This window comes from Salvelinus alpinus, chromosome 7, assembly GCF_045679555.1.
Source record: "Salvelinus alpinus chromosome 7, SLU_Salpinus.1, whole genome shotgun sequence".
In the NCBI taxonomy this organism is placed as follows: domain Eukaryota; kingdom Metazoa; phylum Chordata; class Actinopteri; order Salmoniformes; family Salmonidae; genus Salvelinus; species Salvelinus alpinus.
The window spans coordinates 29,052,657-29,190,851 of record NC_092092.1 but is presented as its reverse complement, the minus strand read 5'-3'; the positions used below and the strand labels follow the sequence as shown (position 1 = coordinate 29,190,851).

General features: G+C 44.3%; 5 protein-coding genes across 10 annotated transcripts; 3 read left to right on the top strand and 2 right to left on the bottom strand.

Moving 5' to 3' along the window:
• Positions 1-10,260: 10,260 nt before the first annotated feature.
• Positions 10,261-21,848, bottom strand: LOC139580162 (desumoylating isopeptidase 1-like). Its single transcript, XM_071408710.1, has 6 exons — positions 21,476-21,848; positions 18,358-18,379; positions 18,068-18,137; positions 17,760-17,869; positions 15,759-15,881; positions 10,261-10,489 (listed from the first exon to the last, which is right to left on the bottom strand). Exons 1-6 carry the CDS (start codon positions 21,564-21,566, stop codon positions 10,396-10,398), a joined length of 510 nt encoding a protein of 169 aa, XP_071264811.1. The 5' UTR covers positions 21,567-21,848; the 3' UTR covers positions 10,261-10,395.
• Positions 21,849-24,965: 3,117 nt separating this feature from the next.
• LOC139580159 (X-ray repair cross-complementing protein 5-like) lies at positions 24,966-40,536 on the top strand. The gene is made up of 13 exons (XM_071408707.1): positions 24,966-25,103; positions 25,382-25,500; positions 25,594-25,706; positions 25,963-26,104; positions 26,349-26,600; positions 26,804-26,990; positions 28,254-28,440; positions 28,554-28,722; positions 28,917-29,078; positions 29,192-29,321; positions 33,526-33,626; positions 39,847-39,963; positions 40,146-40,536. The coding sequence occupies exons 2-13, from the start codon at positions 25,428-25,430 to the stop codon at positions 40,343-40,345; spliced, it is 1,833 nt and encodes a 610-aa protein (XP_071264808.1). The 5' UTR covers positions 24,966-25,103; positions 25,382-25,427; the 3' UTR covers positions 40,346-40,536.
• Positions 40,537-43,190: 2,654 nt separating this feature from the next.
• On the top strand, positions 43,191-60,660 carry LOC139580161 (josephin-1-like). Its single transcript, XM_071408709.1, has 4 exons — positions 43,191-43,631; positions 43,988-44,116; positions 48,505-48,699; positions 60,183-60,660. Exons 1-4 carry the CDS (start codon positions 43,327-43,329, stop codon positions 60,283-60,285), a joined length of 732 nt encoding a protein of 243 aa, XP_071264810.1. The 5' UTR covers positions 43,191-43,326; the 3' UTR covers positions 60,286-60,660.
• A 1,482-nt stretch (positions 60,661-62,142) lies between these two features.
• On the top strand, positions 62,143-66,547 carry LOC139580160 (chromobox protein homolog 7-like). The gene is made up of 6 exons (XM_071408708.1): positions 62,143-62,547; positions 63,608-63,651; positions 63,766-63,831; positions 63,989-64,055; positions 64,674-65,007; positions 65,801-66,547. The coding sequence occupies exons 1-6, from the start codon at positions 62,479-62,481 to the stop codon at positions 65,998-66,000; spliced, it is 780 nt and encodes a 259-aa protein (XP_071264809.1). The 5' UTR covers positions 62,143-62,478; the 3' UTR covers positions 66,001-66,547.
• Positions 66,548-75,114: 8,567 nt separating this feature from the next.
• On the bottom strand, positions 75,115-131,414 carry LOC139580158 (histone acetyltransferase p300-like). 6 transcript variants are annotated; one of them, XM_071408706.1, is made up of 29 exons: positions 131,266-131,414; positions 119,675-120,273; positions 118,028-118,207; positions 117,560-117,860; positions 117,271-117,384; positions 115,367-115,606; positions 114,646-114,751; positions 114,346-114,480; positions 102,231-102,348; positions 101,901-101,988; positions 101,449-101,526; positions 94,752-94,834; positions 94,336-94,503; positions 91,429-91,890; positions 90,689-91,118; positions 90,378-90,496; positions 90,007-90,246; positions 89,096-89,184; positions 88,135-88,245; positions 87,474-87,530; positions 87,268-87,345; positions 87,089-87,156; positions 86,806-86,956; positions 85,483-85,629; positions 85,075-85,354; positions 84,642-84,836; positions 84,277-84,438; positions 81,924-82,205; positions 75,115-80,359 (listed from the first exon to the last, which is right to left on the bottom strand). In XM_071408706.1, the coding sequence occupies exons 2-29, from the start codon at positions 120,146-120,148 to the stop codon at positions 77,255-77,257; spliced, it is 8,061 nt and encodes a 2,686-aa protein (XP_071264807.1). In that variant the 5' UTR covers positions 120,149-120,273; positions 131,266-131,414; the 3' UTR covers positions 75,115-77,254. The 6 variants fall into 6 exon arrangements, with proteins under 6 accessions (XP_071264807.1, XP_071264806.1, XP_071264801.1 ...); XM_071408705.1 differs by lacking the exon at positions 131,266-131,414 and adding an exon at positions 123,116-123,388; XM_071408700.1 differs by lacking the exon at positions 131,266-131,414 and adding an exon at positions 122,654-123,108.
• Between the last annotated feature and the right edge of the window lie 6,781 nt (positions 131,415-138,195).

The window sequence follows — 138,195 nt, the reverse complement described above, 5'->3', positions numbered from 1 at the left end:
ATATTTTGTTATTTTGGCTTTGACTCTAGCACTTTGGATGTGAAATGATACCATGACTATAAGGTTAAAGTGCAGACTGTCAGCTTTAATTTGAGGGTATATACATCCATATTGGGTGAACCTGTCACGTTCTGACCTTAGTTCCTTTCTTATGTCTTTATTTTAGTTTGGTCAGGGCGTGAGTTGGGGTGGGCATTCTATGTTGTTTTTCTATGTTTTGTTCTGTATGTTATATTTCTATGTGTTTGGCCTAGTATGGTTCTCAATCAGAGGCAGGTGTCAGTCGTTGTCTCTGATTGGGAGCCATATTTAGGTAGCCTGTTTTTCATTGTGTGTTGTGGGTGATTGTTTCTGTTTCAGTGTTTGCACCATTCGGGACTGTATCGGTTTTCATTTGATTCTCTTGTTCTTTTTTTGTATTCATTCTCGATTAAACATTTATTATGTATACGTACCACGCTGCATTTTGGTCCTCCTCTCCTTCCACCAATGAAAGCCGTTACAGAACCGTTTAGAAATTACAGCACTTTCTGTACATAGTCCCTTCATTTTAGGGGACTAAAAGTAGTGAAAAGTTAAGTATTTGGTCCCATATTCATCGCACGCAATGACTACATCAAGCTTGTGACTCTACACATTTGTTGGACTAATTGGCTGTTTGTTTGGTTGTTTCAGATTATTTTGTGCCCAATAGAAATTAATATACCTAACTGAAAGCGCGAACCATCGCATTTAACAATGGAAAAAGGTGACTGGGAATATTGGCAAATACAAACAGTATTCCCTCTGTAAGGCAATCAAACAGTATAGAGACAAAGTGGAGTCACAATTCAACGGCTCAGACACAAGACGTATGTGGCAGGGACTACAAACAATCACGGACTACAAAGGGAAAACCAGCCACGTCAGGGTCACCGACGTCTTGCTTCCGTACAAGCTAAACACCTTCTTCGCCTGCTTTGAGGATAACACAGTGCCACCGACACGGCCCGCTACCAAGGACTGTGGGCTCTCCTTTTCCGTGATTGACATGAGTAAGGCATTTAAGCGTGTTAACCCTAGCAAGGCCGCTGGCCCAGACGGCATCCCTAGCCGTGTCCTCAGAGCATTCAATCTCTCCCTATCCCAGTCTGCTGTCCCCACATGCTTCAAGATGTCCACCATTATTCCTGTACCCAAGAAAGCAAAGGTAACTGAACTAAATTACTTTTGCCCCGTAGCATTCATTTCTGTCATCATGAAGTGCTTTGAGGGACTAGTCAAGGATCATATCACCTCTATCTTACCAGACACCCTAGACCCACTTCAATTTCCTTAGATCCATCCACAGATCCTGCACACTGCCCTATCCCATCTGGACAAGAGGAATACCTATGTAAGAATGCTGTTCACTGACTATAGCTCAGCATTCAACACCATAGTACCTTCAAAGCTCATCATTAAGCTCAAGGCTCTGGGTCTGAACCCCGCCCTGTGTAACTGGGTCCTGGACTTCCTGACAGGCCGCCCCCAGGTGGTGAAGGTAGGAAACAACACCTCCACTTCACTGATCCTCAACACTGGGGCTCCACAAGGATGTATGCTCAGCCCCCTCCTGTACTCCCTGTTTACCCATAACTGCGTGGCCATGCACGCCTCCAACTCAATCATCAACTTTGCAGACGACACAACAGTAGTAGGCCTGATTACCAACAATGACGAGACAGCCTACAGGGAGGAGGTGAGGGCCCTGGGAGTGTGGTGCCAGGAAAATAACCTCTCCCTCAGCGTCAACAAAACAAAGGAACTGATCGTGGACTTCAGGAAACAGCAGAGGGAGCACCCCCTTATCCACATTGACGGGGCCGCAGTGGAGAAGGTGGAAAGCTTCAAGTTCCTCTGCGTACACATCACTGACAAACTGAAATGGTTCACTCACACAGACAGTGTGGTGAAGAAGGCGCAACAGCGCCTCTTCAACCTCAGGAGGCTGAAGAAATTTGGCTTGGCACCTAAAACCCTCACAAACTTTTACAGATGCACAATTGAGAGCATCCTGTTGGGTTGTATCACCGCCTGGTACGGCAACTGCACCGCCCGCAACCGCAGGGCTCTCCAGAGGGTGGTGCGGTCTGCCCAACGCATCACTAGGGGCAAACTACCTTCCCTCCAGAACACCTACAGCACCCGATGTCACAAGAAGGCCAAAAAGATCATCAAGGACAACAACCACCCGAGCCACTACATGTTCACCCCGCTATCATCCAGAAGGTGAGGTCAGTACAGGTGCATCAAAGCTGGGACCGAGAGACGTCTATCTCAAGGCCATCAGACTGTTAAATAGCCATCACTAGCACATTAGAGGCTGCTGCCCTATATACATAGACTTGAAATCACTGGCCACTTTAATAATGGAATACTAGTCACTTTAATAATGTTTACATATTTTGCATTGCTTATCTCAAATATACTGTATTCTATACTATTCTACTGTATCTTAGTCTATGCCGCTCTGACACCGCTTGCCCAAATATTTATATGTTCTTAATTCCATTCCTTTACTTTAGATTTGTGTGTATTGTTATGAAATTGTTAGATATTACTTGTTAGATATTACTGCACTGTTGGAGCTAGAAACACAAGCATTTTCGCTACAGCCGCAATAACATCTGCTAAACACGTGTATGTGACAAATAAAATTTGATTTGATAAATAATGTAGTCATTTTGGAGTCACTTTTATTGTAAATAAGAATAAAATGTTTCTAAACACTTCTACATTAATGTGCACTTCTACCATGATCTGACTTTGTCACTCATTATTATTCATGAATTATTATGAATTATTATTCATGAGTCACAAGCTTGATGTAGTCATTGTGTGCTATGAATATGGGACCAAATACCTAACTTTTTCTACTTTAATACGCACAAGTGAATTAGTCCCAATTCTTTTGGTCCCCTAAAATGGGGGGACTTTGTACAAAAAGTGCTGTGATTTCGGTTCACCTGATATGCATGAAAATACCCTAAAATTAAAGCTGACAGTCTGCATTTGAACCTTAAGTCATGTTATCATTTCAATTCCAAAGTGCTGGAGTACAGAGCCAAAACAAACAAAAACATTGTCCCTGTCCCAATACTTTTGGAGCTCACTGTATAAATGTGTGTATTCTTGTACGCATAAATTATATTTGACGGGCAATACATGACTTACAGATCATACCAAATTATAGGTTTTATAGTGAGAAGAAATCTGAAAATCATGTGTTCAGCTGTATAATTCAATAATATTATTTAGTGTATATGTTATGAGATGTGATGATTAATATTTTGTTTGCATAATGGCTTTATGATCTGAGAAAATATATATATTTCAATTGATAGTTTATTGAATTGCAGTTGATCTCTGACTAGTCCACTATGATGTGACCAAATCAGCTGGATTTTTCACGTAGAATGTTACTCTGATAAAATGGAGGCCATTGAAAGCTATGTTCATAAAAAAGTGTGAAAGGTAGATATATTTCTGATGAGTAACCCGGGGTTACCAGGGGTAAATTGTGACAGAACGCATTGGAATGAATTTCCTGTTTCTATTGGGAATTACCATAATGGAATAACAACCAATTTAACCCATGTGAATTTCAATCCATCTATTCACTGCATATAAGCATATAAACTGTACATAACATTGAACCCAGAGTAGCCCACTAAAAACATGTATTTCCATTCAAATATGAGTCTCACTGTACTGTTGTATGGGCATCATACTGTATGCAGATCTGGGAATGAGAGCTACATTAGTATCCATTATATTCTAAAGTAAGATCTGTCTTGTTGACAATGTGGGTTTGGTAATAGGAGACATAATACTTCCACATACAGATGATACAGTTCCCCTTTAGGACTGTGATGTCTGACTAGGGATATATTCTGCTTAGTTGTAAATCCAAGGCTGGCTCTTACTGCAGTGCTTGTAGTAGCAAAGCTGTCACCAGCTGAAGACTGAATCTACAGCCTAGTTTGGTACACAAAAAGACAACTAGACCAATGCATAATGCGTTATATGAATATACCTACTTCAGTCAAAAGTATACAGTGCAGTATTAAATGTATAATATACTATGACCAAACATAATTATCTGATATAAGTGTGATATGTGTATGCTATTATGTGCTGAATAAGACCAAACTACTTATTTGTATCTGTACATGCTGTATATGGAAATGTTCTTTGTTGAGGACTGTTTAAGTTTTTGTTAACATTGACTTTTCAGATGAAGATGAAATATTATGGAACTATTTCAAGAGGTTTAAATGTCTCTCTCAAAAGAGACCTTCTTAAGTGTTATTTGTATAACTTGATAAAAAAAATATAAAAAAACACTGGTGTGTTTCATGTTTATAGCTCTATTCATTTGTCACAGCTGACAAAAGAAAGAGGGAGGGAAGAAAATAAAGCATTGCTCCTAAGAAGACTCCTTGCTCACAAAAGCTACGAGGAGTCTACACACCCTCAAGCTGCTCACATTTTTCACACAGGTTATTGTTTTTTCCCCCTCAATTCTGTGTTCCCTGACATGTGTGTGTAGAGTAATGTCACAGAACAATAAGCCAGATGTTTGACCGATGTATAAATCTGAAGCATCCGGTTGGTATTTCCACTCACCACCAAATATGGTGATGAGAGGAAGTCCAGTGACCAGCAGTTGGAGAAGATGGACGAGATTGATTTTTTTACGAGCAGAGTGGAATACGTTTTTTAGACTTTACCCTTTGTCAGAGTTTCTATATATTTTTTTGTTTTGGAGTGCAAGGGCGAATTTAGTTATTGCACACGTGCACATCACATAGTAGGCGTTCCCTAAAGGAAATATGCAAATACATGCTAGAATGCACAAATAAGATCTCGCTAGCTTGTGCTTGGCTCTACCCTCTTTCTTGCTAGTTCTGACCACTATGATTAATTTGCTCGCATTGGAAAGAGGCTGTGGTCTGTCTTGGGTATAACAAATCGTTGGTAAAGTGTTGTCCAGAGTGGACTCGAGACAGGAAATTAGAAAATCTGAAACTAGAAAACCAACATCCCCACCATGTGGACATTCTGGGCATTATTCACCAAAAGCACTTACCAGTATCACTCAATAAGTATCTTACACACCAGTGGTTCCCAAACTTTTTCTAGTCCCGTACCCCTTCAAACATTCAACCTCCAGCTGCATACCCCCTCTAGCACCAGGGTCAGCGTACTCTCAAATGTTGTTTTTTGCCATCATTGTAAGCCTGCCACACACACACACTATACGATACATTTATTAAACTTAAGAATGAGTGTAAGTTTTTGTCACAACCCAGCTTGTGGGAAGTGACAACGAGCTCTTATAGGACCAGGGCACAAATAATGATATAATAATAATCAATAATTTTGCTCTTTATTTAACCATCTTACATATAAAACCTTATTTGTTAATCGGAAATTGTGAATAACTCACCACAGGTTAATGAGAAGGGTGTGCTTGAAAGGATGCACGTAACTCTGCAGTGCTGGGTTGTATTGGAGTCTTAAATCATTTTCACACACAGTCTGTGCCTGTATTTAGTTTTCATGCTAGTGAGGGCCGAGAATCCACTCTCACATAGGTACGTGGTTGCAAAGGGCATCAGTGTCTTAACAGCACGACTTGCCAAGGCAGGATACTCTGAGCGCAGCCCAATCCAGAAATCTATAAGTGGCTTCTGATTAAATTCAATTTTCACAGAACCGCTTGTTGCAATTTTGACGAGGCTCTCTTGTTCAGATATCAGTAAGTGGGCTGGAGGCATGAAAGGGATAACGAGTCCAGTTGTTTGCGTCATCTGTTTTGGGAAAGTCCCTGCGTAAATGCACACCCAACTCACTCAGGTGCTTTGCTACATCACATTTGACATTGTCCGTAAGCTTGAGTTCATTTGCACACAAAAAATCATACAATGATGGAAAGACCTGTGTGTTGTCCTTGTTAATGCAGAGAAGAGCTCCAACTTCTTAATCATAGCCTCAACTTTGTCCAGCACATTGAATATAGTTGCGGAGAGTCTCTGTAATCCTAGATTCAGATCATTCAGGAGGGAAAAAACATCACCCAAATAGGCCAGTCGTGTGAGAAACTCGTCGTTATACCAACATGATCCGTTTTGTCACCAAAGCCCCATATACCACCCACCACTGCGACCTGTATGCTCTCGTCGGCTGGCCCTGGCTACATACTCGTCGCCAAACCCACTGGCTCCAGGTCATCTATAAGTCTTTGCTAGGTAAAGCTCCGCCTTTTCTCAGCTCACTGGTCACCATAGCAACACCCACCCGTAGCACACGCACCAGCAGGTATATCTCACTGGTCATCCCCAAAGCCAACACCTCTTTGGCCACCTTTCCTTCCAGTTCTCTGCTGCCAATGACTGGAACGAATTGCAGAAATTGCTGAAGTTGGAGACATATCTCCCTCACTAAATTTAAGCATCAGCTATCTGAGCAGCTTACCGATCACTGCAGCTGTACACAGCCCATCTGTAAATAGCCCATCCAACTACCTACCTCATCCCCATATTGTTTTTATTTACTTTTTAAAAAACTTTATTTTTTGCTCTTTTGCACACCAGTATTTCTACTTGCACATCATCATCTGCACATCTATCACACCAGTGTTAATTTGCTAAATTGTAATTACTCCACTACTATGGCCTATTTATTGCCTTACTCCATTTGCACACACTGTATATAGATCTTTCTATTGTGTTATTGACTGTACTTTTGTTTATCCCACGTGTAACTCCGTGTTGTTTTTTGTCACACTGCCCTACTTTATCTTGGCCAGGTCGCAGTGCTTTGCTTTATCTTGGCCAGGTCGCAGTTGTAAATGAGAACTTGTTCTCAACTAGCCTACCTGGTTAAATAAAGGTGAAATAAAAAAATAAAACACATGAATCACATTTTTATTTGGCGTACCCCCGACGCATTGTACCCCAGTTTGGGAATACCTGTTACACACCATCATATAATGTAGTATGGTCTCCCACTAATCACTGGCTGAAGGGATATTTCTGGGTGAATAAGTATTTGTTTAATAAACTACCTGTACAAAAATAACCATAGTCAGAGGCTGGTAGCATACTGCACTTTGGTGTGTATTTCACCGTGGAACATCCTCCATCTGCCTTAAGAGTGTTAACACAAAAAGACACATACACAACCATACTTAGAGAAAAGTTGTCTTTAATCAAGCAGAGGCAAGAGTTTCGTTAAAAAGAAACAGGATCTTTACATCAACAATAGTGGACAGAGTAAGGATGGACATTTTTGGGGTATCACAACTTTGACTCAATACCAAATGTGAATTACCGAATATATTAAATCTTGATAATACAATAATTCTAATAACGATATGTATGCTCATAATAACATTAGGTAATAAATTAAAGTATGTAACTTACAAAGACAGTCTTGTGTATATAATATTAAAATAAATAAACCGATTAAAACAAATAATGGCAACAAAATCACAGACACTTGATATCATGAAAAAAGTGAATGGCGGTTGGCATAACTCTTGATATGGAGAGTGATTTCCTATGCTGGAACAACATTAGGCTGCACACTAATTGCAAGAAAACAGTACAGAGACTCTCAACAACATTCCAATCTTAGAAAATGCCTAGATATGGTGCATTCCTGCTAATTTGAAAGGTATAAGTATACCAATTCTGGAAAATGCAGTTGTTCAGTGTATTACTGTAAAATCCTACATACAGACGTGCTCAAATTAGTTGGTGCCCTTACAGCTCATTGAAATAATACTTCATTCCTCATGAAAAGTGACTAAATTAAAAGCTGTATACTTGCATGCCTTTGGTATGTCATAGAATAAAGCAAAGAAGCTGTGAAAATATTAATTATTGCTTATTCTACAAAGATGTTCTAAAATGGCCTGGACACATTTGTTGGTACCCCTTAGAAAATATAATAAATAACTGGATTATAGTGATATTTCAAATTAATTTGTTTCTTTAATTAGTATCACACGTCTCCAATCTTGTAATCAGTCATTCAGCCTATTTAAATGGAGAAAAGTAGTCACTGTGCTGTTTGGTATCATTGTGTGCACCATACTGAACATGGACCAGAGAAAGCAAAGGAGAGATTTGTCTGAGGAGATCAGAAAGAAAATAATAGACAAGTATGGTAATGGTAAAGGCTACAAGACCATCTCCAAGCAGCTTGATGTTCCTGTGACAACAGTCGCAAATTATATTAAGTTTAAGGTCCATGGATCTGTAGCCAACCTCACTGGGCGCGGCCACAAGAGGAAAATCGACCCCAGATTGAACAGAAGGAGAGTGCGAATGGTAGAAAAAGAACCAAGGATAACTGCCAAAGAGATACAAGCTGAACTCCAAGGTGAAGGTACATCAGTTTCTGATCGCACCATCCGTCGTTTTTTGAGCGAAAATGGGCTCCATGGAAGTAGACCCAGGAGGACTTTTGAAAGAAAAACACAAAAAAGCCGGACTGGAATTTTCTAAAATGCATAATGACAAGCCACAATCCTGAGAGAATGTCCTCCAAAACTGGAGCTTTTTGCCAAGTCACATCAGCTCTATGTTCACAGACGAAAACATGAAGCTTTCAAAGAAAATAACAACATACCTACAGTGAAACATGGAGGAGGCTCGGTTATGTTTTGGGGCTGTTTTGCTGCGCCTGGCACAGGGTGCCTTGAATCTGTGCAGGGCACAATGAAATCTCAAGGCTATCAAGGCATTCTGGAGCGAAACGTACTGCCCAGTGTCAGAAAGCTCTGTCTCAGTCGCAGGTCATAGGTCCTCCAACAGGATAATGACCCAAAACACACAGCTAAACGCACCCAAGAATGGATAAGAACAAAACATTGGACTATTCTGAAGTGCTCTTCTATGAGTCCTGATCGGAATCCTATCGAACATCTATGGAAAGAGCTGAAACTTGCAGTCTGGAGAAGGCACCCATCAAACCTGTGACAGCTGGAGCAGTTGGCTCAGGAAGAGTGGGCCAAACTACCTCTATTAAATATGGAATAAACAACAGTGGACGCCAATTACTTTTGTCAGAGAAAATTGTGCATTCTTCGTTTTTTGTGGAGGGGTCCCAACAAATTTGAGCACGTCTGTACAGGTCACACGAGGTCATAGCTTGATGATCTTGAGTGTGTGTGCTTGTGTGTAACAATGTTTTCAAGGGATAAACCTTGACACCAGACAGTTGGAAGTTGATACGAAGATAAGTGAATACGCAAGTTCACAATATAAAGACAAGTGCAAGTCAGAATTTGTATAGTTTTTATCACGTCTTCAGCTAAAATCTCAAACATTGTTTGTTTCTCTTCTCATCTTCTCTATCCCTTCTCTCTACCTCTCTGGAGTGTCAATGCAGTCATGTCATGGTAATTAAACAAGAACAAAACAATGAAAACACAAAAATAGCTTACTTAATTACTTATAACAGGAAGGTAAAAGGACACCCTACCCACCCCTGTGCAGGAAAGCGCTGCAGCTCTGGCTCTAGATAGAAACCTTGCAGCTCCCTAGTTTTACATTCAGCTGATCATGGGCTCCTATGGAGAGTAGAATAAATATATATCTTATCATACACTTACGGCCTAATACCAGCTTTATATCCATAGACATACTAAAATACACACACAGATCGCAGGCCAAGTTTATAGTGGAAAAGGGGTAAGTTAGGTAGGATCATGTTAAGTCTGGGGAGTGTCAGGCTGGGCTGGGGTAAAAGGTCAGATGCAGCTGTTTTTATCTCAATATCAAATCATTTCTGGGGAACAATTAAGTACCTTATTGTGATTATTTTAAATGAGTCAAAAAAACAAAACAAAAAAGCTTCTTAGCAAAGAGCAACTTCTCAATAAATAATTTTGCTAGGACTGTCTGGGAGTGGTCTGGGTGGGGAGGGGAAACCTGAAAATGTGCTGATATTGGCAGAGCGTTTTGGAACTCTTTCTTATTGGTCTATTAACTAATTTACCACGTGGTGATGTCAACATGAAAGGCCAAAATGCCATCCCACCAAAATACGCTGAAATTTCCAGCGGTCTTTTCAAACAGCTCCTACACTAAAAGGGCATCATAAATTTCACTGTATTATTCACACCTCATAGTGTGGAAATATATATAAAAAAACAGGAAAATCACTTTTTTGACTGCACTGGGCCTTTAAGGTATTAAAGAGGTCAGGTTGGGTTAGGTTGCTGCCTGGCCCACTGACTGACTGACTGACGTACATCAGTAAGGGACTTACAAAGGTCCAGAGCTGCAGATCTCCCACCCCCCCCACACAGACTGACTGATCGGTTAATATATTACTCTGTGCACCTGTGTTATCGGTCTATCTCTGGCCATAATGTCCATTGAAGGTGTTGCCCCCCTGAGGTGCAATATTGATGGAGTCCAGAAGCGGACGTAGCGCCTGGCCGAAAGGCCTGCGGGTGACAGAGTGGAACACAGCACAAATTAGAATCCACACAGTGAGTTATGTTTTGAACAAGCTTTCCTTATTTATATCATACATTCCAACAAACTTAATTTAACTTGAAACATACAGTAAGTGCAGTGCTTAATTTGTAAAAAGTGAGTGCGAGGTGACCTGGGAAGTGATGCGGTACCGGAGCACATTAGAGAGAAAAAAATAAAAATAAAAATATATATTATACATCTTTTTTATAAAGCATTGCATGCATATCAAAGCATGTGCGTAGTGGCATAGAGCAGTAGAGTCACTTACATTAGTTGCACAGGTGGGGACATGTTTTAATAGCCTACGGTCCGGGGAGAAAATGTGCTATTTCATGCAATTCTACATCATTTTACATGGACTGGAGACTTTGGCAGAATCTTTTTTAATACAACACAAATGATCAAAATGAAAGGCTACTTTGACACTGACGAACTGAGATCAATAAAAACAACCTTGACTTGAATCCATCAATAGCCTAGGCGTGTGGAGACACATATTGTAGGCTAAAATATGAGGAGGAAATGATAATCCTAAAAATGCTCTCCAGTTTCACTGACTCACCCAATGATGAGCAGTTCAATCACTGGTGATGGCCGATGAGCTCGTGCCAAAAGCCTTTCTCTCTCTCTTTGTAAAACAATATTTGGAAGTTGATCTAATATTTTGGTAGCCTACAGCATAGAGTCTTTCACTCTTCAGCAGGAGTAATTTGTTTTCCAACCTCTGTTTTCCCTCGATTGTATTTGAAATATTGCGAAAGGCCTGTTTTATCTGCATGCTGTTTTTTCACCAACAGATTTGCCTTGCGTTCCCAACTGTAGGCTATTCCTGGTTATTGGGCTACAATCCACAGCTACGCAACTTTTTTTTTTTTTAAACAGAGAAGTAATTTTATAATTTTGGCCTATGTATTTCAATTTATCAGGGGGGGCTGCAGTTCCTTCAGAACCCTTTGTGTGGCTATGATTCTATAAAGGCAATAAATTATGAAGTGCAAGGCTGGAGAGATGAGAGTTGCAAGCTCATGTGTATCAGAGCAGAGAGGGAGAGAGGTCATAGAAAGTGAATCTCATTCTAGTTATGTGAGAGATACTGGCGTGCTTCACACACAGCCATGGCCAAACGTTGATCTCAGTGTTGCGCAAACTATAAGCCTGGGCCACCCCAACCCAAATCAACTCTTAGAATATTAGGCCCGGGCTGAAAATCAACTTTTTCACGTAACGTTTTTTTTGTGCTGGCAGAATAATTAACGAAGAGGCAACTCGAATGAACTCTGATCACTTTTATTATAGTTTGTACATTGCAAAAAGTGAAAATTAATTTTCAATGCCGCAAGAGGTACCGGAACAAAACAGTCCAAAACGGAGAGGTGTCGGATCCTGTTCCGGCAGGATCCGGCTCAAATTAAGCACTGGTTAAGTGTAAAATTTGGCACATGCAGTGCATTCGGAGGGTATTCAGACCCCTTGACTTTTTACACATTTTGTTATGTTACAGCCTTATTCTAAAATGGATTACATTTTTCTTTAAAATCTCATCAATCTACATACAATACCCCATAATGGCAAAGTGAAAACAGGTTTTTAGAATTTTGGGTAAATTCATAAAAAAAACTACTGAAATACCTATTTTACATACGTATTCAGACTCTTTGCTATGAGACTCGAAATTGAGCTCTGGTGCATCCTGTTTCTTTTGATCATCATTGAGATGTTTCTACAACTTGGAGTCCACCTGTGGTAAATTTGATTGATTGGACATGATTTGGAAAGGCACACACCTGTCTATATAAGGTCCCACAGTTGACAATGCATGTCAGAGCAAAAACCAAGCCATGCGGTCGAAGGAATTGTCCGTAGAGCTCCGAGACAGAATTGTGTCGAGGCACAGATCTGGGGAAGGGTACAAAAACATTTCTGCAGCTTTGAAGGTCCCCAAGAACACAGTGACATCTCTCATTATTAAATGGAAGAAGTTTGGAACCACTAAGACTCTTCCAAGAGCTGGCCGCTCGGTCAAACGGAGCAATCAAGAGAGAAGGGCCTTGGTCAGGGACGTGACCAAGAACCCGATGGTCACTTTGACAGAGCCCCAGAGTTCCTCTGTGGAGAGGGGAGAATCTTCCAGAAGGACAACCATCTCTGCAGCAGTCCACTAATCAGGCCTTTATGGTAGTGGCCAGACGGAAGCCACTCCTCAGTAAAAAGGCACATGACAGCCCTCTTGGAGTTTGCCAAAAGGCACCTAAAGGACTCTCAGACAATGAGAAAGAAGATTCTCTGGTCTGATGAAACCAAGATTGAACTCTTTAGGCTGAATGCCAAGCGTCACGTCTGGAGGAAACCTGGCACCATCCCTACGGTGAAGCATGGTGGTGTTAGCATGAACAGAGCTAAGTACAGAGATCCTTGATGAAAACCTGCTCCAGAGCACTAAGGACCCAGACTGGGGCAAAGGTTGACATTCCAGCAGGACAACAACCCTAAGCACACAGCCAAGACAACACAGGAATGGCTTCAGGAAAAGTCTCTGAATGTCCTTGAGTGGCCCAGCCAGAACCCGGACTTGAACCCGATCGAACATATCTGGAGAGACCTGAAAATAGCTGTGCAACGACCCTCCCCATCCAACCTGACAGAGCTTGAGACGATTTGCAGAAAAATGGGAGAAACTCCCCAAATACAGAAGTGCCAAGCTTGTAGCGTCATACCCAAGACGACTGGAGGCTGTAATCGCTGCAAAAGGCGCTTCAACAAAGTACTGAGTAAATGTGTTTATACATTTGCAAAAATATCTATAAACCTGTTTTTACTTTGTCATTATGGGGTATTGTGTGTAGATTGATGAGGGGGAAAAATGACTAAATCTTTTTTAGAATAAGGCTGTAACGTAACAAAATGTGGAAAAAGTAAAAAGGTCAACACCAGGGCTGTCCAACCCTGTTCCTGGAGAGCAACCGTCCTGTACAGCTACAGTTGAAGTCGGAAGTTTTCATACACTTAGGTTGGAGTCATTAAAACTTGTTTTTCAACCACTCCACAAATGTCTTGTTGACAAACTATAGGTTTGGCAAGTCGGTTAGGACATCTACTTTATGCATGACAAAAGTAATTTTTCTAACAATTGTTTACAGACAGATTATTTCACTGTATCACAATTCCAGTGGGTCAGAAGTTTACATACACTAAGTTGACTGTGCCTTTAAACAGCTTGGAAAATTCCAGAAAATTGTCATGGCTTTAGAAGCTTCTGATAAATTATGTAAATTAGCCTGAGTCAATTGGAGGTGCACCTGTGGATGTATTTCAAGGCCTTCCTTCACACTCAGTGCTTCTTTGCTTGACATCATGGGAAAATCAAAAGAAATCAGCCAAGACCTCAGAAAAGAATTGTAGACCTTCACAAGTCTGGTTCATCCTTGGGAGCAATTTCCAAACTCCTGAAGGTACCACGTTCATCTGTACAAACAATAGTATGCAAGTATAAACACCATGGGACCACGCAGCCATCATACCGCTCAGGAAGGAGACACGTTCTGTCTCCTAGAGATGAACGTACTTTGGTGCGAAAAGTGCAAACCAATCCCAGAACAAAAGCAAAGGACCTTGTGAAGATGCTGGAGGAAACAGGTACAAAAGTATCTATATCCACAGTAAAAGGAGTCCTATATCGAAATAACCTGAAAGGCCGCTCAGCAAGGAAGAAACCACTGCTCCAAAACCGCCATAAAAAAGCCAGACTACGGTTTGCAACTGCACATGGGGACAAAGATCGTACTTTTTGGAGAAATGTCCTCTGGTCTGATGAAACAAAAATAGAACTGTTTGGCCATAATGACCGTCGTTATGTTTGGAGGAAAAAGGGGGAGCCTTGCAAGCCAAAGAACACCATCCCAACCGTGAAGCACGGGGGTGGCAGCATCATGTTGTGGGGGTGCTTTGCTGCAGGAGGGACTGGTGCACTTCACAAAATAGATGGCATCATGAGGTAAGAAAATTATGTGGATATATTGAAGCAACATCTCAAGTCATCAGTCAGGAAGTTAAAGCTTGGTCGCAAATGGGTCTTCCAAATGGACAATGACCCCAAGCATACTTCCAAAGTTGTGGCCAAATGGCTTAAGGACAACAAAGTCAAGGTATTGGAGTGGCCATCACAAAGCCCTGACCTCAATCCCATAGAAAATTTGTGGGCAGAACTGAAAAAGCGTGTGCGAACAAGGAGGCCTACAAACCTGACTCAGTTACACCAGCTCTGTCAGGAAGAATGGGCCAAAATTCACCCAACTTATTGTGGGAAGCTTGTGGAAGGCTACCTGAAACGTTTGACCCAAGTGAAACAATTTAAAGGCAATGCTACCAAATACTAATTGAGTGTATGTAAACTTCTGACCCACGGGGAATGTGATGAAAGAAATAAAAGCTGAAATAAATCATTCTCTCTGCTATTACTCTGACATTTCACATTCTTAAAATAAAGTGGTGATCCTAACTGACCTAAGACAGGGAATTTTTACTAGGATTAAATGTCAGGAATGGGGAAAAACTGAGTTTAAATGTATTTGGCTAAGGTGTATGTAAACTTCCGACTTCAACTGTATTAGTGTTTTTCCAGGAACAGACTCAATATGTGAATGGAGACTTGTCATCCTTATGTATTTTATTCTTTATTCAGACAGCATTGAACGTAGATATAGGGGGACAGGTAGAGGAGATATAGGGGGGCAGGTAGAGGAGATATAGGGGGACAGGTAGAGGAGATATAGGGGGGCAGGTAGAGTACATATAGGGGGGCAGGTAGAGTAGATATAGGGGGACAGGTAGAGGAGATATAGGGGGACAGGTAGAGGAGATATAGGGGGACAGGTAGAGGAGATATAGGTGGACAGGAAGAGGAGATATAGGGGGACAGGTAGAGGAGATATAGGGGGACAGGTAGAGGATATATAGGGGGACAGGTTGAGGATATATAGGGGGACAGGTTGAGGATATATAGGGGGACAGGTTGAGGATATATAGGGGGACAGGTTGAGGATATATAGGGGGACAGGTAGAGGAGAACCCGCACAAAGGTGTCAGGCCTGGAATTCATACCAATGTCGCTCATGGACAATATGTGCTTGGAAGACTGCAGCACTGTCGTTGTGCCACGCTCCCACACTACACTCATTATGTCTGACAATAGGTTCTTGTTGCTAGAGAGACGAGGGAGGGAAGAGAGGGGTAACTCACGTGGACAGCACTTCAGCCGGCAGGTCTGTGATGTGGGCAGGGATCTTGCTGCCGGTGAGGAACTGGGCCACTTCGTTACTGAACGTGTTACAGTTCCACTCAAACAGATGGTACTGGTTCCCCCTACAGTGTGTGAGAGAGAGAGGGGGGGGGGGGGGGGTGAGTAGGTAGAAAGACAGTGAATGAGAGAAAGAAGCAAAGATAGGGACAGAGTAAATATAGTGTGGATACAGTGAGGGAGAGCGCTCGAGAGAGATAAAAAGATCTCGTCGGTATCCAACTGCACATCTCCATCTATACATACCTACAGTACACACATACAGTGCATTCAGAAAGTATTCAGACCTCTTGACTTTTCCCACATTGTTAATTACAGCCTTATTCAAAAATTGATTAAATTGTTTTTTTTCCTTCTCTCAATCTACACACAATACCCCATAATGACAAAGCAAAAACAGGTTAATTTATTTTGCAAATGTATTAAAAATAAACAAATAAAATATCACATTTATCTAAGTATTCAGACCCTTTACTCAGTACTTTGTTGAAGCACCTTTGGCAGCAATTACAGCCTCCAGTCTTCTTGGGTATGACGCTACAAGCTTGGCACACCTGTATTTGGGAAGTTTTCCCATTCTTCTCTGCAGATCCTCTCAAGTGTTGCTGCACAGCTATTTTCAGGTCTCTCCAGAGATGTTAGATCGGGTTCAAGTCCGGGCTCTGGCTGGGCCACTCAAGGACATTCAGAGACTTTTCCCAAAGTCACTCCTGCGTTGTCTTGGCTGTGTGCTTAGGGTTGTCGTCCTGTTGGAAGGTGAACTTTCGCCCCAGTCGGATGTCCTGAGCGCTCTGGAGCAGGTTTTCATCAAGAATCTCTCTGTACTTTTACGCCGTTCATCTTTGCCTAGATCCTGACTAGTCTCCCAGTCCCTTCCGCTGAAAAACATCCACACAGCATGATGCTAACACCACCATGCTTCACCGTAGGGATGGTGCCAGGTTTCCTCCAGACGTGACACTTGGCATTCAAGCCAAAGAGTTCAATCTTGGTTTCATTTGACCAGATAATCTTGTTTCTCATGGTCTGAGTCCTTTAGGTGACTTTTGGAAAACACCAAGTGGGCTGTCATGTGCCTTTTACTGAGGAGTGGCTTCCGTCTTGCCACTCTACCATAAAGGCCTGATTGGTGGAGTGCTGCAGAGATAGTTGTCCTTCTGGAAGGTTCTCCCATATTTACACACCTCCATGACCAAGGCCCTTCTCCCCCGATTGCTCAGTTTGGCCGGGCGGCCAGCTCTAGGAAGATTCTTGGTGGTTCCAAACTTCTTCCATTTAAGAATGATGGAGGTCACTGTGTTCTTGGGGACCTTCAATGCTGCAGAAATGTTTTGGTACCCTTCCCCAGATCTGTGCCTCGACACAATCCTGTCTCGGACCTCTACGGACAATTCCTTCGACCTCATGGCTTGGTTTTTGAGCTGACATGCACTGTGACCTTATATAGACAGGTGTGTGCCTTTCCAAATCATGTCCAATCAATCAAATTTACCACAGGTGGACTTCAATCAAGTTGTAGAAACATCTCAAGGATGATCAATGGAAACAGGATGCATCTGAGCTCAATTGCGAGTCTCATAGCGAAGGGTCTGAATACTTATTCAGAGGGGTTGGGTTAAATGCGGAAGACATTTCAGTTGAATACATTCAGTTGGACAACTGACTATGTATCCCCCTTTCCCTTATGTAAATAAGGTATTTCAGTTTTTATTTTTAATAAATTAGCAAATATTTCTAAAAACCTATTCTTGCTTTGTCATCATGGGGTATTGTGTGTAGTTTGCTGAGTAAAAAAAAAGAAGGGTTTAATCCATTTTAGAATGAGGCTGTAACGTAACAAAACGTGGAAAAAGTCAAGGGGTCTGAATACTTTGCAAAGGCACTGTACATACATACACACATATCCCAGTGGAGTTAAGATACACCAGGTGCCTCAGCCTCACCTGTACGTGGACTCTCCCAGTGTAGACAGGTACTCCATAAAGATTTCCTCAGTCACTTCTGTGATGCCCAGGTCTATTATGGAGTTGGGTTCTCCCAGGGACGTCCCACCCTGAAACACTCAAACAGCTTAGTCATGTCCCCTGCTTGCTCAGTTGTCCTCCAATGGCCCTGTATTTGCAGCTTTTACTGCCCCAGGATTTGTTGAGTATCACAACATCTATGTTTGGTGTAACTCTAACTTAAGACTTCTGTAGACAACTCAGGTCTAGTTAATTGTAGGAAGGAATAGAATAAAACGTTGTCTTACAGGTGGGCAGTTTGCGATGCCCTCTCCCCCATAGAAGAACTCCTCTCCATGGACAACAATAGCAGTGTGCCTGAGAGGAATATGTTACTGTTTCGTTTCACATAAAGCGTGATTCTCAATTAACAGACTTAAAAACACTGGGGGGAAAAATATCCCTATCATGACATTCATGTAGAGAATACTCAACATATTTTACAACATCCAGTTATGAAATGATAGGTGTACATAAACTTGAGCTTTGTCCTTACAAAAAATAAGAACTTAAATCAAAGAATACATAATTTACTCACCATATTCCATCAAGCTGTTTCCCTGTGAATAGAAGAAAATAGTTTATATGTTAATTTTGTGAATGAGAGCTAGGAGTAAATAATAAGTTCAGCCCATGGGCCTAAATTGCATTCTCAGTCTCTCCTCATCCCTGCTACAAATAGTCACTTGTATCGAAGTGCCGTGTTTTTAGAGTCCCAGCTCTCCCATCACCAAAGATATTTGCTCCTTGTTCAGTGTGGCATCAATTTCCGCAGATAATAAAACTTCTATTCCAACCAAAGCTTGTATATACAAGGAATAAAAATATAAATGCAACATGTAAAGTGTTGGTCCCATGTTTCATGAGCTGAAATAAAAGGTCACACACATTTACCATGCTCACAAAAAGCTTATTTCTCTCAAATTTGGTGCACAAATTTGTTTTACATCCATGTTAGTGAGCATTTCTCCTTTGCCAAGATAATCCATCCGCCTGACAGGTGTGGCATATCAAGAAGTTGATTAAACAGCATGATCATTACACAGGTGCACCTTGTGCTGAGGACAGTAAAAGGCCACTAAAATGTGCAGTTGTCCCACAACACAATGCCACAGATGTCTAAAGTTGAGGGAGCGTGCAATTGGCATGATGACTGCAGGTATGTCCACCAGAGCTGTTTCCAGAGAATTACATTAAAATTTCTCTACCAAAGACGTTTTAGAGAATTTGGCAGTACGTCCAACCGGCCTCAGAACCGCAGAACCTTTTATTTCAGCTCATGAAACATGGGACTAACACTTTACATGTTGCATTTATATTTTTATTCCTTGTATATACAAGCTTTGGTTGGAATAGAAGTTATATAACCACGCCAGCCCAGGACCTCCACATCTGGCTTCTTCACCTGCAGGATCGTCAAAGATCAGCCACCCGGACAGCTGATAAAACTGTAGGTTTGCACAACCAAAGAATTTCAGCATTAACTGTCAGAAACTGTCTCAGGGAAGCTCATTTGCATGCTCGTTGTCTTCACCAGGCTCTTGACCTGTCTGAAGTTCCGCATCGTAACCGACTTCAGCGGGCAAGTGCTCAACTTCGATGGCCATTGGCACGCTGGAGAAGTGTGCTCTTCACAGATGAATTCGGGTTTCAACTGTACCAGGCAGATGGCAGATGTGTGGGCGAGCGGTTTGCTGATGTTAATGTGAACAGAGTGCCCCATGGTGGTTGTGGGGTTATGGTACGGGCAGGTATAAGCTACAACAAACACAATTGTATTTTATCGATGACAATTTGAATGCACAGAGATACCGTGGCAAGATACTGAGGCCCTTAGTCGTGCCATTAATCCGCCGCCATCACCTCATGTTTCAGCATGATAATGTACGGCCTCATGTCGCAAGGATCTGTACACAATTCCTGGAAGCTGAAAATATACCAGTTCTTCCATGGCCTGCATTCTCACCAGACATGTCACCCATTGAGCATGTGTAGGATGCTCTGGATAGACGTGTACGACAGCGTGTTCCAGTTCCCGCAAATATCCAGCAACTTCGCACAGCCATTGAATAGGAGTGGGAGGCCATTCTATAGGCCACAATCAACAGCCTGATCAACTCTATGCAAAGGAGATCTGTCGCGCTGCATGAGACAAATGGTGGTCACACTAGATACTTAATGATTTTCTGATCCACGTCCCTACTTTTTTGGGGATGACTTGGCCCGCAGAGTGAAGGAAAAGCAGCCAACAAGTGCTCAGCATATGTGGGAACTCCTTCACGACTGTTGGAAAAGCATTCCAGGTGAAGCTGGTTTTGAGAATGCAAAGAGTGTGCAAAGCTGTCATCAAGGCAAAGGGTGGCTACATTGAAGAATCTTAAATATAAAATATATTTAGATTTTTTTAACACTTTTTTGCTTATAAGAAATCCCGCTATGCCCTCAGACGAACCATCAAACAGGCAAAGCGTCAATACAGGACTGAGATTGAATCCTACTACACTGCTTCTGACACTCGTCGGATGTGGCAGGGCTTACAAACTATTACGGACTACAAAGGGAAATCCAGCCACGAGCTGCCCAATGACGTGAACATATCAGACAAACTAAATGCCTTTCATGCTCGTATTGAGGCAAGCAACATTGAAGCATGCATGAGAGCACCAGCTGTTCCGCTCTCTGTAGCCGATGTGAGTATGACCTTTAAACAGGTCAACATTCACAAGACCGCGGGGCCAGACGGATTATCAGGAAGTGTACTCAGGCCATGCATGGACCAACTGGCAAGTGTCTTCACTGACATTTTCAACCTTTCCCAGACCAAATCTGTAATAACTACATGTTTTAAGCAGACCACCATAGTCCCGGTACCCAAGAATGCAAAGGTAACCTGCCTAAATGACCACCGCCCCGTAGCACTCACATCGGTAGCCATGAAGTGCTTTGAAAGGCGGTTATGGCTCACAGCACCATCATCCCAGAAACCCTAGACCCACTCGAATTCACGTACCACAACAGATCCACAGATGACGCAATCTCAATCGCACTCCACACTGCCCTTTCCCACTAGGACAAAGGAACACCTATGTGAGAATGCTGTTCATTGACTACAGAACAGCGTTCAACACCATAGTGCCCACAAAGCTCATCACTAAGCTAAGGACCCTGGGACTAAACACCTCCCTCTGCAACTGGACCCTGGACTTCCTGACGGGCCACCCCCAGGTGGTAAGGGTAGGCAACAACACATCTGCCACGCTGATCTTCAACACGAGGGCCACTCAGGGGTGCGTGCTTAGTCCCCTCCTGTACTCCCTGTTCACCCACGACTGCGTGGCCAAGCACGACTCCAACACCATCATTAAGTTTGCTGATGACAACAGTGGTAGGCCTGATTACCGACAAGACAGCCTATAGGGAGGGGGGTCAGTCCCTTAACGTGAGCAAGACAAAAGGAGCTGATCATGGACTACAGGAACAGAAGGGCCAAACACACCCCCATTCACATCAATGTTGGCCATATACTACACCCCCTCATGCCTTATTGCTTAAGCGTACTTGTGTTCCCCGTGTACATTTGTATTGATTTATTATTGTTAACAAAAAAACAACATTTACAAAATAGTACAACCAAAGATAACTAACTAGCATCTTACCTAGCATGAGGGGGCTCAACTGGCGAGCCATTCCGTTAGACAGGTCGTAAACGTACAGTTTAACAGGATACAAGGTGTAATTTTGATCCATATTTCAGCTTGTTGTTAAATCAGGTTTTTTAGTGTTGTTTTGTCTCCAATGTTTACGAGCTGGCTACAGTAACGTTAGCTCGTTCTGGTTCCGCTTGGCCTAAAATGGCAAAACACAAATCGTCCCGAAATGGCGTATGTTGGGCAAAATAAAAAGGCAGCTGAATTACGACTATCTAATAATTTAGGCAAATTCACGACCATAGTAAGACATCACCTAACAGCTAGCATGCTAATCAGTTGTTTCTGTGTCACTGTCGTTTATCACCACTATGGCACCGCCGATAGAGGGCGGCTTGAGAACGTTCATAACAATGGCATGACGCGACCGAGTGACGGAGGCGCAACCTATGAATACCAAAAATATACTGAAGATAAGGAGGTTTCCTTTACAATTATTCATAAATATTATCCTGCCAACCACTATATGAAGAAGTTTAAGGAAAACATCAACTCAAATTGCTCCTTTTGTAATGACCATCCAGAAACAGTGTTGCATCTTTTTTGGCATTGTATACACGTAAGAAAACTGTGGCAAGACATCAGTAGATTTATAATTGAACACATTTATGAAGATTTTACACTATTGTGGAGAGATGTACTGCTTGGATTCTTTACATACGATAAAAATAAGCTGAAACATTTTTATGTAATTAATTTCATTATTCTTTTGGCCAAATTTCATATACACAAATGTAAATTTACTAACAAAAAAACAAATTTTCTTACCCTACAAAAAGAAATTGAACTGTATTTTAAGACTATTAAATACTCTACTAACAAAAAAGCTGTTAGAATTGTAAGTGTATGTATGTCCCTTAAGGTCCTTGTGTAATTGTAATGTGATATTGTACCCCCTAGCTCGATTGTCCATTATATATAATCTATATACAGTGGGGCAAAAAAGTATTTAGTCAGCCACCAATTGTGCAAGTTCTCCCACTTAAAAAGATGAGAGAGGCCTGTAATTTTCATTATAGGTACACTTCAACTATGACAGACAAAATGAGGAAAAAAAATCCAGAAAATCACATTGTAGGATTTTTAATGAATTTATTTGCAAATTATGGTGGAAAATAAGTATTTGGTCACCTACAAACAAGCAAGATTTCTGGCTCTCACAGACCTGTAACTTCTTCTTTAAGAGGCTCCTCTGTCCTCCACTCGTTACCTGTATTAATGGCACCCGTTTGAACTTGTTATCAGTATAAAAGACACCTGTCCACAACCTCAAACAGTCACACTCCAAACTCCACTATGGCCAAGACCAAAGAGCTGTCAAAGGACACCAGAAACAAAATTGTAGACCTGCACCAGGCTGGGAAGACTGAATCTGCAATAGGTAAGCAGCTTGGTTTGAAGAAATCAACTGTGGGAGCAATTATTAGGAAATGGAAGACATACAAGACCACTGATAATCTCCCTCGATCTGGGGCTCCACGCAAGATCTCACCCCGTGGGGTCAAAATGATCACAAGAACGGTGAGCAACAATCCCAGAACCACACGGGGGGACCTAGTGAATGACCTGCAGAGAGCTGGGACCAAAGTAACAAAGCCTACCATCAGTAACACACTACGCCGCCAGGGACTCAAATCCTGCAGTGCCAGACGTGTCCCCCTGCTTAAGCCAGTACATGTCCAGGCCCGTCTGAAGTTTGCTAGAGAGCATTTGGATGATCCAGAAGAAGATTGGGAGAATGTCATATGGTCAGATGAAACCAAAATAGAACTTTTTGGTAAAAACTCAACTCGTCGTGTTTGGAGGACAAAGAATGCTGAGTTGCATCCAAAGAACACCATACCTACTGTGAAGCATGGGGGTGGAAACATCATGCTTTGGGGCTGTTTTTCTGCAAAGGGACCAGGACGACTGATCCGTGTAAAGGACAGAATGAATGGGGCCATGTATCGTGAGATTTTGAGTGAAAACCTCCTTCCATCAGCAAGGGCATTGAAGATGAAACGTGGTTGGGTCTTTCATCATGACAATGATCCCAAACACACTGCCCGGGCAACGAAGGAGTGGCTTCGTAAGAAGCATTTCAAGGTCCTGGAGTGGCCTAGCCAGTCTCCAGATCTCAACCCCATAGAAAATCTTTGGAGGGAGTTGAAAGTCCGTGTTGCCCAGCAACAGCCCCAAAACATCACTGCTCTAGAGGAGATCTGCATGGAGGAATGGGCCAAAATACCAGCAACAGTGTGTGAAAACCTTGTGAAGACTTACAGAAAACGTTTGACCTCTGTCATTGCCAACAAAGGGTATATAACAAAGTATTGAGATAAACTTTTGTTATTGACCAAATACCTATTTTCCACCATAATTTGCAAATAAATTCATTAAAAATCCTACAATGTGATTTTCTGGATTTTTTTTCCTCATTTTGTCTGTCATAGTTGAAGTGTACCTATAATGAAAATTACAGGCCTCTCTCATCTTTTTAAGTGGGAGAACTTGCACAATTGGTGGCTGAAAAAATACTTTTTTGCCCCACTTTATACTTGTGTTCCCTTATGTACTTTCTGTATTGATTTGTTGTTAATAAAAAAAAAATATATATATATACTGAATAAAACGGTGGTCCCCACTCAAGTCAATGATGGCATAACGGGTGGACAAGCGGCGATTACGAGCGTACCCATAAACAGCAAAGCAGGAAGTAAATGCAAGACGTGTACCCATCTGTGCTGTGATTTGTTGAATCAACTGCCATTTTTTAATAATAAAAAAAATATATATACATATTTTTTAAATTCAAAATACAGATCAACAATTTACATTCTTACATCATACAAAACAGAACGCAGGTATTAACAAGAAAATACTGAAACAAACAAAAAAACAATTCTAGTGCAATTGTAATCACTGAAGAAATCTTATTGTAATGATTTAGGAAAATCCAAAATTCTGACAACTGACATTACACAAAGTACATTCCATTGCATGAGTCACATCAGTTAGCATCATATGAATGAACATTCTACATTACCATGGAAATTATTGTATCACAGTACCAGGAGCCATTGCGAGTGTACACATGAGTTTACCAGTCAAATTGCCAGGGTTAGAGATTCCAAGCCCTGTTCAGTTCATTATATTTCTATGGCCTATACAAATTTATACATACAGTTTAGAAACCAGACAATTAATGGATATAGTGGGACTGGGACCTACTGTACATTATCAGCTGATAAAATATTATTAAATGAGTCACACAAGCAAAAATCCATAAAATTGAGAAATCTTCTGTTTATTCAAGTGAGCTTTACAATTGATATGACAATTATTTAGACAATACAGTATGTTTCATAAATGCGCAATCAATGCGTCTCCACTTCAATCACACAGTAGGTGGCGCTATGCAATTTTAGCTTTACATGAACACACCAACATATTTTTCAACATAGAAAAAGTACTGCACGTTCAAGTGACAACAGAGCACGCAGATATGGTATGAAATCAACACCTGCATCAAGACAAAGCGTGCCGTTAGCTATACTCCGAAACACATTCGTAACACCACACACTCGGTCGCAAGGTATGCTTTATTTTTTGCTGCAAATGTTAAAGGAAAATGTATTGTTATTTTATGGCGATAAATGTCGGCTAAACTAGCTATCCAAAATACACTTACCCGCCAGGAAGAAGTTGAGCATTGAAGTCATCATGCCCTTCCTTCCAAAACAAATCCGTCTTCAAACAATATATATGCTATTAGCTAACTAATCAGAGTTTTATAACAACCACAATTTTTGGGAAAAAAATTCACAAACTTTTAATGACCTCTCCCTGTGTGTCGTGTCATGTCATTTTCAGGGCTCCGCCAGAGCCTTCCAGTACATGTGTAGCCTAGTTGGGGACCATGGCAGAGTGGAACGCCTACTACCAGAATGAGGATGAAGATGTGGACGGGGAAGAAGGGGATGAGTTTGAAGGTAGGACAAACATTGATGGCGATTGAATGGATTAGTACTGAATTGTATGGAGTTTAGTATATGTTGTGATGTAATTGCAATCCCTCTCCCCAGTGGACTATAAGAGCACAGGGCGTGACAGCCTGGTGTTTCTGGTGGATGCTTCCAAGGAGATGTTCATCAGTGGGGAGGATGGAGAGCCCTCACCATTTGACTTGACCATGCAGGTAGATCTGTTTCTCTTGAGCTGTCTCGAACTCTCTGCTTTCCCTTACAGTTTCCTGTCTTTTCTTCACCACCTTCCCCGCCACTCTCTTTCTCTCACTATCTCAGACATGATCAATATTACTGAACTCTCAGAATCATGAAAAGTGACATGACCCATGGCTCTTTCCCACTCACCCTCTCTTTATCTCTCTGTTGTCCTGCTTAGCCCTCTGACAGTGTTGTAATGTATTGTATCTTGTTACTCTCCCTCCCCAGTGTGTCCACAGCGTGTATACCAGTAAGATCATCAGCAGTGACAAGGACCTGGTGGCTCTAGTGTTCTATGGGACGGAACAGAGCAAGAACCCCAGGAACACTTTCAAGCATGTCTATGTTTACCATGACCTGGACTCACCTGGTATGTCTCCCTGGCTGGCAGTTTCTGTGTATGTTCTGAAAGGGTTTTGGAGTCTTCTGGAAGCCAAATTAACTTTTGTTATTATGCTCTCTGTGTATCTCCATTTCCAATATGCTTGTTTTTACTCTTCTTCCTTACCTATCTCTCTGTCTATCCACCTCTTATCTCCTCCACCCATCACTCTCATCCCTCTTGTCTTCTGTCCTGTTCCGTATTCTTTCATCCATCTCCCTCCCTCCCTCAGGTGCCCGTCGGGTGAAGGATGTGGACGGGCTGCGTGGGGAGAACGGTGCCCAGGTGGCAGATGAGACCATGGGCAGTGGGAAGACCAACCTGGGTGAGGCCCTGTGGTGCTGCTCCAACCTCTACAGCGACGTCAAGTTGCGGCTCTCCCACAAGCGCCTCATGATCTTTACCTGCCGAGACACGCCACACAGGGGCGACAGCGAGCGTGACCGCCTAGCCCGCACCAAGGCCGGTGACCTTAAAGAGACTGGTGGGTCTGGAGAAAGGGGACGGGCAGTTCTCAAAGATAGAACACTCATAGTTGTACCTCTATGGCATTTGGCATCCTTGATGTAACTGGGTTGTAGGTGGAGGGTTTTGAAAAGTGGCCTGAAATACATCTTGGTCCTGCAAATGTATAGTTTATCAGTAGAAGTGTATGATACATTTTCTCACTCTCTCACTCACTCACAGGTGTGGTGATAGACCTGATGCATCTGATGAAGCCAGGTGGGTTTGACGTCTCGCTTTTCTTCTGCGACGTGGTGAGCCCCCCCGAGGATGAGGCTGAGCTGGGCCTGCAGATGGAGCCTTGTGGGAAACTGGAGGACCTCCGGAAGAGGGTTCGAGCCAAGGAGATGAAGAAGAGATCCATGGCAAGGTGACAAGCACAGGCTAGCACTGTTTCCCCCACCATTGTATAGGCGGGGCACTGATCTTATAGGACATGTTTACATTTTTCAAACGTTTAACATTTCTCTCTACTAAGGGTGTGAACGTTTAACTGAAATTGGGATCGTTAAAATAAAAATCTCTAACCGAAAAACACTGTAGGGAAAAAATCTCACAAAATTACATTTGCAGTGCAGTTGTCACAAAACTACCACTAACAGCTCCCGATCATAAAGGGAAAAATAAAAATGAAACAAATACCTAATACAACAATGCTTTAACATTTCTAGGGGGGAGAAGTGTCTTTCAAATGATTTTCCATGGATATAAAGCGATCCGCACGTCATTGTCGTTAAGTTGGAAAAATGTCAGAGTGAGACGGAAGCGACAGCAGCGAAGTCCTGTATGGCAATACTTTGAAAAGTTAAATGAGAAGGTGGTGAAATGCGAACTGTGTGAGGTGGAATTGCGCTACAGTAGCAGTACAGGTTCAATGCTTAGCCATCTGAATGGGCCTCACGGTTCCTCCCTAACCATTGTTGGCAGCAGCGCAGACATCCAACAACAGACATTAGATAGGCTCTTCACGTGAAAGATGTGCGATAAGGGACGGCGTGAGAAACTCACAGCGCTGATTACAGAAATTATTGCAGTTGATATGCAGCCATTGTCAATGGTAGAGGATGTCGGCTTCAGTGGCCTGATGGTATTTCTAGGACCAGTCTACAAGATGTCATGTCGAAAAACCATTGATGGCCCGGATGGAGAAATTGTACAATGATTCCTCTGCAAGTACAGAGCTCGAGTTCTCAAACACCATACGTGGCGTTAACAGATTGTTGGACTTCTATGAACACGCTGTCATACATAATTTCAACGAGCCATCACATTGATGAGAAGTGGCACATGAAGTCCCATGTACTGACCTCGGAGAACATGGAGGAGAGGCACACGGCAGAGAACCTAAAAACGTAATTAACTACCATAGTTGCTGAGTGATTGGAGGACAGCAGTAAAGCGAGCGCCATCTGGTAGCCAGGACTGCTGTAGATTGAACTGCATCGCCCCCTAGCGGTCACACGCAGGACCATATCTGCATTGTGAATTCACATGTCATTTTATTATTTTTTGTTATAAAAAATTAAAAAAACATTTTAAATGGTAAGAACATTTTTACATTTGTCACATGCCTACTGAACAGGGCCCTGGTTGCTGATGAGTCCTCTCTCCTCTCTCCTCCTCTGAGTCTCAGGTTGAATCTATGTCTGGGGGAAGGGATGAACGTGGCGGTGGGTGTGTACATCACGGTCCGACAGACCAAGAAGCCTAATGCCGACAAGCTCTACAGAGACAACAACGAGCCCGTCCACACCAAGACACGCCTCTACCACACACAGACAGGCAGCCTGCTGCTCCCCAGTGACACCAAGAGGGCTCAGGTAACTTTTTGGAATCGCAAAGTATAGCAATTATCGAAAGTGTTTCAAAGAAAGTATAAATTCATACTTCTCATGCTGTTAGGGTCATTTCAGTCTAGTGTTTGTCTGTGTAGGTGTATGCAGGAAGGCAGATAGTGATGGAGAAAGATGAGGTGGATGTGATAAAGAAGTTTTCTGACCCGGGTCTGGAGCTGATTGGGTTCAAACCCATGGAGCGTCTCAAACTGCACCACCAGCTCAGATCTGCTCTCTTCATCTACCCAGAGGAGGAGGCGGTCACAGGTGTGTTTGTGTGCGTCCTCCCTAAACACGGAACCTGTCACTGTGATGGGAAGAGAGACGGTGACAATTTAATACATAACTGCCCGTCAAAATGTTATCTGGGGATCGTCACCCATGTTTGCCCTCTGAGTTCCATTATCTTTTGAGTTCCAACTTTAACCCCTTTCTCACTCTGTCATGTTTTTCCATCCCAGGGAGTGCCTGTGTGTTTACAGCGTTGCTGTGCAGGTGTAGTGAGAGGAACGTGTTTGCTCTGTGTAAATACACACGGATCCGTAACTCTCCCCCACGCTTCATAGCCCTGGTGCCCCAGAGAGAGGAGCTGGATGAGGGCCAGGTCCAGATTGAGGCTCCAGGTACAGTCATTGGGTCCCACTGCAGCCGGGGTCTTTTGCCCCACCCCAAAGGATTTCGCACAATTAATATAATTTTAAACTTTCAGACTTATTATAGTGATGTGTATTCTCAGGCTTCCATGGCATCTTCCTGCCCTACGCGGATGACATCCGTAACCTGGACGCTCCTCAGCTCCCCACCGCCTCCGACGCCCAGGTGGAAAAGATGAAGGAGATAGTACACAAGTTACGCTTCAAATACAGGTACGGCCCTTTCATTACAGTGAATAATAAAAACATCACAGCTGTCTGCACAGATTGTTTCCATACCAGGATTTGCATTTTGAAAAAAGTAAAAGCATAAAACACAAGTGTCATTCATGTCTTATGACATGAATGAGTTGAAATTCCCACTTACTCCTGTGTTGTCTGTGTACAGTGCATTCAGAAAGTATTCAGACCCCTTGACTTTTCCCACATTTTGTTACCTTACAGCCTTAAAAACAATTTAATAAATTTTAATCTCATCAATCTACACACAATACTGGGAAAACAGGTTTTTTGAAATGTTTGCAAATGTATGGTTATTAACAAGTATTCTGACCCTCTACTCAGTACTTTGTTTTAGCACCTTTGGCAGTGATTACAGCCTCGAGTCTTCTTGGGTATGACGCTACAATCTTGGCACAACTGTATTTGGGGAGTTTCTCCCATTCTCTGCAGATCCTCTCAAGCTCTGTCAGGTTGGATGTTGAGTGTCGCTGCACATCAATTTTCAGGTCTCTCCAGATATGTTCGATCACGTTCAAGTCCGGGCTCTGGCTGGGCCACTCAAGGACATTCAGAGACTTGTCCCGAAGCCACTCCTGCATTGTCTTGGCTGTTGTTCTGTTAGACTGTGGCGAAGGTTCACCTTCCGAGAACCTGCTCCAGAGCGCTCAGGACTTCATTAAGGATCTCTCTCTACTTAGCTCCGTTTATCTTTCCCGTGATCCTGACTAGTCTCCCTGTCCCTGCCGCTGAAGAACATCCCCACAGCATGATGCTGCCACCACCAATCTTCACCGTAGGTATGGTGCCAGGTGTCCTCCAGATGTGACGCTTAGCATTCAGGCCAAAGAGTTCAATCTTGGTTTCATCAGACCAGAGAATCTTGTTTCTCATGGTCTGAGAGTCCTTTAGGTGCCTTTTGGCAAAACTCCAAGCGGGCTGTCATGTGCCTTTTACTGAGGAGTGGCTTCCGTCTGGCCACTCTACCATAAAGGCCTGATTGGTGGAGTGCTGCAGAGGTGGTTGACCTTTTGGAAGATTCTCCCATCTCCACAGAGGAACTCTGGAGCTCTGTCAGAGTGACCATCAGGTTCTTGGTCACCTCCCTGACAACCTCTTCTCCCCTGATTGCTCAGTTTGGCAGGGCGGCCATCTCTAGGAAGAGTCTTGGTGGTTCCAAACTTCTTCCATCTAAGAATGATGGAGGTCACTGTGTTCTTGGGAACCTTCAATGCTGCAGACGTTTTTTGGTACCCTTCTCCAGATCTGTGCCTCGACACAATCCTGTCTTAGAGCTCTACGGACAATAACTTCGACCTCATGGTTTGGTTTTTGCTCTGACATGCACTGTCAACTGTGGAACCTTGTATAGACAGGTATGTGCCTGTCCAATCAAATTAATTTAGCAGCACAGGTGGACTCCAATCAAGTTGTAGAAACATCTCAAGGATGATCAAAAACATTCAAGATGGCGAACTGAACACAGCAGTGCAGATCACCTCAAGATAAAAACGTAATATTCAATATCTGAAAGTTAAACCAAATATTAGCACTTCACATACTGGTGGGTAATAACCTTCAATCTGGATAACACAAAACACATCATAAGGCTAGAAAAATGTATCGAAAAATATTACGAAGACAAGCAACATCCAAACATGACGGAGAGTAAACAAGGAGAACCAATCTCTAAAAGAAAATGCGGCGACTCGACGACTTAAGGTTTTCACCACCGGGAATGGTAAGGGTGGAAACCGATCTGTTAAAATCGATAAAAGACAAACTGGGCATACTTGAATTAGTCAGTAAAGATAGGAGTTGAAGGCGATCCTCGAGATGAGTGATGAAAAAACTGCGACAATGGAGAAAGATACAAACAAGCTAAAAGGGACATCTTTCTGAGAGAAGCCTTACTTGACATAGAGACTAGATCCATGAGAGAGAATCTGGTACTTACTGGTATCCAAGAGAAAGAAGTTCCTGAGGGTGTGGTGAGGGAGTTCCTCCTTACAGCGCTTCAGATCCCACACGAAGCTGTCGACAAAATCCAACTTGAATGTGTACACCGTTTCGCACAGAGATATGAGTGCCCAATCTTTGCCAAATTTTTATTAATTTTTTACCCCTTTTTCTCCCCAATTTTGTGGTATCCAATTGGTAGTAGTTACAGTCTTGTCTCACCGCTGCAACTCCCGTACGGACTCGAGAGAAGCGAAGGTCGAGAGCCATGCGTCCTCCGAAACACAACCCAACCAAGCCGCACTGCTTCTTGACACAATGCCCATCCAACCCGGAAGCCAGCCGCACCAATGTGTCGGAGGAAACACCGTACACCTGGCGACCTGGTCAGCGTGCACTGCGCCCGGCCCGCCACAGGAGTCGCTAGTGCGCGATGAGACAAGGATATCCCTGCCGGCCAAACCCTCCCTAACCCGGACGACGCTGGGCCAATTTTGCGCGCCCCATGGGCCTCCCGGTCGCGGCCAGCTGCGACAGAGCCTGGACTCAAACCCAGAATCTCCGATGGCACAGCTAGCACTGCGATGCAGTGCCTTAGACCACTGCACCACCCGGGAGGCCTAAATTTGGTTTCTTTAAAGATAAAATAAAGGTTAAAAGCCTGGATAAAAGACTTGCTGGCACAAAAATATGCATGAATCAGTTCCCGAAGGAAAAATCAGAAGACACAGTATGTGAGGATGTATTGTGATGGAAGGTGGGGTGTGTGTGTGTGTGTGTGTGGAGTTAAGTGGATGAAAAAGGATAATGGTTGCTAATCCCAGAGCCCATGTGTGTTTGTGAGCAGGGGTTGTGAGAGAGCTTTCTGTTTTGTGCAGATATGGGATACAGTACCAGTCAAAAGTTTGGACACACCTACTCATTCTAGGATTTTACTTTATTTTTACTATTTTCTACATTGTAGAATAGTTGTGAAGACATCAAAACCATGAAATAACACACATAGAATCATGTAGTAACCAATTTTTTTTTAAACAAATATATTTAATATTTGAGATTCAAGTAACGACAGTCCGTCATTACTTGAAGACATGAACAATTTCAAGGACTTTGAAAGTTTCTTCAAGTGCAGTAGTAAAAACCATGAAACTGGCTCTCATGAGGACCGCCAATAATAAGAAGATACTTGCTTGGGCCAAGAAAAACGAGCAATGGACTTTAGACCGGTGGAAATCCAAATTTGAGAATTTTGGTTCCAACCACCATGTCGTTGTGAGAAGCAGAGTAGGTGAACGGATGATCTCCGCATGTGTGGTTCCCACCGTGAAGCATGAAGGAGCAGGTTTGATGGTGTGGGTGTACTTTGCTTAACCAGCATGGCTACCACAGCATTCTGCAGCGATACGCCTCCCATCTGGTTTATACTTAGTGGGACTATCATTTGTTTTTTAACAGGACAATGACCCAACACTCCTCCAAGCTATGTAAGGGCTATTTGACCAAGAAGGAGCGTGGTGGAGTGCTGCATCAGATGACCTGGCCTCCACAATCATCCGACCTCAACCCAATTGAGAGGGTTTGGGATGAGTTGAACCGCGGAGTGAAGGAAAAAGCAGCCAACAAGTGCTCCAGCATATGTGGGAACTCCTTCAAGACTGTTGGAAAAGCATTACAGGTGAAGCTGGTTGAGAGAATGCCAAGAATGTGTAAAGGGTGGCTACTTTGAAGAATCTCAAATAAAATATGTTTTGATTTGTTTAACACTTTTTTTGGTTACGACATGATTCCATATGTGTTATTTCATAGTTTTGTCTTCACTATTATTCTACAATGTAGAAAATTGTAAAATAAAGAAAAACCCTTGAATGAGTAGGTGTGTACAAACGTTGTACTGGTGCTGTATATATTATCTGCAATATTAAAGCTGATCTACCCCTAAAATATAAGTATTATTTTTAAACATCTCAAGGATGATCAATGGGAACAGGATGCACCTGAACTCAATTTCAAATCTCATAGCAAAGGGTCTGAATACTTATGTCAATACTGTATTTCTTTTTTTCTTTTTTTTAACTTGCATACATTTATAAAAACCTGTTTTTACTTTGTCATTATGTATATTGATGGGGGGGGGTTCTTTAATCCATTTTAGATAAGGCTGTAATGTAACAAAATGTGGAAAAAGGGAAGGGGTCTGAATACTTTCCGAATGCACTGTATTGCTCTTCCTGTGCTGCAGGAGTGGTGCCTTTGAGAACCCAGTCCTACAGCAGCACTACAGGAACCTGGAAGCCTTGGCACTAGATCTCATGGTTCCGGAGCACATAGAGGACCACACCAGTAAGACACACACAATCACACACCACATGCTTGCTACTTCTACCCAGAGCCATATATAGAGTGTTCGGCCAGGTTTTAGAACAGCTGCCATGTTAGTACCTTTATTCTCGAAGTGTTGGTGATGTAACTACGAGAGCGCCTATTACAATTCCCTATGAAATGACCTGCTGTAAACAAGCAAAACAGCAGCAAACTTAAGACGTTTTTGTTATTCATATGGGATGATGTGTATCCAAGTCTGTACAGTGTTGCGGTTAGGGTTGTAAAGGGAGTGTACGTACAGTTGAAGTCGGAAGTTTACATACACTTAGGTTGGAATCATTAAAACTCGTTTTTCAACCACTCCACAAATTTCTTGTTAACAAACTATAGGTTTGGCAAGCCGGTTAGGACATCTGCTTGTGCATGACACAAGTACCTTTTCCAACAATGGTTTACAGACAGATTATTTCACTGTATCACAATTCCAGTGGGTCAGAAGTTTACATACACTAAGTTGACTGCTTTAGAAGCTTCTGATAGGCTAATTGACATCATTTGAGTCAATTGGAGGTGTACCTGTGGATGTATTTCAAGGCTTACCTTCAAACTCAGTGCCTCTTTGCTTGACATCATGGGAAAATCAAAAGAATTCAGCCAAGACCTCAGAAAAGATTGTAGACCTCCACAAGTCTGGTTCATCCTTGGGAGCAATTTTAAAAAGGTACCACGTTCATTTATACAAACAATAGTACGCAAGTATAAACTCCATGGGACCACACAGCCGTCATACCGCTCAGGAAGGAGACCCGTTCTGTCTCCTAGAGATGAACTTATTTCGGTGCGAGAAGTGCAAATCAATCCCAGAACCACAGCAAAGGACCTTGTGAAGATGCTGGAGGAAACGGGTACAAAACTATCTATATCCACAGTAAAACGAGTCCTATATCGACCTAACCTGAAAGGCTGCTCAGCAAGGAAGAAGCCACTGCTCCAAACCCGCCATAAAAAAGCCAGACTACGGTTTGCAACTGCACATGGGGACAAAGATCGTACTTTTTGGAGAAATGTCTTCTGGTCTGATGAAACAAAAATAGAACTGTTTGGCCATAATGACTGTCGTTATGTTTGGAGGAAAAAGGGGGAGGCTTGCAAGCCGAAGAACACCATCCCAACCGTGAAGCACGGGGTGGCAGCATCATGTTGTGGGGGTGCATTGCTGCAGGAGGGACTGGTGCACTTCACAAAATAGATGGCATCATGAGGTAAGAAAATTATGTGGATATATTGAAGCAATATCTCAAGTCATCAGTCAGGAAGTTAAAGCTTGGTCGCAAATGGGTCTTCCAAATGGACAATGACCCCAAGCATACTTCCAAAGTTGTGGCAAAATGGCTAAAGGACAACAAAGTCAAGGTATTGGAGTGGCCATCACAAAGCCCTGACCTCAATCCTATAGAAAATGTGTGGGCATAACTGAAAAAGCGTGTGCGTGCAAGGAGGCCTACAAACCTGACTCAGTTACACCAGCTCTGTCAGGAGGAATGGGCCAAAATTCATCCAACTTATTGTGGGAAGCTTGTGGAAGGCTACCTGAAAAGTTTGACCCAAGTTAAACAATTTAAAGGCAATGCTACCAAATACTAATTGAGTGTATGTAAACTTCCGACTTCAACTGTATATTACTAGAAATTTTCTAATTTTACTAGTAAACTACCAGAATTGTGGTAGATTGAATAAAATCGTTTAAATATATCACAAGACATCTATTGACCTTGTTCGGTATTCACAGGTATCACAGGTTTTGTAATCATCTCTGGCCTTCTGTGTTGCCTTATCACATGTACAGGTACATGTGGTACAATAAAGGTACAATATATTAAGTATGTGAATAAGATGATTTTTAAATAAATATAACAATTGTGAAAAAAGTAAATACACTGAACAAAAATATAAACGCAACAATTTCAACGATTTTACTGCGTTACAGTTCATATAAGCAAATCAGTCAATTTAAATACATTCATTAGCCCAAATCTATGGATTTCACATGACTGGGAATACAGATATGCATCTGTTGGTCACATATACCTTAAAAAAAGGTAGGGGCGTGGATCAGAAAACCTGTCATTATCTGGTGTGACCACCATTTGCCTCATGCAGCATGACACATCTCCTTCACATAGAGTTGATCAGGCTGTTGATTGTGGCCTGTGGAATGTTGTCTCACTCCTCTTCAATGGCTGTGCGGAGTTGCTAGATATTGGTGGGAACTGGAACACGATGTCGTAGACGTCGATCCAGAGCATCCCACACATGTTCAGTGGTTGACATGTCTGGTGAGTATGCAGGCCATGGAAGAACTGGGACATTTTCAGCTTCCAGGAATTGTATAGAGATCCTTGCGACATGGGGTCGTGCATTATCATGCTGAAACATGAGGTGATGGTGGCGGAGGAATGGCACAACAATGGGCCTCAGGATCTTGTCACGGTGTCTCTGTGCGTTCAAATTGCCTTCGATAAAATGCAATTGCATTCGTTGTCCGTAGCTTATGCCTTTGCATACCATAACACCACCGCCACCATGGGGCACTCTGGTCACAACGTTGACATCAGCAAACCGCTCGCCCACACTACACCATACTCGCTATCTGCCCGGTGAAGTTAAAACCGGAATTAATCTGTGAAGAGCACACTTCTCCAGCGTGCCAGTGGCCATCGAAGGTGAGCATTTTCCCACTGAAGTCAGTTACAACACCGAACTGTAGTCAGGTCAAGACCCTGGTGAGGACAACGAGCATGCACATGAGCTTCCTTGAGACGGTTTCTGACAGTTTATGCAGAAATTCTTCGCTTGTGCAAACCCACAGTTTCATCAGCTGTCCGGGTGGCTGGTCTGAGACGATCCTGCAGGTGAAGAAGCTGGACGTGGAGGTCCTGGGCTGGCGTGGTTACACGTGGTCTGCGGTTGTGAGGCCAGTTCGACGTACTGCCAAATTCTCGAAAACGACGTTGGCTTATGGTAGAGAAATGAACATTAAATTCTCTGGCAACAGCTCTGGTGGAAATGATTGATGAGTGATGACACGTGCATGCTCCCTCAACATCTGTGGAATTGTCTTGTGTGACAAAACTGCACATTTTAGAGTGGCCTTTTATTGTTCCCAGCACAGGGTGCACCTGTATAATGATCACGCTGTTTGATCAGCTTCTTGATATGCCACACCTGTCAGGTGGATGGATTATCTTGGCAAAGGAGACATGCTCATTAACAGGGATGTAAACTAATTTGTACACCAAATTTGAGAAAAATACACTTTTTGTGCATATGGAAAATCTATGGGATCTTTTATTTCAGCTCATGAAACATGGGACCAACACTTTTTTTACACGTTGTGTTTATATTTTTGTTCAGTGTAGTTGGAAGAGTTGCAGAGTTAATTTTAAATAAAGCCTTTGTTGATTAGATGCTTTTTTCATTAATTAGGCTATTTTCTCTTGAACCACATGGTCTATGTACTAGAAACTCATGGACAATATGGACTCTGATATAATAAATGAACACTATACACTGAGTGTAAAAAAACATTATGAACACCTGCTCTTTCCATGACATGGACTGACTTGGTGAATCTAGGTGAAAGCTAGTGTCCCTTATTAATGTCACTTGTTAAATCCACTTCAATCAGTGTAGATGAAGGGGAGGAAACAGGTTAATGAAGGATTTTTAAGCCTTGAGACATGGATTGGGTTTGTGTGCCATTCAGAGTGTGAATTGGCAAGACAAGATGTTTAAGTGCCTTTGAATGGGGTATGGTAGTAGGTACCAGGGTCACCGGTTTGTGTCAAGAACTGCAACGCTGCTGGGTTTTTCAGGCTCAATACTTTCCCGTGTGTATCAAGAATGGTCCACCATCCAAAGGACGTCCAGCCAACTTGACACAACTGTGGGAAGCATTGGAATCAACATGTGCCAGCATCCCTGTGGAACGCTTTCAACACCTTGTAGAGTCCATGTTCTGACGAATTGAAGCTGTTCTGAGTGCAAAAGGGGGGGGTGCAACTAAATATTAGGAAGGTGTTCTTGTTTTCTACACTCAGTGTATATGAATACATTTTATAACAGTTTTTTAAGTATAAATTACCAAAGTTACGATAGATTGCCATAGATTTTCTGATAATTACTGAAGATTCCAGTAAGTTTGGTAAATTACGAGGAGCTTTGCCACCTTAGTTGTGGTGTCAACAAATTCCATATCTGCACTGGACATCTTCATAGGTTTTGAAAACTCAGAAATAAACAGCACAACGTAACAACACAGTAACTGGTATGGAGGAGATGGTGGCACTCTCGGATTGTTAAAGAAGAAACCGCATTGGCCCATCTCTCGCTATATATACAGTACCAGTCAAAAGTTTGGACACACCTACTCATTCCAGGGTTTTTCTTTATTTTTACTATTTTCTACATTGTAGAATAATTGTGAAGACATCAAAACTATTAAGTAACATATATGGAATCATGGAGTACACAAAAGTGTTAAACAAATCAAAATATATTTGAGATTCTTCAAAGCAGCCACCCTTTGCCTTGATGACAACTTTGCACACTCTTGGAATTCTCTTAACCAGCTTCATGAAGTAGTCACCTGGAATGCATTTCAATTAACAGGTGTGCCTTGTTAATTTGTGGAATTTCTTTCCTTTATGCGTTTGAGCCAATCAGTTGTGTTGTGAGAAGGTAGGGGTGGTATACAGAAGATAGCCTTATTTGGCAAAAGACCAAGTCCATGTTATGGCAAGAACAGCTCAAACAAGCAAAGAGAAATGACAGTCCATCATTACTTTAAGACATGAAGGTCAGTCCAGAAAATGTGCAGTCGCAAAAACCATCAAGCGCTGTGATGAAACAGAAATACCTTATTTACATAAGTATTCACACCCTTTGCTATGAGACTCGAAATTGAGCTCAGGTGCATTCTGTTTCCAATGATCATCCTTGAGATGTTTCTACAACTTGATTGGAGTTCACCTGTGGTAAATTCCATTGATTGGACATGGTTTGGAAAGGCACATACCTGTCTATAAGGTCCCACAGTTGATAGTGCATGTCAGAGCAAAAACCAAGCCATGAGATCGAAGGAATTGTCCGTAGAGGTCCGAGACAGGATTGTGTCGAGGCACAGATCTGGGGAAGGGTACCAAAACATTTCTGCAGCATTGAAGGTCCCCAAGAACACAGTGGCCTCCATCATTCTTAAATGGAAGAAGTTTGGAACCATCAAGACTCTCCCTAGAGCTGGCTGCCCGGCCAAACTGAGCAGTTGAAGGGCCTTGGTCAGGGAGGTGGCCAAGAACCTGATGGTCACTCTGATAAAGCTCCAGAGTTCCTCTGTGGAGATGGGAGAACCTTCCAAAAGGACAACCATGCAGCACTCCACCAATCAGACATGTATGGTAGAGTGGCCAGACGGAAGTCACTCTTCAGCGGAAGGGACTGGGAAAATAGTCAGGATCGAGGGAAAGATGAACGAAGCAAAGTACAGAGATCCTTGATGAAACCTGCTCCAGAGCGCTCAGGACCTCAGACTGGGGCAAAGGTTACCCTTCCAACAGGACAATGACCCTAAGCACACGGCCAAGACAAAGCAGGATTGTCTACGTGACAAGTGTCAATGTCCTTGAGTGGACCAGCCAGAGCCCGGACTTGAACCGGATCGGACATCTCTGGAGACACCTGAAAATAGCAATGCAGCAACGCTCCCCATCCAACCTAATAGAGCCTTCAGAGGATCTGCAGAGAAGAAAAGGAGATACTCCCTAAATACAGGTGTGCCAAGCTTGTAGCGTCATACCCAAGAAGACTCAAGGCTGTAATCGTTACAAAAGGTGCTCCAACAAAGTACTGAGTAAAAGGGTCTGAATACTTGTGTAAATGTAATATTTTTAAAAATAATTTAGCTAACATTTCTAAACCTGTTTTTGCTTTGTCATTATGGGGTATTGTTTGTACATTGATGAGGGGAAAAAAAAATTCAATAAATGTTAGTTAATTCTGTAACTTTACAAAATGTGGAAAAATGAACGGGATCTGAATACTTTCCGAAGGCACTGTATGCGCCTTTGGTGCTACCTATACACAAAAATACTGAAGACAAAATCTTTTGGCAGTGTTCATACTCACTTTTTCTTGTCCATTCTTTGTTTATCCTCTCTCTCACTACCTCCCTCTCCTTCAGTGCCCAAGGTGAAGATGATGGACAAGTGTCTTGGTTCCCTGGCTCAGGAGTTCAAAGATCTGGTGTACCCTGCTGACTACAACCCAGAGGGCAAGACTGCACCCAAACGCAAACCAGGTGAGAAATCTATAATCTACATTTCTGAGATATTGTTCACTTGCTATGTGTTCCATTGGAGAGATTTACACTTGCGTCTGGCAAATTGGGTAAAGAACAGTATAGTCGCTGGCAGCAGGAGCTGTCTCACTGTCGATATACTGCAACAAATATTGTAACATCCTGGCCCTGTGTGTGTTCAGCTGAGGAAGCAGGCGGAGCAGAGAAGAAGCCTAAGGTGGAGATGTCTGAGGACGAGCTGAGGGCTCACGTACAGAAAGGCACCCTGGGTAAGCTGACGGTGCCCGTGCTAAAGGACGCCTGTAAGCAGTTTGGGGTGAAGGTCACAGGGACCAAGAAACAGGAGCTAATAGACGCCTTGAAGGCACAGCTCGCAAAATGAGGCGTAGATGTCAATATATGTTTCTGTCGATTTTCTGGTCAGAAGTACTTGGTAGCAGGATTATTGATCAGTCTTTGCTTTGGGGTTCCATTTTAAGGTTTCTAACCAGAGATATCTAGTTTTTCATTTACGTTGCTTATTTTTATATGTTTTAAACTTTGTAATAAAAAAATAAAGGGTAATTGCTTCAAGTTTAGTTTGTCTGCAGTTTTTTCACATATTTCCTAACCTCGGTAGCCAGTACTTTGTTTTGGGTTTACTCTCTCCTACATATTTATTTTGACAGTGAAGCTAAAACTTTTAATTTGGCTCTATACTCCAGCATTTTGGATTTAAGATCAAATGTTTTATATGAGGTGACAGTACAGAATGTCACCTTTTATTCAAGGGTATTTTCATACATATGTTTTACCGTTTAGAAATGAATGCTGCACTTTATGTATCTAGGCCCCCATTTGAAAGTGTCATACGGTGCATTCTGAAAAAGTATTCAGACCCTTTGACTTTTTCCACCTTTTGTTGCATTACAGCCTTATTCAAAAATGTATTAAATCGTTTTTTCCCTCATCAATCTACACACAATACCCCATAATGACAAAGTGATGGCGGCTGATGAATGGCACGATAATGGGCCTCAGGATCTAGTCACGGTATCTCTGTGCATTCAAATTGCCATTTATAAAATGCAATTGTGTTCATTGTCTATAGTTTATGCCTGTCCATACCATAACCCCACCAACACCATGTGTCACTCTGTTCACAACGTTAACATCAGCAAACCACTCGCTCGTATGATGCCATACACATGGTCTGCAGTTGTGAGGCCGGTTGGACGTACTGCCAAATTCTCTATAACAACGGAGGTGGTTTACGGTAGAGAAATTAACATTCGATTGTCTGGCAACAGCTCTGGTGGACATTCCTGCAGTCAGCATGCCAATTGCACACTCCCTCAAAAGTTGAGACATCTGTGGTATTGTGTTGTGTGACAAAACTGCACATTTTAGAGTGGCCTTTCAGTGTCCCCAGCACCAGGTGCACCTGTGTAATGTTAATGCTGTTTAATCAGCTTCTTGATATGCCACACCTGTCAGGTGGATGGATTATCTCGGCAAAGGAGAAATGCCCACTAATGGGATGTAAACCAAACATTTTAGGGAAATACTATTTTTGTGAGTATTGAACATTTCTGTTATCCTTTATTTCAGCTCATGAAACTTGGGACCAACACTTTATATTTTTGTTCAGTGTAAAAGGTTTAGCTTCACTGTCCAAATAAATACATAAGGGAGTGTATGTGCAATTGTTTATCTTTTTTTTTTGTCACTTTTGGATTCTAGGTTTGTTATCTGGGTAAGTTATCTTCTTTGGGGAATTGATCCTCATGAGTTCCTTGTCTCTGCATGGATTATTGTTAAGTATGTAAGACTTGGCCTGGGCTTGTTGGGTAACAGCTTGTTTTGTAAAAACAATGTCAATATCTTGTGTCCTCTTTCTCCTTGGTTTCATAATTTATTTGAAACTTTTTTTTTTAAATGCCTCAGAAAATAAATGCAGTGACTATTTTCTGGTGGTGTAACTAAATCAAAAGAGCTCTTCCATTAATTGTGTCCGTTTTTATGTTTGGAGAGATCAGATGTTTTTTTCAAAAGCTACATTGGAACATTTTTGGCCACGCCCTTTATATGAAAATAAACTGAAATCTCGGGTTTCGAAGTCTCACGGGAGGGACTACATTACGCAGATAGGTCTGACGCAGGCTATGACAATCGAATGACGTTTTGCGCATGCTCATGGAGATCTACGGAGCTAGAAGGGGGGGAAAAGTGCAAAAGACAAAGGACTAAACAACCCAGGAAAAGAGGCTAAACGATTAATTTCACCAGGATTATGACACGCCTACTACAGTAGTATCGCATAAAGAGAAAGGTATGTGGCAACAGAAACATCTACGAAATATGAAAGGTTTCACATGCATGTTTACGCTATCAAGAGTGGCGTGTACAGCTAGCTGCTCATAGTATAATCTAGTCGTTGTACTGGATTTTAGCTAGAGCGATTAATTTGAATATCATGTAGATTTTAAACATATTTCGTTAATCTGTAAATATCACTTGTTTCACAGAATAGTGAAGAATGCCTAGACTCTTGCGCCTGTTGTCTCGCTATATCAGTTTAGTGTGATGTTGCCTATTCCACAAACCTGCTTCTCTTATCCAGTCAGCTTCTAGTATAAATGTTTACCCTCTATCTTGTGTTCCTTCCTTCTGACCACTGCTGAAAGAACGCTTTAGAAAAACACCTGGTAATTCCTATCTCTTTCTTTCAGCATGACAAACACCTGATTTGGGTGGTGACAACTTTATTTAACATGCATTTCTGCCTCTCGTCTTCCTACCTCAGTTGTATGCCTAAGGAGTCCTGTCTGTCTACACATCACAGAGCCTCATGTATCAAGTCCCTCACATCTTTTCCACTGGAACTGACTCCTCATGGTGGAACCGTGGTACTCTTTGGGTTCTCTAGAAATGGAAAGAACTAGTCAACTTTAGTCTAGTGACAGTTGAGGTGCAAAAAAAAAAAAAGTCACGAGGACAGACGTCAGAATGGAGGAAGTTGAAAAAAGAGATGCATGCTCTTGCTTCTCTTCCTAGTATTTGTTTTGCTATAGATGTGACCTTGGGGGTTCATTATCTTTTTACTCTGACGTAGCTGCATAAATGTTCACACCCTCCTTTTTTGCTCTCATAATTCAATCTGGGCCTTACTCCACACTTGGAACATTTTGTTTTCCAGCAGTTTTAAAAATGTTCTACCAGTCAGCACTTTTGAAACAGCAGGTTAGCTGAAGTGGCCTGGCCCACCTCAGTGTCACCCAGTAACCCACCTCCCCCTTCCCTTGCCACACGCACGCCCCTCCAGCAGCTGAGAGGTTGCCATGGCGACGGTAGTTGTGTCGGCATAGCGACAGGGTGACAGTGATGGGGAGTACTCCATTTTCTGGTAAGGGGAGGGGGGGAGGAGGGCTGCAGGACCTGGGCTGTATGCCATGGAAGCTGAGCAAGCAGAAAGGGATGGTGGGGGGTGAGGTGGGGGGAGGGACGGGAGGGGGGGAGGAGAGGTCGGACCTGAGAGAGCATGATATCTCGACCCCTCCGGCCCCGCCTCCAACCCCCATCTACCACGAGAAGCAACGGCGCGAGCTGTGTGCTCTGCATGCGCTCAATAACGTCTTCCAGGATGGGGCGGCTTTCAGCAGGGATACACTCCAGGACATCTACCAGAGGTGAGGGGTTGTTGTGTCTTCTAGGGCAGTGTTTCCCAACTCGTCCTCGAGTACCCCCCCCCCCAACTGAACACATTTTTGTTGTAACCCCAGACAAACTCACCTGATTCAACTCATTGAGGGCGTTGTGATTTGTTGACGAGTTGAATCAGGTGTCCTTCTGTGGGTACTCGAGGACTGGAGTTAGGAAACTGCTCTAGGGGAGGGATTTATCTTCTCCATTCTCTCTCACTCATATTCCTCTCCTCTTTCCATCTCCCCCTCTTTCTTTCTCCCCCTTCTGCATCTCTCCCTTTTCACACTTTTTCTTTCTCGTTTATTCTGTCCTCCTCACTATCTCGCCCCTCTCTCCACAGACTCTCTCCCGGCACTCTGGTAACCCCCCACAAGAAGAGCGTGCTGGGAAATGGGAACTATGATGTGAATGTCATTATGGCCGCCCTGCAGACCCGAGGGTTCGAGGCTGTCTGGTGGGATAAAAGAAGGTACACCTCTGTTCTCATTAAAGCTATATGGTCTTCTACCCTATCTAGTTATTTAACTAACGTTTTAGTTTTTTATTTATTGGCTCATCCACCAGTCTCCCTCTTTGGAGGACAAAAGTAACTTAAATTTTTTTTTTTTATACAGCTTTTTTGTAACATACATTTTAGAATATTTCTAATCCCTTAGTATTCACATATTGTAAGTTAAAGATGAATATTCAAGTTTCACCGTCCAACAAAATGCTTTCTTGCAGGGTAAGCATGCAACAACAAGAAATAATAAAAGATAAGAAGATGAACAAAGTAAATGGCTCAGTAGAATATAATAAACTTTTTAGCGTAAGTATAATACAGGAAGGCACAATTTTATAGTGCGGTATTTACGCGTATCAGAGAAATAGGTGTTCCTCTTGTCCAGATGTGTGTAACTTGTGCCGTAATAGTAAATAAGAGTCTGGTAGCAGCAATTGTGGGGAGTGAGTACTTGTGTGCCAAGGTGCGGAGAGTCGTGTCCAGTTCAAGTGTTCAGCAGTCTGATGGCTTGTAGAAGGCCTGTTGGTGTCAGACTTGATGCTCTGATACCGTCTGCCTGTCGGTAAGGGAGCTGAACTGTAGTCAATGAACAGCATTCTCTTTTTTTTTTATTACCCCTTTTCCTCCCCAATTTCGTGGTATCCAATTGGTAGTAGTTAGTCTCATCGCTGCAACTCCCGTACGGACTCGGGAGAGGCGAAGGTCGAGAGCCATGTGTCCTCCGAAACACAACCCAAGGCTTCGCACTGCTTCTTGACACAACGCATATCCAACCCGGAAGCCAGCTGCACCAATGTGTCGGAGGAAACACCGTACACCTGGCGACCTGGTCAGCGTGCACTGCGCCCGGCCCGCCACAGGAGTAGCTAGTGCGCGATGAGACATGGATATTCATGCCAGCCAAACCCTCCCTAACCCGGACGACGCTGGGATAATTGTGCGTCGCCCCATGGACCTCGCGGTCGCGGCCGGCTGCGACAGAGCCTGGGCTCGAACCCAGAATCTCTGGTGGCACAGCTAGCACTGCGATGCAGTGCCTTAGACCACTGCGCCACCCGGGAGGCCAATGAACAGCATTCTCACATAGGTGTTCCTCTTGTCCAGATGTGTTGGAGTTGAGTGAATAGCGATGGAAATGGCATCTTGAGTGGATCTGTTAGAAACGGTAAGCAAATTGGAGTGGGTCCAGTGTGTCTGACATGCTAGCCTTGATGTGGGCCATGACCAGCCTCTCGAAGCACTTCATGATGATGGGTGACGCGGCGGTAGTCATTTGGGCACCTTGGTTTTCTTGGGCACTGGGACGATGGTGGTCTCCTTGAAGCAAGTGGGGACTACAGCCTGGGAAAGGGACAGGTTGAAGATGTCCGAGAAGATGCCCGCCAGCTGGTCAGCGCACACTCTGAGGATGCGGCCAGGGAAGCCATCTGGGCCGGCGGATTTGTGAGTATTCACTCTTGAGTTTCTCACGTCAGCCTCGGAGCATGAAAGCACCTGGTGGTCGTCTGGAGCAACGAGAGCCTTCCTGGATTTCTCTGTATTGTCTGCCTTGCAGCGAGCACACAATATTTTCAGCTGGGAGGGAGGCTTCAGTGGTCACCACACAGCTGGATTTTCCTTTGTAGTCCGTGATAGCCTGTAGTCCTTATCATAAGGCGTCGCGGGTCTGAGTTGTCAAACATCGATTCAAGTTTGAGTTTGTAATATCTCTTCGTGTCCCTAATGGATTTGTGGCGCTTGTACCCACTTGCCTTGTATGTGTTGCACGTCATTGATTCTTCTGGGTTTGTTCTGCTGAGATTGAATGCAGTACGGGCTCTCAGAATGGTATGGATTTCTCCTTCATCCAGGGTTTTTGGTTGGGATATGTCCGGATTGTTATTGTGGATACAACGTCAACACATTTCCTAATGAAGCCTGTGAAGAGGAATATACATTGTCAAATGTTGGATGAATCCTGAGTGGATGAATCTTGAGCAAATTCCAATCAGTATCCTCAAAACATCATTGAGTCTTCCTCTGTCCAGTGCCTCACTATTGTGTTGGTGGCTTCCTCTTGAGTTGCTGCTTGTAGGGGGGAGTAGAAACAGAGACATGAAGTGGGGGCAGGGGAGTGCTTTGTACGTTCATGATCCAGTACTTTGTTTCCTCTTTGTAGGATACATGTTGGTGATACTTTTGAAGAATTTGTTTTAAACTTGCTTGGTTAAAATCTCCCGCGACATTAAATACTGCTTCCGGGTGAGCGGATTCTTGCTAGTTAATGTTCTTGTGCAGTTCACTGAGTGCCGCCTTGATGTTTGCTTGTAGCAGTATGTACACAGCTGTGATAATAAAACACGTGAATTCCCTCTACATATAGTGGGGTTATTTTACCATCAGAAACTCCAGGTGTGGTGAGCAGGAGCTCAAGATGTTTTCAACTTTGTTACACCAGGAATTGTTGATGAGGATAGCATACACCTCCCCCCTACTCTTACCAGAAGCCGCTGTTCGATCCATACGGAAAATGGAAAAGCTGCCTGGTTGAATAGCAGAGTCGGGTGAACTGTCCGTAAGCCATGTCTCTGTAAGAGCAAAGACGCAGGATTCCCTGATTTTCCTCTGCTATAGTCAACAATATAATAAGACTATCATATTACCAGCAAATATCCAATTGAAGCCTTGCTCGGAGTTCATCAAGTACATTTTCCCATTGATTGGACATGAGAAAATAAACTTTGAACTCAGAGCAAGGCTTCAATTGCAGATTTGCTGATAATATGATAGTCTTATTATTGTTGACTATAGATTTCCAAATCTCCCAACAATGCTATTTGTAGGGTTAATACCAGAATACATTAATAATTCTGTCTTCGCAGCAAATCTGCAGAGATGGTTGTATGGCCCTTTATATATAACATTCTGTTGGTGGTAATTTTAAATTGAAAAACGCAAAGTGTTTTCATGCATTTTTATCCAAAGTAATGCATTTGGCCCATGCAGGAAAATCAAAATCCACAACACTGGTGTTGCAAACACCATCCAACCCACTGAGCCATTGGAACCACAGTGCTATGCTTGTTCATACTCTCCATCTTGTTTACCGCTCTCCGGTTTGGTGCATGTGCTGTTGTCAGCAACTATTTCAGTCAGCTCAGCCCTGCTCAATTTAGGTAACTTCAATCACTGGCCGTACACCAGCAATAGAGGAAAGATGAAGGCTTATTTACATATCCTCTTCATTCTGAATCCCTGTTGAGCACAAGGTAGTAAAACAAGGAATAGGCTACTCATGATTACCCAAACAGATTCTGAAAATCAAAACAAGTTGAGCTATTTTTTACATTCAGCATCACTCCATCAAGGGAAATATTTGCTTTCTTTCTAACAATGATATCTACATATATTTCAGGATGTTGTGTATCCCTGGAAGTAAACTCAATTCTTAACAGTTTTGAAAACACAGCTTGTCTGAAAATAAGTGGTCTCTTGGCACAACTTACACCCGGAATGGGGTAGGTTGAGCATAGGGACAGGGTAAGGTGGCTCAACTTCCGTTGTCAAGTTCTCTGCATTTTGAGGCTACTAGCCAATGAAACAGACTTGATACGTTTAGCAAGCTCAGACTCCATGTCATAAAATAAGTTACTGAAATCTTCAGTAATTTTGCCATTCATTTTCTGTTAATTACCAATCTATCGTAACTTTGGTAATTTCCTTCAGTGTCATTCTATTTTTTCATTCCTTGCTGCTGCTTGAATCTCCCCTTCTCTCACTTCCTTGGCTGCTCTCTCAAGAACCTCAAGGGGGGGCTAGACCCCTGCAAGTTTTATGTTTGTATACACAGGGCATGATGTTTACACTCAGGGTATGAGTTCATGCACATGGCACATATAAGATGCATAAAATGGACAATGTAATGATCATTTGTATGGGGTATGGTGGCCATTGGCTCAACTTACACCCAGTCAAACATTTTGATTATATTAGCCCACACAGCTACAAGGATGCACTTTCATGCCAGGTTTAGGACCTCATATTGTAGCTTAGAGACCCTAATGTGTAAAATGATCTACTTTGGTTTATATACAAACATCATGAAACCTATAACACAAATTAATTTGACTTTGTTAAAATCCAGTTTTTTGGGACCTTTTCTCTCTCTACCTCTTCCTAAATATTTGGTCACATGATTAATTTTGTGTATGGTTTCGTAGAAACAAGGGGTGGATCAACTAACCCCATGGCTCAACTTACCCCACTCTGACCTACAGACATCATCATGGATTTTACAACATTTAAGTAGCTACTGAAAATCCACTCCTGCAAGACCAATGGACTGTGTGATTGAATTGTGTATTGTATTCCTGCAGGGATGTGGGCAGTATAGCTCTGTCCAACGTAACAGGCTTCATCCTGAACGTCCCGTCCAATCTGCGATGGGGTCCACTGCGTCTGCCACTCAAACGGCAGCACTGGATAGGGGTGCGGGAGGTGGACGGAGTCTATTACAACCTCGACTCCAAACTACGCAGCCCACACACCATCGGAAACCCTGATGAGCTCAGGTACTGCGTGTGTTGGTGTGTCATCCCAATTATGGTGTCCTGACCATTGGATTAAGCCCACCATAATTTGCATTGTTCATTGTGCATTCGGACCCCTTCCCTTTTTCCACATTTTGTTACGTTACTGCCTCATTCTAAAATGTGTGTATATATGATTTAAAAATAATCTACACACAATACCCCATCACTACAAAGCGAAAACTGGTTTTTAGAAATGTTTGCAAATGTATAAACTGATACCTAATTTGAATAATTATTCAGACCCTTTGGTATGAGACTCGATATTGAGCTCAGATGCATCCTGTTAACATTGATCATCCTTGAGACGTTTCAACAACTTGATTGGAGTCCACCTGTGGTAAATTCAATTGATTGGAAATGATTTGGAAAGCCACACACCTGTCTATATAAGGTCCAACAGTTGACAGTGCATGTCAGAGAAAAAAACAAGCAATAAGGTTGACTGAATTGTCCGTAGAGGTCCGAGACAAGATTGTGTCGAGGCACAGATCTGGAGAAGAGTTCCAAAAAATGTCCCCAAGAACACAGTGGCCGAAGTTTACATACACTTATGGTTGGAGTCATTAAAAATAGATTTAACCACTCCACAAATTTCTTGTTAAACTATAGTTTTGGCAAGTCGGTTAGAACATTTACTTAGCATGACAAGTAATTTTTCCAACAATTGTTTACAGGCAGATTATTTCACGGTATCACAATTCCAGTGCGTCAGATGTTTACATACACTAAGTCTATTGTGCCTTTAAACGGCTTGGAAAATTCCAGGACATGTCATGGCTTTAGAAGCTTCTGATAGGCTAATTGACATCATTTGAGTCAATTGGAGGTGTACCTGTGGATGTATTTCAAGGCCTACCTTCAAACTCAGTGCCTCTTTGCTTGACATCATGGGAAAATCAAAAGAAATCAGCCAAGACCTCAGAAAGAAATAATTGTAGTCCTCCCCAAGTCTGGTTCATCCTTGGGAGCAATTTCCAAACACCTGAAGGTACCATGGTCATCTATAAAAACAATAGTACGCAAGTATAAACACCATGGGACCACGCAGCCGTCATTCCGCTCAGGAAGGAGACGCGTTCTGTCTCCTAGAGATGAACGTACTTTGGTGAGAAAAGTGCAAATCAATCCCAGAACAACAGTTAAGGACCTTGTGAAGATGCTGGATGACACGGGTACAAAAGTATCTATATCCACAGTAAAATGAGTCCTATATGAACATAACCTGAAAGGCCGCTCAGCAAAGAAGAAGCCACTGCTCCAAAACCGCCATAAAGAAGCCAGACTACGGTTTGCAACTGCACATGGTGACAAAGATCATACTTTTTGGAGAAATGTCCTCTGGTCTGATGACACAAAAATAGAGCTGTTGGGCCATAATCACCATCATTATGTTTGGAGGAAAAAGGTGGAGGCTTGCAAGCCGAAGAACACCATCCCAACCGTGAAGCACGGGGGTGGCAGCATCATGTTGTGAGGGTGCTTTGCTGTAGGAGCGACTGGTGCACTAAACAAAATAGATGGCATCATGAGGAAAGAAAATTATGTAGATATATTGAGGTCAGTGGGTGGGTCATGGTGTGGGGTGGCATTTCTTTGTGGGGCCGCACAGCCCTCCATGTGCTCGCCAGAGGAAGCCTGACTGCCATTAGGTACCGAGATGAGATCCTCAGACCCCTTGAGACCATATGCTGGTGCGGTTGGCCCTGGGTTCCTCCTAATGCAAGACAATGCTAGACCTCATGTGGCTGGAGTGTGTCAGCAGTTCCTGCAAGAGGAAGGCATTGATGCTATGGACTGGCCCGCCCGTTCCCCAGACCTGAATCCAATTGAGCACATCTGGGACATCATGTCTCGCTCCATCCACCAATGTCACATTGCACCACAGACTGTCCAGGAGTTGGCGGATGCTTTAGTCCAGGTCTGGGAGGAGATCCCTCAGGAGACCATCCGCCACCTCATCAGGAGCATGCCCAGGCGTTGTAGGGAGGTCATACAGGCACGTGGAGGCCACACACACTACTGAGCCTCATTCTGACTTGTTTTAAGGACATTACATCAAAGTTGGATCAGCCTGTAGTGTGGTTTTCCACTTAAATTTTGAGTGTGACTCCAAATCCAGACCTCCATGGGTTGATACATTTGATTTCCATTGATCATTTTTGTGTGATTTTGTTGTCAGCACATTCAACTATGTAAAGAAAAAAGTATTTAATAACAATATTTCATTCATTCAGATCTAGGATGTGTTATTTTAGTGTTCCCTTAATTTTTTTGAGCAGTGTATATATATGTATGTTTGTGTATATATATTTTAAATGCCTCTTTCTCCCCAATTTCGTGATAGTTAGTCTTGTCCCTTCGCTGCAACTCCCGTACGGACTCGGGAGAGGCGAAGGTCGAGAGCCGAAACACAACCCAGCCAAGCCGCACTGCTTCTTGACACAATGCCCGCTTAACCCAGAGGCCAACCGCACCAAGGTGTCGGAGGAAACACTGTACTCCCGGTCGCGGCCGTTTGCGACAGAGCCTTGACTCAAACCAGGATCTCTAGTGGCACAGCTAGCACTCCGATGCAGTGCCTTGCGCCACTTGGGAGGCCCGGCCTCAATCATTCTTAACTGGAAGAAGTGTGGATCCACCAAGACTTCCTAAAGCTGGCCGCTCGTCCAAACTGAGAAATTGTGGGGGAAGGGCCTTGGTCAGGGAGGTGACCAAGAACCCGATGGTCACTGACAGAGCTCCAGAGTTCCTCTGTGCATATGGGAGAAACTTCCGGTCGGACAACCATCTCTGCAGCACTCCACCAATCAGGCTTTTATGGTAGAGTGACCAGACAGAAGCCACTCCTAAGTAAAAGGCACATGACAGCCCGCTTGGAGTCTGCCAAAAGGCAGCTAAAGGACTCTGACCATGAGAAACAAATTTCTCTGGTCTGATGAAACCAAGATTGAACTCTTTGGCCTGAATGTCAAGCGTCACGTCTGGAGGAAGCCTGGCACCATCTCTACGGTGAAGCATGGTGGCAGCATCATGCTGTGGGGATTTTTTTCAGCAGCAGGGACTGGGAGACTAGTCAGGAACAAGGGAAAGATGAACGGAGCAAAATACAGAGAGATCCTTGATGAAAACCTGCTCCAGAGTGCTCAGGACCTCAGTCTGGGGCAAAGGTTCACCTTCCAACAGGACAACGACCCTAAGCACACAGCCAAGAAAATGCAGGATTGTCTTCGGGACAAGTGTCTCAATGTCATTGAGTGGGTCAGCCAGAGCCCGGACTTGAACCCGCTCAAACATCTCTGGAGAGGCCTGGATGGGCAGCGACGCTCCCGATCAAACCTGACAGAGCTTGAGAGGATCTGCAGAGAAGAATGGGAGAAACTTCAAAATACAGGTGTGCCAGGCTTGTAGCGTCATACCCAAGAAGACTCGAGTCTGTAATCGCTGCCAAAGGTGCTTCAACAAAGTACTGAAAAGGGTCTGAATACTTATGGAAATGTAATGTTTGTTATTTATTTTGAATACAGTTGCAAAATAATCTAAACCTGTTTTTGCTTTGTTATTATGGGATGTTGTATTTATATTGAGGGGAGAAAAACGTTTATTCGATTTTAGAATAGGGCTGTAACAAAATAGTCAAGGGGTCTGAATATTTTCCAAATGCACTGTATATTGTGGAGCATCCAAAAAAATGAGTTATATTTGTAGCTCCCTCCAGTAACCACGAGCACAACCGTTCCTTGATTTTAACTGGCAGCTTTATTCTGTAGTTTTAGTCAGAATTATCACCTTCCGTGAAAACGATAAAGTAAATGAAAATACAGTTAAGCACACTCTTACAACCTTATCTTACGAGTGACTTATTAGCTTGGTATAACTCTGAAGTGCTTATACATAAACAGTTTAGCCGGCGCTATAACAGTATCAGATTAAATACATGAATAAAGGAAAAATACCTCATTGGCTGCTTATTACAGAAGGGAGGAAATCAAACTTCACACTTATTCCTGGCATGAATTCACACTTCATTCTTAATTATTATAACGTTACCATCCTAACATACATGCTTCAACCTTTACGAACTACACCCGATGACATAAACTCAGCTAACACAGCGCGGGATTGCCTTCCCTCCAAAAGTGTGTTGCTACAATAAGGATCCCCGTTACAACAGTTATTAGCTACATAGTTCCGCTTGTCTTATCATTTCCCCCGCACAGCAAACACGTAAACAATTCAAACAAAAAACAACGACATAGACTTACAGGTTAACTGTCACACTCCCACCAATCACCGGTGATTTCTGTGAAAGGGGTCTGCAGGTTTCTTGATCGGCTTCCACGTCCTTGGTGTCGTACTCTTTCATGATAGTGCTTGACGAGCAGCACTGACAAGTGGCTCTCTTGGCAGGATGGCAGGATGCTTCACATGGGAATGAAGAGTTGCATGAGCCAAGCGACCTCCCACCCTGAGGATAACTTGCTCATCCAGAAATGGACTCAATTTATGCAACTTGCTTGCTTTAGCTTTGGTCTTGATGTCTTTCTGGTGCCTAAGGTTGTGTATCTCTTGGGAGAAGGCTGCTTCTTGAACCATCTTTATAATGGTGAGCTCTGCCTCTCTCCTTTCTTCTATGCTTGTAGCTTCGCTGGACCTCAATTTTAAGCCTATGGCTTGAGAACTTGTGAAGGTGATCTAGTAACGATCTTTCTTCCTTTGCCTGGGTATCATGGACCAGGGATTTCTGCAGCTCTGGATCATTGTCTGAGAACTCTCCCCCCTTGACTTGTCCTTTGGGAAGTTCTTCTTGCCAAAGAAAGTCTGGACCTGTGAACCAGTTGGAAGCCATGAGCTGTTCTGATGTGAGACCTCTGGAAGCATGATCCGCCATTGTTCGGGATCTGTGCTTTGCTTAATGCGTTGAATACGGTTAGCTACAAAGACGTGGAATCTTCTGGCTTCATTGTTGATGTAGCCAAGAATTACCTTCGAGTCTGTCCAGAAGTATTCCTGTAGACCTTGTATCTCTAGCTCCCTTTTGTGCATGTCACTTGTTCAAACAGCTACCACCGCTGCTGAAAGTTCCAGTCGTGGTATGGTCGTAACCTTGGAAGGGGCGACTCTCGACTTCCCCATAACTAGGGAGCAATGAACTTCTCCTGCTGTGCTGATTGTTCTGAGATATGAGCACTCTCCATAACCTGAGGTACTGGCGTCGGAGAAGTGATGGAGCTCATAACTCTGCGCCTCCTTGAAACTTGATGGCAAGTAGCCTCGTTGGATCCTTACTTCAGACAAGTTTTGTAGACCTTGGAGCCAGAATTCCCACTGGGAACGTAGGTCATCTGGAAGGGGGTCATCCCAGTCGATCTTGTCACAACACATCTGCTGCACGATCTGCTTCCCTGACAGGACAAAGGGTGCCACAAACCCAAGCGGATCATATACAGAGGCTACTGTAGACAACACTCCTCTTCTTGTGAGTGGGCGTTCCTTGACAACTACTCTAAACTGGAACTCGTCACAGTACACCAAGCGCTCTCTCAATGTGTGGTTCACCCAGAGCCATATCCAGGTCTTTGGCACCCTCGGCACGTTCTTCCTTGGGAATTGTGGCTATAACTCCCTTGCTGTTTGAGAAACTTGTGCAACCGAAGTTTGCCGATGCTGCAAAGCTCTCTTGCTTCTTTCACCAGCTGGGCCGCTTCAGACGATACGCTCGTCAACCCATCATCAACATAAAAGTTCCTTTCTATAAACTGGATAGACTTCTCGCTGAAGCTTCCTCGTCCTTCGGCAGCAAGATGTTTGAGACCATAGTTGGCGCAACCAGGAGATGAAGTTGCGCCGAACAAGTGGACCTTCATACGATACACTGAGGGTTGAGACTCTAGATCTCCGTTCTCCCACCAAAGGAACCGTAGATAATCTTGGTCTTCTGCTTTCACATGAAACTGGTGGAACATGCGCTCTACGTCACACATGATTGCAACTGGACCCTTACAAAAATGACAAAGGACACCCAGCAATGTGTTTGTCAAATCTGGACCGGTAAGGAGATGGTCATTCAAGGACGTCTCTCTCAACTTAGCTGAGCAGTCAAAGACGACTCGTATCTTCCCAGGCTTTTGTGGGTGATAAACCCCATGGTGCGGAATGTACCATGCTGGATGCTTGTTAATTTCCTCTTTGGAGACCTTCTCAGCATCTCCACAAGCTATGGTATCTTCCACGAATGCTGTGTAGTCCTTGTAGTACTGCTTGTCTCTCCTTAGCCTCCTTTCCAGGCACTTGAGACGGTGAACTGCACATGTTTTATTGTTCGGCAGGTTGGGTCTTTCTTCCTTAAAACGGCAGCGGCATCTCGTAATGTCCATTGTCCTTACGTCTGATGCTCACTTTCATTTTTGTCAGGAACCGGATATCCTCTTGAGATATGAGGTCCTCTTCTGCAGCTCTCTCGTTGAAGTCGGATTCAAGCGTCTTGATAATGTCCAGTGCTGTGATTACCTCTCCTACGTGTGTTCTACAAACATAGTGTACTTGATTTGTGAGGTTGGAGGAAGATTGAAGGCTTGGCATCACCTGTCTAACGATAACTCGATGACTCACTCCAATAGCGTCGCCATAGTCGATACATGGGTTTCCATAGCTGACTATGCTCCAGCCAAGGTCTGTTCTCTGAGCAAAAGGCTGATTTCCCTTATCAGACACAATTTCTCTTGGAAGGAGAGCCTGGGAGCAGTTGTAGCCAATTAAGAGACCGACATCACAGCTCTGTTGAGGAGCAATCTCCTCTGCAATGTGTTCAAGATGAGACCATGCTCTTGCAGTCTCTGGAGTAGGAATATGATCTCTGTTTGCAGGAATTAACTCTCTCGAGTAGGTCGTTGGCAGAGGGATTTTCTTCTCCAAGTAAAACCCTCTAACCTGCAAACCAGACAGCTTCTGGCAGGGCACGATGGTATTCCTTGAAGCCATTGTAGAGAGTTTCAGTTGGACTGGCTCCTTCCTTGTATTGAGAGCTTTTGTTGTCTCTTCAAGGATAAAAGTGGTGTCGCTCTGGGTGTCAAGAAGTGCATACACAAGAACTTCACAATCTGGCTCGCTTGTGGTTGACACCCATACTGGAATGATTGTGGAGGTGAGTGTTGTTAATGTCCCTTACAACTGTTAGATATAGCCTCACTTGACACTCTTGTCCCCTTATCTTGTGGGGGGCTCTGTCTTCCTATCCCTTAACCTTTCTTTAGTACGATCTTTGTGCAGGCAGAATGGATGCCTCCTCTGACATGTGTCACAGGTGTTCCTGTTATCATAATCTTTAGAACGATGCCCAGGCCTTAAACAGCCAAAGCACAATTTATTCTCTTGAACAAACTTCTGTCGCTCTGCGGTGGGCTTATCCATGAACTTCCAACATTTGTGGAGACTGTGACCTGACTTCTCACAGAAGACACAACTAGTAACAGTATCTTTCTCAGAGTTAGTTGCTAATACCCTTGCTCCGGGGCTTTGAATGCTTGGCATCTTAGGTTTTCCATCTTCGCTTGGTTTCAAAGCATGAAGGGATGTTACAGGATTGCAAGCGATCTTTGCTTCTCTCGTGAGAAACTTCACAAACTGACTGAAGCTTGGAAAGGTCTCAGTTTCTTCTAAGATGTCTATGACCTTTCTATTCCATCTTGAAGTTAGCCAATCTGGAAGTTAGCAAGGATCTTTTGGTTTTCATTACAGTCATTAAGCACCTCCAGGCCCTTTATTCTGAGACATAGCAGCCTCACAGCTGCGAAGAAAGTCTACAAGGTCTAAGTTCAAGACTGTCCTTGGATCCTATCTTAGGCCATGCATTGAGCTTATCTCTGAAGGACTTGGCGATGAGGAATTTGTTTACGTACCTTTCTTCAAGAATGGTCGACGCAGCATGGTAGGCTGTCTCTGTTCCTAACAAAGTAACTTTCGATGGCTTTCTTGGCAGGCCCACCGACATATTTTCTTAAGTAATATATCTTCTCAGTTGCTGGTATGTTCTTCCTGTCTATCAGAGTCTGAAAAGAGACCTTCCAGTCAGTGAACGAGAGTGGTTCTCCATTGAATGTTACTGGTTCTGGTATGGGGAGGCGGCTTTCACTGATTGATTCCGCCTGTAACCTGAACATGGTCTTGGTGCTATCTTCTTGTTGTGTGCTTGTCACAACGTGTTGTGGTGAGACTGTGAAATGAGACACTTCTGTGCATGAATTCTTTCACAGATTTGCAGTTAGAGACTAGTTCTCTTTTCTCGTCCTCTGAGTTTATCTTGCTCATACACTTGCATCCGCGCCTTGGCAGCATTTAGTTTCTTGAGCACTTCTAGGCGCTCTAACTCTCTACGCTTGTCTTCTAGCGTCCTTCGTCTGGCAGCATTTTCTACCTCTAACTTGACTCGCAGTCTAGCTTCTTCTAAGCTGCGTTTCACAGCCTCCGCTTCTTGCTCCGCTGTCCTCTTCTTATCTTCATCTTCGAGTCTCTGAAGCTCTTCTAGTTGGCGTTCTTGCTTAACCATTACTTCTAAAGCTGCTTGGTTAGCAGCAACTTCTGCCGCAGCCTCTTGTCTCTTGACAGATCACACGCTTGAGCGTCTGGAATTGACCTTTGAGTTGCTTTGAGACTGGGAGGAAGCACTTGGGCTGATAGTTGAGACTTGACTTATGTGAGAGTTCGGACATGCACACGGAATTGCTGTCCTTCCAGTGCAGCTCTATCTGGTTACTTTGACCTTCTTCCCTGCCTTTTTAAATGACACCTTACCGTCTTGATAATAGACATTGTAACTGCTTCACAAGTATCAACTCTGCGTCGTGTATCGTCGTCGGGAATGTCGATTTGACGCAAATTTACATAGACAAGGTTTAGTTCTGTAGAGGTATGACTAATCTTGTTTAAGAGGTCTTCTAGTAGGTCTTCAGAGCAACAGCCTGTCAGTAACTGTTTTGCTTCCTTTACCAGAGCCTTCCACTTTTCATAGCTGACCCTGAAACGATATTCGAGCTGTCTCCACCTTTCGTCGCGCAGTTCTCTGCCCTTTTCAGTTAACCTGCCCTTTTCGTGGCTCTTGTTGTGATATCTCATTAGCAGCCTCTGTATCATCATTCGCTGGCAGCAGTGACTCCACACCAGTCTGGGTCTCTTCCTGCTGCTCTGTTTGTTCTGATGAAGGCTTGAAGTTTGCAAGGTGTTGCTGCTCAACTTGACTCACCCCATCTCTATCACCTTTATTGAAACTACCTCTGACATTCTAAATCAAATCAATTCTAGGTAAGGTTTGGATAAGTGAGTAGGTAATTTATACCTTAGTATGTGGTATAAACATGTATAATGCTTGTAACAAAGGCTTGAATAAACACCTTACCAAACAATTACACTATTAACTTACAGGTGAAAATAGGTGTACGCTGACCCTTATTTTTTGCATTTGGAATATTTTCCAAATGCACTGTATATTGTGGAGCATCCAAAAAAAGAGTTATATTTGTAGCTCCCTCCAGTAACCACGAGCACAACCGTTCCTTGATTTTAACTGACGGCTTTATTCTGTAGTTTTAGTCAGAATTATCACCTTCCATGATAACTATAAAGTAAATGAAAATACAGTTAAGCACACTTACAACCTCCTTATCTTACGAGTGACTTATTAGCTTGGTATAACTCTGAAGTGCTTACATACATAAACAGTTTAGCCGGCGCTATAACAATATCAGATTAAACACATGAATAAAGGAAAAATACCTCATTGGCTGCTTATTACAGAAGGGAGGAAATCAAACTTCACACTTATTCCTGGCATGAATTCACACTTCATTCTTAATTATTGTAACATTACCATCCTAACATAGTGGGGCAAAAAAGTATTTAGTCAGCCACCAATTGTGCAAGTTCTCCCACTTAAAAAGATGAGAGGCCTGTAATTTTCATCATAGGTACATTTCAACTATGACAGACAAAATGAGAAAAAAAAATCCAGAAAATCATATTGTAGGATTTTTAATGAATTTATTTGCAAATTATGGTGGAAAATAAGTATTTGGTCACCTACAAACAAGCAAGATTTCTGTCTCACAGACCTGTAACTTCTTCTTTAAGAGGCTCCTCTGTCCTCCACTCGTTACCTGTATTAATGGCACCTGTTTGAACTTGTTATCAGTATAAAAGTCACCTGTCCACAACCTCAAACAGTCACACTCCAAACTCCACTATGGCCAAGACCAAAGAGCTGTCAAAATACACCAGAAACAAAACTGTAGACCTGCACCAGGCTGGGAAGACTGAATCTGCAATAGGTAAGCAGCTTGGTTTGAAGAAATCAACTGTGGAAGCAATTATTAGGAAATGGAAGACATACAAGACCACTGATAATCTCCCTCGATCTGGGGCTCCACGCAAGATCTCATCCCGTGGGGTCAAAATGATCACAAGAACGGTGAGCAAAAATCCCAGAACCACACGGGGGGACCTAGTGAATGACCTACAGAGAGCTGGGACCAAAGTAACAAAGCCTACCATCAGCAAGGGCATTGAAGATGAAACGTGGCTGGGTCTTTCAGCATGACAATGATCCCAAACAAACCGCCCGGGCAACGAAGGAGTGGCTTCGTAAGAAGCATTTCAAGGTCCTGGAGTGGCCTAGCCAGTCTCCAGATCTCAACCCCATAGAAAATCTTTGGAGGGAGTTGAAAGTCCATGTTGCCCAGCAACAGCCCCAAAACATCACTGCTCTAGAGGAGATCTGCATGGAGGAATGGGCCAAAATACCAGCAACAGTGTGTGAAAACCTTGAAGACTTACAGAAAACGTTTGACCTCTGTTGGCAATGACAAAGGGTATATAACAAAGTATTGAGAAACTTTTGTTATTGACCAAATACTTATTTTCCACCATAATTTGCAAATAAATTCATTTTTTTCATTTTGTCTGTCATAGTTGAAGTGTACCTAGGATAAATTACAGGCCTCTCTCATCTTTTTAAGTGGGAGAACTTGCACAATTGGTGGCTGACTAAATACTTTTTTGCCCCACTGTACATGCTTCAACCTTTACGAACTACATCCGATGACAAAAACTTAGCTAACACAGCACGGGATTGCCTTCCCTCCAAAAGTGTGTTGCTACAATAAGGATCCCCGTTACAACAGTTATTAGCTGCGTAGTTCCCGCTTGTCTTATCATTTCCCCCGCACAGCGAACACGTAAACAATTTAAACAAAAAACAACGACATAGGTTAACTGTCAGTTACAATATTCATGTATCCACTAGATGATGCCTCATAGTAATACATAAGAGGTTCATTAAGTCTCATTCCCTTTGCTAAATAATAGATCATTCCACGGCCGCCATCCACAATGGTGATCGATCTTTGTCTAACGCCTAATGAATAACAAGCTGATATCTTTATTCTTCTGTTCTTTCAATTCCATCCACACAACAGGAAGTTCCTGCGTCACCAGCTGAGAGGGAAAAACTGTGAGCTCTTATTGGTGGTGTCTGAGGAGGTGGAGGTCCACCAAACATGGAGGTCAGATGGCTGTTGATTGAATGTGCCCGCCAACCTTTTCTCTACCGGATTAGACTTTTCCCAGTTGCTGCTCAGGATAACAGGCGTGGTCCATGCAGGGTATAGATTGAAAAGCAGGTGGGGTTGTGCTCAGCCAATCACACAGATGCGCACTGGCCGGATGTACTTTTTTTGCTTACTCACCCATTGCTGGACTCTGGCTGAAACCTGAAGTGATGAAGGAAATGGACGCATACAGGGAGGTCACGAAGAATTCACACTACAACACTTAGATTTATGAACATACTGTTTGGGATTCTGTGTTTATATATTGATTATTTTTCAATGTTTCTTTTGTTGTTGTACATTACTGTTTCCAAGTATGGGAGGCGTGTGACTGTGTAATACACCAGTATCTATCTCTCGCTCTCTCCCTCCTGTTTACCCCTGTACTGTATATTCACTGATGCATCTTCATATTTCTCTCCTCTTTTTCTTTGTGTATCTCTATGTCATTCTCTGCTCTACTACGACTGTACATTTTTTCTTTAGCTCAGTGTCTCTTCCTCTGTCACCACTCACAATTAGTTTTTCACTCGGCCAACATTAAATCCCCCCAGTATATGCAGCTGTTTTATCCTCTGAGTTACTGCTGAGGCCATCGGTCTGTTAGTAGAAATCCTTGCTAGTTCCTGTCTTCACACTAGAATTCCTCTAAGCTAAGGTTGTGTTAGGCCCAGGTATTGACAAATGGCTGGATACTGTAACAAGGTAGAGCCAGGAGGGTTTCAATGTGATCTGACCTGGAAAATCCACCAACCTGTGTTATCGGCTAGTCACAGCCCATGGGGAGTTATTTTCTGTTTTGTAGTAAAGAAAAACTCCTGAGCAATTGACCATGGCTAAATAGTTATTTCCAAAAATGCACCTGCCAAATATACAGAATTGTGGAATCAGTAGAAATGGTTATTATACCCAAGGTTTAGAATTGTTCACTGAAAATGCACTGTTAGATTTTGATCTATCTGTAGATGCCATGGCTGAAATGTCCAGAATGCTGAGTGAGTTGTGAGAAGTGGAGTAAGAGGGGAAAAGGTTGACAGTTGAGCGAATAATAGAAAGAGAAAGTGATCCATGTGTAGAAGGAAAAAGTGAAAGAACGGCATGAGTCCAGCCAGACCATGTTAGTTTTTGAAATGAGGAATTTGTGTTGGTTGATGGGTCTTTATCATCACAACAACATTGTGTATTATTGAAGACTTGATAAGGCCTTTAATGTGTTTACAGAGGAAGCAGGCATTATTCTCTACCTAAAGAGGGGTTGTTGAATTTTGCTCCTCATTGGCTCAATCCCAACAGTTTTCCTATTCATCTGAGCATCCAATCGCTGGTTCATTAAACTGATAATTTAATAATTTGCAACTATCACTAATCATGAGACAAATCAATTCAGTTGTTGGACTGAGGCTTCCCCTAGGGGAATTCAGGTTGGGCAACCAAACTCACAGGTAGAAAATCCCCTCACTACTTTAAACCAGGGTGTTTTGGGGGGGGAAACTGGTGACACAGAGAATTTTGATTTTGCCATGACAATCCCACCCACCTTCTCCCCTCTATTGAAGGGTCCTGTTGTGTTATTTTCTCTTGTTTTTCACAAAAATAAAATGCTTGTAATGGCACTTTATGTACACTCCTTAGTGAGGATGTGGCTTAATTTCTTGAGTGAAATTGTTGTTGTAATTTGGATGGAGAATAGAGCACATTTATAAGAAATGGGCTAAGGGTTGGCTACTTTATTTTCCTGCTACTGCTTGTGTCATCTGCGTGCGCGGACCCATGTTCCAGCGTTAGCTCCAGGCTCGAGCTGACAGCGTTGCTTTGGCGCTGTGGAACGAAGAGCGCGCCTAGGACGAGCTTTTGGAAGCACGGGGACGCGCCAAGCAGTGCAGATGTGTCGCAGATTTGAGAAGTCACTGTACATACGGAAATATCTGGTACAAGGAAGTGGAAGGGAGAAATTCAGCTCCAACTTAAACGAAAACAATGCTCAGTTTGTAGAGGGAGGGTTGGGGGAGGAGAAAACAGCAGTTTTTGAAACGCGACGCGTAGATACTTGTCATAGCCTGTATACAGTTACTTTATAGCGGAGAGCTAAACTAACAGCACTTATTCTCGTTTGTACTGGATTAATCTATTTCAAAGAGCAGGCAGAACGTTCTGTTCTGGACCAATGGAGCTGTCAGCGATTGGTGAACAAGTGTTTGCTGTGGAATCAATAATCAAGAAAAGAGTTAGAAAGGTAAGGTATTCATATTGGGTTAAAAAACGCATGTAACAATGACAAGTGCGCAATTGGGAGAATATCCATTCTAGGGTAGCCTAGATCCAGTACGGAACACAGCTGGCTATATTGAAAAGCACTTACCAGTAGCCTATTTATATCCAGTATCCACTGAATATAAACGTATAAGGGGGCGTGAGTGTGGGGAGTGTATACCTTTAACATAAAGTGGAGCGTGTTGCCATTGCGTTACAGTATAGTCAGGGTGCCAGCTGTCTATCCTAAGAATGTGAACCAGAATAATCATATCGGAACCGAAACCTTGCCTTCAGTCCTGTACGTTGCCAGAATAATAGCCCGCGGGTTGTACAGTTACGCTAATAGGCTATTGTGGATCTGTGAAGAGCTACGCAGTTTCGCGGAGGAAATTAGAAGTACAGGTTTGTGGGTTATTAGGGAGCAAAACGCGCCCCCCTTTTGACGCGCATCCATAGACGTGAATTAATGTATGCTACTAAGTCCTTGTAAGTGTTGGGTCTTTTAATATCGTATTTCGCACTGCATTAAAAGTGAACTCGATACGGTAAGTGCATGAGTCATTGTCAGTGCAGGCGCGCATCAACCGTTATTATAGCCATGCAGTCGCGTTACATAGGGAAAAACGTTGCATGCTGTCAAATATTGTGTTTGAATAATCAGTGTCCTACCCACACAATTTTATGTAATATGCTTTGTGTGTGTGTGTGTGTGGGGGGGGGGGGGGGGGGGGTCTTGTGAGGATCCCAATTCTCTCCATACACTAGTGCGCTCATGTGCGATAACGTTATGCTATCTAGGAGCTGTCAATGTCGAGAAGCTATAGGATAACGTCGTCTGGAATGAATTCCCGGTATTGACATGATGACATAGTTTAGATGAGAAGACATACATTTCCTGGATTTTCAAATGTTATTATAGGCTACCTATCTCTGTGCTTGGAGTGGAGACTGTAAGCATAGCAACATCATAATCAACATCCTCCCCCACACACTCTCTACTCTCTCTCATACTGGTGCTTGTCTCCAACTTTGTGTCACAGGGAAACGTGGAATATCTGTTGAAGTGGAAGGGATGGCCCCCCAAGTGAGTAGTATCACTATGACATCATTATATCCAGTAATTCAAGACAATGAGTCATGCAGAGTATTATTGGATGGATGAGGATGAGTAACCACGGTGATGTCTTTATCTGTACAGATACAGTACATGGGAACCAGAGGAGCACATCTTGGACCAGCGTCTGGTGCAGGCCTATGATGAGAAGTAAGTCCAAGAGACACTGCATGCTATAGAGCGCATTACGTAGAGGCCTTACCTAGCTAACGAATATCATAGTACTGATAACTGCACTGTAGTAGTACACAGTACTATCACAGTAAACTATACCTGTTTGTACTGACTGATCTTACCATTCCACCAGAGAGCAGAAGGACAGAGCCCTGGGGTACCGGAAGAGAGGACCCAAAGCTAAAAGGCTTCTACTACAGGTGGGATTGGTTCATGTTATATATAACTTCTCTGTCTGATTAGACTAGGGTTGCAAAGGAAGGGTATATTACTGGAAACTTTAGAAGTTTTTGATATCTTTCAAAGATTTGATGTAATCTAACACAAGACATCTAGTGGCCTGTTTGGGTACTTCAGATAGTCACAGGTGTTTGTAATAATCTCTGGCCCTATCACATGTAAAATATATGATTCATTGAATAAGATGATTTATCTAAAAAATAGTTGTGAAAAAAGTAAATAGTTGGAAGAGCTGCAGAGTTAATTTAAAATAATGCCATTGTTGATAGCCCAATTAATGAAAAACTATTTTCTCTTGAACCATATTGTCTACTAGAAATGAATGGACAATATGGACACAATATAAAAAATGCATACTGTATATGAATACATTTTTGTACAGTTATTCTAGTATAAATTACCAAAGTTATGTAGATTGCCATAGATTTTCTGTTAATTACCAAAATTACTAAAGATTCCGTTAACTTTGCAATCCTAGATGAGACAGATTAATAGGTTGGCATACTAAGTAAAGGGGAAATGATCTTGGACAAACACAACTGCTGTATAAGACATCTTTATTATTCTCCCCTCTGTAGAATACTATTTACAGCATGGATCTCCGGAGCGCCCATAAGGCCCTAGAGAAACCTCAAGCTCGCCTACGTCTTTCCCTGACTCGCTCACTGGAGTCTGAGGCAGAGGACCCAACTTATGGGGCCTGTAGACGGAGCCTGCACCCCCGCCTGGCCCATCGCAAAAACAAACCCAGAAGATCACAGTTCATGTGCCTGGCCTCTTCCCCTGGCCCCCCTAACCCCACAAAGGACCCCACACATGATTGGGGAAGGAGGGAAGAGGAAGATGACATGGAGGAAACTCGACAGGAGCAGTCGGAGCGAGAGACAGAGATATGCAGCGGCATTCTGAATGGTAAGCGTGTTTGTCGGCCTATTCACCAAATGGGCCTAATTTTAAACCAGGACATTACTGTGTGTGTGTGTGTGTGTGTGTGTGTGTCAACTTCTTAGTCGGTACAGTACAGGAGGCCCCCTGGGCAGACAACCAGGAACATAAGCTCTGCCATCCCATCCAGGGCTGGCAACTGGCACAGCAAACAGACAAGTAGTGGCAAGGGAGAGGGTTGACTTAATGGGGTTTAATGTATGGCGCAGAACAATACATGCCAAACTTCCTGGTACAACACAGATAGTCTATGCATAGCCTACAGGCAAATGTTATTGGTCACATACACATGATTAGCAGATGTTATTGCGAGTGTAGCGAAATGCTTGTGCTTCTAGTTCCGACAGTGCAGCAATATCTAACAAGTAATATCTAACAATTCCACAACAAATAGCTAATACACACAAATCTAAGTAAGGAATGGATTAAGAATATATAAATATATGGATGAGCAATGTCAGTGCGGCATAGGCAAAGATGCAATAGATAGTCTAGAATACAGTATATACTCACCATACAGGCAATGTACAGTGCTCTTATCAATCTCGGGTCAGTTACTTCAGACTTGATGCAATCATAGCAATCTTACCCTCTTCCTTTCTCTTTCCCTCTCACCCCCTTTCTCCCTCTCCCACCCCACCCCCTTTCTCCCTCTCCCACCCCCTTTCTCCCTCTCCCACCCCACCCCCTTTCTCCCTCTCCCACCCCACCCCCTTTCTCCCTCTCCCACCCCACCCCCTTTCTCCCTCTCCTCCTTCAGGGCAGGATAGGGCAGAGGACTGGAGTTCTGTGATTGGCTCAGACGAAGTGACCTCGTCAGAGCGGTCTGCTGTTTGGAGCCCAGTGATTGGCCCAGGGGAGGTGACCGTGACTGACGTCACCATAAACTCTCTCACAGTGACTTTCAAAGAAGCCCTGGCAGCCAAAGGCTTCTTCAGAGGCTGGGGCTTAGAGTTCTAAAACACAGCAGCACACACAGACGAAACCTGGTCTGGGAACAGAATGAGAGAGATGGAAAGTGTGGCTCGAGTTATCTTTAAACTCTGTTTGGACTGTGTGACCGCTTATTCTCCTCATCCCTTTACCCTTCTTCCCTTTCTGGCTGTGTCATTGACGTCGGTCTACACTAACTTCCTATTTCATTCAATAGGCATACTGTAGTGTACAGTATATACTGACTACATTGAGATGGGCATACACTCCTACGTTGAGCTATACACAGTATACTGTATACCATATCCTTCTATACAACAGTTATTTTTCTGGACTGTTATTAGATAAACATGTGGCTTAGTAGAGTCTTGTGGTGATTTAGAAATCCTCTGCAAGATGACTTTATCTGCCCGCATGCCTTTCTCCTGTCCTCTCTGGGTACATACTGATACTCAAAACATTTTGGTGACCCACTAAAGCCCCGCACAACACATCCAGTGTAAACTAACCTTAAAAGTGGAACCAAAAACCTATATAAAAAAACAGACTTAGGAACAGTCTGTTCTTTTCTGAATTGCACTGTATTTACGTCATGTTGTTGATGTGTCATCTTTGTGGAATCTTCCTTGTCGCCTCCCATTGGTCAGTGCCTGTTTATCCCACTCCCAAGCCGAGACTGATGGGTCTTGTTACCGATGTTCCCTAAAAAAAAAAATTGGCACTGAACAAATGTCAGGTCTGCTGAGCGCAAACTTGAACATTGTGAAAATTCTGTGCAACTTCTGGCGCACACTGAGGCTGTACCCGCTTTAAGTTACAGTTATAATAGTGGCCAAGTAGGCAACTGTGGCTATTTGATCGTAATGTAGGCCTACCAGAGTGGCCTACCATGAAGGAAAATGCATCCCATAACATTTTAACATGTAAATAGCTGTTCTATCTTTCATCCTACAGTAGGAGTCAATGTGTGGTGTTCAATGTTGGCCTACATTCCACTTTTGAAAAAAACATGTAGGGATTGAAATTAACCTGTTTATCCACTTGTCCTTCAGACAAGGAGGTGAATGAAAATGTTCTGTTGTTTGATGCAAGAAACCGCTTTACAAAATAACATTCATTATTATTCCCATACCATTATTACAGAGAATAAGGACAATTATGCTACCCTCTGCCTACTTAGCTTATTCAAGCCTTTCTCAAAATATAACACTGCCCCCCGAGTGGCACAGCAGTCTAAGGCACTGCATCTCAGGGCTTGAGGCGTCACTACAGACACCCTGGTTTGAATCCAGGCTGTATCACAACCGGCCGTGATTGAGAGTCCCATAGAGTGGCACACAATTGGCCCAGCGTCGTCCGGGTTTGGCCGCTGTAGGCCGTCATAAGAATTAGTTCTTAAATGACTTGCCTAGTTAAATAAAAGGTAAAAAAAAAAATATTATAATAATTAAGAAAAAAAAAATCTTGAAATGCACACGTTGTAGGAAGCAACCACTCCACCATTGCTGATGAGAAATGAGCTCTAACTGGGCTAATAACTCACTTACTTACGAGCAAAGAACATGAACAAACGTACACGTGGCTACATGCAGCTCTTGCTTTGATCTCAAAACAAGCGCATCTACTCGCGACCACTCATGCTGTAAACATAGTCGTTGGCACAGATCCATATATGGCAGTGGTCTATTTGCATATAGGGATACTGCAGCTCTGATTTGTTATGGCGCCCCGGTCTGTGTAGATTAGGGTATGGGCCTGAGTCGTGCCTGTCAATGCAATATAAACCTACTCCAATGCGCGCTGCCTACAATCAACTATTTAGCATAGTTAGTTTCGTTGAAAGGGGCTAATATTGCATTGATTTGATCACAATTCACACAGTAGAAGGAACCGTTGATAGTGTTAACCAAAGGGGAAAACTAGAAAGTTGAGTGAAATTCAATATCGTGCCTATCTGTGCAGGCTGATATTTCTTCTGTGCAGGAGTCCCAGTTGAGCACGCAGTTGAGAGTGATAATTGCTCGTGACTCAGTAAAATGATCTCCGTCTGCGACCATAATGCAGCGAGGAATTATGGAAGTGCCTGATGTTATTGTTTCTGTAGAGCTTTTACGGCTTGTACAAGCACGCACCCACCTTCACAACGCAACACTAGCAGCCCCGTTTTTGGATGTTTATTAATCTTATCCTTTGGGCTTGAAGTAAGAATGTTTCTTACACCTTAATTCCAAGGAGAGGAGAAAGACAGAAGGGTATTGTGTATTACTAGTCGTTATTTTTTATATATCAATCTGACAATGTAATTCAATGTATTTATTCTTCAAAGGAGAAACCTTGTGCATTAGTAAATACAGAGGAACTGAAATGTTTTTAATACTCTGTAGTTCTGATGACTAAACTATGTGCTGACGCTGTAGCCATGACAAGGCTCTTATTTTATATTATTGCCAAATGTGGTTTGTTGCTTCTGCTGCTGCTTAAATATTCACTGCTGAGCAAGGAACTGTTGCACTTTATGGCTCGTCTAATCAGAAAAGTAATGTAATAAATCCACAAAAACCATCGTCTATATTCTCCGTCAATGTCTGAGATTATTTCTATTGTACTCAAAATAAATGTGGCTCTTTTAATTGTTAATGTGTGATTTATTTCGTATTATACTGAACAAAAGTATTGTAATGACCTGACTAGATCATAAATGAACAATTGTCCAGACAGAGGCTTGAGTTTGCGAATTGACGGTTTATTAAACCAACTTTACACAGGCTACTGTTTGGGCCGTAGCACACGCCAAATAGATGACAGATAACCCACAAGCCAATCGTGACCTTCTCTTGTGAAGCCCAGACGTAAGAGAGAGAGAACAAAGGCTGAACCTGGTCTTAACTTCCAATGCTCCACCCCCCTGCCCAACCCCCCTCCACGCCACTCCGCCAACCACCAGGATGCCCGGCATCAGAACATTCCAGGCATTCCCGTGATTGGCAGATAGCAGGTTGATTGACATGTCGGACCCCGCGAACACCGGGTACTGGTCAGTACAACACAACCACCTCCTAGCCTAACACATAACACACAGCTGTCTGTGCGGGTCGCTACACAGCCCCCCCACCACAAAGTCCCTCGTCCCCGAGGGAACAAACAAAGTCTCTGAAGCGACCCGGAGGTCTCCTTTGCCTGCGTGGCCGTGATGGTCGCAGAGTGCCCCTCTGGGAACCAGGGGATGAAGGCAGGGATATGGGGGACAAGGAAGCGGGAACGGGTAATACAGTCCGTGGCTCTGGGGAACCACGCGGTGACACAGGGGGGGAGACAGGGGGAGTGGGCTGTCTGGAGCCTTGTCTGCGGCACCTGAGGGTGGGTGCCTGGAGAATGTCATTGCCAGAGAGGGGAATTGTGGGGGTTCCTGGGGTTTGGGGAGAAGAGGCCCCTCTGTATGGGGCTAACCTGTCCCGGTGCAGTGCCACCTTTCTCCCCCTGGGAGGAAGCTGCACCCGGTACACAACCTCCCCTACCCTCTCCAGGACACTGCAGGGTCCCACCCAGTGACTGTCCAACTTGGGGCATCTGCCTTTTTTCCTTAGGGGGCTGTAGACCCAGACCAGCTCCCCAGCCACAAAGTGCCTTCCCCGGGTGTGCACGTCATAGTTCCTTTTCTGCCTCACACCTGCATTCACCAGCTGCTCTCTGGCGAAGGTGTGGGCTGTCTCCAGGCGGTCCTGGAGTGTCCGGGCATACTCTGGCCCCGGAGGAACATGAGGGCTATCCAGGGGCCGACCAAACGCCATCTCCGCAGGGGTGCGGATCTCTCTCCCCAGCATGAGGAGGGCAGGCGTGCAGGAGGTGGAGTCTTGGACAGCGGAGCGGCATGCCATGAGGACCATAGGCAGGTGCTTGTCCCAGTCACGCTGGTGTTTGGAAGAGACGATGGCCAGCTGCTGTCCAAGCGTTTTGTTGAAGCGCTCCTCAAGGCCATCACTTTGAGGATGGAGAGGAGTAGTGCGGGTCTTGTGCATACCCAGCCTCTCACACATGGTGGCGAACACACGGGACTCAAAGTTTCTGCCTTGGTCGCTGTGGATGGACTCTGCAGCTCCAAACCTGCTGAACATCCCCGCTGTCAGGGCGTCGACGATGGTCTCTGCCTCCTGGTCAGGCAGAGCATAGGCCTCGGGCCATTTTGTGAAATAGTCCATGGCCGTGAGCACCCAGCGGTTTCCACTGTCTGTGGTGGGGAACGGCCCAACTACATCCACTCCCACCCTCTCCATGGGAGCCCCCACTGGGAACTGTTGGAGCTGAGCATGAGAGCGGCCTGGGGGGCCCTTTCTCGCTGTGCAGTTGTCACAGCGGCGACAAAAGTCCTCCACACCCCTCTTGTGCTGCCCCCAGTAGAAGCCCTGACGGAGACGGCGCAGTGTTTTTGTGACCCCAAAGTGTCCAGTCCCCACCCCCCCATGAGTACTCTGGAGCACAGCCTCCCGCAATGCTTTTGGGACCACCACCTGCCACCTCTCCTCTCCCGTAGCTGACTCCTTCCATGCCCGCTGTAGCACGCCATCAGCCAGCCGCAGTCTCTCAAACTTCGACCACAACCCTTTGGTCGCGAGTGAGAGCGCTGTCACCTCTTCCCATGGTGGCCTCACCTGCGCCTCTACCCACTGTAGCACTGGCTGTAGGTCTGTGTCCCGTCCCTGCTGCTGCCGCCATTCAGCCACGTCGACAGTCTGCAGCTCACAGCAGACAGGCCCGCTCGCCCGACACACTGTGGCACAGACACCCTCCTCTGCCCGCAGCTCTCTCTCCCGTCCCTCTCTCCGTTCACAGTGGCGGCAGCCGTCTGCAGTACAGGGCCGACGGGACATGGCGTCGGCGTTGGAGTGGCGTGCCCCTGCCCTGTGCACCACCGTGAAGTCATACGGCTGAAGCTCCTCCAACCAGCGTGCCACCTGCCCCTCTGGCTCTCTGAAAGACATGAGCCACTGGAGAGCAGAGTGGTCAGTCCTTACAGTAAAGGGCAGACCACCCAGGTAGTACTTGAAGTGTTTGACGGAAGCCACAACAGCCAAGAGCTCCCGCCGGGTGACACAGTAGCGGCGCTCATGTTTGTCAAATGTTTTGCTGAAGTACGCCACCACTCTCTCCCCCTCTGGCCCCACCTGGGCCAGCACCCCACCCATGCCCACATTGCTCGCGTCTGTGTCCAGGATAAAGGGCAAGGTGAGGTCAGGGGGGGCGAGCACGGGGGCCTCGATCAGTGCACGTTTGAGGGTGTTGAACGCCTCCTCACACTCCACTGTCCAAGTGAAAGCCTTGTCCTTCGGCAGCAGGCGGTTCAGTGGAGCAGCAACGCTTGAGAAGCCCCGTACAAACCTCCTGTAGTACGAGGCCAGGCCCAGGAAGCTCTTCAGCTGACGCTGGTCGGTGGGGGTGGGCCAGTCTCTGACAGCCCCTACCTTGTCCTCCATGGTGCTGATCCCCTCCTTCCCCACTCGGTGGCCCAAGAAGGACACCTCTCTCCTCATGAAGTGGCACTTCTCGGGGTGGAGCTTCAGACCTGCGGCAGCCACCCTCTCCAGCACACGCCGTAGCGCCCCCAGGGCTGACTGGAAGGAGCTGCCATGGGCCAGGATGTCATCGAGGTATACCAGACACTGCTGTCGGGGGATGCCATCCAGCACCCTGTCCATCAAACGCTCAAAAGTAGCTGGAGCGTTGCACAGGCCAAAGCACAGGACCTTGAACTGCCAGTGTCCTCTGTTAGTGGAGAACGCAGTTTTGGCTCTGGCCTCTGGGGAGAGGGGCACCTGCCAGTAGCCACTGCGGAGGTCTAGTGAGGAGAACCAGGAGGACCCCCTAACCAGGTCCAGCGACTCATCGATACGTGGTATGGGGTATGAGTCCTTCCTGGTTACCTCATTCAGCCGCCTGTAGTCCGCACAGAACCTCAGCTTGCCCCCCTTCTTCGGAACCATGACGACTGGCACCGCCCAGGGGCTGTCTGAGGGCTCAATGAAGTCTGCCCGCTGCATCTCCAACACAGCCTTGTCTGCCGCCTCCTGGCGTGCCAGCGGGATACGGCGGGGACGCATCTTGATGGGTCGAGCATCACCTGTGTCGATCTCATGCTGCACCAGATGAGTCTGACCCACCTCTTCCTCACTCAACGCAAAGCTGTCTCTGAATTCAAACAGCAACTGCCACAACCGTTCCTGCTGCTCGGGGTCAAGACCAACACAGTTCCTCCCCCATATCTCCCTCACTGCAGACAGTGTCCTCTCCTCTCCCATCTGGGGTAGCTGGGCTGGGGGGGTGCGGCCCGGGCTCACAGAGGGCTGTGTCATGGAGGTAGCTGGGGGAATGTAACACACCGCCGTAGGTGACAGGGGGACTGGGGAAAAGTCACACACAGCTGTGGGGGAGGGGGCGCAGCCATGAGTCTCTGCTGCTTTAACTGTTGGAGTAAAGGGTTTGTTGGGTTGAGTGAATGTGACATTAGGGGGGGCCATGGTGACTTCCGTCCCTCCCTGGAAGCTCAGTGTGCCCCTATTTAGGTCTAACTGGCAGCCTGTGCTCCTAAGAAAGTCCAACCCCAGGATACAAGGGTCCTGCACAGCCGCCACCCACACAGGATGACGCACAGTCCTGCCCCCTACTGTCAGAGTCATTATTCCCTTCCCTTTCATGGGTGCCAGCTCACCTGTGACTGTGCGGAGCTGCACAGTTGTAGGCTCACACTGAGTCCAACCTGGCACAATATCTGGCCTCACCAGGGTTACTGTGGACCCAGTGTCCACCAGGGCGGAGCAGGGCACCCCCTCCACAGTGACAGGGACATGACAAAAGTCCCCAACACAGGTCCGGCCCACCACAACAACAGGCTCCATCCGCTTGCCCTCGTCTGCTTCTGGGGGAAGTGGAGCCTTGCTTCCCCGTCTGTGCCGGTGGGCTCCTCCTGAAGATGATGGTGGTTGGGATAGAAAGCCAGGGGTCCGCACTACCCGGTCTATGCGGACCCCGAGCCGTTTCCCTGAGCTCTGGGGGACATGGGGCAATCTCGGCGCAGATGGCCTGGCTGGCCACAACCCCAGCAGACCCTGGGACCAGGGCGTGTGTTTCGTGCCGCCTGTAGCGACACAGCACGAATGAGTTTTGTCATTTCGGCCACCCAAGCAGGCTTTTCCGGCTCCGGGCTGCTCTGCCCCCCAGCTCGCACAGAGGGTGTGTCTCCCTGCACCCCCACCAAAGCCCCAGCTGAAGCCCCAGCCCACACCAGCTCCCTCTCCAAAGCCATCTCCAAGGCTGTCTGCAATGACTCAGGATGAGCCAGCTGGGTCTGTATGCGCAGCTCCGTAGGAGAGAGCGCCTGTATGAACTGGTCCCGTGCTAGCTCGCTCTGCACGGAGGGGGGCATGTGAGCATATGCCCGCCGAGAGAGGCTCTCAATGTCATTAGCTAGCACCCGTAGAGGCTCTCCAGGCTGCCTGCGTCTATTACTCAGTTCGGAGCGCAGTAGCCCGGGCTGTACACACTGTCCATAGCGCCTCCTCAGTGCTCCCACTAAAGCACCATAATCATGCCTGTCCTCGGGGCTAATCAATATCAAACAGGCCAGAGCTTCATCCGTGAGGCATAAAGCCAACTGCAGTGCCCTTTCTTCATCCGACCACCCCCTAAAATGAGCTAACAGTTCAAACTGAGCATGAAAAGCTTCCCAATCCGCCTTACCGGAATACTTCGGGGTCTTAACAGATACGGACGCAGCCGGGAACTGGGCGCCGCCATGTTTGTTTACATCCTGAGCCCCAGATTCCTCGTCACGCCGCGTCGACGTCACCACTTCGGTCCGCCCACCAGAATCCGCGCGAAATACAGTCGACGAAGCACTCATGCCCGCTTCAGCCGCCATCGCTCTAACGTCCTCCCTCAAGCGGCCTCTGCGCTCCGACGCCCTGGCGATCTCCTCAGACAGAACCCCCGACGTCCATTCACACGCACCTCCTTGGCCATAATCGTCCCCTACCTCCACCTTCACTTTCGGATTCCCTCGAAGCATTTTCAATCCCCGTTCTCACCTACGGTAGCTAGCCACATAAGTCAGCTAGCTAGCTGGCTAACTTGTATCAACGTTTTTACTTCTGACACCAATGTAATGAAACAGGCAGGGAGCAGGTCTCGAACCCTCGACCTTCTAGCCCGAGGTCCGGCGCGCTATCGACTGTGCCGCAAAAGCATGCTCAAGCGGCAGAGTCGATTTCCGCGCTTATAAACCCAGGGTCGTTACAGTATAAACAATTTCAAAGATTTAGCTGAGTTATGAACTGTAAGGAAATCATAAATTTAAATAAACTCATTAGGCCCTAATCTATGAATTTCACACGCCCTAATAGGCCCGGCAAATCAAAATGAGTTTTTCCCCACAAAATGGCTTTACTACAGATATAAATACTCCTCAGCACCACCCTCACCTGCAGGTGAAGAAGCTGGATGTGGAGGTCCTGGGCTGGCGTGGTTACACATGGTCTGCGGTTGATGCAGGTTGGACGTACTGCTAAATTCTCTAAAACAACGAAGGCGGTTTATGGTAGGGAAATGAACATTAAATTATCTGGCAATACCTCTGCTGGGCATTCCAGCGGTCAGCGTGCCAATTGCACGCTCCCTCAAAACATCTGTGGCATTGTATTGGGACAACGGCACATTTTAGTGGCCTATTATTATCCTCAGCACAAGGTGTAATGATCATGCTGTTTAATCAGCTTCTTGATATGCCACACCTGTCAGTCAGATGGATGGATTATCTTGACAAAGGGGAAATTGCTCACAAGGATGTGAAATATTTTTGTGCATATGGACAATTTGTGATCTTATTTCAGCTCATGAAACCAGCGCTTTACATGTTGCATTTATATTTTTGTTCAGTGTATTATTGGCTGTCATGGGCGAGATATGTGTTATCCGTCCCACCAATGTCTGATGGGTTGAGGGATGGGATTCAACCAATTTCATCATGTGATGGAAATGTAGCTAGTGAAATAAGCCATTTCAACATACAGCTATTTTTCCAATGGTACAAACATACTTTATTGTACAATTAAATTGGCCAAAAAAATAACCAAAATAACTTAAATAAGAAACCAATGAAAATGGAGCAACAGTTATTTATTTTTTGCTTCCTCTCAGCAAGCACCAAAGTATTGTAACAGAAAAGTGGTCAAAGATTCCATTTGAACACTAAACACAGTCTTAATTCCAGTTTCTTTAGGCAGAAAGAATAAGCAAAACAAAAGTTCAGTTGCCATGGTTTGTACAGTGATTCAGTATGTATACAAGTGTACATTTCATCAAAATGGCATGATATACTCAAACAGCCCCAAAGAGGGCTGTGAATGACCGCAGTGTCATTTTACATCACCATTACATCTTCAATACAAAAAAAGTTTAATCTATTAATTCCTGTAGCTTCAAGTTTTATTTTCAAAAAAATAAAATTAAATAATATCTATATATAAAATACAAGCTTTCCTTGTTTTTTTATAAAATAAGTCTCAAGATATATTGCCACTTGTTTTTTTCCCCTCCCCCAAATCTCAACCTTTAGAGAAAAATAAGTGAACTTGTGAAATCTTGTGTAATTCTTTAATATGAGGCAAAATTATGAATTCATTTTCTGACCACAGTAATAAGCCTTCTCACGTTTTGTGCATGTGTTCATGTGAATGTGTTGGTGTTCACAGCAATCAAGATGTTATGTTGCAATATCCCCAGTTAAAAAAAAATATATACACAAAGGCTCATTGGTGCTCATGACCTACACCCCATACTGTACCTTTCAGAAATCAATACTTTTACATAGTTTGGGAGACCAGGTTGCTAGGAAACCAAATCGAGAAAATCAGCAGTAGAAAAAGAGTCTCTGCTCATCATAGGTCTGAAAGTCTGTACAGCGCAAATGTATGATTTTCATTTTATTATTACAAACAGTATTTCATTAAAGTCCAGTTTTTGTACAGTAATAACATTAAATTAAAACCAACAGTCAGGGTAAAAGAAGAGGGGCTAGTGACCAGGATGAGAGGGGAAGAGGGGCTTGTGACTAGGATGAGAGGGGAAGAGGGGCTTGTGACTAGGATGCGAGGGGAAGGGTAGCATCATTGACAAAAGTTAAAAGTTCCTAGGAAAGCCCTTCACACCTTCCCCATATCCCCTTCATGTTTCAGTTCATGATGGTATATACACACACTACATGGAGCCATCCATCAATCCTCCAAATCAGCTGGCAACATCAGTAGTAAGTTTCTCATCCATCGTCCTGTTTTTAAGTGTAGGGGTAAAGGGGAGTGTAGGACAGGGTTACCCAAACTCTGTCCTGGGCCCCCCCCGGGTGCACATTTTGGTTTTGCCCTAGCACATCAGTTGCTTCAAATAATCAAAGCTTGATGATGAGTTGGTTATTTGAATCAGCCGTTTACTGCTAGGGCAAAAACCAAAACATGAACCCGGGAGGGGGGAAACCCTGGCGTAGAAGATCTGGGCGTCCAACGACCCGAGATGCTCACAGACAATCCTAGAAGGCGATCAGCCACCCCCTGCTCACCTCCCCAGCAATAATGTTTCGGTTTCACTTGGATCCCTAACAAAATCAGGAAAAAAATACACTTGCCCTTCTTTCAACCCTCTCGGTTTTTGGACAGTCATTAACAAAAATATATTCTTCTATTTGAATTGTAGCAGTTGCAAAGTACATCTGCCCCCCCACCCCCCCAAAAAAGATATGACATTTGTTTGTAGATCCAGCAAAAATAATATTGATAATTATAATAAAAAAACACTTCTCTGCAAAACAGATACAATCATGACTGGTTTTATGGAGGAAAACCGAACGATAGAAAGGTCCATTGTATTAACTCACCTCAATTGTCCACCACATTTAAAATCTTAAAAATATTTGTAAAAAAGGCAAAATTCTCAGTCCCCAAAAATATTACTTGTGTCATATACTAAGGAAGAAATCTCTACTGTCCAGAAACCCCTTACACATTTTGTACACAATTGGCAAAAATATATAGATATATATTAACAGCAATAACTTACCATTCGTTCAATTTATTCATTTATTGACTTGTAGATTTAACGTTGCATCTCCCATAGGAAGTTGAGTTCTTTTCATTTATACATCAGAAAAATATTAAATAAAAATAACTTCAAAAACTGCCATCCCCCTTCCAGCCAGACCCATGAGGACAGTTCTTCAGAGCACTGAGACAGAAGTAGTAGTAGGCTACATAATGTCTAAACTGTTGTGGTTGTTTGTCCCCAGGTCCTGGTGGTTATTACCCAACATGTCTGACTGCCCTGGGCCATGCAAGCCTCCCATCCCACTTATCTGGGACATCATAGCACTCGGGTCCGAACCAAACGTACCCGGGTCCCCAGAGTTAGCCTGCTGCTGTTGTTGCTGTGACAATTGTTGTGGGTTTTGGGGGGCCACCATACCAGGGTGGTGCTGGGAGAGATGACCCGGGTGCGGAGAGCCTGTCTGGGTCTGGGGGGAGATGCGGTGAGGGGAGGGCTGGGGCTGCATGCGTGGCGAGGGGCTGGAGTGGGGCGGCTGGGACTGTGGCCGAGGGGAGGGCTGAGGGGAACGCACCTGGTTACTGAGGGACTGACCGCCCAGAGCCTGGCCCTGGAGGTGGGGGTGTGGGGACTGGGCCATCTGCTGCTGGGGGCTCATAGGACTGCCGTGCTGGGCAGGCGAGCCCCCTCCTAGGTGCTGCTGCTGGAGTAGTCTCTGGTGAAGGGCCTGCTGGAGCATGGCATGGGAAGACTGGGGCTGACCACCTTGGCCTTGCTGGGGACCCTGCTGCCCCTGTTGGAGCTGCCCAGGCCCCCCACCCCCATCCTGCTGTTGCTGTTGCTGTTGTTGCTGCTGTTGCATCTGGTGCTGTAGCCTCTGTTGCAGGGCTGTGGCTACCTGCTGGGACATTGTTCCAGGGTAGCCCTGTCCTTGTTGGCCCGGCCCTGGACCGGGCTGGGGCCCCTGGGGGCCTCCCCCACCCTGCTGCGGCCCTCCCCCGCCACCAGGCTGGGTCTGGCCAGGTTGACCAGGCTGGCCCTGATGCATGAAGCCCTGCTGGCCCTGACCCTGCTGCTGTTGTTGGGGGGGCTGGGGCTGCTGGAACTGACCATTGTTACTCATCTGTTGTTGCTGCTGCTGTTGGAGGTGCCTTCTCATCAGAATCTCTCTGAACTGGGGAGTCATGTTGGACATGGGGGTGCCTTGGCCTGGCATACTGCCTTGTTGTTGTTGTTGTTGTTGTAGTGCTGCCATTTGCTGCTGTTGCTGCAGACTCCCAGGCAGGAGGGGGCGCTGCTGCTGCTGCTGTAACTGCTGTAGCTGAGCCATAGTGGACATATTTACTCCTCCGCCTGCCTGGCCCATGTTCATCCCTGGCTGGGCTACTCCGGGGTTTACGTTCACCTGCTGACCATCCATGACCACCTGGTTACCCCCAGGGCCCATTCCTGCCCCACCAGGGGCCCCCTGGAACCGCACGCCTCCGGGCCCCCCTCCTCCCGGGGCCCCCGGCACCCCTGGACCTCCCTGGTATCGGGCAGCTCGCTGCTTGATGAAGGCAGCCATGAGGAGGGGGTTGGAGCGGAGGATATTGAGGACCTGTTGATGCTGGCCGGGGGAGCTGGGGGAACGGAGGGTACGCAGGAGGTCCTGTAGAGCTGCCTGGGGGAGGTTCCCTGTTCCTACCATCGCTGCCGCCGCCCCGGCCACACCCCCTGGACCTCCCATCAGCCCCATTAACCCCCCTTGCCCTGCCTGCTGTTGTTGCTGACTTTGCTGTTGTTGTTGCTGGACAAGCTGCCGCTGCTGCTGTTGCTGGGCGAGCTGTTGTTGTTGCTGCGGTGTCAGGTGACCCATCTGTCCCATCATGCCTTGCCTCTGCTGGGGTGCCATCCCACCCGGGCCGCCCCACTGCTGTTGGTTAGGATTCTGGAGTGGGGCCTGCTGCTGGAGCTGAACCTGGGGAGAGAGCTGCGACTGGGGGCCGCCTTGCTGCTGCATGCCTCCTTGCTGCTGCATGCCTCCTTGCTGCTGCATGCCTCCTTGCTGCTGCATGCCTCCTTGCCCCACCACCATCCCCTGCTGCTCCATATGAGTCCTCCCTGCCACACCCTGGCCCTGGGGAGCCATCCCCTGGGGCCCTGCAATGCCTGCTCCTGGGTGGGCCATGCCTTGCATCTGGGCCTGGGGGTTCTGGTGGTGGGGGTGAGGGGGCATCATGCCTCCACCCTGGGCCGCCTGCTGCCTTTGGAGGATCTGGGCTTGAGCCTGGGCCATCTGACGCTGTGTCTCTGCCACACGCTGAATCTTCAACGCTATCTCCACCGCTGCCGGAGGAGGCCCCTGTTGCTGCTGCTGCCCCTGGGACATGGAGCCCTGGCCAGGGTTTGCCTGCTGCTGTGGAGGTGTGGCTGGGCCCAGACCGGGTTTGCCCAGGGACTGGTGGAGGGGAGAGGCACCTGGAGGTCTGGGGGTGTAAGGGGGAAGACCTCCTGGGTGCTTCATCTGCTGGACATTTGGAGACTGGCCCTGCTGCTGCTGTTGGAGCTGTTGTTGGACCATCTGTTGCTGCTGAGGAGAGTTCATCATTACCCCTCCACTATGCTGCATCTGCTGCTGGAACTGGTGGTGCATGTGGTGCTGCTGGGGAATGCCGCCCTGCTGCTGTAACTGCTGCTGTTGCCCTGGGGGGCCCTGACCCATTCCCTGCTGGGGTCCGAGAGGCATGTTCCCCTGGGTGGGGGTCTGAGGCGTGGGGGGCTGTGTGCCCACGGACATGGGGGTACTGGGCCCTGTGGTGCTGTTTCCCGGGGACGGTAGCCCACCGTTGCCCCCCGGTCCCGGAGGTGGCTGACCCACCCTCTGCATACTGGCCATCCTCCTCCGCAGCATCTGGGCCTGCTGGAGCCGATGCTGGAGCTGCTGCTGCCTCAGCTTGTGCTTGATGTTCAGACAGAACGGTACGGGACACTTGTTCTCCTGGCAGTGCTTGGCGTGGTAGCAGCACAGGGCGATGAGTTGCTTGCAGATGGGGCAGCCGCCGTTGGTCTTGCGCTTGCAACCTTTCGTATGCTGCACCACACGCTTCATCTTCTGGCAGGACGGCAGGCTGCAGTTGGCGTTGCGACACTGGCAGGCGTGAACCAGAGACTGGATGCAGCGCTGGATGCTGAGGCGGCGCGAGTCTCCAGGGTTGGCGATGGACGAAGCGGCCGAGTTGTTGCTCTCGTCATCCAGGCCCAGACCCAGCTTCTCCATCTTGTGAATGTGCCCCTTAGAGTTGTAGCAGGTGATGCACAGGTCATAGTCCTGGGACAGAGAGAGGAGAAAGTAGCATATAGGTGTTGGTTACACCACACTTTACTTATCATCCCCTTATTAGAATTACCCTAAAACAAATCTTAGTTTGACTTTTCAGCCAGTTACTCTTCTATACCCTCCTAGCCCACTCTATACCCATCCAACCCCCTCCCCAGAGCCGGATGATACATTTAACCATTTAGCTCAATAACAATATATTTTTTTAAATGTATAAACAGGTACTGTATCATAAGTGTAAACATCTTTCCTACCTAACGCAGTCTCTTCTGTGAGCTGCTCCACACTACAACCAGTTGTGAGCTGCTCCACACTACAACCAGTTGTGAGCTGCTCCACACTACAACCAGTTGTGAGCTGCTCCACACTACAACCAGTTGTGAGCTGCTCCACACTACAACCAGTTGTGAGCTGCTCCACACTACAACCAGTTGTGAGCTGCTCCACACTACAACCAGTTGTGAGCTGCGGGCTTTTGCTGCCTGACAGTTGACATTTTGCTCAAACTAAGCTGTGTATGGGCGCGTGTAATCATTTATCTACATAACGAACTGACAGCTTTGGGAATGAATATTTTTTCCCCCATCAATTACATAGCCTAGATTGAAAAAAGCATTATTACAACATTGTTTTCACAGGCCCAGTGAATGGTTTTCACTGACGTGGATGAATGAATGGCCCAGAGGGATAACAAAACCTCCCAGGGCCAGCGGGAAGGCCCACAGGTAGCCCTGTATGTCCAGTCCTGCAATGAGTAGATGGGAGAGGCAGGACTTGCAATGTGTCGAGTGTCTCAAATAGTCCTATTTTAGCGTTCGGCAACGCAGATGCTCGTTGACGAGAGCGAGCAGTTTGGATGCAATAATTGAATAACGTACTCGTTATTATGCAACTCTCCCGCACACAGTGAGGCCAGTTTGCTTTCCCTGTAAGCTACATACTACACCACCTGAGGAAGTGGGAACTCAAAATACATTAGCTAGATTACTTTCATGTCCTACAAAAAAAACGTTCCATCTGTAGGCCTAGGCTACTTGATGTATTCAATGTGAATGGCATGCTACGCTCCACAGGTGCATCGTCTCTAAACCATATTAGCCTCGCGCCACGCTGCTATGTAAAGTGGTGTCATTTGCTCAATATTGAGAAATAAATGTTACTCACAGAAAGCTTACACTCTCCTCTCTTTAACAATTAAACAGTAGTTGCTTTAAAAACGGTTTTTCCCGCAATTGCAATGTATATGCTTGCGCTTATCAGCATACAGCTCTCCCTCATGCACAGATGGGAAAAGGGGGAGTGAGGTCGGGCAGCAAAACAGGGATAGGGCACTTTAATTGCAGGGAATCAGGATAATGCACATTACTGTTGACCAAACAGTGGTTTTAGTAACCCCCTAAAAAAGTACACGCAGGAACATTGTGTAGCCTAATCATTGAAAATTACAGACTTAAACACGTGTTGTAAGAGGAAGGCAATGTTGGTGTTAAATTTTCTGTTTATCGTCCCAGCTCTTCTCTTCCTCCACCCCTCTAACCTGAACCCTAACCCTCACCTCGCAGACGGTGCAGTGGTAGCGTGTCTCCACGTGGCCCTTGCACTCGTTGCAGGTGTAGACGAAGCGGTCCTGGCTCTGGTTGTGGAGCTCCACCAGCATGCACATGGAGCTCCACTTGGACCTGCGCAGCGAGCTGAACTCTAGGTGTTTGTCGCGGGCCAGGGTGAGAAAGGCGTCGCGCCCGTCCATCAGGTCGCAGGCCATCAGGCCGTCGGGGTCCGTGATGGGGCCCAGCGTGTTGGACATAGGCGCCGCTATCAGACGGATCACAAAGAATACCTGGCGAGGAGAGAGCGGAACAGAGTTAAGGGAGAAGATATTTTGACCTGTTTTATTTTATGTGTTGTGTATATGTTGTCTGTCAAAGGTCATTTTAACTTGATTGTACAATAGAGGGCACTATATGTTGGGGTCATGGGTCACATGTACAGTTGAAGTCAGAAGTTCACATACACCTTAGTCAAATACATTTAAACTCAGTTTTTCCACAATTCCTGACATTTAATCCTAATACAAATTCCCTGTCTTAGGTCAGTTAGGATCACCACTTTATTTTATGAATGTGAAATGTCAGAATAATAGTAGACAATGATTTCAGCTTTTAATTCTTTCATCACATTCCCAGTGGGTCAGAAGTTTACAGCCTTCCACAAGCTTCCCACAATAAGTTGGGTGAATTTTGGCCCATTCCTCCTGACAGAGCTGGTGTAACTGAGTCAGGTTTGTAAGCCTCCTTGCTCGCACACGCTTTTTCAGTTCTGCCCACAAATGTTCTATAGGATTGAGGTCAGGGCTTTGTGATGGCCACTCCAATACCTTCACTTTGTTGTCCTTGAGCCTTTTTGACACAACTTTGGAAGTTTGCTTGGGGTCATTGTCCATTTGGAAGACTAATTTGCAACCAAGCTTTAACTTCCTGACTGATGTCTTCAGATGTTGTTTCAAAATATAGCCACATAATTTTCCTTCCTCATGATGCCATCTATTTTGTGAAGTGCACCAGTCCCTCCTGCAGCAAAGCACCCCCACAACATGATGCTGCCACACCCGTGCTTCACGGTTGGGATGGTGTTCTTCGGCTTGCAAGCCTCCCCCTTTTTCCTCCAAACATAACGATGGTCATTATGTCCAAACAGTTCTATTTTTGTTTAAATCAGACCAGAGGACATTTCTCCAAAAAGTACAACCTTTGTCCTCATGTGCAGTTGCAAACCATAGTCTGGATTTTTTATGGCGGTTTTGTAGCAGTGGCTTCTTCCTTGCTGAACTGCCTTTCAGGTTGTCGATATAAGACTTGTTTTTACTGTGGATATAAATACTTTTGTACCTGTTTCCTCCAGCATCTTCACAAGGTCCTTTGCTGTGGTTCTGGGATTGATTTGCACTTCTCGCTCCAAAGTACATTCATCTCTAGGAGACAGAATGCGTCTCTTTCCTGAGCGGTATGACGACTGCGTGGTCCCATGGTGTTTATACTTGCGTACTATTGTTTGTACAGATGAATGTGGTACCTTCAGGCGTTTGGAAATTGCTCCCAAGGATGAACCAGACTTGTGGAGGTCTATAATTTTTTTTCCTGAGGTCTTGGCTGATTTCTTCTGATTTTCCCATGTCAAGCAAAGAGGCACTGAGTTTGAAGGTAGGCCTTGAAATACATCCACAGGTACACCTCCAATTGACTCAAATTATGTCAATTAGCCTATCAGAAGCTTCTAAAGCATGACATAATTTTCTAGAATTTCCCAAGCTGTTTAAAGGTACAGTCAACCTAGTGTATGTAAACCTCTGACCCACTGGAATTGTGATCAGTGAAATAATCTGTCTGTAAACAATTGTTGGAAAAATTGTGTCATGCACAAAGTAGATGTCCAAACCGACTTGCCAAAACTATAGTTTTAACAAGAAATGTGTGGAGTGGTTGAAAAACAAGTTTTAATTACTCCAACCTAAGTGTATGTAAACTTCCGACTTCAACTGTATATAGATAGCACATGAAAGGTTAGCACAGGTGAGAGAGGGCATACAGGTCTTACCATATCACAGAACATTTTACCTCTACACCTTTTCTATGCAAATATTTTTATTGGAACTAAACCATTTATCTTTTGTATGCTCAATAAATGGGAACTTCACCGGAAAAGAGTTAACGTTTGGAAAACAATTTCGGCTCTCTCCTGTGCCATGAGCTTTTTATAGGAAATCGCCACTACAACGGTCTTAGTGGAAAGTGTTTTTAGGTTGTGAAAGTGACTCGTTCAGATATTAAACCTGATTCTCACCAATTTACTACATAATGTTTGCAACTTATGTTCAGAAATACAATAAAAACACGCAAGTCACTCCCTCCTACCTCTTTGTGCTTCTCCATGCTGGCGTAGAGTTTCTGAGAGAGGTCATTGGACACGTTGGGCAAGCCTGGCTTCTTTTTATTGGCTCGGCTCATGCTGCTCTTATTCTTAGAAGTCTTCTTGGTGTTCTTCTTCTTGGCGTTCTTGCTGTCGCCCTTCGTGGCCTGGAGGTGAATTACACACACCACAGTAGTAACCATTTTTATTTACAACCAATGTAGAAATGCAATTCATACAAAAATCTATTCAACATTTTGTATTAAGTGAAACGTAAAAACAGAATCAAATTATCACACTGATTGAAAGAGATCAAATGAAATCACATCAAAACAAACCCAAAGATCCATATGAACACACTGCAATGTACCTTGTGGTAAATGTCCATCCCACTTACATCTATGCTCTCGTTGGAAGTGCTGTTTTCCTCTCTCTTCCTCTCCTCCTCCTCCTGCTCCAGCTCCTTGATGCTCTCCTCCAGCACGTTGGGCCAGAAGTCCCCCTCAAAGTACGGCAGCTCCTTGGCACTTGTCAGACGGTCCTCTGTGGCCTGCTTGAAGATGTCCTGAGTGAGGGACAGAAAGATATTAAACCCAGATTTAAGAAACACTCCACTCGTCCTGCTTTATGTAACAAATGTGTAACACCACTTCAAGTTGTCACAACATGAACAGTGATAAAATGGTGCTTCTCAGAGGCCAATCCATGACTGTCCTTGTGCGCTCAACCCTCCACTTACCGATGAAGACAATTTATAACAATTCTAACTTTGACCCCCGCAAGGACCCCTCAAGCCTCTTTACCTTGAAGTCATGCACGATGCGCTCTGCCACAGCCTTGTCCAGCATCTTCCTATACCACTCCTGAAGCCTCTTGGGCTTGGGGATCTTCTGGTCCATAGGGTGACAGTGGAAGATGTAGTCGTCCCCTTCACTAGGTGGGCACGCCCAGATGTGACCCGTCGTGTACCCCAGCTTCTTGACATACTCCAGGTAGCCAATGAGAATCTCATGGTAGACACCCGTCCTCAGAGAACGAGGCTGGAAGAAGTGAACACTGTCCAGGTACGAGATGTACACGCGTCTGGGGGAGAGAGAGAGGAAGATGGAGAGATGGCGGGAGAGAGCAAGGATGAGGTCCAGTCCTTTGGGCATTAACATAAAACTGCTCCCCACGGAGTTGAGAAAATGTACCCTTCAAATAACTATCACCTCTGATTGGGAGGAGGACAGTCCGAGCCGTACTCCTGTACATGCATGCCGAAGAAGCAGACGTCAGCTCCATCGATGTCCTCAAACGCAAACAGGGCTTTCGTTCTGTATGGAAATGACTCACACATCTCCCCAGTGTCCACAAACCTGGAGAGAGACACGAGACGTCTGATGCTAGAATGAAAGCATGCATGCATACTAACAGGGTTGGTAGGTTACGTTCTAAATGTAATCCGTTAGTTTCTAGTTACAGTACCTATGCAAAATCATCAGTAACGTAACTTTTGGGTTACTCAAACTCAGTAATGTAATTGATTACTTTCACTTACTTTTCAATTACTTTCCCCTTAAGAGGCATTAGAAGACAAAAAGGATCCATCAAACGCATTTGGTGTGTCATCATAGTGGTCTCTGACTTGTGGTCAGACTTGCTCAGGTGAAACAAACTTAAGTCCAATGCAACGGTTCTCAATATTAAATCATTTCTAGGTAACAATTAAGTACCAAAATGTACTTCTTAGAAAGAACAATTACTCATGCAAAAGTTTTGCTAGGACTGTCGGAGTGGTCCGAGTTGGGAGGGGAAACTAGCTATTGGCAGAGAGGTTTGGAACTCTTATTGCTCTATTAACCAATTTACCACCTGGTGATGTCACCAGGCAGGCCAAAAGGCTGACATTTCAGGCTCTTTTCAAAACAGCTCTTACACAGAAAGGCTATTAATAATTTTACAATTTGACCATATTATTCAAATCTCATTGTGGAAATATAAAAAACACAAGAAAATCCCCTTTTTGACTGCACTGGGCATTAATTTGCACCTTTTTTCCAATGCTAAATTGAATGTCATTTTTCTCTCAAAGGTGACATAACGTTTTTTTTCCCACAAACATCCTTTCTGAATTTAAAAGTAATCCAAGTAGAAATCTAGTTTTTCCAAAAGTATCCAAAGTGACTACAATATTTTTGATAATCAGATTACATGTAATCAGTTACTCCCCAACCCTGCATTCCAATATATTTATATATTCACCATCTTTCATCATTCAGAGTTACTGCTTCTCCATCTACCATGCTCTGGTCTCAAACTCTTTCTACCTTGCAATTCTGAAACGGAAACCCCCCCCCCCCTCAAATTCTGAGATTTAAAAAAGGTGATGCAATCCTCTCAGATTTACAATGCCTAGGGGTAGTGGCTAGGGGTTGATTTGGGATTCAACAAATGACTACATTAACCCCACTCGTTCTGCCTCTTATCCCTTTCTCCTGTTCTACTTCAGGGAAACACGCTTACTATTCCCCCCAGTGGTGCATGTCCCTTACCTGGACTTCATGCCTGGTTTGACCTCTACCACCTTGTCAGAGACGTGGACCACTCGGATGGTGACGTCACCCGACTCAGGGTGGCTCTGACGCTTCAGGTAGTCATTCACTCTAGTCTCCAAATAACAGCCTAGCTTAGTGTGGGGCAACCCTGGAGAGAGGGAGATAAGCTTAATTACAAATAAGCTAGGTAAAGAAGGGAGGAACTACGTCAAATGGAGACGGGTAAGTAATATTTAGGGTTAAAAAGTTTAATTTTAATTTTAAAGACATCGGTACTTACTTTTGGCAGCATACTTGTTCTCTCTCCGTGTCTTATTCAACTTCTTTAAGCAGCCATCACAATTAAAACTGGTGGGTGAAACAGTTAATTAGCGTCAGTAGAGATGCCAGAACCTTCTAATAAGACTAACTGCTTCCTCTCTTCTGGTTACAGGGAACAAGGCATGCAGACAGACTTACCCTAACGGCCAGATAGTGTCGTTGTGCAGGACACAGATCTGGTGCATCTTACGTCCGCAGTCCATACATTCCACAAGTCTGCAGAGAGGAACGAGAGAGAAATAAATCAGACTGCTTACGTCGCCACAACTACATTGCGCTCACAATGCAATCACAACTTAAATTAAATTACTCAACAAGATATATACTTCCAACGGTGGACTTACAATTCAGGGTCCAGTGTGTCATTCTTCTTCTTCTCAAACTGATCTTTACCGATGGAACTGAAATTAGAAAGAGGAAATATAACACCCATACCGCAACAATAGCAACCAGGCCACCCCCAGTTAAAAAGCCTCATGAAAAAAAAATACGTTGAAAGGGTAAGGTGGATGAACCCCAGTCTAACCAACCAATAAAATACAGCTCAATAAACTCCAAATGACAATCAAGGTGAAAGCATAGGATTCTCTGGCAGGGCTCTCGTCCAAAATTTCATATAAAGTTTAAGACTCATTTAATATTTGGCCTGATTTTCAAATATGCAGTGTTTTCATCCCAATTTTGATTTACTGAAGAGGTGCTGCAGAACAAATGTAAGCCAATAGAGGAAAACCACAGTCTACGAGAGGTGAGACAAACAATAACTGCGACAGTAGAGCTGTACAATAAAACCAAATCAACTACTGTAGGAGAGAGAATACCACAGAAATGGAAGGAAGACATTCACAATAACAGCAAATGGAGGTACTTTAAAGCTGATATGAGGGAGAAGCTTGGCATATGAGGAGTCAAATAAAAGCCTAAAAATAAAAGAATAAAATAAAGTTTACGTTAAACCAAAAGAAAAGTTGAGGGAAGGCTAGTGGATGGTAACGTTCTACTCACGTCGGAGGCTGGGAGGGGTCGTCTCCCAGGGACACATTGTCCCCCTGGATTTCGTTGAAGCACTTCTCACAGAAGTGGTACCTGCCAGCAAGAAGCCCAAATTTTGGTGAACTACACCATTCCCCAACAGCACAGCCAATCACAGAGAAGGCACGGAGAGGCAGCCACCAATCAAGGCATGACAGGGTGGGAGCAAGCACGCAGGCACACAGGAGACAGGAGGAGCGCAGAGCAGGCAGGGCAGGTGTCGTCGTCAGAACAGCCAATCATGATTCAGGATAGAAGGGAAAGGGAGAGGGATAGGTGGGGTTTGGAGGCGCATGATTGGACCAGACAAAAAGCAAGCCAATGCAGATGTCACAAGCATTGACGACACAGGGAGAGGGCAGAAAGGGTTGGTTGGAGGAATGATTTGAATGGTGAGGAGAGAAGGAGAGGACAAGACAACATCCAGGACAACAGAGCAGAAGGCCAAGGCAAAGCACAGATTAGCGTTTTGGGCAGGAGAAGATGAGCAAAACCATCACAGCTACATATACAGCAGTGACAGAATCAACTGGAGGGGAAGGAAGGGGAAGCCTGGGACAATGCAGATACTGAACAGATAGATGAACAGCGACACAGACAATTGTTCTATTATAGAGCTCATTTTAAAGTGGATCCTTTCTTATTTTCAGTCAAGTATCAGTGCTGTCACAAATAATATTTGTGAATGTACATATTCGTACCTGATCACAGCCTACAGCTTTTGTTAGAAATTGAAGTCTGAAGAAATGTCCAGAAAGGCAGTAAAAAAGGACCGACTTAAAATGTAATTGCGTTAAGCACATGGATATTAAAATGGGGAAAAACGTGGCAAACCATTTATTCCCAGAGAAACACAAAATTCAACATACAGTCATTATGACATTGATCACCGTGTGTGTGGGTGTGTGAGACACACACTCGGCTCCCTTTCTACCTGTTCTGGTAGCTGAAGTAGGCCGCGTCCCGGGGTATAGTGCACAGCTGCTTCCCATAGCAGCACAACGTCTGGGGAGAAAACTCCAACTGAAGGAGGAAAAAAATGCAGGAAAGAGAGAAAGTTTGATGATAAATTAACACTTCTTTAATCCCCAAATTAACTTTCAAAAGAGATTAGTAGTAATATAATAATAACGTTATTTGTATAACGCTTTTCAATACAGGTAACAAAGTGATTCACATAAAATAACAAAAGTACTAACAAAGAAACAAAAGACAGGGGGAAGGACAATGAACAAAGATTACTAATTAAAAATCATACAATAAAGCATCTTTATGTTCAGTAGTGCCAGGAGTTGTACCGGACCATCCAAACAGGGAAAACTCTGGGCCCAATTCATGATAATGACACACCAATAGACACTAAAGGACAAAGACGATCGCTATATCACTATCTAGAGCTTCTTCACCAGCCAAAAACAATCCATTTTCATGGAGGCAATTTGGTTAGGCCAAAGGAATGTGCCAGTCCTGGATCACATGGCCCTTCAGGCTCATAGTCACAGTACATGACAACAGCTGTTCGGACTTATGGTCCTTCTGAGGGGCTTAACCCTGACATCCACACCACTTCTCTCATTTTCATAAAAAGGAGTCACTCCGGTCATCCCTGTGGACCGCTTAGCACATTCATGAGCAAAGTCATAAATAGCTGTAAGTTTATGTTCAATATTAAGTGTTGAAATGTAATATGGCGATGTTATGCCAACGATGAAATTAACCATCCCTCGTCTCCATGCACAGAATTGGATGTGAAACTAGCAATGCAATAACCACATCTAGCTGGAAACTATACGTCACACACACACACAGCTGAATACCAACCAGACACACACACACCCATCTCACCTTCCTGCCGCAGCAGTAGCCCAGGCTGACCATGACGGGGTCTATCTCAGCCTCGAACACCTCGGCCAGCTTGGAGCAGTACTTGTAGACGCGGGACGTCTTGCGGTTGTACAGCCATGCGTTGTTCAACATGACCCAGATGTCGTCCACGTACTGCCAGGGTTCCTGGTACTGACCAGTGTCCAGCTTACGCTTTATAGTGGACAGGTCCATGGGGGTCTTCACTATGTCAAAGTAGTCCTGGAGAGGGATATGGTCAAGTCAAGTTCCCTTTATTATTTGACAAGTGGGAAATTTGTGTGTAAAAAGTACATATCTTTTTAATAGAACATTAAAACCAGACTAAAACAGTGTGAATATTCAGTACATACAGGTATGCCCAGTAGATGAGGGTCCACAGGCTGTCTGAAGGGCAGAGACTCTGGGTCCTGGCGATACAGAGACTCCAGGGTAGGCATCAAGGCCTGGCGCAGCTCCTCTGGCTTGAAGACTGAGATAGGTGGGAGGAGAAGAGGAGGAGAGGAGGAGGAGAAGGGGTAGAGAGGTTAGGGTTGAAGTTGGATTCAGAAACCGACTATAACTCCGCAAGAACATTACCACAGAGATTGTGTATAGAGACGTTCAACTTGTACATAGTACATATGCCGTCACAGAATCATCAACAGAATAAAGCAGTCCTTACTCTTCTTCTTGTTCTGGGCACCAGACGGAATACCAGGGGAATCTGATCCCTTCTCCTCCTCTTTCGGCTCCATCTTCACCTCCGGTTTCCGGTCTTCCATCTTCACCCTTTCCTCACTCTTAACCCCCGACGATGACGTCGTTTCCATGGGAACACCTTTGCCCCCTTGGCCTCCACACTCCTCTTTCTTCACCCCCTCCATTTTGATGGGTTTGTTCTCCGTCTTGATGTTGGATAGCTTCCCCCCCTTGGAGCAGCCTTCCTCCCAGTCGTCCTCCTCGTCCTGCTGCTGCTTGACCTCCGCCTTGGGGTCCACGGAGGCCGAGGCGTCCGACTGGGAGGCCTGCTGGGAGGCCGTGTCCACACTGCTGACTGACGCTGGGGTCAGAGCCTGACAGTCCTGGGACTGGAAGCCACCCTTCTGGGACATCTGTGAGGAGAGATCGAGAGAGAGCGAGAGCTAAAAGTTAGAAAAAGATTGATACTACAAGAGAATGCAACAACAACCCCCATGGGAGTTACAGTGAAGGCGAGAGGTCACAGAGGAAATTCAAAAATAATTGTTTACTACATTGGCCATTAACTGCTCCATTTTGCAGCTGTATGTATCATGGTGGAGTCAATGTTGTGATCACTTCTGTAAACCAATGTACTATTTATACCATGTGTTGAAAATGGACGATTATAGCAGTATGTTTTTTCCTCTAAATTATCAAATATATCAAGTCAATTAATCTCACCGGAGTGCGAGGCGTGCGAGGGAGCTGGCCTCCATGGGGGTTGGGTGTTGTGGAGGGGTGACCAGGGTGAGATGGGGTGGTGGCCCCTGCTCCCATCCCCTGCTGCATGGGCTTGTTGGAGCCTGGTCCCTGGCTGCCGGGCCCTAGCTGCTGCTGGGGGCCTGGGGGGGCCAGCTGGGGCGGGTTAGGGGTGTGGGGCTGTGGGGTCTGTGAGCCAGCTAGCCTGGGTGGTGTTTGGTGGGGTGTGGGGGTGATGCTGCGGGCGGGGGAGGGCGAGCTCTGGCGCATGGCCGAGAGGTGGGTTATTGAGTTGGGCTGCTGGGGGTTGTTGGACGAGGGGCCTCCACCCACACTCTGGGGACCCATAGGCCCCACCGAGGGGACACCGCTACCCCCTCCGACCGAACCGGGCCCGGCTAGAGGGCTGTTGGCGGGGAGAGGGGAAGGAATGGGCATTGGAGTCTGTAGGGAGAAAGAGGGAAACGGAGAGAACAGATGAGGCATTTAGCATTCATACATTATTCAGAGGTTAACATAAACCATGTTCAACAGGGGCATCCTCCAATAAACCTCTACATGAGGACACACTAGTGTAGGCAGGAGGGTTTGACTTGTGCATATACAGATGTGTGGGAACGTATTAGTGATTATGTTTAGTTAATATGAGTCAATTAAAAACTACGGTTGCAACTTCCGAAGTTCACCAGTAAACTACGGGAATTTTGGAAACTTTCCATAAGTATTTTCATAATGTAAAATATATAAAATCATAAATTAAGACGATTGTAATATAAATAGAATGACAAAGCTGTAAAACATCCTAAATAGAACCCATCAAATACAGTTGGTTGTTTTCAATTAAAAATCACATTAAGGTATTTCATTGTTACCCAGACTGCCACCAATTTGGTTTCAAAACATTTACAACAAACACATTGACAGGGTCAAATGTGTGTAAAAAATATAAAGGATATTTCATGCTGAAATCCTAATTTCGTAACACCAACTGTATTTGATGGGTTCTATTTAGGATGTTTTACAGCTTTGTCATTCCTTTTATGTGTTTGTTGTAAATGTTTTGAAACCAAATTGGGGGCAGTTGTGAAAAAAAGTTAATACACTGCTCAAAAAAATTAAGGGAACACTAAAATAACACATCCTAGATCTGAATGAATGAAATATTGTTATTAAATACTTTTTTCTTTACATAGTTGAATGTGCTGACAAAATCACACAAAAATGATCAATGGAAATCAAATGTATCAACCCATGGAGGTCTGGATTTGGAGTCACACTCAAAATTAAAGTGGAAAACCACACTACAGGCTGATCCAACTTTGATGTAATGTCCTTAAAACAAGTCAAAATGAGGCTCAGTAGTGTGTGTGGCCTCCACGTGCCTGTATGACCTCCCTACAACGCCTGGGCATGCTCCTGATGAGGTGGCGGATGGTCTCCTGAGGGATCTCCTCCCAGACCTGGACTAAAGCATCCGCCAACTCCTGGACAGTCTGTGGTGCAACGTGGCGTTGGTGGATGGAGCGAGACATGATGTCCCAGATGTGCTCAATTGGATTCAGGTCTGGGGAACGGGCGGGCCAGTCCATAGCATCAATGCCTTCCTCTTGCAGGAACTGCTGACACACTCCAGCCACATTAGGTCTAGCATTGTCTTGCATTAAGAGGAACCCAGGGCCAACCGCACCAGCATATGGTCTCACAAGGGGTCTGAGGATCTCATCTCGGTACCTAATGGCAGTCAGGCTACCTCTGGCGAGCCCATGGAGGGCTGTGCGGCCCCCCAAAGAAATGTCACCCCACACCATGACCCACCCACCGCCAAACCGGTCATGCTGGAGGATGTTGCAGGCAGCAGAACGTTCTCCACGGCGTCTCCAGACTCTGTCACGTCTGTCACATGTGCTCAGTGTGAACCTGCTTTCATCTGTGAAGAGCACAGGGCGCCAGTGGCGAATTTGCCAATCTTGGTGTTCTCTGGCAAATGCCAAACGTCCTGCACGGTGTTGGGCTGTAAGCACAACCCCCACCTGTGGACGTCGGGCCCTCATACCATCCTCATGGAGTCTGTTTCTGACCGTTTGAGCAGACACATGCACATTTGTGGCCTGCTGGAGGTCATTTTGCAGGGCTCTGGCAGTGCTCCTCCTGCTCCTCCTTGCACAAAGGCGGAGGTAGTGGTCCTGCTGCTGGGTTGTTGCCCTCCTACGGCCTCCTCCACGTCTCCTGATGTACTGGCCTGTCTCCTGGTAGCGCCTCCATGCTCTGGACACTACGCTGACAGACACAGCAAACCTTCTTGCCATAGCTCGCATTGATGTGCCATCCTGGATGAGCTGCACTACCTGAGCCACTTGTGTGGGTTGTAGACTCCGTCTCATGCTACCACTAGAGTGAAAGCACCGCCAGCATTCAAAAGTGACCAAAACATCAGCCAGGAAGCATAGGAACTGAGAAGTGGTCTGTGGTCACCACCTGCAGAACCACTCCTTTATTGGGGGTGTCTCGCTAATTGCCTATAATTTCCACCTGTTGTCTATACTATTTGCACAACAGCATGTGAAATTTATTGTCAATCAGTGTTGCTTCCTAAGTGGACAGTTTGATTTCACAGAAGTATGATTGACTTGGAGTTACATTGTGTTGTTTAAGTGTTCCCTTTATTTTTTTGAGCAGTGTATATATTTTTTTTTAAACTGTTAAATCCGGTTGGACTGGGCAATTACAAAAATGCCTGAAAACTCCAGCAACTTTAGTAAACTATGGGTAGTTTATAACCCTAATTAAAACAAACAGCATTGAAGCCCTCATATGGGTGGTCAAGCACCAATACTTTTTGCGTACCCAATCTGTCCATCGACGTAGACCACATACTTCCACCTCTCTCACCTGTGCCATGCCTCCCTGGTTGCCTTGCTGGTTCATGCCAGGCTGTGCCATGCCGGGCTGCCCCGTGCCGAGGCCTGGTCCTGGGCTGGAGCCTGGGAACTGTCCCTGGGGAAGGTACTGGTTCTGGCCCACGTTGGGCTGGCCCATCCTGGGGTTCCCCATGCCCATCTACAGGAGACAACAGGCATTGTTTACAATAGAGCTTATATTAGTCCTTTGACACTTTGGATACTAGGGACTACTCTGTATGTGACATCAATGTATACATTAGTGCTATGACATATGGTTCCTCTTGCAATGGAATAGGTCTATAAGATCTACTGAAGACTCAAACTTTTATATTTGGGTTTAATGGTTTATTTTCCAATGAAAGGCTTATGCCCATTAAGTGCATGTAAAGCCTTGAGCACACTGACCTGGTTGATGGGTGTGAGGGGGAGAGGAGGGGTGGACCTCTGGCCCATAGACTGCATCCCCATCTGGTTGAACTGGTTCATACCTGAAGAAAACAGTCATGAGGATCATAGCATACAGAGAACCCCGCTAGTATAGCAATTAGGGATATGCATATTTCCATTTGAGGATACATGGCATCTGATACATTTTAGTTTGAAACGAGTCGGTGCGATTCGGTTTGATTAGAGAACGAGTGCATAAACACATTCATTTTTCATTCAAGAAAGGGTTTAAACCTCTGTTTAAACCCTTTCTCATGCTTGGAGTCTTCACAGATTTGGCATAAATCGTGTGACAAAACACTTTCATATACTGCTGTTTGTAATATCATATACTAAGCATTTAACAATTGAATTACACCTCGACCTTGATCCTGTGAAAGTCCTAGATATTTCTGTCACTCTTTTTGTATGGATACCTCTTAACATTTCGTATCTGTGAAAACAGTTTATTGGCACACGTATCCAAAACAATGTGAATGCAAAATCCAATGCTTCAAACAGAAAAGGGTACATTTTATGATTCATTTTTAAAAAGTTTTTAAAAACCCTACCACCATTAACGGGGTTCTTCAATAATTACGCATAAGTGGTTTGATGCGCATTTGATGTCTAGCTGTTTAGTTACGTGGGGACACAATCACACAACATCAGGATTTTCTGAATGACAGTCAAGTGATAAAGAGCTTGTGTGATACTGCATGCGATTTAACAGCCAAGGTGCGGCAATTAATGTTGATCTCGAGGACTGACAGAACATTGGCGTCTTTGTTGTTGCGGCGGTCAAGACAATTAGCCTACTTCGTGGACGACAAATCAAAATTCCTGAAGTAAGATTAGTGTACATTTTGATCGTTTGTTTTCCGAGTTTATACAGAGCAATTGAGAATGTGAACTTGTTTTGTTTTTTTAACAGAAATTGATATATATATATATATATTTTTTTTTATATATATATTTTTTTTATTAAATTGCTTGTTTTTCATTTTTGCATATAAACCCCAAAAACGTGATATTTCGATGTTCAAATGTGGGTGGGGTTAGTTGCCTGGTCAAGCGCACAGCCAACACTTCCCGTCCTTTCAAAGTAGAAGGGCACCCTTCTATAGATCTATTAATTAATTACTGCCTTTACCGTGCCATGATAAGGTACGTTTTCTGCATAAGATAGTGTGTATTGACTTATTAATGAACTGTTGGTACTGTAAATGGTTAACTGACTGATATATCCTATCCATCCACTGTTAAGCTTATTAAATTTGGGGCGGCAGGTAGCCTAGTGGTTAGAGCGTTGGGCCAGTAACCGAAAGGTTGCTAGATCGAATCCCCGAGCTGACAACGTAAAAATCTGTCGTTCTGCCCCTGAACAAGGCAGTTAACCCACTGTTCCTAGGCCGTCATTGTAAATAAGAATTTGTTCTTCAATGACTTAAATGGCCTTTAAATAAAAGGTAAAATATATATATTTTTAAACAAAATGCTATACAGCCTAAACCAGCATCTATTGCTAGACTAGAGACTTGCCCTTGCCCTAGTTAGTCAGTGGTTGCACATATAACTAGCTGGAACGAAGCAAGGTGTGTACAGCAGACATGTATATTTTTTTTTTAACAAAAATATCTATTTACAACAGGTCTCCAGCTACTCAGAACCGTCACATCAGTCTGATAGGGTGTAGTAGGTGTGTCCAGCTTACACCTGTGCAAATCTGTGTGTATAGCAATAGAATGAAACATCCAACAAATGCCTTAAGTGTGGAGCTGTAGGTCCACCACACTCCGAAGGGTTGTAGGGTCCAGAAACAACCCATAGACACTTGTGGAGATCTGAGAGAATTGGACAGGTGTAACCAATATTGCAAAAATTCCTCCAAGCCTATCAGAGGGTAGCTCTCACCCATCAATCCCTCTCAGATCTCAACAAGTGTCTATACTCTGGGTAGTAGGGACTAGGGGTTGCTTCTTGACAGGCCATGGGAATTATGGTAGCTCAGTTGGTCATAGGAATGGGATTGAGAAATCGAGTACTTGAACGGTCATCAAAACTCTATGTTTAACATCTTTTTCAAATACTGTAAAACTATTTGTAAGAAATTGCCTTAAGTCTACATTAACTTGCTTTGACACTAGTGTTCCATTTTGGCATTTGAGGGACACAAAAAAAATAATATATGAATGTACCAAGCATCACACTTCTGCTCCCCAAATTCCCTTTCCCCTGTCTCACGCAATTGAGTTACAACTGCTCCCTCCACACACAGTGTGTGCCTAAATAAATGCCTATAAAAACGTATATAACTGATGGGATACACAAGCTATAGTCCTTGCCAAATGACAACAGTTTTATCACAAATTCTAAATGGACTGGTTGACTGAAGTAGGGAAATGTGGGTGTTGCAACAATGAGCTGTAGTTTTGGAATAATTGCGTCATTATCCGCTTAGGCTACTTCGCAGTTCATCACTACTTACCACAGCCAGTCAAAATTGGCTAGATCATAAATATTCATACATGTATTGCTTTTTGGTCTTAAGGTTAACAGTGTGGTTAGGTTTAAAATCCGATTTTAAGAAGGGAAATTGAAGAAACAGGTAGGGTTTATGACTCTGTGGCAACTAACGTTAGTGACAACCCTACATTGTGAACTGCTAGTGGTATTTAGAATTGGTTAGCCTAGGCTATTACCCCCCTAAACATACAGGTTCCACTGAAAATATACAATAACATGTCTTTATAAAACAATATTTTATAAAGACAGTATTTATCAGAATCATTAAGCCTAGGCCGACTCGCCAAACAGATGTCCGGCCATAATACATCCCCATGCAGTGTTCAATGCAGAATTGCTTATTATGCAAGTTCCTTAAATTAAGTCTGTATATCAAAAAGACAGATTTGGGTTTGTAACCCTGAAAAGTGTCTTTCAACTTGCCAAATTGAGCCACTTTTCAAATAATCACTAAGAATAACTGTTCCAGATGAGAGACGCAAATTACTTCGCACTATTCTGTTCTATTTTACTGATTATATCCTGGGGCTGTTTTTTTTTTACTATAAAAAAGGTGGACTGTGATAAGGGTCAGGAAATAATTGGACTGCTAAATTTAAAAAAACAAGGCTATGCCATTGCACAACCATAGGCTTCTACAAGCAAGTCCCACACTGCTGATGTTACTACTTTTTTAAAGCTTGTGTTCCACGATATAATATAACCCAGCTATTAAGTTTCAATACATTTGACTGAATATATACTGGGGGCAGCAGGTAGCTGGATGGAATCCCCGAGCTGACAAGGTACAAATCTGTCCTTCTGCCCCTGAACCCACTGTTCCTAGGACATCATTGTAAATAAGAATTTGTTCTTAACTGATTTGCCTAGTTAAATTAATTATTGAGGCAATTTAGCAATTAGGATAAGTTATCGGTAATGGTTGATATATTAGGCATTGTTACACAGTTGCCATAAAGATAAATGCAGTTTTTTTCCAGTGCCGCCTTCGGTCAAATGCCCATCCATTGTCAGTCAGGCCCTCTCAAATTTGCTGTCAAATACTTGCTTCCTATGTCCTTGGGAGAATCTCAATTGCATTTCTTTAATTGAATATAAGAATTTGTTCTTAACTGACTTACCTAGTTAAATAAAAGGTAAAATACAATTTGTTGCATCCTCGTCTCCTTCTCAAAACCCATTGCATGAGAAGGTCAGAGGTCCCCGCCTTTTTTGAGGCGGCGAGAGGACATGACGAATGAAGGAAACGCTATAGAGATTCTTCTTGTTTCATCCATTCCTCACCTCCCTCTCAAAGCATATTGGGCTCCAATGCACTTTAAAGGAGAAGCAAGGAGTGGAGGAAACAATAAATGCGATGTCTAGTTCACACACACAAAGCTTGAAGTGTACTGAATAATGATTTCATTATTGTCAATGCTTTGACGGAACCCAATGTATTAATATTATTGTAAGAAATTATTTTATGAACTATAAAAAAGGCTGTTGATCTTTATCATTCTTCTGGAAGGTTTAACATGGCTATAAATGATAGAAGTTGACTAAAGCAAACAGACCCAACTACTAGGCATAACAAACAAAAAAATACACGTATATGTTTTGTTGTTGCTAGGCGTTATGGTCTCATTGTGCCTATCTAAACTCTTATTCCTTTAACTATACATGTGAAACTGCAAGAAAATCACATTTAAATGTACAGCACCAGTAAAAGGTTGACACCTACTCATTCAAGGGTTTATTTATATTTACTATTTTCGACATTGTAGAATAATAGTGAAGACATCAAAACTATGAAACATAGAATCCTGTAGTAACCAAAAATGTGGTAAACAAATTAAAATATTTTATATTTAAGATTCTTCAAAGTAGTCACCCTTTGCCCTGATGACAGCTTTGCACACTCTTGGCATTCTCTCAACCAGCTTCACCTGGAATGATTTTCCAACAGTCTTGAAGAAGTTACCACATATGCTACGCACTTGTTGGCTGCTTTTCCTTCACTCTGCGGTCCAACTCATCCCAAACCATCTCAATTGGGTTGAGGTCGGGTGATTGTGGAGGCCAGGTCATCTGATGCAGTACTCCCATCACTCTCCTTCTTGGTCAAATAGCCCTTTCACACCCTGGAGGTATGTTGGGTTATTGTCCTGTTGAAAAACAAAATGATAGTCCCACTAAGCGCAAACCAGATGGGATGGCGTATCACTGCAGAATGCTGTGGTAGCCATGCTGGTTAAGTGTGCATTGAATTCTAAATAAAATCACAGACAGTGTCACCAGCAAAGCACCCCCACACCCCCTCCTCCATGCTTCACGGTGGGAACCACACATGCGGAGATCCGTTCACCTACTCTGCGTATCAGACACACCGGTTAGAACCAAAAATCTCTCATTTGGACTCATCAGACCAAACAACAGATTTCCACCAGTTTCCACCATGTCCATTGCTCGTGTTTCTTGGCCCAAGCAAGTCTCTTCGTCTTATTGGTGTCCTTTAATAGTGGTATCTTTGCAGCAATTCGACCATGAAGGCCTGATTCACGCAGTCTCCTCTGAACAGTTGATATTGAGATGTGTCTGTTACTTGAACTCTGAAGCATTTATTCTGGGCTGCATTTTCTGATGCGGGGAACTAATCCTCTGCAACAGAAGTAACTTTTTATTTTATTTAACCTTTAACTAAGCAAGTCAGTTAAGAACAAATTCTTATTGACAATGACGGCCTACCCCGGACGACGCTGGGCCAATTGTGCGCCGCCCTATGGAACTCCCAATCACGGCTGGAAGCGATACAGCCTGGATTCTAAACAAGGACTGTAGTGACGCCTCTTGCACTGAGATGCAGTGCCTTAGACCACTGCGCCACTCGGGAGCCCTGGGTCGTCCTTTCCTGTGGCGGTCCTCATGAGAGCAAGTGTCATCATAGCGCTTGATGGTTATTGCCACTGCACTTAAACTTTTTCAAAGTTCTTGAAATTTCTCATGTCCTAAAGTAATGGACTGTCGTTTCTCTTTGCTTATTTGAGCAGTTCTTGCCATAATATGGACTTGGTCTTTTACCAAATAGGGCGATCTTCTGTATACCACTCCTACCTTGTCACAACACAACGGATTGGCTCAAATGCATTAAGGAGGAAAGAAATTCCACAAATTAACTTTTAACAAGGCACACCTGTTCATTGAAATGCATTCCAGGTCACTACTTCATGAAGCCAGTTGAGAGAACACCAAGAGTGTGCAAAGCTGTCAAGGCAAAGGGTGGCTACTTTGAAGAATCTTAAATATATTTTTGTCTAACATGTTTTTGGTTACTACATGATTGTGTTATTTCATAGTTTTGATGTCCTCACTATTATTCTACAATGTAGTAAATAGTAAAAATAAAAAAAACTCTTGAATGAGTAGGTGTCCAAACTTGACTGGTACTGTATATCAAACCATTTTGAAATTTAGACACTGATGTCACACATTGGCCCCTTTATTTATAGAAATACCCATAAACGGCAGTCACGATAACGGATGAAAACTCTCGGGTGGCAGAAGGGTCAACATTTGACCATGAGGTATTCCAAGACGGGTGAACAATAGGTTGAGACTTGCACTGCGCTAGATTCTGCACAACATTTGTTGTTGATGAAGAGACATACCCCTCCTTCTCTGGATTTCCTTTAATCCAATGTCCTGTTCACTCGGGGGAATGGATAATCCATCAAGTTGGAAATCCACGGGGGAATCTTGTCCGAAACCCATGTTTCAGAAAACAGACTAACACAGAATGGAGGGAAGTGGCTGGTTTTCCCTTAGCATTAGTCTCACCAGGACGATGCTCTCCTGCCTCTTTTTAACCCACATTTCCTTTTGGGTAGCCTGAACACTGGGTTGGAGGTACACAAAGAACTCAAAGCAGATGAGTCGATGTCAGAATTTAAGTTAGAAACTGACGATCTGATGTCCAAAAGTTCTTGTCGATCATAAGAAATGATAGCGGATACATTCCGTAAAGATAAACACCAAAATAACCCCAAAATAGCAAAGTTGTTTCGGAGCTCGCAAGACAGCAACCATAAGAGTGCCAGCTTAAAACACAAACCAGCCCAGTAATTTTGTGTCTCTGTGTGGCAACCCCCCTCTCCTGTCCCCATGGACTCACCTGCCGGATTCTGCATCCTAGTCACCATCTGGTTGGGTCCACCGGGCCGCACCAGGGAAGGGTCCGGGAGTGGACCATCTGTAGGAGTGCAGAGGTGAGAAGATGGAGATAAGGAAGAGAGGATGTCTTGCTGTTGTCGCACTATAAAGCAGGGGTATGCAACTAGATTCAGCAATGGGACGATTTTGGTCCGAGCAGATGGTCAGGTGGCCAGAACATAATTATACAAATTTGTACCCAGCAAAATGACCACAAGTCCAAAACGTATTTGAAAATAACATCATACCTTGATTACATTGAGACACGATCACATCTCTTTATTTGTAGGAATACTTAAAAACAGATTTTCTGAATTCATCTATTTTTGCTGAATTCTTGGCGATTTAGTATTTTTATGTCCCAAAACTGTTCTGTAATATTACATGTGTGCCCTGATGTAGACATCAACATACCCTGCTTTTGGAGCCGCGTTCGCCTCTTCTCCTCCAATTCCTTTTGGATCTTATAGATCTTCTCAGCCAACAGGTGGTAGTACTCCGCCTGGGAAGAGGAATGAGAAATTAAGAAAGAGTGAAGGAGACAGTGAGGTAAATGAAGGTTAGGGAGAGAATGATAGAAAGTGAAATTGTGTAAAGGAGAGGGGGAAAATTAGTTAGAACATAGGAATAGACAAATACACAAAACAATACAGAAGTTTATTTTTATTCCAGGCAGTATGGTCGGAAGTTAGTCCCACTCAGAAATTCAGTAAAAGAGCATCTTTACTCAGTGTAGCAGCTTACCCTGCTGTTGGCAGACTCATACATGTCCCCCTCCACCTTCCTAGCGTACGCCACCAGGTTCTCCATCCGCCGGTCTTTCAGAGCAGCAGGGTCCGGGGTCGGGAAGATGGCTTGCACCCTACACAGAGAAACAAGAGACATTGTGGAAACTGGGGGGGATATGTGAACGAGAGTACGATGTAAAGCAAATTTCAGTTAAAACAAACCCGTTTTAACTTTCATTTTGTTCCATTGAGAATCCTTTTAGAGGAAAGTTAGGGGAGATAGAGCAGTGAAGTGTGTTGTAAGCAGACTGAATCACAGCTTGCTGTGTCTGAGCTGGTTGACAGTGGTGAATGTGATCAGTGTTTGTCAGTCTGTATTCTATAGTTGTACGCTGCATGGAACAGAAGATGTGAGTTTACTGTGAAATGTGGCCTGTTCATGCCAATTGCCACACTCCCTCAAAACATCTGTGGAATTGTATTGTGACAAAACTGCACATTTTAGAGTGGCCTTTTGTCCCCAGCACAAGGTGCACCTGTGTAATGATTGTGCTGTTTAATCAGCTTCTTGATATGCCACACCTGTCAAGTGGCTAGATAACCTCGGCAAAGGAGAAATTCTCACTAACAGAGATGTAAACAAATTTGAGCACAAAAGTTGAGAAATATGCTTTGTGAGTGTGGGATTTTCAATTTCAGGTCATGAAACAAATACAATTTTATTGGTCACATTCACGTGATTAGCAGATGTTATTGCGGGTGTAGTGAAATTCCTGTGCTTCTAGCTTCGACGGTGCAGTAATATCTAACAAACTACACTACATATACCCAAAACACACAAATCTAAGTAGGAATGAATTAAAACTATATACACACGCACACATATGGACGAGCGATGTCAGATCGGAACAGACTAAGATATAGTAGAATAGTATAGAAAAACAGTATATACATACGAGATTAATAATGTTTACATATCTGGCATTACTCAAGTGACTAGTGTTCCATTCCTTAAAGTGGCCAGTGATTTCTAGTCTATGCCAATAGGCAGCAGCCTCTAATGTGCTAGCGATGCCTGTTTAACAGTCTGATGGCCTTGAGATAGATGTCTCTCGGTCCCAGCTTTGATGCACCTGTACTGACCTCGCCTTCTGGATGATAGCAGGGTGAACATGCAGTGGCCCGGGTGGTGGTTGTCCTTGCTCATCTTTTTGACCTTCCTGTGACATCGGGTGCTGTAGGTGTCCTGGAGGGCGGGTAGTTTGCCCCTGGTGATGCTTTGGGCAGACTGCACCACCCTCTGGAGAGCCCTGAGGTTGAGGGCAGTGCAGTTGCCGTACCAGGCAGTGATGCAGCCAGACGGGATGCTTTCAATTGTGCATCTGTAAAAGTTTGTGAGGGTTTTAGGTGACTAGCCAAATTTCTTTAGCCTCCTGAGGTTGAAGAGGCTCCGTTGCACCTTCTTCACCAGACTGTCTGTGTGGGTGGACCATTTCAGTTTGTCTGTAATGTGTACACCTAGGAACTTAAAGCCTTCCACCTTCTCCACTTCTGTCCCTTTGACGTGGATGGGGGGGGGGGGGGGGGGGCCCTCTGCTGTTTCCTGAAGTTCATGATCATCTCCTTTGTTTTGTTGAAGTTGAGTGAGGTCGTTTTCCAGGCACCACACTCCGAGCCGTCACCACCTCCCTGTAGGCTGTCTAGTCATCGTTGGTAATCAAGCCTACTACTGTTGTGTCGTCTGCAAACTTGATGATTGAGTTTGAGGCGTGCATGGCCACGCAGTCATGGGTGAACAGGGAGTACAGGAGGGGGCTGAGCCACGCACCCTTGTGGGGCCCCAGTGTTGAGGATCAGAGGAGGGAAGGGGATGTTTCCTACCTTCACCACCTTGGGGAAACAGGCCAGGAAGTCCAGGACCCAATTGCACAGGGCGGGGTTCAGACCCAGGGCCTCGAGCTTAATGATGAGCTTGGAGGGTACTATGGTGTTGAATGCTGAGCTATAGTGAATAAACATAATTCTTACATAGGTATTCCGCTTGTCCAGATGGAACCAACACGTAACATGTTGCGTTTATATTTTTGTTCAGTGTATTGACTATTTGTCTAGCAACTAAATTTTCCAATGTTCTTACAGTGGTGGCAAAGCATTGGGCATGGCCAATGGCACGAACTTCTGACCCCAAAAAATGTAGGCCCTCTTGGCCGCAGAGACAATGTTGCAGTTTATAAAGCTTTTTTTCCTGCAATTCTACACATTTTGCCATGTTCTTATACATGGCATGAGCCATCTGAGTGACTCAAATATTATACAAATCAATGGGGTCCCCATGCCATGACATTTTTTTAAGGTTCTCCCTGAGTCTAGTTTTTATTTAGGTGATTGTTAGTTCTAAGATCATTTGATAACGAATAGCTCCTTTATCTTTTCTACATACTTTATATCTGGTATATGTCATTTTTTTTAAAGGACAGGTTTCTGTCCTAAAAACTATTTTAATAAAAAAAATTAAAAAAAATGTTTAATGGACCACTGGCGTAACGCAGTTTCCCTGTAACCCTCAGTACTTTACAGGTTGTCCGTGTGGTTGGTCCTTTTGGCAGTAGGAATATGACAATATTTCCACAGGAAAGTACAATTACATCAACTTTCCAAAGTGCTGGTAGTGCATTCAGATTTCTATCACCTGAAGCATGTGCACAAGTTAACACCTGCACGAGACTCAGACATCCTTGCAGAGCTCGTGCACATGTTCCATGGTTCTGAGCAGGCTTCAGGTGATAGAAAACTAAACGCACTACCAGCGCACATTCCTAGCGCCAAAAGGAACAACCGCACAGACAACCAGTGAAGTATGTTAAAATATAATTTTATTCAACATTCTGGCTTATAGTGGTCGGCCGATGTAGAATTCAATACAATTCAAAGTCGAGTTTCCAGGCAAGCTCTCTCCCAGCTTGATGGTGTAAAATCAGTATATTAATGGCAAATACAGACAGTCCACCCTCAAAACACTACAATACCAGGGACTGTTTCATTCTGCAGTGAGTGTACAATCTATAGCTACAGTTGAAATCGGAAGTTTACATACACCTTAACCAAATGCATTTAAACTCAGTTTCACAATTCCTGACATTTAATCCTTGTAAAAATGTCCCTGTCTTAGGTCAGTTAGGATCACCACTTCATTTTAAGAATGTGAAATGTCAGAATAGAGATTTATTTCAGCTTTATTTATTTCATCACATTCCCAGTGGGTCAGAAGTTTACATACACTCTATTAGTATTTGGTAGCATTGCCTTTAAATTGTTTAACTTGGGTCAAACGTTTTGGGTAGCCTTCCACAAGCTTCCCACAATAAGTTGGGTGAATTTTGACCCATTCCTCCTGACAGAGCTGGTGTAACGGAGTCAGGTTTGTAGGCCTCCTTGCATGCACACGCTTTTTCAGTTCTGCTAACAAATTGAGGTCAGGGCTTTGTGATGGCAACGCCAATAACTGGACTTCGTTGTCCTTTTGTCCACAACTTTGGAAGTATGCTTGGGCTCATTGTCCATTTGGAAGACCCATTTGCGACCAAGCTTTAACATCCTGACTGATGTCTTGAGATGTTGCTTCAATATATCCACAAATTTCCTTCAAGATAGCATCTATTTTGTATAGTCCCTCCTGCAGCAAAGCACCCCCAACAACATGATGCTGCCACCCCCGTGCTTCACAGTTGAGATGGTATTCTTTGGCTTGCAACCTCCCCTTTTTCCTCCAAACATAATGGTCATCATGGCCAAACGGTTCTATTTTTGTTAAATCAGACCAGAGGACATTTCTTGAAAAAGTACGATATTTGTCCCCATGTGCAGTTGCAAACCGTAGTCTGGCATTTTTAATGACGGTTTTGGAGCAGTGGCTTCTTCTTTGCTGAGCGGCCCTTCAGGTTATGTTCATATATGACTCCTTTTACTGTGGATATAAATACTTTTGTACCCGTTTCCTCCAGCATCTTCACAAGGTCCTTTGCTGTTGTTCTGGGATTTATTTGCGCCAAAGAACGTTAATCTCTAGGAGATAGAACGCGCCTCATTCCTGAGCAGTATGACGGCTGAGTGGTCCCATGGTGTTTATACTTGCATACTATTGTTTGTACAGATGAACGTGGTACCTTCAGGCATTTGGAAATTGCTCCCATGGATGAACCAGACTTGTGGAGGTCTGCAATTTTTTTTCTGGGGTCTTGGCTGATTTCTTTTGATTTTCCCAATGTGTCAAGCAAAGAGGCACCGAGTTTGAAGGTAGGCCTTGAAATACATCCACAAGTACACCTCCAATTGACTCAAATGATGTCAATTAGCCTATCAGAAGCTTCTAAAGCCATGACATCATTTTCTGGAATTTTCCAAGCTGTTTAAAGGCACAGTCACCTTAGTGTATAAACTTCTGACCCACTGGAATTGTGACACAGTGAATTATAAGTTAAATAATCTGTCTGTAAACAATTGTTGGAATAATTACTTGTGTCATGCACAAAGTAGATGTCCTAACCAACTTGCCAAAACTATAGTTTGTTAACAAGAAATTTGTGGAATGGCTGAAAAACAAATGAATGACTCCAACCTAAGTGTGTAAACTTCCGACTTAAAAACGGTATATATTTAGCTACCATTTATAAACCTTATAAAAAAAATACAAATCAAATAGCCTATCAATTAGGGAAAAAGTAGTCTGCTTGAGGATAAATTCAGCCACTATATATGTTGAACTCAGCAGGTTGCCTGGCTAATAGCCCACACAAAAGGGCTTCAATATTTAAAGTAAAGTAAATTCAACTCAACTTGAGACTACCATGATCTCATTAAGTCCTTTTTTGGACGGTTTTCACCACAGCCTGTAGGTCCAGGTCCACTGCCCAACTGTTTTCTATACTGATTATTGGCAACCCAGATAGTCTTTCCTGAGATGGTGTGTGTTGTGTCAATTGCGCTGCACATAATTTAAACTGTCTTGAATGATGCATGCCAAGACACAGTGATTTCGGAAACTATGACCCCTTGACCTTTTCCACATTGTTTCGTTACAGCCTTATTCTAAAATGGATAAAAAATATATATTCCTCAATCTACAATCCAATAACCCATAATGACAAAGAAACACAGGGTTTTAGAAATGTTAGCAATAATTTTAATTTAAAAAAAGATCTATCGCATTTACATAAGTCTTCAAATTTCACTCACTACTTGGTTGAAGCACCTTATACAGCGATTACAGACTCTGGTATTATCTCCCCAAATACATTATTCTCCGCAGATCCTCTCAAGCTCTGTCAGGTTGAATGCAGCACAGCTAAGGTCTCTCCAAAGATGTCCGATCGGGTTCAAGTCCGGGCTTTGGCTGGACCCCTCAAGGACATTCAGAGACTTGTCCCGAAGACACTCCTGCGTTGTCTTGGATGTCGTTGTCCTGCTGGAAGGTGAACCGTCGCCCCAGTCTGAGGTAATGAGTGCTCCGCAGCAGGTTTTCATCAAGGATCTCTGTACTTTGCTCCATTCATCTTTCCCTCAAACCTGACTAGTCTCCCAGTCCCTGCTGCTGAAAAACATCCCCACAGCATGATGCTGCCACCACCATTCTTCACCGTAGGGATGGTGCCAGGTTTCCTCCAGACGTGACACTTGACATTAAGGCCAAAGAGTTCAATCTTGGTTTCATCAGACCAGAGAATCTTGTTTCTCATGGTCAGAGTTCTTTGGGCAAACTCCAAGCGGTCTGTCATGTGCCTTTTACTGAGGAGTGCCTTCTGTCTGGACACTCTACCATAAAGGCCTATTTGGTGGAGTGCTGCAGAGATGGTTGTCCTTCTGGAAGGTTCTCCCATCTCTACAGAGGAACTCTGGAGCTCTGTCAGAGTTATCATCGGGTTCTTGGTCACCTCCCTGACCAAGGCCCTTCTCCCCCGATTGCACCGGAGCTCAATTTCGAGTCTCATCACTACGGGTCTGAATAAAAAAAGGTATTTTAGGTATAAATTTGCAAACAATTCTAAAAACCTGTTTTTACTTTGTCATTCTGGGGTATTGTGTGTAGATTGATAAGGAACATTTTTATTTAATCAATTTTTGAGTAAGGCTGTAACGTAACAAAATGTGGAAAGAGTCTAGGGGTCTGAATACTTTCCGAATGCACTGTATACCAGAGATAAGGGATTGTTGATATTGCAACCACAACTCAAATGCCGATTCACCAGTATGAACGAAATCGCAAACTGCTTTTTTTGTTCAACCCCTCAAGAGCCGTTGTCAGCCAAATATGATATTTGTTTGCATCTAGACAATGTCATGTCCCCAGAGTATCCTATACAGTTCATCTATCTGTAACGTGTTGAGGCCGGCAACTAAGGAGAATGAGAGCCTCAATTAAAGATGTTGCCGAACTGCTGTATTTGAAGCACCAAACCCTTCTGCCCAGTTTCCCTGATGTTGCTACGGCGATCAAGCCGTTTTACCATCCTGGTAACGGACGCTTCTGTGGAAGCATCATTTGTAAATTAAAACTCAAAGAACGTTTCATGGCAGCTCTGCTTCTAAGCAACTGCAGTATTATTTTTTGGGGTTTGGTTATTTCTTACATTATTAGCGCAGAACTTTTTTGGCGTTAATACATACAGCCGGAAATAACTTTTGGATATCAGAGCGGCGGTAACTCACCAGCATTACGACTTTCCCGAGTTGGAGCCTATGTTCATACCCCCCCAATTTAAGTTATTCCCGAGGCTGCTCCAAGATGCTGCTGGCGGAGAAGAGGTTTACACCATCCACCACTTCCGAGTATATTACTTGCTAATGTTCAGACTTTGGATAATAAAGTAGACGAGCTCATGGTGAGGATCTCCTTCCAGAGAGACATTAGGAACTGTAACATACTCGGTTTAACTGAATCATGGCTCTCTCTGGATATACTGTTCACTTCCAAACAGCTAGCTAGGTTCTCAGTACATTGCGCAGACAGGAATATTGTTATATTATTGTAGCTGGAAAAGGCATCCAAAAGTTCTAGCAACACATTGCCTGTAGTACTCGTGCTGCAAAAATGCTTGACCACTGTTACTCCCACTTCCGGAATGGCTAAGGCCATCCCCGTCCTCCCTTCGGCAAATCAGATCACAACTCCATTTTGCTCCTCCCTTCCTATAGCCAGAAACTCAAACAGGAAGTCTATTCAACACTGGTCTGACCAATCAGAATCCATGCTTCAAGATTGTTTTGATTACGCGGACTAGGATATGTTCCGGGATGCCTCAGAATAACATTGACGTATACACGGACACAGTGACTCAGTTCATCAGGAAGTGAATAGGCGATGTTGCTCCCACTGACTATTAAAACCTACTCAAAACAAAAACCGTGGATTGACAGCAAACAGGCAAAACGTCAATACAGAGTCAGTGGAGTCGCAATTCAACAGCTCAGACACAGGGATGCAATGGTAAAGTGGGCCCACCCTTCGGTATGTATCAGTTTGTGGGCCATGGTAACGGTACGTTTCGGTATCTTGATAATAAACAAACTCTTAGACAAAAAACAAAACAAAACAAATTTACGTTCAGAAAAATAGCAGCATGACTGACTAGGCCTGGTTTCTGTCTCTACTGTATGAAATCAAGCGGAGAAAAACTAAGTTATCCTAAGCTTTGACAACCTGTAGCTCGTCATCTCCCAATCCAGAACATAGTGATCCGTCACAGCGAGGTAGATTTGAGTTTCTCTGGAGGTCCAACTATCAGTGGAGAGAGCTAGATAGGGTGGATGTGTCAATTCATTTTCAATTTCTCTGTGATGTTTCATAGAGTTTAGAAATTAATTTGCTGCTGAAATTTGTGCAGGAGGGGACATCGTAACGCGGTTCATTTTTATTTTTTAATCAGGTGACGAAATCCCAAGTCAGTAACCACCGAATAGGACTGCAAATCTTCGGCTACGAATACCCCCACCACTTTCGTAATTTTTGTTTTTCGGCCATGGCCAGGTGATGGCGACGACAGGTTAGAAGTGTTTCCACTTAAATAGCCAACAAGTGGCAAAGCAATGCTTGCAGACTGTACTTTGTTTATAGTCTATCCTCTTCATCGTATTGAACGCTGAAATTAAAATGTTCCCACACAGAGGATTTAAAAGACGTCGGTGCCTCTTCAAATTTGCTTCCCTCCGTCTCGCTAGCCAATGTCATGAAGCTGAGAGAGTATTTGTTATTAGTTTCCCCGTTCTTCATGGGGCCCCTTTAGGGATGTTTCCTACTGAGATGTCATTGCAAATCATCCATTAGTTGTTTAAGGGGGAGGGGGTTGCGGTCACTACATTGAGACGTCCCTGTGGAGTAAAGTTTGTCAGCCCTCATGAGCCCCCTAACATCCACAAGCCGCGCGTCTGGTTCTGTGGATCAGAATGTACAACGTGCGTGTAGTCTGCTCCGCAATAAGCAAGTTTTGGAAATTATAGGAAAATGACAGGCATACCATAATTCCGCAGTTCATGTGTGCGTATTAAACCGTAGGGGATGTCCCGAACAGTTCGATAACATACGGTGTACCGTTGCATCCCTAGAGACGTATGTGGCAGGGTCTATAAACAATCACTGATTAGAAAAAGGGAAAACCAGCATTGGACACCAACATCTTGCTCCCGGACAAGCTAAACACCTTCGTCCGCTTTGAGGATAACACAGAGCCACCGACGCGGCCCGCTCCCAAGGACTGTGGGCTCTCGTTCTCTGTGGCCGACATGAGTAAGACATTTAAGCATGTTAAACCTTGCAAGGCTGCATCCCTATACCAGTCTGCTGTCCTCATTTGCTTCAAGATGTCCTGTACCAAAGAAAGCAAAAAGGTAACTGAACTAAATGACTATCGCACCGTAGCACTCACTTCTGTCATCATGAAGTGCTTTGAGAGGCTAGTTAAGGATTATTTCACCTACACCTTACATCCTAAACCAACTGCAATTTGCATACCGCCCCAATAGATCAACAGACGATGCAATTGCCATCGCACTGCCCTATCCCATCTGGACAAGAGGAATACCTATGTAAGAAAGCTGTTCATTGACTATAGCTCATCATTAAGCTTGGGCCTTGGGTCTGAACCCCGCTCTGTGCAACTGCGTCCTGGACTTCCTGATGGGCCACCCCCAGCTGGTGAAGGTATGAAACACCACTTTGCTGATCCTCAACACTGGGGCCCCACAAGGATGCGTGCTCAGCCCCCTCCTGTACTCCCTGTTCACCCATAACCATGCACGCCTCCAACTCAATCATCAACTTTGCAGACGACACATTAGTAGGCCTGATTACCAACAATAACGAGGAAAATAACCCCTCACTCAACGTCAACAAAAGGAGCAGATGGTGGACTTCAGGAAACAGAGGGAGCATGCCACTATCCACATCGACCAGACAGCTGTGGAGAAGTTGAAAAGCTTCAAGTTCCTCGGATAACACGTCACTGACAATCTGAAATGGTCCACCCACACAGAGTGTGAAGGCAGCACAACAGCCCCTCCACAACCTCAAGAGGCTGAAGAAATGTGGCTTGGCCCCAAAGACCCACAGAAACTTTTACAGATGCACAATAGAAAGCATCCTGTATCACCGCCTGGTACAGCTACTGCACCACCCGAAACCGCAAGGCTCTCCAGAGGGTGATACAGTCTGCCCAATGTATCACCGGGGGCAAACTACCTGCCCTCCAGGACATCTACAGCACCTGATGCCACAGGAAGGCCAAAAAGTACATTAACCACCCGAGCCGCGGCCTGTTATCATTCAGAAGGCGAGGTCAGTATAGGTGCATCAAAGCTTGGACCGAGAGACTGAAAAACAGCTTCTCTCTCAACTGGCCATCAGACTGTTAATTAGCCATCACTAGCCGGCTACCACCCTGTTACTCAACTCTGCACATTAGAGGCTGCTGCCCTATGTACATAGAATCACTGGTATCTTTAATAATGTTTACATAAAGCATTTCATATGTACAGTTTAAGACGGAAGTTTACATACACTTAGGTTGGAGTCATTAAAACTCGTTTTTCAACCACTCCACACATTTCTTGTTAACTATAATTTGTTTTGGCAAGTCGGTTAGGACATCTACTTTGTGCATGACACAAGTCATTTCTCCAACAATTGTTTACAGACAGATTATTTCACGGTATCACAATTCCAGTGGGTCTTGACTGTGCCTTTAAACAGCTTGGAAAATTCCAGAATGTCATGGCTTTAGAAGCTTCTGATAAATGTCAATTAGTCTGAGTCAATTGGAGGTGCACCTGTGGATGTATTTCAAGGCCTACCTTTCAAACGCAGTGCCTCTTTGCTTGACATCATGGGAAAATCAAAAGAAATCAGCCAAGACCTCAGGAAAAAGAATTGTAGATCTCCACAAGTCTGGTTCATCCTTGGGAGCAATTACCAAACGCCTGAAAAGGTACCACGTTCATCTGTACAAACAATAGTACACAAGTATAAACACCATGGGACCACGCAGCCGTCATACCTCTCAGGAAGGAGACGCGTTCTGTCTCCTAGAGATTAACGTACTTTGATGCGAAAAGTGCAAATCAATCCCAGAACAACAGCAAAGGACCTTGTGAAGCTGCTGGAGGAAACAGGTACAAAAGTATCTATATCCACAGTAAAATGAGTCCTATATCAATATAACCTGAAAGGCCACTCAGCAAGGAAGAAGCCACTGCTCCAAAACCGCCATGGGGACAAAGATCATACTTTTTGGAGAAATGTCCTCTGGTCTGATGAAACAAAAATAGAATTGTTTGGTCATAATGACCATCGTTATGTTTGGAGGAAAAAGGGGGAGGCTTGCAAGCCAAAGAACACCATCCCAAACATGAAGCACGGGGGTGGCAGCATCATGTTGTGGAGGTGCTTTGCTGCAGGACGGACTGGTGCACTTCACAAAATAGATGGCATCATGAAGGAGAAAAATTATGTGGATATATTGAAGCAATATCTCAAGACATCAGTCAGGAAGTTAAAGCTTGGTCGCAAATGGGTCTTCCAAATGGGCAATGACCCCAAGCATACTTCCAAAGTTGTGGCAAAACGGCTTAAAGACAACAAAGTCAAATTATTGGAGTGGCCACCACAAAGCCCTGACCTCAATCCTATAGAAAATGTGTGGGCAGAACTGAAAAGGCGTGTGCGAGCAAGGAGGCCTACAAACCTGACTTAGTTACACCAGCTCTGTCAGGAGGAATGGGCCAGAATTCACCCAACTTATTGTGGGAAGCTTGTGGAAGGCTACCCGAAACGTTTGACCCAAGTTAAACAATTTAAAAAGGCAATGCTACCAAATGCTAATTGAGTATGTAAACTTCTGACCCACTGGGAATGTGATGAAAGAAATCATTCTCTACTATTATTCTGACATTTCACATTCTTAAAATAAAAGTGTTGTTCATAACTGATCCAAGACAGGGAATTTTTACTAGGATAAAAAATGTCAGGAATTGTGAAAAACTGAGTTTAAATGTATTTGGCTAAGGTGTATGTAAACTTCCCACTTCAACTGTATATACTGTATTCTTTTCTACTGTATTTTAGTGAATGTCACTCCGACATTGCTTGTTATAGTAATATACATATATATATATATATATATCTTAATTCCATTCATTTACTTTTAGATTTGTGTGCATTGTGAATAGTTGGATACTACTGCACTGTTGGAGCGAGGAACACAAGCATTTCGCAACACCCGCAACATCTGCTAAATATGTGTATGTGACCAATAACATTTGATTTACCTAAGAAGCATTAGGCTCTCGGTCTGATATGCGCTTTTGAAAACCCGGGTAAGCTCCACTAGTAGCCTTGACCACGGCATTTGTTCACTGATATGCCCTTATACTTTCAAATCAGTCACATTCCTGAAGCCCAAGAAACAAACACTTAGCTTCCTAGTACATATGGAAATGAAAAAGGTTTATGAAATACTTTATGGAGGGTTATCAATTTATTAAATGCAGAACCATTTTTTGACATCGATGACAGGCGCATGGGCCCCCAGAGACACGGTGTTTTTAGGTCCCATCCAGAGGCTGTATTGTCCCTCCCGGCCACTTACAGTTTGTGCACCAGGTGGTTCCTCAGGTCCTGGGTGATGTCCTCGTGCCAACTCTTCCTCATACCTGCTGCAGAGGGTGGGGTCGCCATGGGCATGGAGCCCATGTTACCCGTCCCACCCGCATCATTCATCAGACTAGAACACACAGAGAGAACAAAGTTTGCGCCTGGCCGAAGTGTCAGATGGGTGGAGATTTGCAGTTCTGGGACAATTCTATTGCACCGGGCATGCTCAATCAAGTGCAGGTAGAAGTATTTAAGAGAGCAAATAATTATATTTTAATGCAGGTCTGCGACTCACCCCTGGGAGTTCATGTTGAGGTGGAGCATGGTGTCCTGCAGCAGGCTGGCCTGCTGGTTCTGGGGTAAAACACCCATTCCTCCATTCACCCCCATCGGGTTACCCCCTAACATGGTGAAATAAAAATTCACACACGGGTTTTGCACAAATAATATTCAACATTACCTTTTGTTTGTGGTTATGAGAATAAAGTTGTTAAAACATTACTTAGAAGTCAATGATAGAAATTACTCCCACCACACGTTTTATTTTCAAGTGACTTGGGGGGAAAAGTCGACTACACCAAAATGTAGACAAATAAAACATCTGTGTGTTTGTGTGTGTGTGTGTAATTCCCATTAAAGTGGACAAAAGGGGGCGGTTTCAGTTAGGGAAAGCAACAGTGTAACCTTACTATTATGGACAGACTGGTTACGGCTTCAAAACCCAAGAGGACCATGCACACTCCTGGTGTAGAAAATTATTTAAACCAATAATAACACATGATTCACAAAACGGGACTCTTTTCTCTGTATTTTCGAAGGTAAAACACTGGCATTCTCTTTTTAAAGGAGACAGGACACCTGAATATTGAAACATGTAGAACCCGGCCACTTGTTAACCTATGGCATTGAGTCAGAAAAAATAAATAAAAAACTCCATATGTTTAAAGGCATGGACTTCGAAATGGGGGTAAAAACACACAGTAGCCTGACTATCTTTTAGACAACTAACAGCTTACCCATAGGGTTGAGCGGCCTCATGCCCGGCTGGCCCTGCAGACCCTGTGAGGGCAGAGAAGCCTGGTTGGGCTGGCTCTGGATCTGGGTGCCCTGGTAAGTGAGGCCCAGGGCGGCGTAGGCCCTCTCAATTGAGCTGGGGTCGATCTGGCTGGGGGGGTTGAGATTGGCTGCGCTGGGCTGGCCTCCGGGCACCGAGCCCAGGGAACTACCCAGACCTACACCAGCACCTCCTAGCAGAGCTGTAGACAAGATTATTAATAATTCTGTCCTCTAGGAGGAACGCTATAAAAGCCTAGGTCGGGAACATAAGGCATTCATCTGTCAAAGTTTATAATGTAGTCAACTGATTTATAAGGCAACAACTTCATGGCAGATCATGAACTTGTTGATTTATAAATCAATCTCAAAGCATCTAGACGTCTTATATACAGCGCATTCGGAAAGTATTTCAGACTCCTTGACTTGTTCCACATTTTGTCAAGTTACAGCCTTACGGATTAAATCGTTCCCCCCTCAATCTACACAAAATACCCATAATGACAAAGCAAAAACAGGTTTTTAGAAATGTATACAAATAAAAAAAAGAAACAGAACACATTTAGATAAGTGTCCAGACCCTTTATTAGTACTTTGTTCAAGCACCTTTGGTAGCGATTACAGCCTCGAGTCGTCTTCGGTATGACGCTACAGGCTTGGCACATTTCTCCCATTCTCCTCTGCAGATCCTCACAAGCTCTGTCAAGTTGGATGGGGATCGTTGCTGCACAGCTATTTTCAGGTCTCTCCAGAGATGTTCGATCGGGTGCAAGTCCGGGCTCTGGCTGGGCCTCAAGGACATTCAGAGACTTGTCCCGATGCCACTCCTGCGTTGTCTTGGCTGTGTGCTTAGGGTTGTTGTCCTGTTGGAAGGTGAACCTTCACCCCCGTCAGAGGTATTGAGCGCTCCTAAGGTTTTTATCAAGGATCTCTGTACTTTGCTCCGTTCATCTTTCCCTCGATTCTGACTAGTCTCCCAGTCCCTGCCGCTGAGAAGTGGCTTCCGTTTTGCCACTCTACCATACAGGCCTGATTGGTGGAGCGCTGCAGAGATGGTTGTCCTTCTGGAAGGTTCTCCCATGTCCACAGAGGAACTCTGGAGCTGTCAGAGACCATCGGGATGTTGGTCACCTCCCTGACCAAGGCCCTTCTCCCCCAATTGCTCAGTTTGGCCAGGCAGCCAGCTCTAAGAGTCTTGGTGGTTACAAACGTCTTCCATTTAAGAATGATGAGGTCACTGTGTTCTTGGGGACCTGCAATGCTGCATAATTTTTTTGGTACCCTTCCCCAGATTGGTGCCGACACAATCCTGTCTCGGAGCTCTATGGACAACTCCTTAAACCTCATGGCTTGGTTTTTGCTCTGACATGCACTGTAAACTGCGCAAACTTATAGACGGGTATGTGCCTTTGCAAATCATGTCCAATCAATTGAATTTACCACAGGTGGACTCCAATCAAGTTGTAAAAACATCAAGGATGATCAATGGAAACAGGATGCACCTGAGCTCAATTTCAGTCTCATAGCAAAGGGTCTGAATACTTATGTAAATATTGTATCTGTTGGTTTATTTTTTCATAAGTTTGCAAAAACATTTTGCTTTGTCATTATGGGGTATTGTGTGTAGATTGATGAGGAAAATATTTTATTTAATCCATTTTAGAATAAGGTTGTAACATAACATGTGGAAATAGTCAAGGGGTCTGAACACACTGTACATCCATAGACATTACTTGAAAGAGTTGAGACGTGACGACTCTCTAAACCTAAGACTAGACGCGTACTACTATTACACGAGCCAGCTAACAGACTGAGGGAGAGAGGGGTAGTGAGAAAAGTATTGTTTGATGGGCAGATAGACACTCACACTGCTGGTTCCTCTTGTCCCCGGCATTCTTGAGCGGCAGGCAGACAGGACAGTCGTGCCGCGTACAGTTCTTCCAGTGAGAGATGATCTGTCTGGATGACGCACAGTGAGCCACTAAGGAGAGAGAACGAAGGGGAAGAGGGGCAGAGACAAGGAAAAGAAAAAGGGTGAGAAAAAGATTGTGATGATTACTTCAGAGAGCTCTTGATGAATATCATACACATCTTAGGTAAAGGTGTGACAGGGAACCATCTTGCAGGTCTATCTATTCTGGGTCTTATCAGCTCACCCTGGCAGGACTTGCCGGCCTGGCAGTGGGTCATGTGGTTGAGGACGTTCTTCATGGTGCGGCAGTGTGGCAAGTTGCACTGGCGCACCTCCCCGTTGGCTTGCTCCCGCCGCTGGCACTTGTGTGCATGGAGCAGGAGTACCAGCTGCTGCTGGATCAGCTTGCGCTTCTCGGGGTCGGCGGTAGGGGGCGCCCCAGCTGCTGCAGTCACGGCGGGCCCCAGGCCTCCCTGGGCGTTGGGGACCACCCCTGCAGTGCCTCCGGCTCCACCGCCCACACCTGCGGCAGACTGCTGTGTGGCCTGAGGATAGAAAGAGGAAATAAAATAATTGAAAATATACAAGTTACTGCAACCGTGATAGTCTGTTCAGGGTTGGTCAGTGTGGTTGACTGGTACACAAAAAGGCAGCATCCATGACAGATAAGTTTTAAATGATAGGTAGGAGACTAGCTATCTAACTTCCTTACCATGGCAGCCATGCCCTGCATGGGCTGGCTCTTCTTGTCCATGCTGAACTGGGCCAGGCTGTTGGGCATGGAGCCTTTGTTCTGGAGCGGAGGGCCCAGCCCTGCTCCCCCCAGGCCCGGGCCTGCCTGCTGCTCACCGTAGGGGCCTCCATAGGGGCCTGGGTTACCCACCATACCCATCTGAGAAGAGGATGGGCAGGAAAATGTATAGAAGATATGGAGACACAGAAATGGAAGACAGGAGGGAGGGTTAGAGAAGGCATGGTTTAAATCAGCAGATTTTTGTTTTTTATGCCCTAGAAAACCAGGTGTGGATAGTTCCTTACTAATTAATGACCTTAATCAAGTACAATGGAGGATCGAAAACACGCAGACACTTGGCCCTCCGTGGAATGAGTATGACACGTGTGGTTTAAACAAAGCATATTGGATTGAGAAAAATAGTGAAATAAATTGGCATAAATTTGAACAGTTTTTATATGCAATGTGTTAGAAAATGTGTTTAAAACACTTGAATTGTATTTCTTCAGACTGAGAGTGGTCCTGTTAAATGAGCACGACCCCGGGGATATTAATCACTAAGTGTGAAAAACAGTAATGGGAGAAAAACGTAAATCGATAGTTACATATGGAGATAATATTTTATGGTATATCGTATTGTTTTGACAACGCAATATTATTTTTGTGCCAGTTTCCTATACCTGCACCAAAAAGCCAGTATTTTTCCTTCATAGTTTGTTCTCAATCTTTTAAATAGGGAGCCAATTTGTTTTGGGCACTTATTTCCATAACTGATCAAAACTTGTTCTCATGACTCTCGCTTGACACTCTGCAGCAGTGGTTGGAACATTGAATCGCAATACATATAGAATCGTGAGATTCAAAAGACATATCGGCACCTAAGTATCATGATAATATCGTATCGCCAAGTCTCTGGAAATTTGCAGCCCCAGTGAAGACCATTAAAGCTAAAAGAACAACCATCTCCCTTTCACCACAAATCAACTTCTCCGCCACGCCGTTTACACACCAATTAAAAGCAACTACTTCTAAAGAGAGACAACGTACTTAGTTTCAAATCAATTAGCAGCAGGTAACATTAGTGGGTTCAATTAAATCATTAATGATGGCTCAGAACAGGCAGACCAATTATCACTCCACCATGCCACGGTTGCCCCACATTTCATGTTGACATGTTGGAATAAGACGACCACTGATAATCAAGGGCTTCCACGTGGCTCCCAATTTGTAGTAATGTCTGGTTGCTCGCGAGGGCTAGGGGTTAATCGAATGACTTCATAATTTCGCTTCCTCCCTCCACATCCCAGGCATGCACTCTACTAGTCTTCCTCCTCCCTGACAGAGCCTTTAACTACACACAGCTTTAGATCTCTAAAACCCAAATAATTTGAATTGTACATTCTTAAACCTTGATTAAAACATCCTTAATATATGAATAATGACAACTGCTCTTTTAACCTGTTTTTGTGAATAAACTGTTGAATTTTAACATTGTGTAGGCAAAAATAACCACATGCAGCTTTCTTGGTCAGGATGGCTTAAAGATGCCCATCTCAATGTCCTTAAACTAAAGAATAGGCAAATTAAAAACATCTCCGCTCTCTTGTCTGAAGGGTCCATACATACCTTGTTCAGTGCTCCAGGTTGCTGTACTCTGAGTCCAGCCTGTCCCCCGGCCCCCTGCTGCTGCAGAGTCTCAGCCAGCATGTTACTGCTCCCCCCCATCCCCTGGTTCGAGAAGCTCATCCTGGGGGATCCGTTCATCACCGGCCCCCCCATCATGGCTTGCTGCTGCTGCTGTCCGTTGCCCTTCTGGGCCCCAATCATGCCCCTGTTCATGGCACCCACCATCCCCACCTGCTGCTGCATCATGCTGGCCTGCTGCTGGGGTGAGAGGTGTTGCTGCTGGCCCATGCCCTGGGGCCCAGGGGATACCTTCATGTTCCCCAGGTGGCCCATGCTGGCCCCGCCTGGGCTGCCCACCACACCCTGGCCCTGCTGTGTGGAGGCATGTGGAGCGCCTGATCGAAGGAGCTCGGAGAGTTGCTTGTGCTTGGCCACTGCGTCCTGGCCACCCCCTCCTCCAGGGCCCAGGCCCATCCCACCTCCTCCCCCCAGACTGGTGTGCAGCTGGCTGAGGTCCCCTCCGTTGACCAAGCCCAACTCAGAGGAATTGATGAGCTCGTCAGGGAGGTCGTGCTCCAGGTCGAACAACGAGCCGAAATCTGTGCAGGGAGGGAGAAAACATGAGTACGGAGAAAAAGAGCAAGTGGGGGATTGTGAACATAAGGAAAGAGAAAAAAGTGAAAAGGAGAGAAATAGAGGTGTGCCAGGGTACATTTCTGGCATAACAATAAGTGACTATTAACAAAACCAATTCCAGTGCACTGTATTCAAACAGTCATACATGGTCGCATCAAAGGTGGTGCCCAATCGGCATAGCCTGAGAACTACATTTGTATAATGAGGAAAAGCAATGCTTTGAAATGAAGGTGGCCGCTCAAACAGACACTCTCCCACACACACACACACAGTGGCTGGCCTCGGACGGTCTGTGCCAGACCGCGAGTGTGATTTAGCACAGCGCAGACAGAGCTTTACACACAGAGTGACAGATGGGCCTCGACACTGCGTTAACACCACACAGAGAGCCAGGTTCATAGAGACCCTCTGGACACAGAGAGCCAGTGTCATGTTCAGTAGGTAACAAATGGGAGAAAACCATCTTGAAACTGAGAAAAACAGAGGGGCCTCGACACTGCGGGTCGAGGCCCCTAACGGGAAGTTGTCCATTTCAAAACATTTTGCAAAGCTGTGCCAGAGTATTGAACACAACCCAGGGGTAAGACTGAGCGTCACAAAATTATACCAATTGTCAAGAAAAAGCTTTTCTTCTTTGTTGTGCTATATTCAGGGGTTCCATGCCTTCTAACAAAGAAGCCCCCCCACTGACATTGTCACCCGCTGAAACCTTGAGATGCTCTCAAACAGAAAGCAGTTCATTGTGTCTCACCTGAAGACATAAGTCACGTAAGTTTCTGTAGTGTCCATCCAATTTGCAAATGCAGGCCTCGTTTTGATATGCACTGAATATTGGGGTACAGAATGCCTGCAAGTTGCAACAATTTAAAAAAACGTTTTTTAAATAACTAAAGAATTTATGAATTGCTATAGGCCTACAGGACCTTCCCTGGAGAAATTGGACAGCCACAGCATTCTCTTAACACTACGAGAGAAAAAATATATCAAAAGAGCAGTACAGGCACGGGATTATTTCCTGTTATTAAGTACCTTGGGACGTCAAAGTATTTTCTGTCAAGTGGCTGACTTTAGCATGTACTGTTTGCTAATATATGGGCAATGGGAGGCAGTAGCTCGCTAGCAATGCAATGACAAAATTAACTAACAGTTTCAAGTCCAATTTCAAACTACTACTCGCTAGCTATTTAGCATCTGCAGAAGGCCATCTAAACATATCACAGTGGTAAATCCTGTGGCCCAGTTCTATGTTTGACCACTGCAATTTTACGTTTTTGTATAGGTTGTTAGCCTTAGTCCTCCAGTCTCTGCCACACATCTTCAGAAAAACTAGTTAATGACAATTTGAACATAATCACTCATTCAGCAAGCTAGCTACATGGGCCTGCTGCAGTAGTAGCTAGCTATGTAATTAACATCGTTAGCTAGCTAGTCATCGTTAATAAAACTAAGTTAGCTTAGTGGGAAACATGTAACGTTAACAAGTATCCAGGTGAACGAAACTTCACCAATTAGTTTGCTAACTACCGTTATCGTTTGTTATATATATAGTTAACGTTAATTAACTAACTTTATTAAATACTATCTTTGAGGAGGTAAAAACGTCAGTGTTGCAGTTAACTGTTAACCTTAGTTGGTGTGCTTACGGGCTAGCTAACGCGTTAGCATTGAATGGCGATGAGAGCTTTGTCACAACTCGCTTTGAAAGTTCGCTAGCGAACTGACTAAAGAGCTCACTAGCAACCTAAAAAATAACTAGTTAGCAAAGTAAGTTACTTGGCTAGGCGAATTAGCCAATTTACTTGTAAACGAGTTGAACGATGTGTTTCATTGATTGCCACTTAGCTGAATTAGCCACCTCATTTAGTATAAAATGTTTTTAAAACCATTTGCCACACCGATCACTACAGTAGCTAGCTAACGTTAGCTAGTTACTTAAAAATAGTTAGCTAGCTAACATTAGCTAGCGAGTTCTGTGTCGCTTAAAGGAAAGCGTCCTTGTCAATCTCGGGGATAATAATTTAAAATAATGTTTGCCGTATTGGCATAACATCTTAAACTGACAGTATTTATTACCTAAATGCTAACGACAAATAATGTAGCAAACTACCCATGCAGCAAGCCCCGTATTCGTAACTAGTTAGCCAGCGTTCATCGTAGTGCTGAAATTACTACTAGCCTACTGCTATGCAAGTCCGACACACACATTCGCTAGCTAGCGCGACAAAAACAGTGGGCAATTACACGGCCCCTTTTCCTTCCGAATAATACCACAATAATTGAAAATACTACAAAATAAACAAAAAAAACAATACCCCTAACAAAAAAAGATCTAACAATATTTACCGTTTCCATCGCTGGCGGAGGCAGAAAGTGCCGGAGAGGATAGTTTAGGCCTCTTGGCTGAAGGCGGGCCAGAGTCCAGAACGTTCTCGGCCATATTTTTTCGAATTAAAAATATATACGGAATCCACAACCGGAGACGTTTTCACGTATTTTGAACCTTAATTTTCTTTTTGATTCCACAATTGTGACTTTTCCCCCTCCTTTTGGGGAAGTCCCGTGTAAAAAAAATACTCCTTAACTGGGTTCGCCTCTCGATTTCAGCTTCGGCGTATCAACCCCCTCCCTAGTCTGATTTTTTGTTCTTTATAAATTGCCAGCGGAGGAGGAGGGGGGTCGGTATGGGAGACACACGTAGCGGCTCTCCTCTAAACTCATATAACGTTAGCCTCATTTGATGCGAGAAAATTGTCCCAAGGTTTATCTTCCATGATTGTACACGACCGTCATTTCTGCCACCCTTACCATAAGGTGAACATAAATGTCGGGTAGCAAACCCTTGTTGGTTGTGGTGTGGTGTGGTCGCGGGCGAAGAGGTGATGCGAAAAAATATACCAGCGCAGCTGCAATTTTTTGGGAATAGAATAGCCTATTATCGACAGGGTCTGGGAAAATGCAATTGATGAAAATTGTATTTCAATAGCCTATATGTTGCAATGCAACACAAATATGACAATGTATCTGGTTAAATCAGAATTGCAACTGCATGCATGGTGGTAAATGATGGATATGCTATCAAAGCATCTGAAATACCATGTAACCATATAATTCGGAATTAGAACACTTTAATAGGATCTCTATGTTTGCACCATGCAACAACTTACACTATATATACGAAAGTATGTGGACACCCATTCAAATTAGTGGAGTCGGCTATTTCAGCCCCACCCGTTTGCTGACAGGTGTATAAAATCAGGCACACAGCCATGCAATCACCATAGACAAATATTGGCAATAGAATGGCCTTACTGAAGAGCTCAGTGAATTTCAATGTCATAGGATGTCACTTTTCCAACAAGTCAGTTCGGTCAAATTTCTGCCCTGCTAGAACTGCCCCGGTCAACTGTAACTGCTGTTATTGGGAAGTAGAAATGTCTCGGAGCAACAACGGTTCAGCCGTTGTAGGCCACACAAGCTTACAGAACGGGACCACCGAGGGCTGTAGCGCGTAAAAATCGTCTGTCCTCAGTTGCAGCACTCACTACCAAGTTCCAAACTGCCTCTGTGGAAGCAACATCAGCACAAGCACTGTTCGTCTGGTGCTTCATGAAATGGGTTTCCATGACCGAGCAGCCATACTTCACCATCTGTCAGTCCGACGGACAAATCTGGGTTTGGCGGAAGCCAGGAGAATGCTACCTGCCCCAATGCATAGTGCCAGCCTTAAAGGTTGGTGGAGGAAGAATAATGGTCTGGGGCTGTTTATCACGGTTTGGGCTATGTCGCTTAGTACCAGTGAAGGGAAATCTTAACGCTACAGCATACAATGACATTATAGCCGATTCTGTGCTTCCAACTTTGTGGCAACAGTTTGGGGAAGGCCTTTTTCCTGTTTTAGCATGACAATGCCCCTGTGCACAAAGTGAGATACATACAGAAACGGTTTGTTGAGATTGGTGTGGAAGAACCTGACTGGCCTGCACAGAGCCCTGACCTCAACCCCATCAAACACCTTTGGGTTGAATTGGATCTCTGACTGCGAGCCAAGCCTAATCGCCCAACATCAGTGCCCGACCTCATTAATGCTCTTGTGGCTGAATGGAAGCAAGTCCCCGCAGCAATGTTCCAATATCTAGTGGAAAGCCTTCCCAGAAGAGTGGAGGCTGTTATAGCAGCAATCGGGGGACCAACTCCATATTAATGCCCATGATTTTGGAATGAGATGTTCGATGAGCAGGTGTCCACATACTTTTGGTCATGTAGTGTGGATCTCTAATATAAGCTGATCAGCGTGCTGATCAAGCTAATCAGGGAGCTAACGCAAGTCTTCTGGGTCCAGACAAGGCTACTCATCACAGCTCACCAAACCACCGATCCGGTCTGTAACATATTCTTATCCTCTTCTCTCCACAGCGGTGTGTGAGATGTGTGGTTTCATTGGGAGCGGAGACACCTTCTTTTCCAAGACCAAGCGTTTCTGCAGCGTCTCCTGCTCCAGAGCCTACTCCTCCAACTGCAAGAAGTCCTCTATCCTGGCACGGCTGCAGGTGAGAGAGAGAAGCAAGGCACAGGTGATGATCGACCTCCAAGTACAAAATGTCTTTCTGTGTGTACAGGTGGTGAGGCTAGATTTGTATAGACTTTATACTGTATAGCCATTTATATAGCAACACCCTTTTCTCCACTCCTTGTTCTATTTTCTAAAGGGAACCCCCCCCCACCAAGAAAGCCAAGGTGCTGACTTAGACTGCCTGGTACCCCCAGATGGGGAACATGATCGCCTCTCTGGGCAATAGTCAGGACAATAGCTCCAGCTCTACTGGACAGGATGGTGAGACCACTTAGAGGGCTTTTCCATTGCTGGGTTTTTACACAGGTGTTTGACCTAAAGACTCTTGTGTTTCTATTGTGGAAAAGCCACATTATTGACAGACACATACATAGACTGTTAGTTAAAACATCACACCATTGTAGCCAGGAAGGAAAATACTCTCAATAATTTTATGTAAGTTACAAGATGTGAAACATTTAGTTCCTCTCTGAGACTTGTCCAGTATTATCATCCCCTTTCCCTCTTGCTATATAGTTGCAGCAACAGGAAGCTTTGACTGGGGTGCTTAGTGGAGGAGAGAGGCTCTGTCGCTGGTTCAGACATGTGAGTCTTCCTCTGATCTTATCTTAACCTATACCATACAGAAATTTGATTAGCAAAACCTTTAGTATGTTAACCCGAGAGTCGATCTAATTCGTTATTTTTTAAAATCCCCATCAAAATCTGTCCATTTAAGCTACAGAAATCCACTGCATTCGCCGATGTCGCCCTTCCGCATCTGTGGTGAAAGGTAGCAGAGCTAGAACGGTGTTAGTTAGATCGAGACATCCCGAAAACCGGCCTTCACACGAAAACGTCTGTTAAGACCCCTCAACGGAAAGATGAGACTCTCACGAACACGTACGTGTTGGTTGTTTTGCCTCACAATACTAGTCTGTCGGTAGCCCAGTTAAAAAATGAATGGAAGTACTCTGCATTCGGAAAGTATTCAGACCTTTGTTACGTTACAGCCTTATTCTAAAATTGATTAAATTGTCCCCCCCCTAAATCTACATACAATACCCCATAATGAAAAAGCAAAAACAGGTTTTTAGATCTTTTTGCAAACATATCAAAAATAAAAAATGGATAATCACATTGACATGTGTTCAGACCCTTTACTTTGTACTTTGTTGAAGCACCTTTGGCAGCAATTACACCCTCAAGTCTTCTTGGGTATGACGCTACAAGCGTGGCACACCTGTATTTGGAGTTTCTCCCATTCTTCTCTGCAGATCCTCTCATGCTGTCAGGATGGCTGTGGAGCGTCACTGCACAGCTATTTTCAGGTTTCTCCAGAGATGTTCGATCGGGTGCAAGTCTGGGTTCTGGCTGGGCCACTCAAGGATATTTAGAGACTTGTCCCGAAGCCACTCCTGTGTTGTCTTGGCTGTGTGCTTAGGGTTGTTGTCCTGTTGGAAGGTGAACCTTTGCCCCAGTCTGAGGTCCTGACGGCTCTGGAGCAGGTTTTCATCAAGGATCTCTCGGTACTTTGCTCTGTTCATCTTTCCCTCGATCCTGACTAGTCTCCGAGTCCCTGCCGCTGAAAAACATCCCCACTGCATGATGCTGCCATCACCATGCTTCACCGTAGGGATGGTATTGGCCAGGTGATGAGCTGTGCCTGGTTTCTAACAGACCAGATAATCTTCTTTCTCATGGTCTGAGATTCCTTTCGGTGCCTTTTGGCAAACTCCAAGCGGGCTGTCATGTGCCTTTTACTGAGGAGTGGCTTCCGTCTGGCCACTACCATAAAGGCCTGATTGGTGGAGTGCTGCAGAGATGGTTGTCCTTCTGCAAGGTCCTCCAATCTCCACAGAGAAACTCTGGAGCTCTGTCAGAATGACCATTGGGTTCTTGTTCACTTCCCTGACCAAGGCCCTTCTCCCCCAATTGCTCAGCTTGGCCGGGTAGCCAGCTCTAGGAAGAGTCTCGGTGGTTCCAAACTTATTCCATCTAAGAATGATGGAGGCCACTGCGTTCTTGGGGACCTTCAATGCTGCAAAAGTTTTTTTGGTACCCTTCCCCAGATATGTGCCTTGACACAATCCTGTCTCAGAGCTCTACAGACAATTCCTTCGACCTCGTGGCTTGGCTTTTGCTCTGACATGTGTAACAGTTTAACTTTACGTCCGTCCCCTCGCCCCGACCCGGGCGCGAACCAGGGACCCTCTGCACACATCAACAACAGTCACCCACAAAGCATCGTTAACAGGGCTCCGGGCAGCCGAGCGGAAATGGAGGAAAACTCGCCTCCCTGCGGACCTGGCATCCTTTCACTCCCTCCTCTCTACATTCTCCTCTTCTGTCTCTGCTGCTAAAGCCACTTTCTACCACTCTAAATTCCAAGCATCTGCCTCTAACCCTAGGAAGCTCTTTGCCACCTTCTCCTCCCTCCTGAATCCTCCTCCCCCTCCTCCTCCCTCTCTGCGGATGACTTCGTCAACCATTTTGAAAAGAAGGTCGACGACATCCGATCCTCGTTTGCTAAGTCAAACGACACCGCTGGTTCTGCTCACACTGCCCTACCCTGTGCTTTGACCTCTTTCTCCCCTCTCTCTCCAGATGAAATCTCGCGTCTTGTGACGGCCGGCCGCCCAACAACCTGCCCGCTTGACCCTATCCCCTCCTCTCTTCTCCAGACCATTTCCGGAGACCTTCTCCCTTACCTCACCTCGCTCATCAACTCATCCTTGACCGCTGGCTACGTCCCTTCCGTCTTCAAGAGAGCGAGAGTTGCACCCCTTCTGAAAAAACCTACACTCGATCCCTCCGATGTCAACAACTACAGACCAGTATCCCTTTCTTTTCTCTCCAAAACTCTTGAACGTGCCGTCCTTGGCCAGCTCTCCTGCTATCTCTCTCAGAATGACCTTCTTGATCCAAATCAGTCAGGTTTCAAGACTAGTCATTCAACTGAGACTGCTCTTCTCTGTGTCACGGAGGCGCTCCGCACTGCTAAAGCTAACTCTCTCTCCTCTGCTCTCATCCTTCTAGACCTATCGGCTGCCTTTGATACTGTGAACCATCAGATTCTCCTCTCCACCCTCTCCGAGCTGGGCATCTCCGGCGCGGCCCACGCTTGGATTGCGTCCTACCTGACAGGTCGCTCCTACCAGGTGGCGTGGCGAGAATCTGTCTCCGCACCACGTGCTCTCACCACTGGTGTCCCCCAGGGCTCTGTTCTAGGCCCTCTCCTATTCTCGCTATACACCAAGTCACTTGGCTCTGTCATATCCTCACATGGTCTCTCCTATCATTGCTATGCAGACGCCACACAATTAATCTTCTCCTTTCCCCCCTCTGATAACCAGGTGGCGAATCGCATCTCTGCATGTCTGGCAGACATATCAGTGTGGATGACGGATCACCACCTCAAGCTGAACCTCGGCAAGACGGAGCTGCTCTTCCTCCCGGGGAAGGACTGCCCGTTCCATGATCTCGCCATCACGGTTGACAACTCCATTGTGTCCTCCTCCCAGAGTGCTAAGAACCTTGGCGTGATCCTGGACAACACCCTGTCGTTCTCAACTCACATCAAGGCGGTGACCCGTTCCTGTAGGTTCATGCTCTACAACATTCGCAGAGTACGACACTGCCTCACACAGGAAGCGGCGCAGGTCCTAATCCAGGCACTTGTCATCTCCCGTCTGGATTACTACAACTCGCTGTTGGCTGGGCTCCCTGCCTGTGCTATTAAACCCCTACAACTCATCCAGAACGCCGCAGCCCGTCTGGTGTTCAACCTTCCCAAGTTCTCTCACGTCACCCCGCTCCTCCGCTCTCTCCACTGGCTTCCAGTTGAAGCTCGCATCCGCTACAAGACCATGGTGCTTGCCTACGGAGCTGTGAGGGGAATGGCACCTCCGTACCTTCAGGCTCTGATCAGGCCCTACACCCAAACAAGGGCACTGCGTTCATCCACCTCTGGCCTGCTCGCCTCCCTACCTCTGAGGAAGTACAGTTCCCGCTCAGCCCAGTCAAAACTGTTCGCTGCTCTGGCACCCCAATGGTGGAACAAACTCCCTCACGACGCCAGGTCAGCGGAGTCAATCACCACCTTCCGGAGACACCTGAAACCCCACCTCTTTAAGGAATACCTAGGATAGGATAAAGTAATCCTTCTAACCCCCCCCTCCCCCTTAAAAGAGTTAGATGCACTATTGTAAAGTGGTTGTTCCACTGGATATCATAAGGTGAATGCACCAATTTGTAAGTCGCTCTGGATAAGAGCGTCTGCTAAATGACTTAAATGTAAATGTTACCCATCGCTCCACAAAAGCCGCGGCCCTTGCAGAGCAAGGGGAACCACTACTTCTAGGTTTCAGAGCAAGTGACGTAACCGACTGAAAGGCTGCTAGCGCACACCACCGCTAACTAGCTAGCCATTTCACATCGGTTACACATGCACTGTCAACTGTGGGACCTTATATAGACAGGTGTGCCTTTCCAAAACATGTCCAATCAATTGAATTTACCACAGGTGGACTCCAATCAAGTTGTAGGAACATCTCAAGGATGATCAATGGAAACAGAATGCATCTGCTCTCAATTTTGAGTCTCATATTAAAGGGTCTGTAAATAATAAATAGTTATGTAAATACAGTATTTCTGATATTTTTTTATTTTTATTCAATAACTGTTCGCTTTCTCATTATGGAGTATTGTGTGTAGATTGATGAGGAACAATTTTTATTAGTCATTTTAGAATAAGGCTGTAACGTAACACAATGTGGAAAAAGAGAAGGGGTCTGAATACTTTCCGAATGCACTGTATTATTGAGATCAATCTTTTTGGGAGCCCAGATAATTGATTTATAAATCCCATCATTGGATGGTTCGTGACTTGGGTTTGGCAAGGGACTTCATAGGCCAGCATAGCTGACCTAAGTTGTAAATATAAAAAAAGGAGTTGCATGGTAATGTATGTGTCTTTCAAATCTTGGAAGGTTCTCAAGCCATTACTGTCCATGATATTTGCAAGGATATGGATTCCACATGTGTACCATTGAGGTTATGCAAAACCTTCAGATCACAAGGCATTATTGTGAAATATTGGAGTATGGGCATGCCATTTTGATTCCCAGTTACATTGTTTGAAATTTTTGCAGCAAATAGAGATTGTGTGAGCAGAAATGGGACCAAAGCATAGTTTACATTGTTTAACAGATATATCAGTGAAGACCACCTCTTCCATGGCAATAGGATACACTGTATTTCTCTCTATACCTCAGCCAGTTGGTGGAATAATCATGTCTAAACCAATTTAGGATCGGACAAAATTCTAGTGCCTGGAAATACCATTTTAAAGTTTGGTACGGATAGTCCCCCTACGTCTTTCTATTTTGTAATTTTATCCGGGATCGCTTACCTTGCAATATACATTTTGAAACCACAATATGGATTTTTTTCTCAATAGTAAGAAGGGGGAGACAAAGGAAGGATTTAACTACATCAATTCAACCGTGGCAATATATTCATTTTGACAATTGATATGCTGCCGGTTAAAGCAACTGGGACGTTAGTAGGCTTGGGCGGTATAACTTGTATATCGGGGTATTTGGAAAAAGCCACGGGATGGGTTTAACACCGTCAACTATTTATTTTGACGTTTTTAAATCCATTTGAATTACCTGCAGTCAACTTGTGCAATTCTTTAGGACAGTGGTTCCCAAACTGGGGCGCGCAGTTTTTTTATTGAGTTACTCAGCCCGGCTTTAAACTTACTCTTCAAAGTTGTAATAGTAGAATTTCAAAATTGTTTAGTGCATCAGTTTTCCTCTTGTCACGTCAGTCATTGCATACCTTAGAAAGCTATTTATAACTCGTCAGAAATGTCCAGATCAACTAGCCAATGTCAGCTAACATTTTTATTTATTTAGGTTTCTTAGCCCATAGATATTGTTGTACATTTTTGCTTTAGAACTGCAACATTTTCTTTGCACTCCATGACAAAATGTGTAGAAATGCAGAAAAGTATGCTTTAAACATGCAAAATTATCTCTACCAACGAGAGCTGTGAACAGTTTGCCCATATAAATAGACGCGTGGGATGTTCCCAAATGCTGGAAGGGAAAACGTTTTGGCACCCCCGCTTTAGGTGACAATGTGACAGGTGACATTTCACCTGTCACATTATTTAATGTTATGAAGATTACCATAGTTTCCCAGAACAGTTGAGTCAGTGTCACGCGTTCGTTTGTAAATAGCACAACGCGAGAAAGCAGCAGGTGAGTCCAAAGCATTCTTTATCTATCGGCAAGTCCCTGTTGTGCCGCGCACATGAGGTGATAAAGTTACACTTGTATGCAATGCAAATATTTTGTACTGAAATCAGATATCTTATAATGGCTTCCATACTCACCGAAAATGATTCGTTAGCTATTGACTATGCTTGTATAACTTTATGAGCTGGAATTGACAGTCTTAGCAATTTGTTATTTTTCCGCTTGTTAGCATTTATCTAACAGCGTCTGTGATTTCGCTATTAGTTTGTGCAAATTTTGCTAGCATTCTGGTAATTGAGACCCAATTGTATTTTCTTGCTTTTATTGCGCCTCTTGTGTGCTATGCCGGTAATACCCTAAATCCTGGTATGAGAGAAGGAAGGCATGACGATTTTGAAAATCTGGATACCGGCCAAGTCTAGATGTTAGTTATCTACTGAGGTCGGATTGAATTGATTTGAGCGTTGTGTTAAAGTTTCTGGCAATGGGTTTATCTAAGGAAGGAAATATATAGACTAACGGTCAAAAGTTTTAGAACACCTACTCATTCAAAGGTTTTTCTTGCTTTTTACTATTTTCTACATTGTAGAATAATACTGAAGACATCAAAACTATGGGTTAACACATGGAATAATGTGGTAACCCAAAAAGTGTTAAACAAATCCAAATATATGAAGCTGGTTGAGAGAATGTTAGAGTGCAAAGCTGACATCAAGGCAAAAGTTGGCAAATTTTTTTTAACACTTTTTTTGTTGTTGGTTACTACATGATTTCATATGTGTTATTTCATGGTGTTAATGTCTTCACAATTTTTCTACAATGTAGAAAATGTAAAAAATAAAGAAAAACCCTTGAATGATTAGGTGTACTAAAACGTTGACTGGTAGTGTGTGTGTGTGTGTGTGTGTATATATATGAATGTATGTATGTATATATACACACACTACCGGTCAACGTAGCCACGTTGACATCAACTATATATATATAGTTGATGTCAGAAGTTTACATACACTTAGGTTGGAGTCATTTAAAACTCGTTTTTCAACAGGTCCATAAATTTCTTGCTAACAAACTATAGTTTTGGCAAGTCGGTTAGGACATCTACTTTGTGCATGACAAGTAATATTTCCAACAATTGTTTACAGACAGATTATTTCACTTATAATTCACTGTATCACAATTCCAGTGGGTCAGACTGTGCCTTTAAGCAACTTGGAAAATTCCAGAAAATGATGTCATGGCTATAGAGGCTTCTGATAGGCTAATTGAAATCATTTGAGTCAATTGTAGGTGTACCTGTGGATGTATTTCAAGGCCTACCTTCAAACTCAGTGCTTCTTTGCTTGACATCATTGGAAAAATCAGCCAAGACCTGAAAAATTGTAGACCTTCACAAGTCTGGTTCATTCTTGGGAGCAATTTCCAAATGCCTGAAGGTACCACATTCATCTTTACAAACAATAGTACGCAAGTATAAACACCATGGGACCACTCAGCCGTCATACCGCTCAGGAAGGAGACACGTTCTGTCTCCTAGAGAATAACGTACTTTAGTGTGAAAAGTGCAAATAAATCCCAGAACAACAGCAAAGGACCTTGTGAAGATGCTGGAGGAAACAGGTACAAAAGTATCTATATCCACAGTAAAACGAGTCCTATATCGACATAACCTGAAAGATCAATCAGCAAGGAAGAAGCCACTGCTCCAAAACCGCCATAAAAAAAGCCAGACCAAGGTTTGCAACTGCGCATGGGGACAAATATCGTACTTTTTTGGAGAAATGTCCTCTGGTCTGAGGAAACAAAAATAGAACTGTTTGGCCATAATGACCATTGTTATGTTAGGAGGAAAAAGGGGGATGTTTGAAAGCCGAAGAACACCATCCCAACCGTGAAGCATGGGGGTGGCAGCATCATGTTGTGGTAGTGCTTTGCTGCAGGAGGGACTGGTGCACTTCACAAAATAGATGGCATCATGAGGTAAGAAAATTATGTGGCTATATTGAAGCAACATCTCAAGTCATCAGTCAGGAAGTTAAAGCTTGGTTGCAAATGGGTCTTCCAAATGGACAATGAGCCCACGCATACTTCCAAAGTTGTGGCAAAATGGCTTTAGGACAACAAAGTCAAGGTATCGGAGTGGCCATCACAAAGCCCTGACCTCCATCCTATAGAAAGTGTATGGGCAGAACTAAAAAAAGCATGTGCAAGCAAGGAGGCCTACAAACCTGACTCGGTTACACCAGCTCTGTCAGGCGGAATGGGCCATAATTCACCCAACTTATTGTGGGAAGCTTGTGGAAGGCCACTTGAAATGTTTGACCCAAGTTAAACAATTTAAAGGCAATGCTACCAAATACGAATTGAGTGTATGTAAATTTCTGACCCACTGGGAATGTGATGAAATAAATAAAAGCTGAAATAAATCACTACTATTATTCTGACATTTCACATTCTTAAAATAAAGTGGTGATCCTAACTGACCTAAGACAGGGACATTTTTACAAAGATTAAATGTCAGGAATTGTGAAACTGAGTTTAAATATATTTGACTAAGGTGTATGTAAACTTCTGACTTCAAGTGTGTGTGTGTATGTATGTATGTATGTATGTATGTATATATATAAATAAATGTTTGGGATACCATAAATAGAGATGTAGTTCTTATCGGGGTCTTGAGGCAGAAGGGCAGATTTGGTTAGATTTATTTTAGAACTTGAGATGGAGCTGAATTTGATCTTCAAAGCGTTTTGGAGGGATTGAGATACTTTATCTGGACAATGTAAGATATTATTGGTGTAATAATGAGATGAGAGTCCCATAGAATTGAGAGATAGTGTAATTTCTTTCGTTTGTCGAATTGAGAGATAGTGTAATTTCTTTCGTTTGTCGAATTGCCTGGGCCAGGGGCTCCATAGAGGATAAAAAATAGCAGAGGTGAAATGGGATCACCCTGCCTGCTTTAATTGTGCTCCTAGATTTATTTGTGTGTTTCTACATTTCTATTTAGGAGCACATCATGTAGTCCTTGTAAAAAAAAATGTCAGTGTAGAGCCCTGAACTGTCATGTTGTATAATGATTGGAGACAGATGCAGGAATGCGTCATAGGGTTTTTTATTTTCTCCACCCAAACAGAAGAGCGAGGTGTAAATCTCTAAAGAATACACGGGACGAGACCCGTAAAACAAGTGCACAATAACACGTTGCATGGAAGCCGATACAATAGCACAGGTACTCACATGACCAAAGGACATGGTAACAAGGACAATGAGGAACAGAGGGCACATATACACACATACTAATCAGGGGGAACGGGAACCAGGTGTGCGTAATGAGACAAGACAGTCCGGGGTTGGTGGTAATGAATCCAGTTCAGTGACGCCTAGAAGGCCGGTGACGTAGACCTCCTGAGCTGGTGAACCGAATGTACAACAGTACCGGGGGGGATCCGTGACTTGAACTCCGGGCCGGAACTACGTATGAGGACAACGAGGTCCGGACATCCGTCATTTTTTTCTATGTATAATTTTGGAACTCCGTCGGGGTCTCGCCTTACTGTTAGAATAGTTAGAATAGTAGAATACAAAAGGTCAAATTTCGTAACTTAGTTGTGCATCAGTAGTTTTCATCTTGTTATATGACACTAACAGTCACCCAATTTGCTCATGTCAGTAAAACAAATGTAGATAGGTAAATTATTTTAGTCACACTCAGATATCATATTAACATTGCATAAATCAAAATGAATTATGCCATTGCTGTAAAACTGCAAAATAATGTGTTCTGTAAAGCAAACTAATGTTTACTTTTTGTTAATATTTTTTTCTGCTAACAGATCCCTCTTTATACGTATTCAATTATCTCCAGACCGCACTAAGACCCTGGTTACGGCGCTGCCTGAACTATAATAATAAATAAGCCTTATCACTCAGCATTTTGTGGCAGGGCAGGCACTTTGCTGATTATTGATCTAGTTGTAGAACTGTTGATCTGTTTTTACTATTGCATCATGTATCTAAATTATTTATTATAACATACATTGTTGAAAAGATGCAGGTCACAAAAATGAAATGAAATTCAGCAATATACCACATTACTTTGTGGCGAAATCCTGCACTTAAGTGCGCTGCCACTTTAAGAGCTCATGAGCAGTAGGAAGGAGGAGATAAAAGAGCTCGTTAAGCTCTATTGGAGAGGAGCTATTGATTGGCGCGACAGTTTTTGTTGTGTGCTATGCTGCAGAGGTTTTTTTGTTTGTCTTCAGCGTATGTGGTTGTACAGTGTTTGGATCAATCCTCGGTGTGATCGCTCGACGACGTGGTTGTTCTCATTTGGGACCACGATGGTTATGGATCAAATGGATTAGTAGCAACATTTGTTGCGAAGCGTTCAACTACAACCCAACATACCATCGGACAGTCAGACCGGATACCTGCAACCTCAAGACCACAGCTAAGCCCTCTCTTGTTCCCTTTCTCTCTTTCTCTTCACGCTATGTTCCAGTGCTTTACACTGCAACCGACTCTATTTCCTAAGTACATTGAAGTTTCATTGGAGCTGGACTAGTGTGTATATGAACACCACACATTCATACCCTCTGCACTCCTTCCCAGGAAGAAAATACAAACTATTGCAAATCCTCTGTGTGATGACTGGGTTCATTTGTTATTGTATGAAGTTGCTATTTATTTGCTCTGCCATTATTGTTATATGAGGTATGTTTGGTGGGGTTACCAAGAATTGTGGAAGGACTGTGATGTGATGTGTGATCTATAGGGTGTGTATTCTTTTTCTCTCCGCTGGCTATCTGGTCAACAGGCTACACTCTAGGCAGTCTCTTCTGTTGATGTGTGTGGGTCTGGTAGTGGTACTCGCTGTTCTACTATTCTTTTCTTTCGGCAGGGTTAATACCTGCCTGGCGCCCGAACAAAATCTTCTTTACCTTTCTCTAATTAATACCGCTACAACTTCATACTAGTAATACATTTATTGTTTTAGAAACATTACAAAGCATGCTCAGCCATTTAAAAAAAAAAAATAATAATAATAAATTGCAACTATGGCAGAAACAAAATTTTGGCTGGTTAAAAAAATCTGAGTGGCTAGTATTTTTGATCTACCTGTCACAGTGGCTGGTGGACCAAAAAGTACATTTCCCACCCTGATCCCAACCCTGCAGGTGCAACTATGTGCCCAGTGGGATGACATCACAGTGGGGTTAAAGGTGGAGGTCCTGAATACCAGTGCCATCCTGGCTAGTAAGGTTTAATGGATCGCCAGCATCAGCCAAATACACTGAAACTGACTGATCTGAAATGGCACCCTTTCCATATACAGTGTACAACTTTTGAGTGCATTACACGGGGAGCAATGTTCCATTTTAGGAATCATACTGAGACCTCAACTTGATGTTTAATGTCAAGTACTGTATGTTACAGTTTACCTCTCTGTGGTCTAGCTCTCCCTCCCTCTGTTTTCCAGGCTACAAAGCTCGGTTGAGGTAATGGGGCTTTGTGGAGGACAGCAGCCTGGGCTCTGGAGACATGTACCCCATCGGATGGTGTGCCATGACTGGCAAGCTGCAGGTGCCACCATAGGGTGAGTGACCTCCACAATAAAGAGCATTATAGGTATTAACATTTCAGGTGAAATGTCAGTAAAAACAAACAAGTGTATGTGTGTATATATATATCACACACACAGTTGAAGTCGGAAGATTACATACACCTTAACCAAATACATTTAAACTCAGTTTTTCACAATTCCTGACATTTAATCCTAGTAAAAATGTCCTGTCATATGAAACGTCAGAATAATAGTAAAGAGAATGATATATTTTATTTAAGCTTTTATTTCTTTACATGCTACCAAATACTAATTGAGTGTATTGCCTTTAAATTGTTTAACTTGGGTCAAATGTTTCGGGTAGCCTTCCACAAGCTTCCCACAATAAGTTGGGTGAATTTTGGCCCATTCCTCCTGACAGAGCTGGTGTAACTGAGTCAGGTTTGTAAGCCTCCTTGCTCGCACACGCTTTTTCAGTTCTGCCCGCAAATTTTCTATAGGATTGAGGTCAGGGCTTTGTTATGGCCACTCCAATGCCTTGACTTTGTTGTCCTAAAGCCATTTTGCCACAACTTTGGGGTCATTGTCCATTTGGAAGACCCATTTGCGACCAAGCTTTAACTTCCTGACTGATGTCTTGAGATGTTGCTTCAATATATCCACATAATTTTCCTACCTCATGATGCCATCTATTTTGTGAAGTGCACCAGTCCCTCCTGCAGCAAAGCACCCCCACAACATGATGCTGCCACCCCCGTGCTTCACGGTTGGGATGGTGTTCTTTGGCTTGCAAGCCTCCCCCTTTTTCCTCCAAACATAACGACGGTCATTATGGCCAAACAGTTCTATTTTTGTTTCATCAGACCAGAGGACATTTGCTGGAGGTTATTTTGCAGGGCTCTGGCAGTGCTCCTCCTTGCACAAAGGCGGAGGTAGCGGTCCTGCTGCTGGGTTGTTGCCCTCCTACGGCCTCCTCCACGTCTCCTGATGTACTGGCCTGTCTCCTGGTAGCACCTCCATGCTCTGGACACTACGCTGACAGACACAGCAAACCTTCTTGCCACAGCTCGCATTGATGTGCCATCCTGGATGAGCTGCACTACCTGAGCCACTTGTGTGGGTTGTAGACTCCGTCTCATGCTACCACGAGTGAAAGCACCGCCAGCATTCAAAAGTGACCAAAACATCAGCCAGGAAGCATAGGAACTGAGAAGTGGTCTGTGGTCACCACCTGCAGAACCACTCCTTTATTGGAGGTGTCTTGCTAATTGCCTATAATTTCCACCTTTTGTCTATTCCATTTGCACAACAGCATGTGACATTTATTGTCAATCAGTGTTGCTTCCTAAGTGGACAGTTTGATTTCACAGAAGTGTGATTGACTTGGAGTTACATTGTGTTGTTTAAGTGTTCCCTTTATTTTTTTGAGCAGTGTACATCCACAGGTACAGCTCCAACAGACTCAAAATTATGTCAATTAGCCTATCAGAAGCTTCTAAAG

Bases quoted from the DNA above. Each gene is read 5' to 3' on its own strand.
- LOC139580160 (XM_071408708.1), top strand. From the start codon at position 62,479: ATGGAGCTGTCAGCGATTGGTGAACAAGTGTTTGCTGTGGAATCAATA. The intron at 63,652-63,765 runs GTGAGTAGTATC...TTATCTGTACAG, and splicing joins TGGAAGGGATGGCCCCCCAA to ATACAGTACATGGGAACCAG. The intron at 64,056-64,673 runs GTGGGATTGGTT...TCCCCTCTGTAG, and splicing joins CTAAAAGGCTTCTACTACAG to AATACTATTTACAGCATGGA.
- LOC139580161 (XM_071408709.1), top strand. From the start codon at position 43,327: ATGGGGAGTACTCCATTTTCTGGTAAGGGGAGGGGGGGAGGAGGGCTG. The intron at 44,117-48,504 runs GTACACCTCTGT...GTATTCCTGCAG, and splicing joins GTCTGGTGGGATAAAAGAAG to GGATGTGGGCAGTATAGCTC. The intron at 48,700-60,182 runs GTACTGCGTGTG...TCCACACAACAG, and splicing joins GGAAACCCTGATGAGCTCAG to GAAGTTCCTGCGTCACCAGC.
- LOC139580158 (XM_071408700.1), bottom strand. From the start codon at position 122,747: ATGGCCGAGAACGTTCTGGACTCTGGCCCGCCTTCAGCCAAGAGGCCT. The intron at 87,157-87,267 runs GTAAGTCTGTCT...TTCACCCACCAG, and splicing joins GACACTATCTGGCCGTTAGG to TTTTAATTGTGATGGCTGCT. The intron at 80,360-81,923 runs GTGAGGGTTAGG...TCTCTGTCCCAG, and splicing joins ACCACTGCACCGTCTGCGAG to GACTATGACCTGTGCATCAC.
- LOC139580162 (XM_071408710.1), bottom strand. From the start codon at position 21,566: ATGGATCAAAATTACACCTTGTATCCTGTTAAACTGTACGTTTACGAC. The intron at 18,138-18,357 runs GTGAGTAAATTA...TATTCCTCTCAG, and splicing joins AAACAGCTTGATGGAATATG to GCACACTGCTATTGTTGTCC. The intron at 17,870-18,067 runs GTAAGACAACGT...TGAGTGTTTCAG, and splicing joins GCATCGCAAACTGCCCACCT to GGTGGGACGTCCCTGGGAGA.
- LOC139580159 (XM_071408707.1), top strand. From the start codon at position 25,428: ATGGCAGAGTGGAACGCCTACTACCAGAATGAGGATGAAGATGTGGAC. The intron at 26,105-26,348 runs GTATGTCTCCCT...TCCCTCCCTCAG, and splicing joins CCATGACCTGGACTCACCTG to GTGCCCGTCGGGTGAAGGAT. The intron at 26,991-28,253 runs GTGACAAGCACA...TCTGAGTCTCAG, and splicing joins AAGAAGAGATCCATGGCAAG to GTTGAATCTATGTCTGGGGG.